The following is a 143,074-nucleotide window of genomic DNA, read 5'->3' on the forward strand; positions in this document are numbered from 1 at the left end:
TTTTAGTTTTAGTTTTTATTAAATATTATTAAATAACTAGACATGAACATTAAGGTGTATTGATAAATAATCAGATACCAATTCAATTTAAGAATGTAGGGATATTCACGATTCAGTTTAAATTAGTTTTTTTTTTAAAAGGAAAATTATATCAATTAAGCCAATTCTTTTAAATGTTAGAATCAAAACAAACTATTTAAGTCAGTTTTTCATCGTTTTGATATTTATTTATTTATTTGTTAATTCAATTTTTTTGTCATTTTAATATATATATATATATATATATATATATATAAGCACATATTAGATTGACTATAGTTCAGCGTAAAGCTATCATATCAATTGCACATTAAGAAAAGAAGGAACTATATAGAGTATGTAATTAAGTAATAATAAAATTATTGTAATCTCATAATCTTAGTAACATATTACCTTGTTAATAAATAGAGGGAAATAAAATATCTCTTCCTATTTTATCCCCCCTCCCCATCTATATGTTAATTTCTTTTATTTTTAAAATTTTCTCTTTAATATTTATTGCATTTTAAATATATTATATTAATGAGAATTATCTAAATGTGTTACATAATTTATGTTTTTTTGAGTATAAGAATTTAGAACTTTTGAACCGAAGTATTCAAATATTTATTAATAAGTATTTATATAGCCGGTTTGATTTGTATTTATGGTTATTTTCTTGCTTAGAATTAAATAAAATATCGAAATGAACCTTTTTTTTTCCCAATCAAACTGTAATTTACCATATCGAAGTTTGATATTATATTGGATAGAACTTTGAAACTTTTAGATTTTCTAGAAAAGATGGGATCAAAACTTATCGATTATCGAAGTGAAACTTGACATACCGACGTCCATTCCTTGTGAATTGTTAGCTCACATATATATAAGTATCATTAGCGAGTGCTATAGATCTCTTGACTGACCTATTATGATATATTCATAATATTAAGACTTGACAGGGAGCATACATGATTCTTTTAAAAGCTAACATGTGAAACATTGAATAAATTATAAACATATCTTTTTTCTTTATACGTAATTATCAAATTCTCTTATCAAAGTTTGATTTATCGAACTGAACTTTCGTTCTTAGTATCCACTATTTTCAGTTACCAATTAATAAATTATTGAAATCAAACTTTTAAAAATATCAATCTGATCAAACTAAATAGCAAACATCCACTCCTAATTGCAGATATTTTTGTTTTTGGTATCTACTACTTTCAGTTATCGATAATTAAATTATCGATATCAAACTTTAAGAAATAGCAAACACCTACTCCTAATTGTAGATATTTTACTACTTTCCAATTATCGATATCAAACTATTCAAACCAAATAGCAAACACGCACTCCTAATTGTAGGATATTTTCTTCTACTCGATTTGATTCAATTTTTTGATTTTTCATGACCATCATACCCTTCATTATTGGTCAAAAGATTATTTATTACTCAACACAAGACAAAAAGATCTAATATTTTATTTGATAATAACTTCACTTGAAGTAAGTAAAAGTAGTATCTTTGAAACTTTTCCTTTTTAATCATAATTTTGAGTCAAAAAGATTTGAGTAGAAAGTGTAGGGACTACACTCTTCTTTCCTCTTTTTGTCCATTCTGATATTGACAAGATTCATCAGCCAACACTCTCATCACTACAATTTCAGTCTTTTCTCAGAGAAACTGTCACACCCCACAAGCCTGAAATCATCCTTTATGGAGTATGAAAGAATCGACAAGAGAAATTTACAGGTAAAATTTGAGTTTTAGAGATTGAAAATCTTGCAGAATCAGTGACAATGGAGTAGGATTTGAGTATAAACACGGATTAGTTGTTTATTAGCTTCTTTAATCTGTTTTGTGATCTGGGTTGTTTTGCTTTTTTCATCTCTTTATACAAGCTCCGACTTTGCTCTTTTGGTTACTCGAACATACGATTTCAGGGTGGGAGGTGGAGGTGCTTATCATCCGAGAAACCCCTTTTGTGATCTGGGTTGAAAGCAAAAAAAAAAAGTTTTTTATTTCCTTTTTCCCCAATGTGAGATTGTATTTTCAAGGCAAAATTGACATTGTTGAGCTTGAGAATCTTGCAGAGTGAGTGACGATGGAGTAAAGGGTACAAACCCTGATGCATTATGTACTGCTTAATTGTTAATTTGGTTCTTTACTGGCGTTGTGATCTGGGTTGAAAGCACTTTTTTTCACTTTTTCTCTTTCCCCAATGTGTTTGATTTTCAAGGCAAAAAAAGGTAGAGAGAATGATGCATTGATATATCGTTTTCATCACAATTGGGCTTTTCCTACTTTAGTTATTGTTGGTTTTGTTTGTTTTTTTCTACGTCTTGCATTATTCTCGTTTTGTTTAAAAAAGAAATCAACTTTTGATCCATTGAATCTGCACATAGTTATACAGAGCCATCACTTTCTATGTCAACCCCATTTCTCATTTAGGAAATTAAGCTTTCTTTTCCCCTTCCGTTTTGTTTGTTTTGTTATAGCTGTCTCCTAGAAAGCTGAGGTCTATGCTACTGGGAGCAGAAAAGAAGAGGAAACAAGAAGGAAGGGATGACGTAGTAGAGGATCAAGAGCTTGAATCTGCTACTGTGTCCTTGAGATCCCATTTGCCTGAGACCCATGACTCCGGTATAGTAATGCATTGACGTTTTGTATATTGCGCAATGAGATTTTGTACTTAGGGGGTACCTTCATTTCTTGTTTTAACGCTTACCTTGTTTACACACTCTGTTAGATTGAATGCAAGTACTTGTTTTTTGCCTGCCAGGTTGTAATTTGGAGAATTACAAAGATGTAAATGTTGTAAGTGTTGTTCCTGAGAGTTCAACTTCCTTAGCACTTGATTCATCAATGTCATTGGAGATGATTAATGACACGAGAATCAAAGATCAATCTTTGGTTAGTACAAGAATTAGGTCTCAAGATGACAGTAGTTTGGACTGTGATGGTGGAATCGATAGTGTTGGTACTGTATCTCCTCTCTTTGAATTTCAAAAGGCTGAACGGGCAGCACAGAGAGTGCCCCTAGCTCATTTCTCAAAACCTGCCCCTTCCAAATGGGATGATGCGCAAAAATGGATAGCAAGCCCAACATCTAACAGGCCGAAGACTGGGCAGAGCAGTCAAGTTGTTGGATCTCGCAAGACTAGTCATTCTGGATATGGCTATCGGCAACAATCTACAAAAGTTGTAGTTGAGGTTCCTGATCAAAAATTGGTTCCTTATGAGGAGCCTGTTGACACAAAACAGATAGACTCAGGCCAACCAAAGGACAGCGGAGTTCAGAAGTTCGTGAGTTGGGAGGCTGAGCCACACCCAATTGCTGAATCATATGTTAAGCCAATGCTCATGATTGAAACATCCATCGGACAATCAGCAAGTAAGACTAATTTTTTATGCGCGATACCCTATCAACCAACACCTTGCACTGTAGCTTTAATCCCTTTACATGTGACTGGAAAAGATTTCTGTCTATTCTTGATATAAATTTGAGTCCAAGAATGGGAAATAGTAGTATTGCTAATTTCAGTGTATTTTTTATAAAGATATTGTTATCATTTCTAGTTTGCATTCTATTGTGTGAAGCACCTTCTATTTAGAGGTTGCACAATTATATTCAATAGTTGTCTCATTTGGCATACTGGGTATGTTGTTGTTGTCTCATTTGTCATTCAATTTTTAATGCTTGGCTTCCTCCATGCACTCCAGATACATTTTGTTCACTTAATGAGATGGTGCACAGAATATTGTTAAGAATATCAAAGCAAATATGCTTCAATACATTCCTTTTGAGCCGAGGGTCTATCGAAACAACCTCTCTACCCCACAAAGGTAGGGGTAAGGTCTATGTACATCCTACCCTCCCCCCACTTGTGGGATTACACTGGATCTGTTGTTGTTTATCAAAACAAAAATATAGATACTTGGAGCACTGATAAAAAGTATTGATACTTGAAGCATTCAAATGTTCTTGAATAGCTGAAATCTTATTGAAAATGTAAAAGCCTGTGATTTAGATTCTACACTCAATGGTTGACAGCAAGGTGGTACACATAGAAGATTTAGCTGGCCTCACGGCTGAACATTTCTAGAAGTGCTAGTATACCTCCTTATAGCTGCATAGTTTTGCTTTTTATTATTATACTCTTCACCTTAGGCTGACACACATTTATTTTTTAAGTTCTTTACATTAGGCTGATATATTTCTTCTTTAAACTCTATCTCCCTTTTCTCAAAGTTTACTTCTCTTTTTAACTCTGCATTGCATGATTAAGCATATGTACCAATGTATTCATGGAGGAATTATAAAGGGAAGTATCTTTTTAAGGAAAGTAGATAATATTGGGTGGCCGAAAAAGAGCAAGACGAAATCTATTGGGGAGGCAAATCCTTAATGTTACTTAAAAGGTCTGAAGTTGCATGTAGTTTTCATACTCTCAGTAATTGGAAAATGTATGTAACTTTTGGACTCTTGGGTCCTGACTTTTATCATCATGATAATGGAAACTACTCATTTTCAAATTGATCTTCAGTTTATATTTCCCAAGTTAAGCCATCTCACTGAAAGATGGGGAAATATGTTTTTTCTCCTTACTCTTGACTCACTTGAACTTCCTTTGGCACTTACAATAACTATTTGAGCCTGTGAGACAACAAAGTATTAGCAAATAAGTGAGTAAAATTATCATGATTTTCTTACGTGATTGTACTATATTTAGTTGGTATCTTCTTGCAACCATGCTTTAAGAACTTCTCTTTTGAGCTCAAGGTCTATCAAAACAGTCTTCCTACCCTACATACATCTCCCAGTACAAAAAAAGAAATCGCCTAGTTTCCAACATTCCAAGAATATTAAAAACTACAATAAATACTTAAATCTATTCCCACAAGTTCTATCACAATAGATTTGCATCCTTTAAATATCAATGATTAGAAGACTGATACGATCTCATCTCCAACAAAAGCGAACAAGCTCTATTCTACCCACTCAATCAACCATGAATCCAAACCAAACAAAATTGACTTTTCCCGCCAATTCCCTTAACCCATCTAGATGACACTATTAGTAATTAATACAAACCCTTCATCTTGTGTCGAAATGGGTCTCCAAGGCAACTCTCTAACATTGCATATCTTGATGGAGAATAAAAAAATGATGCTAGTGATACAAAATCCTTTCATCAAACCTCAATTGTGACGGAAGGGATGAGGATATCTATGGAGACTTACAAAAACTATCTATAAATGTCGACTGCCCTCCAACCACCAATGAACTACCAACTCCTGGGGTTATCATTCTTTCACATTCCAACATGGGAGATACCAATGTACACTCCCATGCACCGAACCCCTCCAATGGCACCAACAACCCCCCCCCCTCCCCTCAACCAGGCTATTCAAACATCTAATATATAGACCCTTTGTACAAGCACTGACAAATGCACAGACTAGCACAGGGAACTAGGGTTTTCTTCCCAACTATGGGACTAGTGGGATAAATTAAGAGCATAGGAACTCAAATGTAAAACAATGTAGCCTCCTCATCTTAGGTACACTCTCTTTTAAACTAATTTTTTTACGACTAGTGAATACAATCACACAGGAAATAGAATAAACTCTAGAACTAATGCAAGAAACCAAAATGAGAATAACTATGTTAAAGAAGATAAAATTAATTATCTTTAAAGAGAAATACAACAAGAAATTCATCTTTATCAGTCTCTCGAATCTATTAAAAAGTTCAATAGATAGCAAGCAACCTTTTACAACTCTCAGATAGAGAACTATGTTTTAGTAATGAATCCAACTGTAAGAACCTGAATGTTGGGACGAAATCCAACAAGGACATTCCAATCATGGAACTAGTTTCCATGAATGCAGGTACAAGGAATCTAAATGTTCTTGTTGGATTATGTCTCCGCATTAAGGTTCCTTATTGTTTGATTCATTACTAAAACATAGTTCCCTATTTGAGAGTTGTACGGTCGCCTGATATTTATTGAGCTTTTTAATAGATTCAGGGATACATAAAGATATATCTTTTGTTGTATTTTTCTTTGTTGATTATCACTTTTATCTCTTCTAACATAGTTATTTCGGTTCTTGTTTCCTACATTAGTTCTAAAGCTTTTTCTATTTCTTGTGTGTTCGAATTTACTGGTCATAACAGAACTAGTTTTACAGGGGGTGTACCTGAGTTGAGGAGGCTACGTTGTCTTGCATTTGAACTTGTGTTCTCAACATTTATCCCACTTGTCTCGTAGTCGAAAGAGAATCTCTGTTCACTGTGCTAGTCTTTGCATTTGTTCGTGATGGTACAAAGGCTCTATGTCTTGGATGTTTTGGTGGTGGGGGGTTGTCACTTCCATTGGTTGAGTTTGTCATATGGGAGTGTACTGTGGTGTCTCACACGATGGAATGTGAAAGAACAGTAACCTTAGGAGTGGTAGTTCATTGATGGCTGAAAGGTTGTCAAAATCCATAGATGGTTGTTGTAAATCTCCATGGCTCTCATCCCCTTCAACATAATTTGAGCTAGGTTGGATGAATTTTGTATCACTAGCATCATTTCTTGATTCTAATCAAGACATGCAGTGTTAGAGAGTGGCTTAGGAGACCTATTTCGACCCAAGATGATGGGTTTGTGTTGGGTATTGGCGGCGTCATGTAGATAGAGGTTGCACCCGTAGCCAATCCGTCCACTGTATCAAGGGAATTGGTGGTAAAGTTTGTTTGGCTTCGATTCATGATTGAGTGGGTAGAGAAGAGGTTGTTCACTTCTGTCAGAGATGAGATCATATGAGTCTTTCGGTCATTGATATTTAAAGGAGACAAATCTCTTGTGATAGAATTTATGGGAATAGAAGTAGTAGTTGTTGTAGCTTTTAATATTCCTAAGATGTTGGAACTAAGAGTAGAAAGATTAACCGCTGAAACTAAAAAATTAGAAGTTGAAATCTCTATTTAAGAATGACAAATAAATGCAGATCTTGGGAAAGAAAGAAAATGAACAAAATAAGTCGGCCCTACTTCAAAACAAAGAAGAGGATAATTCTATTACATGAGTTTTTTCATGATAGTTGGTCCTTCCTTTCTCTCTGTTATTCTTTCATTATGTCAAACTACAATAAATACTTCTAGTTTAGGCAGTTAATCCTTCTACTCCTAGTTCCAACAATCCAGGAATATTTGAAACTACAATGAATATTATTTTTATTCCCATATATTCTATCACAATGGATTTGCATCTTTTAAATATCAATGATCAGAAGGCTTAGACAATCTCATATCTAACAAAAGCAAACAACCTCTATTCCACCCACTGAATCAACCAAGAATCTAAACAAACTTCACTTTCCTGCCAATTCCCTTAACACAATAAACAATTTTTTTGCAAAGGCAATCCCCATCTACATGACGCCACTAGTAACCAACCCATCATCTTTGGTCGAAATAGGTCTCCAAGGCTACTCTCTAACACTGCATGTCTTGATAGAGTATCAAGAAATGGTGCTAGTGATACAAAAATCATTTCGTCAAAGTTCAAGTTGTGTCGGAGGGGATAAAAAGAGTCATGGAGACTTACAACAACCATCTATGAATGTCGACAACCCTCCACCCACCAATGAAATACCAACTCCTGGGGTTATCATTCTTCCACATTCCAACATGAGAGACACTAATGTACATTCCTAAGCACCAAGCCCATCTAATGGCAGCAACAAGCCCCGACCAGGCTACCCAAACATCCAAGCCATAGACCCTTTGTACCATCATTGGAAAATGTAGGGACAAGCACATGGAACTAGGGTTTCTTCCCATAGTTGGGAAGAAAACCTCGGTTTCCTGTGCTAGTCCCTATATTTGTCATTGATGGTACAAGGGATCTATGTATTGGATGTTCAGGTAACCTCGTAGGGGGTTGTTGCTGCCATTGGATGGGTTTGGTGCTTGGGAGTGTACATTAGTGTCTCCCATGTGGAAGAATGATAACCCTAGGAGTTGGTATCCGTATTTCATTGGTGGCCGAAATGTTGTCGACATTTATAGATGGTTGTTGTAAGTCTCTGTGGCTCTCTTTATCCCCTCCGACACAATTTGAACTTTGACGAAAGGAGTTTGTATCACTAGCACTATTCTTGATGCTCCATCCAGACATACAGTATTAGAGAGTAGCCTTGATGACCTATTTTGACCCAAGATGATAAGTTTGTGTAAGGTACTGACGGCTTCATGTAGATATGGGTTGCACCCGCAGCCAATTCATCTACTGGTATTAAGGGAATTGATGGTAAGGTTTGCTTGGATTCGTGGGTAGAGAGGAGGTTGTTCGGTTTTGTCAGAGATGAGTATTGTCTTCCGGTCATTGATATTTAAAGGATGCAAATCTATTGTGATAGAATTTATGGGATTAAAAGTAGTGTTTATTGTAGCTTTTAATAATTCTGAGTTGTTGGAACTAGGAGTAGAAAGATTAACTGCTGAAACTAAAAAATTAGAAGTTGAAATCTCTATTCAAGAATGAAAAATAAATGCAGAACTTGGCAAAGAAAGAAAATGAACAGAATAACTCAAATCAAAGAAGAGGGTTGATCTATTATTCATGATAGTTGGTCCTTCCTTTCTCTCTTTTATTCTTCCATTTTGTCATTAATATTACTTCTTTGTGCGGTTAATTCTTCTGCTCCTAGTTCCAACATTCCAAAAATATTTAAAACTACAATAAATACTACTTCTTTTTCCATATATTCTATCACAATAGATTTGTGTCCTTTGAATATCAGTGATTAGAAGACTCATACGATCTCATATCCGACAAAAGCAAACAAACTCTATTCCACTCAATCAACTATGAATCCAAACTTCACTTTTCTTGCCAATTCCCTTAATACCAATGGACAAATTGGTAGTGGGGGCAACCCCCATTTAGATGACGCCACTTGTAACCAATACAAAACCTTTTATCTTGTGTCAAAATGGGTCTCTAAAACTACATATCTTGATGGAGAATCAAGAAATAATGCTATTGATACAAAATCCTTTCATCAAAGCTCAAATTGTGTCAGTGGGGATGAGGAGATCCATGGAGATTTACAACAACCATCTATGAATGTCGACTACCCTTCAACTACCAACTCCTGGTGTTATCGTTCTTTCACATTCCAATATGAGAGACACCAATGTACACTTCCATGCTCCAAACCCATCCAATGACAGCGATCACCCCTCACCAGACTACCCAAACATCCAAGATAAAGACCCCTTGTACCATCACTGGCAAATGCACGAACTAGCATAGGTAATTGGGGTTTTCTTCCCAACTACGGGACTAGCGGGATCAATGAAGAGCATTGGAGCTCAGATGTGAAATAATGTAGCCTCCTCATCTCAGGTACACCCCATGTAAAACTAATCCCTTTACGACCAATGAATACGAACACGTAGTAAATAGAAGAAACTTTAGAACTAATGTAGAACAGGAATGACTATGTTAAAGAAGATAAAAGTGATGATTTACAAAGAGAAATACAACAAGAATTCATTTTATATGTCCTCGAATCTATTAAAAAGTTCACTAGATATCAGGCGATCATAACTCTCAGATAGGGGATTATGTTTAAGTTATGAATCCAACAGTAAGAAACCTGAATGCAGGGATGAAATCCAATAAGAACATTTTAATCATGTAACTAGTTTCCATAAATGCAGGAACCTAAATGTTCTTGTTGGATTCTATCCCTGCATTTAGGTTCCTTATTGTTGGATTCATTACTAAAACATAGTTCTCTATCTGATAGTTGTACGGTCGCCTGCTATCTATTGAGCCTTTTAATAGATTCGGGAGACAGATAAGGATGAATTCCTTATTGTATTTCTCTTTGCAGATCATTAGTTTATCTCCTTTAACATAGTTATTTTGTTTCTTACATTAGTTCTAAAGCTTCTTCTCTTTCCTGTGTGTTCATATTCGCTGGTCGTAATGGAACTAGTTTTACGGGGGGGGTGTACCTAAGATGAGGAGGCTAAGTTGTTTTGCATTTGAACTTCTGTGCTCATTGATCCCACCTGCCTCGTAGTTCGAAAGAAAATCCTGGTTCCCTGTATTTGCTAGTGATGGTATAAGAGGTCTATGTCTTGGATGTTCGGTAGCCTGGTGGGGGTTGTCACTGCCATTGGATGGGTTTTGTGCATGAGAGTGTACAGTTGTGTCTCCCATGTTGGAATGTGAAAGAACACTAACCCCGGGAAGTTGGTGGTTGAAGGGTTGCCGAAATTCATAGATGGCCATTGTAAGTCTCCATGGCTCTCCTCACCCCCTTCGACACAATCTGAGCTAGGATTGAAGGATTTTGTATCTCTAGAATCATTTCTTGATTCTCCATCAAGACATGCAGTGTTAGAGGTGGCCTTGGAGACCCATTTCGATCCAAGATGATGGGTTTGTGTTGGGTACTAGCGGCGTCATGTAGATAGGGGTTGCAGCCAATCCGTCCACTTGTAGTTAGGGAATTGGTGGTAAAGTTTGTATTCATGGTTGATTGAGTGGGTAGAGAAGAGGTTGTTCGCTTTTGTCAGAGATGAGATCGTATGGGTCTTATGGTCATTGATATTTAAAGGAGACAAATCTATTGTGATAGAATTTATGGGAATAGAAGTAGTTTTTAATATTTCTCGAATTTTAGAACTTGGAGTAGAAGGATTAACCACTAGAAATTAGAAGTTGAAATCTCTATTTATGAATGAAAAATAAACGCAAAGAATAATTCAGCTCTGCAGTGTTGTCTTGTGGACACACTTCTACATTGCTCAAAACAGAGAAGAGGGTAGATCTATCACATGACCTTATTCATGATAGGTAACATTGACATTTCTACATCTCCTCTTTTAGTTTCAAAAATTCTTTGATGAATTTCCTGTACCAATTCCATTTTCTAGATTCTTGCTTAAACTAGATTGGATTTGATATACTCAATTTTAAGATGCGATGTGCTCTACTAGATTGTAGCTGATAAATCAAAATGTGATGTATCTGTATTAGAGTCAAAATGGATGTTCATGAGGACTAGTTATACGGATGTTCCTGTATGGGAACTTGTACTCATGCCCAAAAGCCAAAACACAGATAAGATGGAAGATTTGTTACTCATATGAGTGTGCAGATAAAATAAATACTTCTATACACCAACTGTAATAGATGGATGGATAGAGAGATATATATCATCATTCTTATTCATATATATATATATTATTCTAAAAGTGGGAAGCTCCATAGTTGGATTACCAAAATGTCCCTAATCATAACCACTTTGTCCTGATCACTTAATTAACATGCATTATACAAACTAAAATGTTTGTCTTCTATCAATTGGATAATTAATTCAGTTGTACTGAACCGGGAATACTATTTCTATCTGCAGTAATTATTGTAGACAGTTAGTGTGCAAACTGCAAACCTTTTATAACTATTAGTTATAGTACCAAAATTTCATATTACAACATTTATTTGTTTGGTCTTTTGAGCTTCAATCAGTTAAATATTCTATACCCTTTTCATATTCTTTACACTTTATAAAAGTCACCACACAATGTCAAACTTCTTTATCATTTTATTTTTTCTCCTTTTCTGTTAGACTGCACAAAAAACTACATTTTCCCTCTTATTTGCTGAGTTGTGCCCAGCATAAGGTAATATTATTCCTTTTCCTTTAAACAAGTTCAGTTCATGCTTACCGCTTGAATATGGTTTGTATTTACGAAATAATGTGTGCTGATGATATATTTTTTTCTAATTATTTGACACACTTTATTTTTTAGTTTGCTCCAAAAGAATCACGTTGGGAATAATTTCCAAACCAAATTTAAGATTATGTATGTTGTTTTATTGTTGTTGTTGTCCCCTTGTTGATTATAACTATCTTTCTTATTGGATGTGATGTTTTACACATTGTTTTCCTCGCCTTTTACTTGGTTTTGATGTACTTGAGTTGAGGGTCTCTCGGAAACAGCCTCTCTACCTCTAAGAGGTAGTGGTAGGGTCTGCGTACACTCCACCCTCCCCAGACCCCACCTAGTGGGATTTCACTGGGTATGTTGTGTTGTTGTTGTATGTATTTCGTGAGTTTGATTTTATATACAACTTTATTGGTTTGATACCGTGTGATTTTTGCCTGCTTAGTGGTCTCTCACTTTTAATCTAAGTTGTGCGGACTCTTCACTTCTGATGCCGCACCCTTGTTGGGTTCCCCAAAAATACACTACTTTTGGAGAATTTGACACACACCCACTGACATTTTTGAAGAGTTCGAGCAATATAGCTTTTAATATAAGAATAGATAGTTTTTTTTTCCCATTATTAACTAATATCATACCTGAAGTGCTAGCTTTGTAAAGAAAGGAAATAACTCCAAGCATGTATCTCATTTTGTTACATGACAAAAAAATAATCTCTCATTACAAATATATATTGTATTTGAATCTACTTCCTAACTGAATTATCGTTCAACTTTGCAGGTTCTGAAGATGTCAAATAATTTTACATTTACGAATGAAGTCATGCAACTAGCTTGATTGTATATCAATTTGAAATTATATTTTTCTTTCCAGATTTTCAATTGCTCATTCTACACATATTTAAATAGAGTATTATATACTCCGTTTTAGGAAGTCTATATTAATTCTCATCAGACACATGTGCAATGCATGTGTCCACAACCTAGTATATTTACTATAAGCATGGAACTTAAGCTTTATGGTGCCTTTATGTCGTGCTTGATTCATGATCGTCCACAGTAAATTGTTGAAATACGATGAACTTTTGGATGCAAGATGATAAACGATTATATTTTTTTGCAGTAAATCTGAGCCGTCATGATTCGTCTGTTTCTATACATAGTGCAACTGTTATCCCCCCACCATCGACTGCAAGGTCAGTCTCGATGAGAGATATGGGCACGGAAATGACTCCAATTGCAAGCCAGGAACCTTCCAGGACTGGGACGCCTGTGAGAGCAACTACACCTACTCGCAGCCCAACTTCTTCTCGGCCATCAACTCCGGGAGCTGCACCAGCTTCCTCTCCTTTTCGTCCTTCAAATGATAATTTGGATGCTCATACAAATGAATTGTCTGACCAGGAATTACAGATGAAAACTCGAAGAGAAATCATGGCACTTGGAACTAAACTTGGTAAAATGAATATTGCTGCCTGGGCTAGCAAAGATGGTGAGGATAGAAATTCATCCAGCTTGCTGAAAACTGATAAGCAAGACCAACCAAATACCACTGTCACTGAGACACGTGCAGCTGCTTGGGAGGATGCAGAGAAAGCGAAGTACTCAGCCAGGTAATTTCCGGGATATTAGAAATCTTATTTTAGTTCTTGAGCCTTTTTGTTGAGGTTTAAAATATAGCTACAAGTCAAGCTAGGTTATTCACGCGACCTCCTTGGAGCCCCATTAATGACGTTGATCCTGTTATATATTTTTATAAAAAAAGATTTGCTAGCTTATTCAACTTTGTAGTTATCGCTAAGATGCTCGTCAACTTCTGCTGCACATTATTCATCATGGTGATGGGTGCTCTTTATGTATGCTCTGGAGCATAATCTGATGAAAGCTTATCTATCCAAAGAGAAAAAAACAAGAACCAACAATTAGTTGATCAATGCAGATTCTCAGTGGAAGCTTATGTGGATTTTCTATTTGAATTGTCAATTTGCTACTTAGTGTATGAGTTGCTGGTTATCTTTCTGAAGGTTTAAACGAGAAGAAATCAAGATACAAGCATGGGAAAATCATCAACAAGCAAAGACAGAAGCTGAAATGAGGAAAACTGAGGTAATTAATTATCTTTTGCGCGATCAAGTATTATGCTTCTAGTTCAGCCATCTGCATAGTGCAAAGTTAACTTCTAAAGCTCTCTGAACCAGAAGTAGATGACTTACAGATTTTCTCTATTGACCTTGCATATTATTTATTTGCTTTGTGATTTCGCACAAATTATCGAGAACAATAAAATTAGACCTGCTCTTCACATCCTCTTATATAATTCTTTTGGATAAGTAGTACTCCTTCCGTCTCAATTAATGTGACACCGCTTAACTAGGCACAAAGTTTAAGAAAGAAAGGAAGAATTTTGAAATTTGTGGGTCTAAAACAAGCCTTGGACATTTGTGTGGCTATACATCATTTCATTAAGGTTAAATAGGAATTTTAAAGTTAAGTTGTTTCTAATTATAGAAAGATGACATTTTTTTGGACAAACTAAGAAGGAAAGTGCGACTCATAAGGCCGAAGAGAAACTTTTTGCAAACTAAACATTTTTGGCTTTCAGGTGGAGGTGGAAAAGATGAAGGCACGAGCACAAGACAAGCTAATGAACAAGCTAGCTGCAGTGAGATACAAAGCCGAAGAGAAGCTGGCAGCAGCAGAAGCCAGGAGAAACAAACATGCTGTAAAAATAGAGAAGCAAGCAGAACACATTCGTAAAACTGGCCGTTTACCGCGCTCATTCTCCTGCTGTCGCTGGTGCTTCTGAAGAGCTACAAATCACTATCAAATGCTCTGTATATTTTTTGCTTTTCCACTAAACTAGTATTGTGAAGTTGGAGACTGCCTTTGTGTATGCTTGAAGCTCTTGTACAAACTCAACTGGTTGGCCACTTTACATGTAATTGTTGATCAATGGAAGTTGAAGTTCAGGCATTCTACAGTGGCCAATTGTGATTTGATGATTAATGAATGGTTCCTCCAAGCTTATTAATTTGAAGTTCTTGTACATGAATTTAGTAGTCTTGTAGTCTCTTATTATGTAATGTGTAGTAATATTTATTGCTTCATTTATTTTGTATTTTGCTATATTGTTATCATATTTTCTTGATACCTTGCTTCGATGACTTCTCTTTTTAGCAGAGGGTCTAGCAAAAGCAATCTCTCTACCTCACAAAGGTATGGATAGGATTTGCGTACATTTTATCCTCTTTAAACCCCACTTATGGAATTACATTGGGTATATTGTTGTTTTTACCTTTGTTTAAATTTGGACTTTATTTGATATAAACTAAAAAAAACAGTGGTTTGACCTTAAGCTGTAAATAGAAATGTTGCCCCATCCTAATTTGATTGTATGGGGATGAATAAATATTCTACTTTGATAATAGAAAAAAGAATACTTATACCCAAAAAGAGAAATTATTTACAAGCGGTTACCCCTTACTTTCATACCACTATGTTTTTAACTATTAATTCGCGTTTACTGTTGATGGTATCAAAGAGGAAGAAGCAGTGCTTCAATGAAAACACTACTCAGTTATTTCGGAGTATATAAATACCATCATAGTATATACTTCAATGGTATCAAGTGAATAGAACAAGAGGGCAATCAAGTAAATAGTTTGGGTTGTGACTCCAATCAGGGTAAATATATTGGGTTGGGTCCAATTTGTGTAGTTTTTCCATAAATATTCTACTTTGATAATATGTAGGATAGTAAGGCCCATTTACTAGTGGCCCAACAATGAGTAGGCTTCATTATAATTAGAGCCCAATTTCCACTTTCCTGGCAAGAATTTTTGTTCGAATTATCTTTATAAGGACTGTGTTTAGTTTTTGTTCCCATTTTATTTTTGTAAATATAGACCATCTTTGTGCAACTACTCTTAGTGATGCATCAGAATTTGTGTAAAAGTTGTGATAGATTTTGTATTAATGTCACCATTAGAAATTCTAGTAGTCCGTCAAAACTTGTGAACAATTGGTCCACTTTTTTTCTATAAGAAGGGAAAAGCGTAATCGCTACCCTTTGGGTGCGCACAAGGTCCAAGGACTTGCAAAGGCAAATATTTGTCCATCCATCAAAATTCAGAACTTCTTATGATATGCCAAAGTCAGGACTTGCAATCAAATTTATATCTGCAAGCTATTTAGCAAAACTTCTTAAAATTGGATCAAAACTCTAGTACCAGGACTAAACAACCAATTTGTCCAAATCACCCTAGTCTTTATGCAAGGGGAAAATTCCAATTAAGCTAAACTGATCCAGCAACTTTAGGAGAGGATATAGCAAAGCTGCAAAGGCACTTTTTCTTAACACTCTAAAAAGTTACATACAGTCTTCTTGACCCTTTTGGGCAAACCTAGCCCCCCAGCAACTCTAACTGGTGGAAAACTATGCATCCACCTCAGAGAGTTTAAATACATGAGAAAAAGTTTCTAATAGTACAAAGGCCAAGAAAAAAGAAAGTTTGTTACCCTACACTTCTTAAATCTTCTCATTGAACCTAAAAAGAGCTCACAGATGTATAGAAAACAAATACAGCTTAGAGCAAACGAATCTCCTGACTTTTATTCGTGAACAAGGCCCAACTTCTTTGCAAAGTCATCGTCGTCATCATCCAAGAATTCATCATCAGGGTCACCTTCGTCGAAGTTGTAATCTTCACCTTCAACCGCCTCATAGTCATCATCATGTCCATCTCTCTGATCATAGCCTTTGTGGTCTTGGTCGTCTGCTCCTTCCACAACCATCTCTTCTTCAGCTTCAAGTTCATTTTCACTGCGGTGCAAAGGAGATTGGTGATCCGCTGATTTGGGTACAAGCTTAGAATCTTCCTTCTGAATAGGAAGGTCAGACCCATTCTTGGTAACAGAGGAAGGAAAATCCACATTCCCTGAAGTCATGGAAGTCCTCTCAGTCTGTTGTTTTCTTTCATGTTGATCGTCTTCACTCCCACCAGATGACATGCTACCTTCACCCCCTCTTTTCCTCTTCAAAATTTCCTTTAAAGGCATTGGTCCTTCAAATGATAGATCCTCCCCACCATCAAGTTTTTGGAACTTCCGTTTTCTCGGGGGTTGTTGCTCATTGCTATCAGCAGTTTTCCTACCTTTAAGTTCTGCAAGACTTTTAGGACGCAGGAAGTCAGAATTATTGACATTTATTATATCTCTCCTTATATGAGGAACTCTGTTGTTTCTGCCATCGCTATTGATATCCTCTTGCACTCTTCCCTTTATTCTGTCTCGAGGCCTTCCTTGGTAAGAGTATGGCTGTGGCCTTTCTGAAGACAATCTGCCACGGTCTCTAGCCCTATCCAACCGTAATTCAGCCCTATCATCTGGAGAAGATGATCGAACTGGAAGCTTTATTCTTCCTCGAAGGCGACCACCATTAAGAGAACTATCATGTGAAGGTAAATAGCGTGCATCCCTCCTAGAGCTCTTGTTGGCTCGGCCTTCAACATGCTTTTCACTTGAAAAGTCATGACCAATAACAGATTTCAAACCATTACCCCTCCTGTGCTTCGATAACCGATGCCTCAGATCTGATATCTCAACATGTTCAGGGCTATCTACTGTACCATAGCGTCTGCTTTCAAGATGAGCTGAGCCCCCTGGTATTCTCTCAGAAGAAGCTATATGCTGCTCCCAAGCATAGTGACCCTGGAACCTGTCATACGAGTCATATCCACGCACATCACGGTACATATCTCGGTCAATATCTGCCACTGAATCATAATCAGCAGAATCGCCCATGTCATATTCATTTCTCTCCCCATTCTCCCTCCTTCCACCATAATGATCTTCACCATGATAATAATCTGAACCTCTGAGCTCATCATCCACAAGAACATCAAAACCAGGAGAAGGCTCCCTTGAAATTTCATCATCCTTGTATTGCATGCTGTTGTGATCATCGATCCCAATGGGCTGCTGCTTTCTGTTGGGGGCACTGAAAGGAATGCCATTGGTTGGAGGAGCACTTGGTGGCTTGTACCTGGAATGCTCTCTGTTTATGACAGAATTCGGCGGCAGCACCTTCTCATCAAAGGTGTTATCTTTCTTAGTCAGATGATTTCCCAGTTTTATCACAGGTTTAGGTAGTTCACAAGGCTTCAGAGCATTTGTTTGTGAAAGTTTCGTGCCTTGCACAGACTTTTCAACCCCACCAAATGCCTTCTTAACAGTTGAAGTTTCACTAGATGCAGTAGACACTGGAGGTTGTGTAGGGTTGTTAGAAACAAAGCTTGGTGCATGCATGAATCCACACTTATCACCTTTCCGACAAATCCCTTGCTGGAAAAATATGCAGGGCACAGCTTGTTTACTAGAAGCATATGGAACCTGTGACATAGGTGCAACAGATACCATATGAGCTGCAGAAAATCCCATAGCAGTTGGAACTTGAGCTTCCAAAAACCCATCAAGAGGCTGCAGGGAAAAGGTTAATAGTCAATTGAATGACTAACTAGCAAATACAGAGCAATATACATCTGCTAGTAAAAGTAGAAACTCTATATATACATGACGACAAGGATCTTTGCATATTTATAGCAAGGAGATGAAGAAACTAGAGCAGTTTGAGAAAGAAATAACTCACAGGGTGCCGGAATGCACACTTTGGGTTTAAGCAGTTTCCATTCAACCAGTACCAGCAATCCCTTGGATTAAGCCTAGCCATGTCACTATGGCGGTACTCGCACTCGCTTCCCTGTCAACAAAAAAATTGAAGCATCAATAGAAGTACATCTAGATCCATAGATGTAAATTAGTTCATTAAGGGTTGTTTAGTTCGTACACAAAGCTATACCGGGATTATATAGCACAGGGATAATATTGGGATTAATAATCCCTGGATTATTGAACATTTGGTTCATTGCATTGAAAATGAGATATAAGGTGTATAACGCAAAACCTGTGTCTGGTTTTAAGTTTGATAAAGTACTGTTTACATTTATACCGTTATTTTTAAGTAAATAGGAAAAGAGTAAAAAGGCAACTAAGGATACTTTGTCGTTAGCTGTTTTATCCAGGGTTTGCTAATCCTGGTATAAGAATCCATGTTGAATCCGGTATAAAATAATCCCAGTATTGCTTATATTGGAAACAAAAATCCAACCAAATGTGGGATAAAATAATCCTGAATTTTATTACCGAGTTTTTTTTTTAATCCTTGTAACGTATGGCCCTTTAAGACGTTATATAGCATGGAGAAATCCACCATACATGCATTCACACAAAAAGGAACAGAGATCCTGTAATAAAGAAAGATGCTAAAGGCATTTCGTACACAAGTGGTTTTTACCGAACAGTTACGAAAAGACTCAAAGAAAAATAAATGAGAAACAGTTTCAGTAGTTGCACGTGTTGCATTGATTGACTTTGTCTAACATGATAAGAAGGATCACAGACACACAACCGATAGATTCAAATGCAAAACCAACATATCCCGACAAAGAAGATAAAGACAAATGTGATTGCCAGTGATCCGTATAGCATTGTACATGTTCGTGAACCAATGCACTTATTGTCGCTATCAAAGTCGCCAACTTTAAACTTAATCCAAGATTGACTAAATCCAGTTTGACAAAACCATCATAAAAGCGACAGAAACAAAACAAATTCCTATTAAAAGTAACAATCAAGCTCATAATACCTAGCAGTAACCTAAACATTCCAGCCGAAGGTCAATCATGCCATGTAATAGATGGTTTTAGGATCGCAACCACACAAGCAACAACAACAACATACCGAGTGTAATCCCACAAGTGGGATTTGGGGAGGGTGGTGTGTACGCAACCTTCCCTACCGTTCAAAGATAGAGAGACCATTTCCGAATAGACCCTCGGCAACCACACAAGCATCACATAAATTTAAAATGAAAAGCTAAGCCAGTAACAATTGATGACTTGAAAGGTTCTTACTGTATGAACTATACGTATATATACCTTAAAACCTTTATTATGTAAAGAAGTTGCTACATCAAATTCACTTTATAAAATCAAGATTATCTGGCATCAAGATTCTTTTAAGCTTTAAACTGACATAATCATGAAATAGTTCCTTTTCATATAATTTTTTGGGGAGGGGATTACAAAGTGGGGGAATCAAATCCTCGCCAATAAGGCGAAAGTTCACGTAGTCTACTTACCAACAGCAGCCAAAACAAAGGGTTTACCAATAACACAAAGCTCATCTTGAAATTAACGGAAAAAAAGAATTAAAAACACAATCTTTATCTCTTGTAACACAGATCCTCAACATAAAGGGCATCAAATTCAAATAATTCTGAAGATAAATCAACACTCGATCGAGAATTAAGAACGAAAAAGATTAAACCTTTTTGCATGTGAGAGGAGAAGCAAGAAAATAAACGCAATCGGTGTTACTCTTGACAGCTTCTTCTTCAGCTGATAATTGAACCGTTGCCGGTACCGGTACCTCTGTCGTCGGCGGCGGCGTAGGGCCAACCATAATTGATGTGGGTTTTTCTTCGATGAAACCTAGATACTAGATCCTTTTCAAGAAAATCTTTGACGGTGGATCTAGGGTTTCCGGTGGCGGCTCCGGTACAATGTATGCATATATATACGTGTATATATATATCAGATGAAAAATCTGTGCTGTGAATGAATGAATTTGCAGGGTTTGTGAAGAGAGGAGAAAAGATGAGGTAACCGCTGCTGCTGCTAAGTGTGTGAAGAGAGGTATTTAATATCAAACAAAATAGATACAACAAAATACTCGGGTCGGGTGTAATTCTATGAGTGGAGTCTGATAAAGTCCGGTTTACAAATTCACCTTATTGTATTAAGGTGTAGAAATTATTTTTGATGCACTCGCAGTAATAATAATACACTCAGTAAAATTCCACAAATGAGATTTGGATAGGGTAGAATACATGCAAATATTACAACTATCTCATATAGGTAGTGAAGTTCTTTTCGAAAGACCTTCATTTCAAGTGCAACAATTTTTGGTATAGGGAAGAAGATAATGAACACCGACCACCCTAATATAGACAACATTACTCTACCTACTAAGAAGTCATATAGAGAATAACAAGTACGTGGGCTACGGGTTGTGTCGGGTCAGCCCATTATTTTAAAAAAATGCATTTTTTATAATTTTTAAAAATTAAATTATAAAATTTAAAATATTATCTTAAATATCAACAAGATAATATTACACGGTGTTAATGTTATTACTTGTTAATCAAATCCACAAATAAAATTATATTTATAATATTTATTAAGTTTGATTCAAGTAAAAATATAAATAGCTAAATAGAAATATTAATCTAATTATTTTCTAATGATCATAATAAAACACAAAAAATATGACAATATTTCATAGGCTACTACCTACATAAGTGACTCCCTAGATATTTTAGAAAGATTTTATTTTATGTAGTACATATTTATAAATATAACTTGTATTTAAATTTTAATATTTAAAATTTTAAATAGATTTTGACTTTAGACTTTTGTTATTTTTATTATTAATTAATTATTATTTGTCCCATATGTCGGTCCTATCTATATTTCAAGCCCCACAAATCAGTAGGCTTATTCAAATTGAACTTAAAAACACTTTCCTTTTTTAAAATGGACTCCAAAAAATTTAGCCCAACCATTCAAATCACGGGTTAGGTCAGACCAACCCAACAGACCTAGCCCATATTGATGACTCTAAGTTCAACTATGATATCATATGTGCCATTGTCCAAGCTACATATTCTCCGCGTTAAAAAGTAGATATTCGGACATGCAATTTGAATAATGCATCGCCTTAGGATATATCAAACATCTTTGAATAATGCATCGTTTGTGAATTTTCATGTATATGTGAAAAATAACAACTTAAGAAATTCAAATTACATATCAAAATAAAATTTCAATTTCAAATCGATTTGATTTTAAATCACTAATATCAAATCATGTTCGAACGAGACGTAAAATTTATTCTTAAGTTACGCTTATCATTAAGCCAAAAATACATACTCTATGTACTTATATTTTAGAAATCACATTAATCTTCTTCAAAAGTTTGTCAACCTAAACTCGAAAAAACCCGACTCTTATGTTGGGTTAGTTATCTTCACGAGAATTAGCACAAGAAATCTCACCTAACCCTTTTTGGTAAATTCTTGAAACTCTAAAACCCTACCACACACTGCTAAAACCTTCCAAAAAAAAACAACTCGCCGGAGACTTTAGCTTTCGTCCATAAACGCCGGAATCTACCTTTTACCGGCGACCATCACCATGAACTCCACTTTAACTATCGGTTCATCATCGTTCTTCCACCACTCCATCACTTTCCCCAATTCACCTTCCCGTTCCTCCATTTTCACAATCCCCAAAACTGCTCATAAGAGCTATAGCAGAAGATTCGTCCTTCAGGCCTCCGTCAATGGCAATTCTAAGTCGAACCCATTAATCTCTACTCTCAAATCCGCCGGTGTTGCTGTTGTTTTCGCCGCTGTGGCCTTAGGGAAGTTTCCGGTCGGAACCTCATTTGCAAGAGCTGAAACCCCACCAGCTGCTGTAATGGAAGAGCAACAACAAGAGGTAGAAGAGGAAGGTTCACCACTGACCCAGTTCTTAGAATCCAGTCCTGAAGCTATTGAAGCCCTAAAAAATCTCCTCCAGGAAAAATTGGAATCAGGGGAGGACGAGGAGAGTTTGAAAATACTGAAGAAGTTGTCGTCTGCTCAGCCGGAGAATACCGAATGGAAATTCTTAACGGCGAGGCTGTTGAACGAAATGGGGAAGCTTGAAGATGCAAGGGAAGTTTTCGAAGAGATTTTATCGAAAACCCCTCTTTCGTTCGAGGCGTTGTTTGAGAATGCATTGTTGATGGATAGGTGTGGTGAAGGGGTGAAGGTGATTCAGAGGTTAGAGGAGGCATTGAGGTTAGCTGAGGAAGAGAGCAAAGTGAAGGAAAGTAGGGATATTCGGTTTATAATGGCACAAGTACAGTTCTTGCAGAAGAATGTTGAGGAAGCATTGAGGAGCTATGACGAGCTTGAAAAGGAGGACCCTAAAGATTTCAGGCCATATTTCTGTAGAGGAATGATTTACAGTTTGCTTGACAGGAATAAAGAGGCTAGAGAGCAATTCGCTAAGTACCGCGAGCTTTCCCCTAAGAAGTTCGAGGTGGAAGGTTATCTGAGAACAGCTTTGTCCCGGATGAAGCTCTTTGGAACTGATGACAAAGAGAGTTGAATTCGATGATATGTAGTTTATGGTGGTTCAAAATCTGAGCTTTTAAGCAGCAAACCAGATTTTCGAGGAAGGTGGAAGCTTTAACTTGGTATACGTTACTTATTCTTGAATTATGTCTAATATAAGATGAAGATAGATTAGACAATGAAATAAAATAATATTTGCTAGAGTCTAGCTACATTCTTGGCGGATTCATATTTGTATCTCGAATCAGCAGGTGATTCTGCTTAGACTCTTGACTTGCAGTTAAATCAATTTAGATTACTTGCCCTTTCATGGCATGTTCTTTTGATTAGCTAGATGAAGTTTATTTTTGTATCTCGGACTGAGGTTTCTTTTTATCCTTATGGGAGAGCAAGTTCAGCAGGAAAGTTTTGTGCTTTATTTTGTTTTGCTAAGATGAGTACACTTTAATTGATATATGTTGATGTATATGAAACCAAACTTTTATACCTAGGGTGTGGCCATTGATGAAGTTGGAACGAAGACCATGGCAGAACAGAATTTGAATTCCAGTAGAGGTAGAAAGTTCTGCGATTTATTCCCTCCCAGACAGGATTAGTACCTGTAATAGTGTAAGGATGCAGGTATCGTAGAACAGTGGACGTGTGCACAAGGTGGTTTGGACACCTATATTATCAGGAAAAAAAAAGATTCAAACATTTCTTGAATGCCTTAACTTCATATAGAATCTATCTGAAGGATGTTTGTTTTGTTAGTGGAAGTTATCTTTTGTGATGGTGAATAGGAGTCTGTAACTGAAGCGAGTTGCTTTCTTATTTGGGAGGTGGCTAACCTCATGACCTGCCCTCCTATTAGTAGTAGTAGTTCGTAATCACTTAAAGTTTCTTATTCTTGAATGCATGGTACTATCTACTATTTCATTTGCTTTGTATCTTGCTATTTTTTTTTAATCTTATTTCCTTGCTTTGATAACATTTCTTGTGAGCTGAGGGTAACAACCTCTCTACTCCACAAAGATAGGGCTAAGGTTTGCGTACATCCTACCTTCTCCAGACTCCACTTGTTGGACTACACGGGGTATGTTGTTGTTGTTGTTGTTGTTGTACTTATGCCCCAAAGTGCATAGCACAAACACTTGTTTTAGAGGATCATTTGAGTTAGAGACTCTGGTAATACATGCAGCACGACATATCTTCCCATGAACTATCTTTATGTGTTCTACTTGTGGAACTTCTGGTTGTCAGTGATGAAAACAGGAGAAAAGGTTAGCCTACAACTCAAATTCATCACATTCACCCCCAGACGCTGTCCAACTGGAGCATGCACAATCATGGACTGGGAGAATATTCACACACCCCCGCCCCGCTTGCCTGGTCCAGGGAACCCACCCACATTGGATCCAATGGGCCTGGTTTATTTACTTGATTTTATTCTCAACAATGAATAGTATTTAGTTACATCAGAATCAGATGCAAGCCCAACTTTCAATATTATCACAAATTATGCATAAAATCTGATTCAGAGAAAAACTTTGTAGTGGTATGTATGGACTAAGCTGTGTGATGCTCTTTTTTTAGTGATGAAACTTCCATTTTCTTAGTTTTTTGGAAATCTTTTTCATGGTATTAGGGTCAGGTTCGCTCCTATTTGGGCTCTCGGTCCATGTTCCTATTGTGCCCGGGCGTGAAGGGGTTGTAGAGCTCCACATTGATTGGGGATGGATTGGTGATTTTCTTATATAGACTCAACAATCCCTTCCTCATAAATAGCTTTAAGGTTGAGTTAGGCCGTCCATTCTTTATCAATCCCCCAATTGTTTTCAAGAAAAGTTGGGAAGAAGAGGGGAAGAAAAAGAGAAGTTGTGTGAGAGTTGTTTCTGGTTGTGAGGAAGGTTGTTGTTGGTGTTTTTTGGTGACACTGATATAAAAAAAATCAGCGGGGAGGGCCTTAAACCGAGCTGGAACTCCAACTCGGCAAAATAATAGTAATAAGGTTGAGCAATACATGAGCACACATAACTCTAGATGTACCCGCTGATTTTTAGACTCTGATTTTAAAAGGTCCATAAGATGTAAGCTAAGAGCAACTCCTTCTGTTGTTGCTTCGTCTTCTGTCCATGTCAATGTCTACTGTGACAGGCAGACTGCTGCTGCTCGGTGTGGTGGTGGAGCTGCTAAAGGTGGTAGTTCGGAGATCAAAAGCAGATTCAAGATTTAAAGTTGACGAACTCAACCTTTAAGGTTCTTACTTCTTAGTACTAAACTCATTATACTTTTAAAGATTCTTAAAGTTTTAGTAGTTTTCTACCACACTTACATATATATTTTTTTTTGTGTCGAAAATAATACTTATGTTTAATCGTTGAGCATAAGCTCCATCCATTTCTATCAGAGATAGCAACAAAGTTATGCATGATGGTTCAAAAGGTGGTTGTTGTACAGGTCAGAGACAGATTCGAAATTTGAATTTGACGAACTCAACATTTAAGGTTCTTAGTATATTTGAATCGATTGAACATGGGTTGCATCCGTCTCTACTGGAGATGGAAGCAAAGTTGTGCATGATGGCCCAAAAGTTTGGTGCAAAAGATGTTTAACTACTATAGTTACTGATGGCCTATATGGTAAAGTAAATACTACTGTTTCGGGTCGCCTGGTGGTGTCTGTGCCAATGGCCGCGGTGGTGGTGGTGGTGATAGCAATGACGGAGTTGGCAGTGGCGCAGCTGATTGTAGCCATGCTAATAGTAGCTACAAATAAAGGCAAGTAAAAGGGGAAAAACCTAGGAAAGAGGATATTGGAATTAGTAAGGGGATAATTCATGCTTCTTGAAGTTCATATGATGTAGGTCAACTCCTTTTTTATAAATCATGTACTCCCTCCGTTTCATATTACTTGATCACTGAATATCACTTTTGAAGAAAATCTCACGAGGTGTATTTTACTAAACTAAGGGCGCGTTTGGCCATGAAATTTTGCCCTGTATGTATTTTAATATAATTTTTTTAGCGAAGAGAGTTCAAATGAGCTCCCTTCATTCAAAATCATAAGAAAACAGTCCTTGCACGAAATATGTCGCGTTCACTACTTTTGGGTCTATAATAGAGATTCACTCTAAAGAGTATGATGTGGTCAACCTATTCTAATAAATACAAGCATTAATACCTTATCTCACAATTTGAACAAATGACCTACAAATACATGAAAATAACTTTACTGTTATTCGACCGCTTCCCTTCAAATTAAATGGTAGATAGTTTGTGATAATTTAAAAATCCTTGATGAAATTTCCATGTAATAATGAAGCTAATTTGCATATGCAAATTGCAAGCCATTGTAAATAAATATACTTTTGTATAGGCTGTCCATGATATTCAATTAATAAAATATGATTCTAAAACGTTGGTGCATAATCCATGTGAGATCTTAAAGTTTGCATTTATTAATTAAATAAATGTAATCTAATTATATAAATTACTTAGAGTATAATAATTTTATCTCGTACAATATAAAACACTTATTAATCTTTTTCTATGATCCATCCATATGGTGGGCAATTGAATTGATAATCCACTATTAATTAGCTACAAATTAAAGTTTAAAGAGAAATAATGCAATCCTCATCTTTTTAATTGTGGATTATGACTTTTAATCCTAAACATGGTCTTAGTGGATAGTGTGGTGGACATCAATAGTGAAAGGAAAATTCACACCATATAGACATTTAAGAGTAAATTTTACGGGTTTTAAACATACTTTTAAATAATTTTTACTTATAACAGTTTATTTACGAGTTATGACATATCAATTAAATTTAATTTAATTTAAAAATCAATTTCAATTTATTTAATAAATGATTAATCTGTTTATATTTTTATATTATTAATTAATAATATTTAATTAATTTGATTTCAATTCCTTTTTTAAAACTGAAATCATCAGTTACACATATTAAGGGATTTACATATATTAGACTTCCTTGTTTACTGTTACACTCAAAACCTCCCATACCTCAATCCCACCACCCTCCACCCTCCACCCTCCACCCACGCCTATTCAAATCTACACGCCATCACCCTCACTACCCCACTTTCACCTTGTCTCTCCCATTTTTCTCACCAGCCAACTACACCATGTTCACAATCGTTCGTCCAATTAAGTCTTTCAACAAAATCATGTCTAAGAAACCCATTGAAATGCCTCGAAATAGTCCCAAATTGGTTGAAGGAACTTCTACTGATGAAGTTCATGCTCCACTTGATATCAAGCATATGATGCATGTTCCTTAACAAGAAGATAGTTCCAAGTATGTATTTCTATACTTTATTGTTTTCATTAGAAAATGTAACTTAATTTATTTCTTAAAATGTTTTTTTTTTTCAAAAAAAATTCAGTGATTGTGGTTTGTACACATGTCTATTTGTTGAATACATCAGTAGTGATGTTTTTGATATGCATTCTGTTGATATTGATTCAAAGTACCATTGTCAAAGGTATGCCACAATCCTATGACATTATGGAAAAATAAAGAATGAGGATGACGCGATCAGTGAGAGTGAAGTTACTAGTACGGTTGCTAGCAAATTTGGTGGACCTCGCATAGCAAAAGAACATGTTTCGGATATCACCAATTATCCTACACCAAGACCACGGACAAAAAATTTGAGATAATTGATTGCACCTTCTACTTTTTTAGAATTACATGTTATTTTTTAAACTTTTGGAAAAAAAAATTGTGTTTAAGTACTTGATGATATATAATATCATATGTTTTCTTCCAGTCTGATACCATCTACATATGAATTACTGATTGACTATTATAATTTCAGGATACTAATAATATACAAACTTCATACCAGTTGGATTCAATTTTTTTAAAATATCAGTGTGTTTTCAAAATGTACATTTAGTGGATGAAATGCGTATGAAGTCTCATTAATATTTATATGACTATGACTTTAATGTTTTGATTTTGGATATTGTATGAATTGAGATATAATATTGGTATACAAATGGTATGAATTGTATTTTAACATTAGTTTGATTGTCTATTAACTGTGTATATGGTATAAATTTTTAAACTGGTATGAAAATGGTATGAATTGTCAAACTAGTGATTTTTTCTAAAAATATCACAATATGCTTACTTTCTATTCTAAACATGTTTTTGGATGAAACGTGTATGAAATCTAATCAATATGTGTATGCCTCCGACTTTAATGTTTGCTTGATGATATATAATATCATATGTTTTCTTTCAGTCAGATACCATCTACATATGAATTACTGATTGACAATTATAATTTCAGGATACTAGTAATATACAGACTTCATACCAGTTGGATTCACTATTTTTAAAATATCGGTGTGTTTTCAAACTGTACATTTATTGGATGAAATGTGTATGAAATCTGATTAATATTTGTATGATTATGACTTTAATGTTTTGATTTTGGATATTGTATGAATTGTGATATAGCATTGGTATACAAATGGTATGAATTGTATTTTAACATTAGTGTGATTGTCTATTAACTGTGTCAATGGTATGAATTATTAAATTGCCATGAAAATGGTATGAATTGTCAAACTAGTGATTTTTTTTTTAAAAAATCACATTATGCTTACTTTCTATTCTAAATTTGTTTTTGGATGAAACGTGTATGAAATCTGATTAACAAGTGTATGCATCTGACTTTAATGTTTGATTGTTGGATATTGTATGAATTGTGATATAATATTGGTATACAAATGATATGCATTGTGTGATTATATGAAATTATGAATGTTTATACGAAATTGATGAATGTTTATATGAAATTGATTTATTGTTGGTATAATATGTGTGATATAAATTGAAGTTAGTGTTGGAATGAAACTTGAACAAGATTGGTAAAGAATTTGTTTTAATTTTATTTATAGTAGGACACCAGTTGAAAACCAAATTAATATTCATGACAACTTACATTAAATACTCATGATACCAAATGCATTCCATAATTACCTTGTATAATTATCACTATATTAACACTATCTTATATATTAAGCTTGAATAAATTTTATTTCCAGCAATATGAAATTTGTATGATTAATGAATGAAACACGTATAAAAAAAAATGAACAGTATATTAAACACTTAGTTATAATGCATTTCACACAAATTATGTTTCATATTAAAACAAAACATGAGTCATAAAGTCAAAATAAAATTTCAATTTTATACTGTCTAAACAAATAAATAATTTTTTTTTTGCACAGGATAATTTGAACATGTCGTCCTGTTGTGGCCAACTTGACGACATCTACTGCAAGTAACTCTAGACCGTTTGAATTTCACATCAGCAAATTCCTTCCAGCGTTCAAGTTGCGGTCTTCCTATCGTTCTTTTTGACCGGGCGACATCAATTTAGGCTCTGAAACATAACTTGGTATATCCCATGTACTCTCGCATAGGAGAGGTTCAACCATTTATCATAAGCTACGATGTTATCGCACTTACTAGACCATTATAAAGACTAGAAGTTTCATGTATAATCCCCGTCCATTTGAAAATCAACATATTTCCCTGTTTCATTAAAAAAAAATAACAATTAGTCATCCAAAGAACATACAAATTTCATCCACAAAATTCATTATAATAACAACAAACTTATACACACTTGTCATTATCTTTTCATATAAATATCATTCAGACAGTACTCTACAAAACAGATTTCAAAAAAAAAAAATTCACATTTCATACCACTTAATACAATTTCATTTAAACAATCATCACTCATACCAAATTTATACACAATTGACAAAACTTATATAAACAATAAAATTTCAAATTTTATACCAACTTTAAAACCTTTTCATACATTTCTTCAAAATTCTAAATAACTTTTTTTAAACATTACTGAACACACTTTCATACCAAATTCATTCCATTTATATTACCAAATTCATTCAAAACTATACATTTAATTTATATTTTCAGGAAAAAAACAGTATTCAATATTATAATCTTAATCTACGAACCCAATCTACAACGATAAACATATTTATATGCTCAAATCATTCATATATTGCGCTAATTTTTCACGAAATCAACGTTTTAACATTATACAAAATAACCAAAAAAAAAAAAAACTTACCAACACAGTCACTTATATTACAGTTTCACAACAATTAATATGTATTATGAACAAAATGTTTTGTTAATACAAAAAAACTAAAAAATTAACTATAGTGATGATTTACAAAAACAAAATCACATAATGTGATTTACAATTTCATTTTTTTTTTTTCATTTCACTGAAATACAAAAACAAATTATAAACAATAACAAATACTAACCTGAAGGATCCCATCTTCCACAATGTTTAATTAATATTGATACGTAGTCGTCCATCACAACAAAATCAAGATTTTTCAAACAAAAAAACTATAATTAATCGACAGTGACAAGATTTCTGGAAGAAAATCGAAGAGAGAGAAACGTGGGAGAAAAATGGATAAAATCAGAATTTTTAATTAAATTTAACAAATCAGAGTGAATTAAGGAAACTGATTGAATTTCCTTAATTCATGCTAATTAATAATTATCTTCAATCATTTCAAATTTAATTAACAACCCTATTTTCGTTTTTTACCTTTTTTTATTCCAGAAACATTTTATTTTAAATTTTTTTATCTTTTTCTTTTTTTCAAAACAAATGTTTTCAATTTTTAAAAACAACCTTTTTTTTAATAAACTGTTAGAACCTGAAATTTTAATGTTACAACTTGAAAGTTTAATTCTACTGCTATAACTTGAAAATATTAGTCTAATATATATCATATATTAAATTTTCACTGAAAGAAATAATGTGACTGCAACAATGAAATAAATTAGATCTATTCGTTCTTAATCATAAGTTTTAAATTCATATTCTTAAAAAGAAAGAAAATTTTAATAGAAATTGTTTTCTTCGCTTAATGATGAGAGTATATATCAATCGGTTCACTAAAAAATAAATTTCAAAATTTAGTAACAATACAATCTTAAATAAGCTGGAATTAGTGTCATCACCTTATAAGATTTCCTTACACATAATTTTAATCTACATTATCCCCTATTAACATATGAGATCATGATTTGAAATAAGATTGATTTAAAGTAGAAATTTTATTTTGATATGCAATTAGAATTTTGTAAATTGTATATTCTTCTCGTAAATATGAAAATCCACAAGTTGTAAAAACTATCAAAATTTCTCCAACTCTCCAAATGAGCAAATCATAGTTTATAAACAATATTTCGGAATATGTGCAGGCGTTGTATTTGACAAATCACATATCTTTATGTTTCTTTTATAAATAAATATTTGCTATTACAAGTTTTTAAATACATATAATTTTAGGTAACTTGTTCTTCTTTAATATAATTGTTTCATATGGTATGAACAATCTCTTAATACCGAGCATAATTTTTTTTTATTTTGCAAAATCTGAAATAATTGGTCTTTTTTTTAACAAGATTTATAAAATTATGGTTAGTTTTACATTTAAAACATATTGAAACCACAATATGAAATCCCAAATCATATATTTTTTTTTTTAGAGAATTTGGACATGATTTAAAATCATAATCTCAAATTGCATTCTTAATTTTATATTAATTGTGTCTTTTCCATCCTTCGACACACCTTATTTTCATCCCTTCGATGTAATCTTTACCCCCACCACCTCACATCCCTACCTCCGATATATTTGCCTAGATTATACACAAATACTTTTGTGAATAATATTTTTTTACTTACATATATTGAACACAAGAAAATAAATAAGAAAGTTATTTTAAAATAAATATATATATATATATATATACGCAGACTAAAAATCAACTATTTTACTGAAAAAGTAAAAGCTAATAATCATTTTTGCTTCATTCTCAATGGACTTCCAACTTAATTAATTAGTCATGATTTGATGCCAACTTAAGTGAAATATGATTTTCTACAAGATTAGACAGTTAATTTACAATTCAAACTGCAAATAATGTCATCCTATTATGTTTCATTTTATATAACATTATTTTGATTGACAGCAAAGTTTGTGATATATGTTGATTTTGACTTATGTATTATAGTGAAGTGTATTAGATAATAAAATCTTCACATCACTTATAAAATTTGATTAATTACTGATAGAATTTAATTTCTTCAAAAAAAATAAAAAAAAAATTGTAAAGAATAGATATTGATTGAATGTTATCAAACATTTTAGAATATTCTAAATGAAAAAAAAAATGCCATTAAACTAAATGGATGGGATAGTATATTTTCCAAAAATAGAGGAAAAATTACTAAAATACACGTCTTATGTTTCCCTTATTTCTAAAAACCTCTAAAATCCCTTATTTCTCTCCTAATTCTAAATTATTTTATAATGTATCCGAATTCCGAGCTAGTTTTTAATGTATCCGAGTTACATATTATGTATCCGGTTTATTTTATAATGTATCCGAGCTAGTTTTTAATGTATCCAAGTTACATATTATGTATCTGGTTTGTTTTACTTTTTTAGGGAGTAATGTAATTACAAACTAAATAGGGATAGATTGTAATTTCATATTAAAACTATGTGATTCCTAAAATTTATACAAAATATAATATTTTATTCCTTTCAATTTATGTGTTGTAATTTCTTTTTTAGTTTATCCTAAATATAATGAAAATGTTTGTAATGTTAAAAGATGACCTACGATATCTGATGGTCAGGTGCCTATAATTAGTATATCTTTGAAAGCTTGTATTGTTTTATCTATAAATAATTTATTTTTCATTTTACTATAAATAAATAATTTATTTTTCATTTACTTTTAATAAAATAATTTATATCCAAAATAAATATTTGTGACTCATTTTAAGCAATTGAACTCAAAAGCATTTCTTTCTTTATTAATCCCCATGCATGCTCAATCAAACACCATCACATAAATTGAACGGAGAACGTACATAGCTTGGTATAATAAAGATTTAAATATATGTAAGACTCGAGATATTTTAATTAGTCACTCGAAAGAAAAAACCACCAAAAATTGTGGCGAGGTAGATAAGATCCTTCTATTCTTAATCAAATGTTTCAAGTTCGAGCTCTGAATAACATAAAAGTAAATCCTGATTAGGAGTATTGCTTCCGCCTTAAATGAGCCTTACGCGATGTGAATTTAACTTGACTATCGATAACACTAATATGAATACCATATATCGAACTAGAGAGAAACCAAAAAAGAAATACTGAAAATTGTTAGTGCTAGGTCAATAATGGGAAAGGACTTTTTGAAAATAAAGCAATAAGAGAAATCATGTCTTTCATTGAATCTACATGAAAATCCACCACACAAAAACCTAAGTGGATATAACCACTTTGTTGCTACATCCCAATTAGCTAAATAGCTATAAGTGGATCTTCCAAATGAAGCACAAAGATCATAATTAAACTAAAAAAGAAGCAAATGGGATATATATTATACAAAATTGGTGGGTAAATCTTGTCCACTTAACCTTGTTGGATTACATAAAAAGTTGTATAGTGGAACAAGTGGGGAGACACAAAGAATTAAGCCAATGGCAATCATGTTCATTGTGCATGCTTGTGTACTATTTATTATATATAATATCTTGCACTTTGTGTATCTTTGATCCTCATTTTCATCACTATAAATTTCTCCTTCTATAGTGAAAGAAAAAAAATGTTTCATTTCCATAAATAGAATAAAAACCACAAGTTGACTCAACAACCTTACTAATGGTGGAACCAACCCCACACTCCTTTACCGAAAAATTACACTGTATAGATGGATATAATTTTTTTTATGTATATATAGTGTAAGTTGATTTTTCTTGATTTCTTCACGTATTTACTCTTTTGTATACAACTCCTGATTTTACTATAAAAATATTTGCGCAAAAAAAATAAAAATCATACACATTTATCACTTCACCATAAGAAAATAATATGAATTCTCATTTAAAATTTTTAACAATTTAAATTAAATTAATTGATATAATGTAAATAATTACTTACCCTTGACTTAATTACCCCCACCCTACCATAAATTTTACAAAGCACTAAGCACAAATTGACAACTAGTTGATCAATCAAGAAAGTTGTCACCACTCTAAGGAGGTTGGTGCCCTAACATTTGTTAAAATTATAGTCATTCTCAATTTAGTGTCAAACCTTAAATTGTACAACAACATATACAACGAAATATAAACAGATTTTATCATTACCTCTTGGAGGTATAGAATAACTGTTTCCAAAAATCCTTAAATAATCTTTATTTGAATTACTAATTGTTTTAGCTCTATGATGTTTATTTGAGTGTCCCAATTCATCTCATTCCACACGCACAAATGTCATGGGGGAGACAGAAATTTTTTGTCATAATTAAAGTCAAAACTTTGTAACAAAGTTTACTATTGAATCAAGTGGCTCATGCATGCAATTTATAATTTTTTGGTCATAATTTTGAGAGTCAAATTTCTTAGTTTTTTTAATTTGTGAGAATGCAAAAAAAAAAATTAAAAAAAATCACCACTTATCCCTATATGAGTCTTAGTTGTTTAGTAAATATCCTTTATATTATTCTTATTCTTATAATAACTTATTGATCTAGTAGATATACACTCTAAATATCTCTTTTAAGCGAACAATAAATTTATATAAAGAAAAGTTAGATCATAGAATATTTAGTGATGTTAGATGATAGTTTAATATTTTGTTATTCCTAGCAAATCTCATTTGCCTTTCTCGCTTCTCTCCCATCTCGCTCGTCATGTTTCTATGTATCTGGTATCCCAGATATATGTGAATCACTCCAGATACATACAGATACATGTATCGATTCACATGTATTTGAGATACATACAATCTCACTCGCTTCCCTCTCATATCTCGCTTGCCTCTCTCCCTATTTTTGTATATCTGGTAGCAAAAATACATATATCTAAGTGTAATATACATAAGAAACTTTTAATTAGTGATACAATACGTAATATTTTGAGAGTATTAGATAATGTTCATCTCATTCCACACGCACAAATGTCATAAGGGAGACAAAGAAATTTTTTGTTATATTAATTTTTCAAAGTCAAAACTTTGTAATGAAGTTTACTATTGAATCAAGTGGCTCATGAATGCAAGCAAGAAAATTTTGGTCATAATTTTGAGAGTCAAATTTCAAAGCTTTTTTAATTAGTGCAAATGCAAAAAAAAAAAAATCACACATGTCATACATCTTTCATATAGGATGATCTTAGAAAGCACCTAAGTGCTGGACATTTGTATGATACAGGTAAATCAATCGCTCTAGGTTAAAAACCAAACGACTTTCTCAAACTAATATTGCAGATCGACATCGGAAATCACCAGTTATCCCTATTTGTATCTTCAGTTGTTTAGTAAATTTTTTTAATTGTTCTTATAACTTATTGACCATATTGATTACGCTCTAAATATTTCTTTTAAGCAAACGGCAAATTTTATGTGAAAAAAAGTTAAGACCATAGAATATTTTGTGATGTTAGATGGTATAGTCTAATATTTCATTATTTCTAGAGGTTATAATTGCACAATTTTTAAAAATAAAAACAAAATCTAAACGATGGCTTGCTATATATAAACCCATTAAGATGGTGGAAAATGAAAAAGGAAAATTTTTTTTAAAGAAATAGGCCAAAACACAATTAAAAGGTCTAGTTTTGCTCATAATGTCTAATTGCACAAACATCTTAACATAATATCAATACTATAAGAAGTTAGAAGCAAGACACTTCTTTATCGACGTATCTATTTTATGTTGAAAATATTATTTTTAAAATTTTAATATTCAATATTAAGGAGAGGCTAGAAGTAAATACCTCTCCATCGATGTACCTTCTTGGGATGGGGAGGGTTACTTTTGAAATTCAAGCCTTTCCGTCAATGTGTTTGCTTTATGACGAAGGAATTTTTTAAAGTCCAATGTCTATATTTTAAAGGTCTTTTACAAATGGTTTTTTTTCACTTTTCATTTTTATACTATATGTATTTACACATTTCCACTTCTAAAAATATTTTTAAAGTATGAGAATTTTCTTTTAATTGTTTTTCTGAAGCGGTCATAAGTTTCAATTCCGACATATTTCAGACGCTTGAAGATTTTGCTGACACAAAGTGATTTAGAAAGGTTCTCTTTTATCAATGGTGGTTAATTATGGTATCGATGACTTCACTTCTTTTTCGATAAAATCCTGATTTCATTTTGCTTCTTCTGATCGTCACGCCTTATTGACTCAACTCTTTTTCCTGACCTCGATCTCTCTTTTATTGGCAACATTTCAGTGTGCAAATTGGGTTATTAATTTGTTTTTTATTTTTATGCTACATAAATTCAAAAAAAATGTAATATTTTAATAAAACTTCAAAAATATAATTGTAAAATTGTCCATGAGAAGTCAACTATTTACAACGAACGAAGACATAATTTATCTATAAGCCATGCAAGAATAATTATTGGAGAAAAGTAGATATGAAGAAGCTTGACTTTGATTTAATTTTGGTGAAAGTTTGGTTATTGAAAAAGATAATTATTGAATTTAATATTTTTTGTATGTTACAATCCAAGTTCAAGAATTTCAAACAATTAGTTATACTTTATTTTATTTTTAAAAAAAATCTCTTTTGACATTTGATGTCTAGTTATTCTAGCTTAGCTTCTACTTTTGATATTAGGAATGATTCTTGATTAATTAATATATAATGTGTTTCCATTTACTTTTTGTTCTTAAAATTGTTTTTCCTAATTGTAAACGTGTATTTTATAGTAAATACATATACATTTTTTTAATTAAAAAGTACTTTTGTATATCTCTTGATTTCAAGAGAAAAGAGCTTGACGACTACTCCCGCCGTCTCTAATTAGTTTTCATATTTATTTTTTTCAAAGACAATTTGACTTATTTTTTAAAAACTATATCAAATTATCAACTCAAGATATCACCTACTTTTCTCATGTTAATTTGCTTAAATAAGTTGATAGGCACAATAAGTTGCAACTTTTCTCATGTTAATTTGCTAAAATAATGTTCCCTGTATTTCATATTAATTGAATTTGTAAGACAATGCACATTTATTAAGAAAAACATTTAAGAGCATAATTTAAATTATATTTTTCACTATTTTCTTTTGTAAAATCATAAATATAACTTTGTTAGTAGTGCAATTTATCTCCTAGAAAATATCAAACTTCATTAAAGGAAATGACAAATATGAAAAATATTTCAAACAACCATCTTGAACTTAATTTGGACAATTCAATTATTTTAAACAATGAAAAAAATCCCAAAAAATAAGTTAATATGGAATAGAGGGATCGTAGTATATTCTAAGATATTAGTCAATTAAAGTCCATATAATTTGACTTTAATGAAGCAAAACATGACGACTAATACGAGATGGGAAAAATAACTAATATTAATGAAAAATATACTCAAAGGTATTACCTTTCATTGTTGAGTATAGATACTTATAAACCTTTTTAAATTATTATATACTTAATTAACTCTAGGAATCCATGGTAGTTGGTGTTTGGAACTAGAAATCAACTAAAAGTCTTATTTGCAACCTACAATTGACTATATTGGAGTTATTTTAGAAAATATCACTTTCCTTTTTTTGTTCTTTTTCTTTTTAGGTAGTTTATATACGTGCTAACTAATATTTTGGGATAAAATTCACAAATAGTCGCTTTAATTGAAAAATAGTTATCATCATAAAACTTTAAATTTCACTAGAAAAAATTTCATGACACTGTCTGTTTATCAAAAGTCAAAGTTAGAAAGTGGTTGATCAAGCTATTTCTATGATATTTTGTCTTTTTTTTTTCTTCTCATCGTGTAGTCAATTTTATCTTCACAAAATAGAAATAAAATTACATACATGTAATCTTTTTCCGACTTTACTTATGAGTTTCACTTGATATGTTATTATTAATTTTTAGTGAATCTTTGTTAAATTTTTAATAAAACATCTAGAATGTTTTAGGTGTTTTGTTGACATCATATGAAAAAATGAAAAAAAATATATAACATATGAATAAATTAAGTCTAGGAAAGCAACCTAATTCAAGCACAATGTTTTTTCAAAATGTAAATCAAACACGTACGATTTGGTTTTTGAAAACCAAACTAATAGAACGTTTGATCATGGAATTTTTTAAAATTATTTTTAAAGTTAAAATTTTGAAAAATACATTTGATCATAAATTTTCAGAAATTTTAAATATTAAAAGAATAGCTTTCATGTTTTCACTTCAAATTACTTAAAAAAAATACTTAACAAAGAGTGTTTGCTTTAATAAGTCATATGCTCTACAAATTTAAATTAATCATTACTCGAACTAATAAATTTCAAATATCAGATGATTACGAAAAAAAATAAGTGTTGAAAATTGGATGTAAAATAACTACCGCACCAACTCGAAAAGGTGGAATAGTATAAGAAATTGGACTATGAATACGTGTTTTCTACCCAACCTTTTGACTTCTACTCTTTTTCCTTTTTTTATTTATTTTTATATTCGATATTTGTATTATGATTTTGAATAATTTATATTTATGCTATGTAAAGCTCATTAAAAAAAGAAAATGTTCTCAACTTAAGACTTCGGCCCCAAATTATAATCAAAACCGTTATTGTTTATCATGGTCTTTTTTTTTTTTAGTTTATCATCTGATATTTGATATTTATACTAGAGTCTGATTAATCTAAATTCGTATCAAATAGGATCTATATGTCTACTATAATAGTACTGTACTCCTCTCACCTTAGATTTCGTTTTCATTATAGCAATAGGCCAATTTATATATATATATGGGGGGGGGGGGGGGGGGGGGGGGGGGCTGACTTAGTAAACAAGAAAAAGTGATGGCTTTTTTATGGAAAAAAGTTTATGATAAAAATATTATTTATCTATTTTTGGTAGAGAAAAAAAAAGTATACCTTTGTGCTCAACTAGCATTTTCATAATTTATATTGATATTTTTTGTTTAATTATTAAGTGGCAACCAAAAAATAGTTTGAAATATATGTTTTATTGATTTAAAAGGATGAAATTAATACGATATATAGAGAGTCAAATAAATAATAAAACAAACTTTTCGTTTAGTTTTAATATTTCATTATATCTTTGATATATGTGTATCTTTGTTGTTAGTGAATTATCTCGTATTTGTATGTGTCATTAGTGGAATTTTAGTTTGAATGAGTGAACTCCAACTCAATATTTATTTCGTAATTACTTATATTTATTTAAAATTACTTTCACATTAGAATTTCATCAAGAATTAAGAGCAAAAACAAGACTTTTTCTAACATTATGAATAACATTAGACCAAAAGTCTAATAGTATAATAAATGATATAATACGCAAATTTGACTATTTTCCAAACATTATTGTTGACCATTTTTTATATTGAAAAACTTGACCCCTATCAAACATTTTCCCATTTAATATACAAAAACAAATTGGTCCATTAATTCACCACTTTAATTCTTTTCTTCTTTTTTAATTCTCAGTGGCAGAAAAAAGTCACATACTTAATTAATTTTTATTAATTATTGGTACTCCACCCCAATTCTCACTACCAATGACTCATATAGCGTATTTCTATCAAATTAAATACATTACTTGTTATTATTTTCACATCTTTTGCAAAAAAAAAATTAAAAAATTAACCTTTTTTACCTGTTAATTACAGTTTAATACTATTCATAATTTTTTGTCATATTAATTCCTTTCCCTATTTATTAAGTATATATATGTAAAGGTGAAAATAAATATTTCTTTCATCTATTTTTGCTCGTTCATGTTGACTTATCATATTCATAAAAGATAATAAAAAATAACAATATTACTATATCACCCCTTATTTTATCACAAGTCATCTAAATATTAAAAAAAAAATCTTTAATCATAAGGATAACACAAAAATGGTAAATTATCTTGATTTTTCAAGCTAAATAAATAAAATTGAATATCTATTTTCAGTATCGTAAACAGATAAAAATAGACAAAGAAATATTTAATATATTTTGATTTTTTTTCCAAAAATTGGGGATATGAGAAAGGAAAAATGAGGGAGAGGTTACAAGACGAAAGATCGAACCCTCACCAACAAAATTGAAGTTTGAATAATCAACCAACCGAAGTACTAAATTTTTTAAGTTGACTATTTTTAATAAGCAAGATAACTAAAATGAACCGAATGAACACTACTAATACAACAAGAAGTTCAACAAAATCTCACAAAATGAAATCGAGATAATAGAGTATACGTAGATCTTATCACGATTTGTTAGAGGTAGAGAAATTGTTTCCGGTCCCGAGTACTTCTAATAAATATAGGAAACTCCTATTGTTAAAAATAATTGCACTTCTCCCTCTCTCTCTCTCTTTGTGAATGTGTAAAGTCTCCAATTGGGATATAATGGAATAGCAAAGAACACAGCAGCCCTATTTGGACCATCAAAGAAGAGAGTTGAGTTTTGAACTCAAAACAGAGCAAAAACAAACAAAACAAGAAAATACCCTTTTTGTTTCTCTACCTCAAGCTTCCATTTTTTTTTTCTCTTCCTTGTGGTTCAAAGGTTTGATTTTTTTCTTGTTTTTCCATTCATTCATCACTTTTGTCAAGTACCCTTTTCTTGTTTCTTGTCCATTTGTACTTTTGTGATGTTTTCTTTGATTTTGAAGCTTGATACAGATAGAAATGAACAATCTTGATGTAAAAAATTGTGTAGTTACATCATACATGTGAAAAGTCTTTTTTTTTCCCTTTTTTTGTGTTCTTTTTGAGTTTTAAGAAGATGGGTGTGTTGCAACTTTGTGTGATCTTTTTGTTTCTTGGGATTTGCTTACAAGCTCAATCTCAAAATCCCCAGAACTTGATATGTAATCCAAAAGATTTTAAAGCTCTGGAGGGTTTTGTGAAGAGTTTAGAGACAGTTCTTGATTTCTGGGATTTGGGGAATTCTACAAATTGTTGTAATTTGGTAGGTGTTACTTGTGATTCTGGGAGGGTGGTGAAGTTGGAGCTTGGGAAAAGAAGGTTAAATGGGAAACTTTCTGAATCTTTAGGTAATTTGGATGAGCTAAGAACCCTTAATCTGTCTCATAATTTCCTCAAAGGACCTGTTCCTTTTACACTGTTGCATTTGTCTAAATTGGAAGTATTGGACTTGAGCAATAATGATTTCTTTGGATTGTTTCCTAGTAGCATGAACTTGCCTTTGCTTCATGTTTTCAATATATCTGATAATTCCTTTGAAGGACCAGTTCCTATGGGTATCTGTGAAAATTCAACTAGAGTTTCTGTTATTAAGATGGGGGTTAATTATTTTAATGGTAGTCTTCCAGTAGGAATTGGGAATTGTGGTTCATTAGAGCTTTTTTGCCTAGGCTCTAACCTTCTTTCTGGTAGTTTGCCTGATGAACTGTTTAAGCTACCAAGATTGATTGTATTGTCTCTACAAGAGAATCGAATCTCGGGACAGCTTAGCAGTCAGATTGGTAATCTGTCTAGTTTGGTTCATTTGGATATTTGTTCAAATGGATTTTCAGGGAACATTCCAGATGTGTTTGATAGATTAGGGAATTTAACATATTTGTCAGCTCATTCAAATAGGTTCTTTGGTAATATACCAACTTCATTGGCAAATTCTGGGACTGTTAGTTCTCTTAGTTTGAGAAATAATTCTTTAGGGGGTATCATAGAGCTTAATTGTTCAGCAATGGTTAGTCTTGTTTCGCTTGATCTGGCTACAAACGGGTTCCGTGGGTTAGTTCCTGATTATCTTCCTAACTGTCAAAGGTTGCAAACTATCAATCTGGCTAGAAACTCTTTCACTGGACAACTGCCAGAAAGTTTCAAGAATTTTCATAGTCTTTCATCCCTTTCAGTCTCGAACAACAGTATGCATAATATTGATGCTGCTCTCAGAATTTTACAGCATTGCAAGAACTTGTCTACGTTGGTCCTTACTCTGAATTTTCGGGATGAGGTTTTGCCTACTGATCCTAGCCTGCAGTTTAGTGAGCTGAAAGCTCTCATTATTGCCAATTGCAGACTCACTGGAGTTGTTCCTCAGTGGTTGAGAAATAGCTCAAAACTGCAACTGTTGGACTTGTCGTGGAACCGTTTGACGGGAACACTTCCACCTTGGATTGGAGATTTCCAGTTTCTATTCTATCTGGATTTTTCCAACAACTCGTTTACCGGGGAGATTCCAAAAGAAATTACTGGATTGAAGAGCCTAATCTATGGCCCTGTCTCAATGAATGAGCCATCACCAGACTTTCCCTTTTTCTTGAAAAGAAATGTAAGTGTTAGAGGGTTGCAGTATAATCAGATTTTTAGCTTCCCTCCAACACTGGAACTAGGTAACAACTTTCTCACTGGAGCAATTTTGCCGGAATTTGGGAATCTGAAAAGGTTACATGTTTTGGATCTAAAAAGCAACAACTTATCTGGGACAATACCAAGTAGCCTGTCTGGTATGGCGAGCGTAGAGAATTTGGATCTCTCCCACAACAATCTGATTGGCAACATACCCTCCTCTTTAGTCCAATGCAGCTTTATGTCAAAGTTCAGTGTTGCTTATAACAAGCTCTCAGGGGAAATTCCTACTGGAGGTCAGTTCCCAACATTTCCAACATCAAGTTTCGAGGGAAACCAAGGACTCTGCGGTGAACATGGTACCCCCTGTCAAAATGGCAGCCAAGTTCCTCGTGACTTGGTCAAAGGAAAGAGGCGCAAAGGAACTGTCATTGGCATGGGTATTGGTATTGGTCTTGGAACAATTTTTCTTCTTGCTCTCATGTACTTGATTGTTATACGGGCAAGCAGTCGAAAAGTAGTTGATCAGGAAAAGGAGTTGGATGCTTCTAACAGGGAACTGGAGGACTTAGGCTCAAGTCTGGTGATATTTTTCCATAACAAGGAGAATACTAAAGAGATGTGTCTTGATGACCTTTTGAAATGTACAGACAACTTTGATCAGTCAAATATTGTTGGATGTGGGGGCTTCGGCTTGGTCTACAAGGCCATTCTTCGTGATGGTAGGAAAGTTGCCATCAAGCGGCTTTCAGGTGACTACGGGCAGATGGAACGAGAATTCCAAGCTGAAGTTGAATCGCTTTCAAGAGCTCAGCATCCAAATCTTGTTCATCTCCAAGGATATTGCAAGTACAGAACTGACCGGCTTCTAATTTATTCCTACATGGAGAATGGAAGCTTGGATTATTGGCTGCACGAGAAAGTTGACGGACCTGCTTTATTGGACTGGGATCTGAGGCTTCAGATTGCTCAAGGGGCTGCAAGAGGACTTGCATACTTGCACCTAGCGTGCGATCCTCATATCTTGCACCGAGATATAAAGTCTAGTAACATTCTTCTTGACGAAAATTTTGAAGCTCACTTAGCTGATTTTGGTCTTGCAAGGATTATTCGGCCCTACGACACTCATGTGACCACTGATGTTGTCGGAACATTAGGCTATATACCTCCTGAATATGGTCAAGCTTCCGTTGCTACCTATAAAGGGGACGTGTATAGCTTTGGTGTGGTTCTTTTGGAGCTTCTAACATGCAAAAGACCGATGGATCCGTGCAAGCCTAGAGCAAGCAGAGATTTAATCTCTTGGGTGATCCAAATGAAGAAACAGAAGAGGGAAACTGAAGTCTTTGATCCTCTGATATATGACAAGCAGCACGCGAAGGAAATGTTATTGGTCCTTGAAATTGCTTGCCTTTGTTTGCATGAATCTCCTAAAATAAGGCCTTCTTCGCAGCAGTTAGTTACTTGGCTCGACAACATAAACACACCACCTGATGTTCATGTGTTTTAGAGGAAAACTTGTTGTCGATAACTTATATTTTCAGCGGATGTCCTGCACATATAGCAGTGTATTCTGGTGTAAATGGTTGTATCTTATCCCTATTTGTATCTTCCTGGAATTGAAGAATATATACTATGTTTCTTCTCAAACATGTACAAATAACATTGTGAATTTTGGATGTTACTTTATCTTACCTAATAATAGATGAACATCAGTTTATTCCTTCTTGCACTTTTCAATTCTATGGTGGTTTCTTCTCTTTAATTTTTGTATGTTGGCTATGTTTCATTGTTTGTTCAATCGAGAATCTTTCAGAAATTGTCTTTTTTCCTTTTCAAAGGTAGGGATAAGGTCTGCGTACACTCTACCTTCTTCAAACGCCTTCTTCAAACGCCACACGTGTGAGATTACATTGGGTTTGTTGTTGTTATTTCCACAACCAAAGACTTGTTTAAGTAATGTAGTTTTAGGATCTTGAAGGCTACTCCAATTTTGTATGTTAAAAGGATAAAAAAAAATTGTCACTAAACTATGCGAAACGAAGTGACTTTGCCTTGCGTTAAAAGTTGGGGTTAACCGTGTTTTCCGCCATTACTAAATTGGTCCATATTTGCCAAAGAGTATGTTTGATCAAGCTTTCAAAATGAGCTTTTTTAAAAAATAATTCTTTATCATAAGTGTTTTGTGAGAATAGCATCTTGTGTTTTGTTAAATCATTTGAAAAATACTTTATTAGTAACGCCCCACTAGTGGATAAGGGCATATTCAAGCTAATCTAGTCACGGGGACACGTTTGCTCCCAACATTTAACGGAGGGTAAAATCGTGTTATTTCGTATAGTTTAAGGGTATTCTGACCATTTATACAACTTCATAAGGTATTACTCCCTCCGTTTTACAAAGAATGATCTAGTTTGACTTGACACGAAGTTTAAGAAAATAAAGAAGACTTTTGAATCTATGACCCTAAATTAAAGTTATGTCAAATATATAAAATTGTCCTTTAATTTTGTAGCCTTAAACATGTCACGTGGAAAGCTGAAATTAAAATGTTACCAAAAAAAGAAAGATGTCATTCTTTTTTAAACTGACTAAAAAGGAAAGGAGGTCATTCTTTGTGAAACGAAAGAAGTAATATAAAGTGACGTCCTTGTGTGTGAATTTGCTCACATTATCGCTTTCTAGTGGAATAAAGAAAAATAGACATCTTAAGTTTGACAACAATTGTAAAACTAATTAATTTATGATTAATAAGAAAACTCTCGTGTTCAACTGCCAGCTGAAACCGGTCTGAGATTTCTACCAAAGCTAGGAAGAAGGGGTGGGGGGTCTATTCATTGGTCTATCAGAAATTGTCTTTCTGCCCTACAAACTACAAAGATAGATGTAAGGTTTGCATATGTTCTATCACTTCAAGTATAAGACTACACTGAATATGCCGTTGTTGTTGTTGTTTGTTGGCTTCATTTTTTTCCTATTGGTTAATGCTTCTTGAAGAGAAAATCCATTTGAAAAGACATATTGTCTTCTATCCCCTCTTTTTGAGGGGTCAAATGACCAAATATTTATTTATTTATTCCTATTTAAAGTCATAAATTTCTAATGGGAAACAGAATAATGAGAAGAAGGAAGAAAAACTTGTTGGTTGGGTCCTACAATTTTGTCAAAAAGTCTAATAATTTTTTCCCATTTTTCTACCAACAGTTCAAACAAGTGGTTGAACAAATCAACAACTCTGATATACAAAAATAAATAAATGATAGTACTAAATTAAATAGATTTTTCCAGGTTTCAAGTATTAAATGTTTGATTTATGAAAGTCTACATAGTTAAGAATCTCCTTGATTTACACCAAGTATTTCCTATTGAAAATCTCAATATTTATTACGATATTATATTGGGTAGTCTGTTTGGTCAAGTTTCTGAAGGTCAAAATATTAAAAATATTTATTTTAAAGAATTTAGGTGTTAGGCCAAACTTTTAGGAAAAAAATAAGTATTTTTGAAAATATATATATCATTCATCAAACAAAAGTTTCAAAATCAAACATTTGAAAATACATTCATTTTCCAATATCATTCATCAAACAAAGGTTTCAAAATGAAGCATTTGAAAATACCTTCATTTTCCAACAAACATAGACTAAACCAAAACCCTTTAACTAATTATTTACAAAATGAATCTTCTTACAACAAATTACCTTTAAATAATTTTTTTCTAGACCAAGGAAAATGTTGGATTGAACCTAATTAATAATAAACCATAGACTCACCTTAAATAAATACTAAATAAGAAACTAGATTTGTGTTGGTGGCTAAAAATCTTCTTGTACCTTTTCAAAGGGATAATGCGTCAGATTTAACATCTAAATTAGAAATTAAATAATGAATTATTTCTTAATTTTTGAAATTAAATAAATAAAAATGGATATCTGAATTTTAATCCAGTAAACAAGTAAAAATGAAGGGAGAAGTATTGGAAACATCCTTAAATTTGATGAAAATTATTAGTTTCAGATAGTTTTAAAAACATCATTCTACTTGATTAACTAAATTTAGATACACCCTCCGATACACCTTTGATTTGTCACATAATATAGCAAGTAGTCTCAAACTCTTGTAGGAGCATGAGATTCTTAATAAAAAATCCAGAGAAGTGTTGAAAACATCTCTAAATTTTACAAAAATTTAGGATTGTATATCACTCATGTTGCAAGATTAAGAGTGTATTTAAATTTCATTAGTCAAGCGAATTTTATTTTTTTAAGACTATCAATAATTCAAGAATAAAACTAATAATTTATATAGACTTTAAAAGCGTTTTCAATATTTCTCTGGAAAACAGGAAACAAATGAATTGAGGGAGTAGCTTGGTGTAAGTCAAAGTAAGTTTTTATTACTCAAATAAATGCAAAAATTCTTAGTCAAACTAGTGGTTTAGAGCAGAGACGCATTTATGGCTTTTGGAGCATTATTTAATTATTATTATTTTTAAAAAAATAATCATTTTATTCTCAATTTCGACTTGAATATTTTACTGGAGTATTTCCTTTTTTCAAAAAAAAAAATGAAAAGAAGTTTGACTACATTTCTTTTGTTTTCCAAAAGCCAAATGTTTGTTTTCTAAAAATAGAAAAGATAAACTTTTGACATTAGTTATTGGTTTGTTTATGATCTACCTTTTCCATTGTTTTAAAATATTTGTCGTATTTTTTATTTACATATTTTTTTAGAAAAAAATAAGAGATATTTAACTATTTTATAAATTAAATATAATTATTTTTAAAATTACGATAAATAATTTCAGAGGTAGGAAGTACAAAAAAATCAACCCAGTTTAATAGATGACGGTTTATCCACCTTTAATTAATAAGGTTGTATATCAAAAGAGATTATAATAGAGTGGTAAATAATTCTTTGTCATTAATTAGAAGTTTCATATTCGAGTAATATCGGCAAGGAAGCAAAGGTGTTCAAACATAGAAATTTTTTGTCGATCCACCTCTACTTTTTCTTAGACATATCATTGTCAATCTCTCACACCTTCTCACTAGGGTATTTGTGCTCCTCGATCTCTTTCGGATACTCAAACCATTTTAGTCTTGTCTTCTATATTTTATCCGCAACAAAGTCACCCTTACCCTACCCCTTATATCTTCATTCCTAATTTTGTCTCTCCTAATACGTCCACGCATCCAATCTAAGCTACCTCATTTCTGCTACAATCATCTTTTAAAGGTGATAGTTCTTGACTGGCCAACATTTAGCCCCCTACAATTAGGGGCGGACCCACGTGGTATCCAAGGGTTCACCCGAACCCCCTCGTCAAAAAATTACACGGTATATATAAGGTAAATTTTTTGTATTTCTGTAGATATATAAATTTTGATCCCCCTCAATAACAAAGAGAAATTGATGGTGCAATGGTAAGTACCCATGAAATTAAGTTGTATGTCATCGGTTCATATCCCAATGAAAGCATTTTACTTTTCAGTTCTGTTTTTTTCAGTTTTTTTTTTACTTTAAAAAATGTGCTAAAAGTTTGGTTTTAAACCCAAAAGAATTCAAGGTTTCCATTTCTAAAGGCTTATTTACACGTTTATACTTTTATTTTTCGAACCCCAAAACGAAAATCCTAGGTCCGCCTCTGCCTACAACAAAATTAATCTAACCATTCTATAGAACTTATTTTTAAGTTTAAGTGAACACTCTTATCACATATGACAACAGATACAAACTTTCCTTCCATCCAAAGGTCGATTTGCATTTTATTGATTTTTGGCGCTAAAAAGATCCACCTTCGATGGTCTATTTATTCCGGCCTCTTTTGAGATTAATTTTTGACATATTTTTAGTAGTGAAGTCATGTACGCTATTCTCAACTTGAAGCACTTGGACTCTAGGGTCTATCTCAAAACCTCTGATCGTTACGAGTAATGCACCGTCTATAGAAAGAAGAACACATTCCAAACCTGCAATTCATTAACAAGCTCTTGCTATACACAAATTTTTAACTAGCCTACAATGTGGACAATCAATCAACAATGCCCTATCTTTGTGAGATATTGATACTAAAACAATGAGAGGGGTATAAGAAAAATAAAATGAAGTGAAGTGTGCTCCCCTATTTAGTAGCTGCAAACAATTTTGATCAAGCATTTGGAGACCAATCAAAACTAGAATAAACAACATTAACAGGTCCACCATCACCCATAACATGTGTCAAAAGACCTGCTTTAGTTGCATCTAAGTAACCTGTAATCCACTTCAGTATTTCCTTTTCCTGTCCAAAATCAGTATTGTACCTGCAAAGTGAATATGTTGGATACATTAGGAATGGTAGCGAGGCTGAGTATACCGACTCTTGAACTAGTTTGCCAAGCAACAACAACACATCCGATAGGATCCCATAAGTGGGGTTTGGGGAGAGTAGGATGTATGCAGACCCTAGCCCCCACCTTTATGGCGTAGAGAAGTTGTTTTGTCAAGCATAAAACCAAATTTATAAGGTGATTGACTGATTTCATTCTCAGGGCTCGAATCGGAGACCCTCTATAGTAAAGGATGAAGGAGTTTAGGCCACCAAGCACAAGTGTTTGAGGTTAAAGGAGCATATCTTTTTTCTTAAATGTTATGGATGAAAAACAATACATTTAAAAGAAATTTACCACTTGATCATTCGATTGAGGTAGACAGTTCTCTTGGCCAAATCAACTTGCATTGCATCATCCCTCTGGAAATACTCTCTTGCAGCATATCTTAGTTCAGACTCGACATTTTGAGGTGTGAAAAATCTTACTGCTGGACTTGATCTTGTTGCATTGCACAGTCCAAAATGGATTAACGGATTAACTTTCTGAAATGCCATCTGCACATGGGAAGTATGACATTTAAGATTTTACAGTGGGATCCCGAGGGAGAGTGAAACAGTATGAAGCTCCTAAACATCAGTATTTTAGTTTTAAGTGAAATACTGCAGTACTGGTTTTCACTCACAAATCTTCAACTTTCACATATATTTTTTTTTTCCTAGTGAAGTTCATGTCCCAACATAACGAACTCTGACAGCTTTCTTTTAACTTCATCGTCAACAACTCTATTTTTTGTTTTAACTAAAGTATCATTCAAATGCCTACTTAAACTGACATAAGGCTGTAACTTGAGCTGCTAAATTTAAAGCATTGTGACTAAATTGTCTAATAGAAATTGTTAGTAAAGTGAATGGGGAATAACGAATATAAAGAAGTATTGAGCAAAATGCTCAAATTGACTCCATGGTGTCTATCAAAACCTCGAGTGAATAGTGACTGAAACAGCATACATGTTTAGAATAAAAAAAATTCAATTAAACAGTTGCAACAGTAGTTAAATAAAAATAAGATACAAGGGAGGGATATTTACCTCCAGACGCCTGTCTCCGCTAGGGAAGGGTCTCATCAGAGTAAAAGGAGCTCTTCTGTTGCTTCTAAGTATGCCATCTTTAAGCCCTGATAGGGAATAGGAATAACCACCAACTATGTACTGGAACTCGGAGAAAAACGCTCTCCTATCGATCATGCCCCCAGGATGACCAATCCTGATCACGGCATGAATGGCCATAGCATTATACAAATTCAGAAAGAAGGCTAGCTTCTCGTCTGCTGAAAGATTTAGGAGGTTCACCCTGTGGAGATCCTGAATCAGATTTGTATATCTGCATTTATGAGACAACAGAAAGATTAGATATCATACAAACCCACTGTCTTAGATAAAGGTCTTGAATAGTGTTTAATTAAGGAAATGGACTGTGAAACCTACTAAAGAAAAGAGATGGATTAGCTTTTTCTTTCCGGTCAAATGCATAGAGATGTATTAGGTGTCTGTCTGTCAAAAGATATTCTGCTACTACCCATAGGAAGTTGATTATGAATGAACTAAGAGTTTGATTTCAGCATGATGCAAACCTGACTAATTAGGTTATATCGGAGGTACAAACTCACTTATAACAACGTATGAAGAAGTAAAGATTAAGATATTCCAGCAGATGATTTCATCTCCTCTTACTTTGAACCAGTATGCTATTTTAAAGATAGGGGTGTTGCTGGTAACGTCTTCTAATACAAGTTCAGTAATGAACTATCTATGGGATGGTTGTGAATATGCACTGGAATTAAGTAATAAGAAGGGCCTTTGTATACTTTTTAAGTCCAAAGTTCCTATTTCCAGCATAGGGCAATAGGCTGCTTATAGATTTCATCTTTATTTGTTTAAGTAGATTAAACCTCTTTTTAGACTGCCAAGTTCTCTATTAAGCTGACCGGTCTTAATGCAGGAAGTTTTTATAGTAGAAACCAGGCAGGAAAATAAGCCGCTCACGTGTGCTGACAGGTACGATTAACAGCTAACAGACATGGGAATACTTAAATGCTTTTTGTACAAACTCCTAGGGCAAGCTTTCCAGTCCTTTTATAAAGGCGGTGCACTGGGTTGAGAGAATACTTAAATGCTTTTGTATGGTGAGCTACAGATGAAGCACAGTGATTATAAGGTTTCAGTTGGGAAGCTATTAGCTTATGGAAGGATTGCGTCAGAATTGAAGATATGGTATGCTGCAATTTGAGATATCTTTTGGTCAATGATATGAAGAGATACATACATACTGTGAATGAAATGAATCCTCACTATACTACCAGGAGAAAAGATTTCTGGGAGGTTGAGATTCCATCTAATTGCACATGGTGTGGGAGGAGACATTTGAAGCTAAGGCACCTAAGTATATCTCCAGTTGAGTGTGGGCAGGATTAGAAATTGTTCTTCATCCTCTTTCTGGTATGATCCTTTGGCATCCATTGCATCCTATTTGCTTGAATTATATTGCTGCTTTACTCAGATATCTTTAGTTATATGCTGCAGCTAATGTCATTTACACTATTTACTCATAACAGAAACCACTTTCTCCTTTAAAATTGCCTCTTAAAATCTTTCTCTGGGAACTGTATAACAATAACTATACAGAGAGGGGAAAAGCAAAGGATTAAACAAAAGGTCAAAAATCCTGTAGTCAACAGGAGTAACAGATGTCCTATTCAACCAAAGGATTACATGAAGGATAAAAAAAATATTTGGCAAGCTACCTGAAAGTTCTTTCTAGGATTATGAAGCAAGGAAAGAAAAGACTAGCAAATGAAAAGATATCATCTGCAACATGTTTGCTGACAGAGAAGAGAAACCAAAATAGAAAAATGAGCTGCAGCTGAAGTTACTACAGAATTTTTTATCAAAGAAATCTAAGATGGAGATTCCTACTGAAAGCACAAGTCACTTAACAGTTTCTGACAAAAAAAAAAGAGCAAAATGTAGGTACCTCCGAAATTCTTCACTATTGCTGATGCCTATATAATCAAGATGATGCCGATCATCAGAGGCGTAAGACTCAAGTAATGCAGACATTATTTTGCCAAGCCTTTGACCTAGCACAGCAACATCCTTGGGTTCATTGTCATTTGTGGATCCTCGAAAATTATAGCATTTGGGAACGAAAGGCTCATGTTCAAGGAATCTATAGAAGTGTTTTCCATCTTCAAATTCATTTTCTCTGGCATAAACAGTAGAGTAAAAACATGTTGTCAATAGAATCAAATTTACACTGATGGACAGTGCAGCAGTCATAAAATGCTTTTCAGGTTCTTACCCAAAGACTTGGTGAATAAAATGCCTTCTCGCCAGGTTCTTCCCACTTTCCACAGCCTGTGTTAGATACCAAATAGTTATTACTTTGAAATATAAGTCCATGCCGTATCATAGATAAATATGTTAATGATCCTTAAAAATCAATGGCTTTCTGCTAATTGATGAAGTCGTCGCAAAACAATGGTAGTGTTGTATGCACACTTCTCAATATCTAACGTTATAAGCGTTTAGAATTCATTTTGCACTATGCTTCCTAGTTTCCACATTGCTATACTTATTTAAGCACTATGCTATGATTGAACCTGAAATAACTTTTATGTTAGTTAAAAAAAAGTTTGAAATACCAAAAGATTGTGCTACCCTTTTCTTTTCTATTTTCAACAAATTACAGGTAATGAGTAACTCATGCAGACTGGATTCAAGGCCATGCTACGCAGATGCTAAAACTCCAGAATTAGTTCCACTAACAATCAGAAATTCAGGCCAATCCAATTAATCCACAAGAAAGTTACTCTACTGAAGATCATATAGGGACAATTGAACTTGAAGCAGAAATGGTACAATAAATGTCATGAGAAAAAATTCATTCCTTTTTAATAAATGATATTATTGGGACTAACTTGCGCGTGCCTCAACTGAACTGAAATAATATCAAGCTACCAGAAAGTTCCTTTACTGGAGATCATGGAAGAAAGATTGTAGTTGAAGCAAACAATAAATGAGAACAAAGAAAAATGTCTAGTTCATTTTTACAATAACGATTGTGTGCACCTCCACTAAACCATTTAGCTACTAGCCATCTATATTTCCTTCCATGTTCATTGACCTTTAGGCTTCTACTAGCCATCTATATTTCATTTTTACAATAACGATTGGTAAATTTGTCACTTTTTTCTTTTTTGATACGTAAAAGGTTGTCACTTTTATGGAAAAAAGGAAAGGACGAAAAACTTTATTCATCTCTCGGACCCCAGTGAATGGATTGAATTTGAATAATAGAGCATAATATATAGTAGCAAAAGAAAGTATCTTAAGAGAAAAAAATCTTCTATTTGTTTCACGTTGATTTTCTTTTAACCCTCCCTTCTCATCATTTCCTCTCCTTTCCAATCATAAGGAGAAAAATAAATACAAGATCCAATATTCCTATTAAAAGATCAAATAATTCAAGGGGGTATTTTATTTTTATGAAGAAATGAAACAGTGACTAACTTTCAGCACGTGGGAGAAAAGACCAATTCACGCATCTATGATAATGACGAGGCTAATGCTAATGCTTAAAGTGTACAATTTCCAAATAACTTGTCAAATTGACCCAAGAAACATAATGACTTACATTAATAATTTCCAAGTCAATTGATTGCACTAATTTCAAAAGCGTGTGGGACTGTGGGTAATATACTCATTATCAGCGCACGAGATTGACGGGACCGTTGGATAGCGGAGCTTTTCCTAGTTCTAAGTGAGGCCAAGCTAGACGTGTGGTTCGGGTAGAAACTGCTTGACTTTATTCATTTGACGGTGACCAAAGCCTGTACTATGGCCTATCTACTTTAAACCCATTTCATGCTACTAGTACATAGTATGACTTAATTTAAAAAATCACAAACAGTTGTGGGGTAAAAGAGATCTTTGATTTAGGCCTCGAAAATGAAATCATTTTTAATAAAGAGTGTTTTAAAATAGGACTTCATAGCATGAATTTGAACTAGTTGGGGCAAAATATACATTGAAAGGGTTCAAAATTAAATTGACTATTTGCACTACCATTTATACAACAACAGCAAAAATCTATCCAAAACTCCATAAGTGGAGTTAAATGATGGTTGCGTGTGCGCAGCCTTACTTTTACCTTATGAGGATAGAGAGGTCATTTCGGATAGACACTCGACTTAAAATAAAGCATAACAAAATAAAAAGAAGGATAGAATTCCAAGTAGCACCAACAAATAATATGATAATTGAAGCAAAAAAAATAACAAGTAATAATAATAAAGTAAGAGTGAAAAAATACCAATACCATTGATAAGGAAAATCATACCGTAAAACTATCTACTAACCTTGTGCTCTCTAATCGTTGACGTATATATTCTCCTATCTAAAGTCATATCATTAATAAGTTATTAGGAGTATACTTCCATTTATGCTGTAAATTATTCATCTGTCTCAAATTTATTGGACAATATGTATGATACGGATCTTTCATTTTGTAAATAAGGAATATCTTGTCGCAAAAATTTCTATGTCGAACATTGTTTGGCACCACTGCGCAACTACATGCATTTAAAAGGTCAAACTATTTTTCTTTGCCTAAAATAATTTGTTACTTCTTATTATAAAATTATTATTTGTGCCTACGTGTTACCAAACACTTAAAATTTTATATCGAAAGACGAAAACCAAATTATTTTTTACTCAAACATAGAAATTAGCTGAGTTGACCCTTGCACACCGTACCATCTTATTATTCTTTTGGGGCTAAGTGAACAATACTTTTAAAATATAGTACTTATAATACTATAATTATAATATAGTATATAATAAGGTGGATATAAAAATTTCCATTAATACCTGCACACGATAGGTTCCCAAAATACCTCCAAATCCTAAAATACTGTAGAATCTTATCAAACGTCAGCTCTACAGTAAAAAATTAGCGTTCATTTGCGTGCTTGCGTCTCCGATTAAGATTAGTAGATAATAATACAATTTGTTGTGAACGTTAGGTGCCTATAATTTCATTTTGAATAACGAACACTAATCCTTTGGTCATTCATATTTTAAGATGTATTTTTTATTATGTATGCGGATAATTTTAGACAAATTTTTTTAAATATCTAAATTCGATTATTGCAATATTGAATTAATACTCTATAATCTAATCTAGTATTAATGAGAAAGAAGCGAGAAGCATACCTTTTTTCTGCCGCAGTCCAAGTGGTGGATCAAAACCTCCACAAGCTCTCCGCCGGAGAAGCAATTTTTTACTATTTTCATCCTCGTGATTCTGTCCTGTATTGGAAGCTTTTGCCTCAATACTCTCACAATTTCTACCATTTCGTCGTTTTGCTCCTCGTAATCGTCGTCAAAACCGTAAACCGGTGGTGCCGGTGCATCCTCCGGGCATTTTCCGGCCAACATTTCCGCAAATTTCTTCTCCAACATCCCGCTATTCCGTAGCGAGTTCAACACCACCAATCCACCTAACAACTTCTCATTCAGAAATATCTGCGGCACATGAGCACTTCCGGTCCTCTCAATTAGTTCCTTCTCTCTTTTAGGATACACATCGACGTTAATTTCCACGTAGTTTAGGTTTTCCTTGTGCAGAAACAACCTCACAGCGGTGCAATCCCTGCAATTAGATCTCGAGAAGAAACTCACTCTTCCGGGCAGCTTCTTCACCGGAGGTTTTAAGTTCACAATCACTTTCATTCCAGAGAGGTCAAACTCCGTCACCTGCTTCGATTCCGATTTCATCACCACTTTCTCATCATCAAACTGATCCCTCATCGACGACAACCGCTTCGTTATCGCCGACGATAAACTATTACTCTTCTCACGAAAGAATTTCCCGATCGCCGGCATGTCAAAACTCTCCGGCATGGACTGAGACCGGTTCAATTCACCTGGAGATACAATAATCGCTACTCCGGCAGGTACCTCCGGTTGCGGCAACAAGCTATGCGGCTTGATTACACCTAATAAGTTGCCGTTTTCCTTAACTGAATCATCGATGATTCTAGAAACAGCTGAATTAATATCTTCCGCTCCTCCTCCTTCATTCTCTGCGTGAATATCGGAATTCAAAATATTAACAGAATCAACGGAATTGGAATTTCCTTTTTCGTTACCGTTTTCGTCGGAAATCATACCTTCTTCTGCTTCAACTTCTACTTCTGCTTCTGCTTCTGCTTCCTCTGTTTTGTATAAATTGATAGAATCTATTTTCTCCATTGAAGGAAGAGAGAGAAAGTGAAGAAATTTAAGAATGGTGAATTCTAACAGGGCGAAAAGACGTGAAGAGGTTGAGAGAGAGGGAGATGATATTTATAGACAAAATGAAATTGAAAGGGAAAAAAATTTGAAGAAGTCAACAAAAATGGAAGATTATGGATATATTGAATTCATAGCTCGTTTTAGTTAAAAATCTTTTTATTAAATAATGATTATTTTTAGTCTTAAATAAAAAAATTTTTCTTGTTTTGTTGATTTTTATGTGGTATGATATACGTTCTATCAAATTAACAGTTACCCGATTGTTTATCATTTTCGTATTTAATATTATAGTGAGTAAGTGAAATGATGTCAAGGACTAATATGGATTGTGGTGTAGTGATGAAACTGTTGACTCTTATCATAGATTTCAAATTTGAGTTTAATTATGAAAAAATTNTTAGTTAAAAATCTTTTTATTAAATAATGATTATTTTTAGTCTTAAATAAAAAAATTTTTCTTGTTTTGTTGATTTTTATGTGGTATGATATACGTTCTATCAAATTAACAGTTACCCGATTGTTTATCATTTTCGTATTTAATATTATAGTGAGTAAGTGAAATGATGTCAAGAACTAATATGGATTGTGGTGTAGTGATGGAATTGTTCGACTCTTATCATAGATCTCAAATTTGAGTTTTAATTATGAAAAAATTCACTTCATAATCCTACAGAGCACGATTCAAATTTAGTGAAAGCTCTGATATGAACTTCGGATACTGAGTGAAAAAATTGATGTCATGGATCATAAGAAAAAAATAATATTAAAAATAGCATAGATTTAAAAATAAAAAAAAAGGGGGGGGGGGGGGGGGGGGGGGGAAGGGAAAAAGTATGCAAAGTGAAAAATTGTCTTCTAACATAAATATATATAAAAAAGGAAAAACTTTAATATCAAAGAGCTGAAAAAATCAATTAGTAGAGTTACTAATTTGAATTAGTCTAGCATTTTGTTTCGTAGGTGATTAAAATTGGAATGGCAAAATCACCAACTCAATTTTGACAACATCAAAAATCAGTATTTTAAAAAGTGAAAGAAATTTTACACACAATTTTAATAGAAATTATTAAACGAGTCTTGAATTTGAATGTTAGACGTATTTAGAATGTATAGTCAAATATTCAAAGTATGAATCTCACAAAACTAAGCCTCACACGTAAATTTTAAGATATTTTACCGGCATTCCGTTTCAAAATGAATGATAATAAAAAACCTTCTTCTTCTATGTCAAAAAGATTCAATCACATCTTCTTCTTCGTTTTTCTCTATGAGACATGTACACGTTCAAAGTATTTAAACATGTTATTTACACCTTGAAATAAATTTTCCCACGAAAATTCAATTTTTGTAATTAAATTTCATAGTACTAAAAATATAGTAGTAGACTACTATTATTTCTAAACAACAAAAATTCTATCATTATTCCTATTTAGTGTTGTATTCTAGCTTCGAGATATATAACTATGAATTTTATAGCTATATGTTATATATAAATTATATATAAAAAAAAAACATTAGTAATAAGTTATGTGTTTTTACTAGGTCTAGCAAGGTATGTGGCAAGTGTACTAGTTATTTTAATACTATATTATAATCATATTATCTCATATAAGTTGGTTGCCTAACATTATCATTGTCATTATTATTAATTATTTAGGTCATCATTTACATTAATGTGAGCATTTGACTTGGCCCTTCGGATCACTATGTTTCTTAAAATTTCCATTTTTAGGGATTTAAATTTGAGGTAATGGTATTTTTGGTCCTTAGTCTCCCTCCGTCTTCTTTTAGTTGTTATATTAAGCTTTTCGAAAGTCAATCTGACTAATTTTTAAAGTTAAATTAAATTACATTAATTTGATATTTTAAAACTAAAAATATAGATATTCAAAAACTATATGAAAAGTACTATAAATTGCAATTTTTTGTATATCAATATGATTAAAAAAATACATCGTAAAATATTAGTCAAAGTTCTTGCCGTTTGACTCTAAAAAGGAAAATAATAACAACTAAATGGAGGCAGAGAGAGTATTTATTACATTTAAAATTTTAATCCTTATGACTAATCTGATTAATTATATTTAATTTTTAATTATTTAAACTATTCACTTTTGATCCTTCTCGTGATAATGAGGACTAGAATAAAAATTTACAAATAATTTAGGGAATGAGTAAAAGATATTTTTGTTATGATAAATCAAATAGTTGATCGAGAAAGCTCCACCCAAATATGTTCATTGAGCCAGAAAAGGCTATCTATTAACTTAATTTCTTTGTTTAAATGAGGACTTTTTTTTTTAAATTTCTCACTTGATTTCTTACTGTCAAATTGGAACTTCGACTAATCTGTTGTATAAGACTCATATAAAAGGCAAGCACTATTTAACAAGATATTTTCTATACTCAAAACTCAAATATGCAAGACCTCTAATAAAAATTGATAAATTATCCAATCACAATTTTCTTTTACCAAACTTAATATGTTTACCTCTTCAAATTTCATTTTAAAGACCAAGTACACCTTTGAAGATGAAGTCAATTTTTTTGATATATCATCACTATAAACTTAAACTATAGTATATATATGTGATGACCAAAATCAAAGATATTCAAGCTACCAAGGCACTAAGGATAGACCACTAAGGACAGAGTCAATAAGTGGATTATTATTGTTATTTTTTATCCAATAAATTTATTTCTTGTTTGTTAGTATTAGACATGTTATGCTTTTTAAGATGGAGAGTCAATTTTAATTATTTATTTTTTGAAGGTTTTGCTTGTTTGAATAAATCAATTAGATTGACAATAACTTGCTCAGAATACCAAGATTTCAAATTGCTTGCAAAATAATAGTTATCCAATTAGATCAATTTTAAATATATATATATATATATATATTATTCATTGATAATTTGGAATAAAATACTAAGCAATTTTCTATACAAATTAAATTACATTAAAAAATAATAAAAACTCATTACATAATAGTATAATATAATTTAAACTCATCTTAAAACATACACGAATATAATCGATGATTTACAGGTTCGTCTGAATTCAATAATTTTGATTTTTGACCTTATATATTCATTAAATATTATTAAATAAATCCAAATAATAAATTTTGAATCCCATAATTAATCAAGTGAATATGACAAAACTCATGAACTCAAACATTTATTGTTTATATAATCCTAAATTTGGAATAAATACTAAACAAATTTCTACAACAAAATTAAATTACACTAATAATAATTTAAAAAATTCATTACATAATCAATATAAATAATATAAACTCATCTAAAACACACGTGAATACAATTGATAACTTACAGGTTCATCTGAACTCAATAATTTGGACTCTAAATATATACATTAAAAATTATTAAATAAATCCAAATAATAAATTTTGAATCCCATAATTAATCAAGTTAATATGACAAAACTCATGAACTCAAACGTATATTGTTTATATATATCCTAAATTTGTCTCCATTTTTAAAAATTATATTGTGAATTAAATATTAGTTGCTTTCTTGGACTATGTCTACATTACTTTTACTTATTTCTTAGATAGAATTTCCGGCAGATTAAAGACAAAGTAAAAAAAAAAAAGAAAAAAAAATTAAGGCCGTCCAAGCAAAATGGTGCAATTTCCTTCCTAATTCTTTTAATAATAATAAATATAATATTCGAGTAGATTGTATCATTTTATGTTGTTACTTAATATTATACATTAGCAATTTAAAGGATAATTTTTTTAAAAAAAGGTAAAGTATGGGATAGCACCACTACAAAAATGTAGGGCAGAGAATGAAATAAAATTATTAAATAATGAGGAAAGATAAAATAATATATATATAAGGTAACGACATGATTATGTCAAATCAATCGTTACACAAATTGAAATTTTCTGTTATTATCGAATAATGAACTTAATGATGCGATACAACAAATAATAATTAACATAAATATTTATTTAAACTAACAACACAATAATTAATGAATTTTATATGAATATAAGTTGGAGACTAGAAATTTCCCGAATAACACTCTTGTTGTGTTGTTTTTTTCTCATTCTTTTTGAACCGCTAATTAATATGGAGAAATATAACGTGATGTATAAGAGAAAATATTAAATTTAAGTTAAATTATCATCAATCGAGTTAATATTTTCTTTAAGAAGTGTGTAAAATAAAACATAAAAAGTAAAATATTTTTAAAAAGTATTTACCATGAGGTACCATCGTAATACTTATTTCAATTCCATAAAAAATTATTGAAGTTTGAGGTTCATTGTAAATCCATGAATTTGTTTTGGACTTCGAAATGTGTCAATTCAAACTCCAAGAAGCAACATTTTGAACTTCAATATCCTATATTGGAGTTGTTTGTATTTTAGTTAGGTATATTGCATTCAAATGTTATTTTTAAAATGATTTATTTCTCAATTAAATTTAAACGACAGTGAAATATCAATAAGTGGTTCAAAACCTAATCATCTAGCCTAATTTTTACCATTATGACACACAAAGGCCTTACTAATTTCAAATTAAGAGAATAATGCAACAATTGTGATTATTAAGCTAATTCATTAAGTCCTTTACAAGATATTCGATAAAATTGAAATGATGTAGAAAAAATAATATAATCATAATAACTAGCCACTTAGAAAAAAATTTAAAAGAAAAAGTTTATAAATATATCAATTTGCATCACCAATTTCTACCTCTCTTAAAATTCTACACTTTTTCTTTTCAAATGGAAACCAAAACAATACCCACTTTAATAACGTTCTAAACATGTGTCATAAGAAAAATAATATAGACCAACATTCACTTTTCACAATATTTAATATGTGAGGTCTTATAAATCGTTAGGATTATGGTGAAGTGATGAATACCTTATAATTAAGATCAAATTTGAATTTTAGGTGTAAATTGACTTTTATTAAAGAGTGTTTTATCTTTACTATGAAATTTTATAATATAAATGAATGTCTTTAATCGATAAAGTTGATAGTGGACCAATAAACATAAGGAAATATAGAAAAGATAAATATTGATATCTTCTTGAACTGATTGTAATTAGTGGTGAGTTTTTCAATTGATTTGCATGCAATGATATTTTATGTGGATTTAGTCGTCGATGAATGCATAAATAATAAATATTCTTCTAAAAAAATAAATTTAAAATATTTTTATCACCTAGGTTGGAGAATTTATGGACAAAATCGGATTTAAAAATTTCAAAAAATACACGATTATATAGCTAAAGAAAACAAACTTGTATGCCTAAAATCATCTCATATGTTGCTAGTGTGCTCTTACAAAGCTATTTTTTGAAATTCGATCCTATCGAGATGGAAAAAAAATAATTAAATTATTCGTAATAGATGAACTCATATTGACCAAAATAAAATGGAAGAAATGATAGGGAGATTCGACGTGGCATACGAACTAAACCTACATAATATCTAACGAGTCTTATATATGTTGATCATGTAGAACATCATCTTATAGAATACCAGCACATAGAAAAAGGAGAAAAAAATCAGTCAATAACTTGACACCTAAATTTTTTTGACTAAATAAAGGAATATCTCCGAGCTAATGCCAACTTCCTTAGATTTATAGAATCAGAGTAAGAGCCCGTTTGGGTTGCCTTAAAAATGTAGTTTTTAAGTTAAAAATAAAAAAAGTCAAATTGAAATGACTTTTAAGTCAAAAAATAAAAAATAGAGGAGACCTACTTTTGGTTTTTGACTTATTTTAAGTCATTTTTGACCTTGTCAAACACTTCCTAACTTATTTTGAGTTATTTTTTATATTTCCAAACACTTAACTGACTTAAAAGTAGGTTTGACCAACTTTTAAGTCAATCCAAACACCCTCTAGTACATGAGTTAACCCTTCAATAAAATTTATTAGTAAAATGTAACATAATTTAAAAAAATGTGTCTCTAATTCTAGATTAACTATACAAATTAGAGCATATTTAATCATGACATGCGTAATTCAAGAATTTTATAGTATTCTAAAAAAGGTCAAAGCATATTTAATCATGACATGTGTAATTCAAGAATTTTATAGTATTCTAAAAAAGGTGAACCCTTCAATAATTTTTTTTTAGTGAAATGTAAGAATTAAAAAAAAATGTCTCTAATTCTAAATTAACTATACAAATTAGGGCATATTCAATCATGACATGCGTAATACAAGAATTTTATAGTATTCTAAAAAAGATTAGAGCATATTTAATCATGACATGTGTAATTCAAGAATTTTATAATATTCTAAAAAGGGTGAGGTATTTTTCAATTAAGTAATCCACATGGAAAGTGTGTAGTGTATATTGGATCAGAACATTCAAAACACAATAATTATTACTATTAAAATCAATATAATCATAAAAAATAACAAACGACATACCTAATTGTAAACATATTTTAATTATTTATTTCTAGTTTCACGAGTTAATATTAGTTCGATCCTTGATATTGGATTCAAAAGCCTTTTTTAAATAGAAAAACACATAAATAATTATAGTTGCATTATCTAATTGTGACGATTTATATGTGGCAACTGACAAGTGTTTTGAAGTTGTATATGTTCGTTTGAAATTAGTGGTGAAGCTACCATGTGAGGTACGGGTTCGATCAAATCCAATAGTTTAGTTCAAACTTTATATTTGTCTTTAAAATTCGTTAAATATGTTAAGTTATTAATATAGAATCCAGTAACTTAATAAAATTAAAATCTCAAATCAATAAATTTTAAATTCTGACTTTACTTTTGCTTCATCATTATATGTTCACTCAATCTAACTATATGAGCACATGCAATTTTGTTAGATATATTGTGTAACTAACACAAACAACACACTTTAATATTCTATACAATCATAAACCCTAAAACGCCACACATGTAACTAATATAAATATAAATATAAACATACGCTTGTGTTTTGTTTATATGTATCAAAAATGAACTTTTGATACATTTATGTACCATTTATGCATACTATATTAAATGTATACATTCTTTTGTTTGGACTATATTTTAGTAAATAATGTAGGGAAAAAGGATAAATATACCCCCGAACTATCGTACGTAAATGGTATGCAGATACCCTCCGTCATACTTTTGGGAGATTGGTGCCCCTGCCGTAAAAATACTAGAGCATTTATGCCCTTCACTCTAACGGAAGACTAAAATAGGGACACGTGGCACAATTTTATCCGTCGATCCGATATTTAATAAAAAGAAAAAGGACAAATATACCCCCGAACTATCGTAAATGGTATGCAGATACCCTCCGTCATACTTTTGGGACATTGGTGCCCCTGCTGTCCAAAAACTAGAGCATATATGCCCTTCACTCTAACGGAAGACTAAATAGGGACAGGTGGCGCAATCTTATCCGTCGATCCGATATTTAATAAATATCGAATCGGTGGATAAGATTATAACACGTGTATGTCCGTNATATACCCCCGAACTATCGTACGTAAATGGTATGCAGATACCCTCCGTCATACTTTTGGGAGATTGGTGCCCCTGCCGTAAAAATACTAGAGCATTTATGCCCTTCACTCTAACGGAAGACTAAAATAGGGACACGTGGCACAATCTTATCCATCGATTCGATATTTAATAAAAGTAAAAAGGACAAATATACCCCCGAACTATCATAAATGGTATGTAGGTACCCTCCGTCATACTTTTGGGACATTGATGCCCCTGCCGTCCAAAAACTAGAGCATATATGCCCTTCACTCTAACGGAAGACTAAATAGGGACACGTGGCGCAATCTTATCCGTCGATCCGATATTTAATAAATACCAAATTAGTGAATAAGATTATAACACGTGTATGTCCGTTAGTATAAAGGGTATATATGACGGTTATGATTAAATCATGATCTTTGGTGTTATATAACCTTGTCTATACTTTTCAACTAATAGTTCAATTGGGTCAAATAAAAAATAATCTATAATATTTTTTACTATGTATATCCGAAAGTTTCAAAAAAAATCTTCATATTATAATAAAGTTTATAAGATTAATTTTTTTACCTAAAAAGTTCTTAGCTTGTATATAAACTAGATGGGCACGGCCCGTGCTTAGCATGAACCCAATAATTTATCTTTTTGAATGATTTGCATAGTTATTTGATCACAAAGAATAGTAGTAAAGAACTAATTCAACATCCCTTACTTGAGGAGAACATTCAAAAAAATATTTGTTAAAAATACACCAAGATATATTGATGCAAAGATATGTCCAAATATAAAATTTCCAACTCTCTCACTTGTTGAAGCATAAAATTTGTTTTCGCAGCTTATAGTATCAAAAGCTCCCATCCATAATTTTTATACAAATACAGGAAAATCATATTGTATCATTATCTGCATTTTGTTAAACAAATAAATTTATTTATTAAATACGAAGGAAAAATCAGGAGAAAAAATATGTGTACATGAAACATAAAAAGTGTGCAGAAATTAAATAAAGAAGACATTAATATATGTTGCCATGAATTCTCATATGCATGTACAAAAAACATTTCAAAGGAGTAGATGTGCCAAAATATAAATTTAGTACTCCCTTTGTCTCTAATTACTTGTCCACTTTTCCTTTTATAGTTGTCCCTAATTACTTGTCCATTTTGACAAATCAAGTTATACCCTCAATTAAATGACTAATTACTTTGAAAAAAGTAGAACTTTTCATCCACTTCATAATTAATAGGGGTAAAATGATAAACTCACTATGTCATTAATTATTTTCTTAATATGTGTGTCAATTTAAAAGTGGACAAGTAATTAGGGATAGAGAGTAACAATTAGTCCATTAGCAGAGTGAAAATGACCTAAAATAAAATAAAATTTAGCACCATTGATTCATGATCAAAGTTGAAGAAAGTTAAATCAACTCTATCATGTTCTGATACAAAAAGCTAGTTTTATTGTAGAACCTTCAATGAAATTTTATACACATTCATTACTTAAGTAAAATAATCACCACTTTTCATAGCTCAAAAGTAAAAGAAACTAAACAAAAACATTAAAGCAGTACAAAGAAATCAACACTATAGTGAAATTCAACACACTGTCTCAACTCATATGTGATGAGCCATTAAATAAGGAAGACTTTACATGAAAGACATTTCAGTATGCTATAGATTTAGAGCCTGTTTGGATTGGCTTAAAAAAACAGTTTTTAAGTTAAAAATAAAAAATCAAACTGAAATGACTTTTAAGTCAAAAAATAAAAAGTCATTTTAAACTTATTTTAAGTCATTTTTTACTTGGCCAAACACTTTTCAACTTATTTTAAGTCATTTTTGACTTATTTTTTATATTTGTCAAACACTTCCAGAAGTAAAAACTGACTTAAAAAAAGGTTTGACCAACTTTTAATCCAATCCAAACCCCCTCTTAAACATCCAATAAAAAAATTGTCAGTGATTTATGCCTAGTAGTAATTGTTAATTAATGAAGTGTTACTCATATAGGAATAATTTGGGATAATTTATGAAATGTCGTGGGATTAACATCTTCATAAATAATGTTTTTGATCTTATACAATGTCATCTCACAAGGTAACGGAATAAAATACATTAGGAAATATGAACACAACATTCAACCCCCCCTCTCTCTCTCTCTCTAATACATGAAGTAACCAAATTAAACTTCTAATTTTCTAAATGAGAAGTTGTATCACCCTCAATATTTATACGCCCAAAAGAGATCAGATCTATTGAAATTTATCTTCTTACCAACCTGAATTGAGTCATACTTAATTTTTATTTTTTTTATGACAAGGCAAATTCGCAGTCGCTACCCTTTGGGTGCGCACAGGATAAAACCCTCGCTCCTATGCAATAGCTCACAAACCACATAGGAAAGATAACCCACACTAGGCAAGTCCGGTGCGACGAGCTCGATCCAGAAGACAAACCCCTTGCTTTCGCTGGCAAGGGGTTTCAAACTTGAGACCTCCAACATGGAAGTCCCAAGCACAAACCACTGTGCCACCCCAAAGGGTGAATTAAGTCATACTTATTACCACCAAAGAGTACCTTTTTTTTCTCTTTAAAACCACCATTAACATCATTCTTTCAGTATGATTAGTCACCAATTCCAAAACCAACAAATTGTTTAACCACCAAGTACAACCTATCATCTTAATACATCTTATGAAAACTTTATGTCTTCTATCATATTGTATGTGATAGCTAATATCAAGATACAACAAAATGTCAAGTCAAAAAGTTGTAGTCCTCAAGTAAAAAAATACCTATAATTAATATGAAGTAGACACCTGCAAATTAAAACATATTTTCTAAGATCAATTTCTGACTATGGAGCTTACTCATCCATCATTTCTATCACCCTCAAATTAAGAATTTGTATCAACTTTAAAAGCAAGTGCATAGTCTATTTAATTGGACGAATAGAAATGGAATGTAAGCTTCAATACCTTGTTGCACAGTGCAAAGTCTACCTTTGGTAATAGATTAATATTCTGTAAATTCATTTCTAATTATTGTTTACCTATAGAAATGGAATGTAAGCTTCAATACCTTTGGTATTTTGTGATAGCTAAGTCAATTTTCTAGTAGTAGTTCAATCCCAATAGAAAAAAAAGAGAGAAGAGATTAAGTAAGAGTCCCTTACAAATTTCTACAAATTCACTAAGATGCATGTACCCATTACCTAAAGAGCTAGTGTCACTGACTTAGAGTCTCACTAAAGCTTCGTGCGATATTTGACAACTTACTCTCGAATCTTTCACGATCTTGTAAGCTCAAGCAAGCCCTTTGAAACTAAGATCGCTAAGAGAATGAAAGGAAAGACTTAAAATGATTTGGAAGAAGGTTTTGTATTACTTGGAAAATGCTTTACAAGTTGCTTGATTGCTTGGTGCCTTGTAAATGAGTGACACCTCTATTTATTCTACCACCTAGGGACTAAAGTGCAATTTAAAATTACTTTACAAGTCCCTAAACTATTTACACAAAGATTTCTTTCTAGAATTCTCTACACATTGGAATTCTAAGGCTTTCTTGAAAACTATCTAGAGAGTTCTAGAGTGTTCTACTAACCTCTCTAGAACTCTAGATTCTTTTCCCTTCTTCGAGTGCCAAATTTATACTGTGAAGTGGCGGGACGTGACACTAGGATTACTTGATGTTAATAAAATGTTAAAAGTAACTAACCTGGGCCACATCATTACAAGTAATGATAAAAGTGTATTATATTAGTTAAAGCACAATTCTGATCATCAATTTCTTGCGATTATCCATTTTTTAGACAGACAAATAACAGATGTCAAACATGTTTTGTTTTATGAGGAAATACACGTAGAATAACGTTGACTTGAAGTTTCGAATTCCTAATGATGACTAAATATATGAAAATAAAAGATTAATGAGGAAAAAAACTTGGAGCAAAGCAACAATACTATTGAACCCCTAATACTTTCTCCGTTTCATAAAGAGTGACCTGGTTTGATTTGACACGAAGTTTTAGAAAATAAAGAAGACTTTTGAATCTTGTAGTCCTAAATTAAATTTATGTTATATGTACTAAATTTCCTTTCAATCTTGTGGCTTTAAACATGTCACGTGTAAAGCTGAAATTAAAATGTTACCAAAAAAAGAAAGATGTCATTCTTTTTGAAACAGACTAAAAAGAAAATGAGATCATTCTTTTTTAAACGGAGGGAGTAATATTTTAAGCCATTCACTGTAGTGGCAAAGGAACAGTTTATTTGTGGTAGAAAAGAGAAAATGAAAAAGAAGTCCTCTTATTAACCAGTGCAAGTACTGAACCAAAAGAATATTGCAATAACACACATTATTAGAATTGAACAAAACATGCATTAAAAAAGACACAAGTTTTTGACAGAAAATATTGTAGCCTCTTCACTCATGGATAAAGAACTACTTCGTACGTAGGTTGATAGGGTCAGAACTTATAAAGAAATTTAAAAGAAATCTTAGCATAAATCATCACATTCAAGTTTCAAATGACTTACATTTTCCATCTATGTTCCAATTAAGACATATAAGAGCTTAATCGTTTTATAAGAAGAAAAAATAAGAGAAGTTTTAATAACTGATCATAAGCAACTTCATTATCGGAAAACAAATTAAGTAGCTTCAAAAGATAACTAAGAAAATTGAGATTCAAATAATAATTCAAGATTATTAGGACCACAAGATTTTTGTGCATTTGAGCTTTTTACGTGACATGTTTAAGACCACAAAATTAAAGGACAATTTTGTACATTTGACATAACTTTAATTTATGACTACAAAATTCAAAAGTCTTCTTTATTTTCTTAAACTCCGTGTCAAGTCAAACTAGACCACTCTTTTTGAAACGGAGAGAGTATCATTCATGAACTTTAAAAGAATATGCAAAAGAAATTTACTACATGCCGTATTCTATTTGGCAGATCGAGGTGCTAATGGTGTTTTCATTTAATGTTGGGATAAGGGTCTGAAAAATACCTTAACTTTGGTCGGATTTGCTGTTGTGATACTAAACTTTTATAAGACCTATTACCTCCCTAGACTATTTAATACCGTATTTTTTACCCCCTGAACTATTTAATAATGTATTTTAAAGGTATATATGTGCCCACGTGGACACATTACTATTTATAATTTTGCATTATTTTTTATGTCCACGTGGACAAATATATATGTTTAAAATACGGTATTAAATAGTCTAGGGAGGTAATAGGTCCTCATGAAAGTTTAGTATCGCAATAGCAAATCCGACCAAAGTTGAGATATTTTTCAGACCCTTATCCCTTTAACGTTTATTGTATCACTTCTGATGTCTTACTTTACGTGGCTTTTTTACTTCAATACTCAATTAGATGATACATGAATTTAACACACAAGAATAGGTCACAACTTGAAGTAAGAAATTACCTTGGCTTAACATTTTCATAGAGGGAATTCAATGATATGTTAATGTTGGATAGCATAGAAGCAAAAACTTTGAACCTATCTTTATTTGGTCCCCGTCATACGATATTGACTTACAACATGTGGTTATTACATTCAAGAAGGATCATATATCCCAAGTCATATTGGTGTTTTATATACTGGGTATCTCTACAATTTTACGTTAACTATTGAAGTAATTCTCAAGAACCTAAAAATGATAGTACACTTTTATTAACAGCCAATGCAAATATTAGTACACCAAATCATCCAAAGAATAAGCGTCACACCATTTGATTTCACATTCTCTTATTATCCTCTAGGGGATCGAGATTTCTACAAAAACATATAAGCATTGGGGAGTCATAAAAACAATACCACACATGTATTGATCACAAATACAGCTCAGTAATAGTAAATATTGTACCTTATTAATAAGAATCTTGACGAACACATGTGAAAATAAAAATACAATAAATTATTTAGTTGACTCGGACATATCATCAAACACTTTGGATGTACAACATTGTAACACACGAACTAGTGAAAGGGAGTTCGACATCTATTATACATATCTAAAAAAATAATTTTAACCATGTATAAATAGTAATATTTTTCGCCGAGGGAATTCGAATGAACCCCTCATTATATGCTGCCTCCGCCCCTGCTTACCAGTGAACAAATTAGGAACCAACAAATGAATAAATGAAAAAAAAACAAACAAAGATATACATCTAAGAAAAGCGTCACAATTTTTTTGAAGATGTGGGCACTACGAAAATAAAATACTTAAAAAATAAAATATTATCGAAAAATTAGATTTAAACCTAAAACTAAGAAATAATACACTAAGGAGCTGTTTGGTTACGGTATAAGAGGGCATGTTATTCATGTATAAAATATTGTATTAGTTTTACTATGTTTGGTAAAAGGTTTTTATTAGGTTAAAAAGTCAACATGACTTATACTATGTTTGGTTGATAAGTTTTAAATATTGTATAAAAGTTATTCATGTATTAATTTTATACGGTATTTGGTTGTGTTTTTTGTAATCCTACATAATTAATAGGGATAAGGGTTTGAAAAATATCTCAACTTTGGTCGGATTTGCTGTTGCGATACTAAACTTTCATGAAGACCTATTACCTCCCTAGACTATTTTATACCATATTTTAAACATATATATTTGCCCACGTGGACATAAAAAATAATGTAAAATTATAAATAGTAATGTGTCCACGTGGGCACATATACACCTTTAAAATACACTATTAAATAGTTCATGGGGTAAAAAATACGGTATTAAATAGTCTAGGGAGGTAATAGGTCCTTATAAAAGTTTAGTATCGCAACAGCAAATCCGACCAAAGTTGAGATATTTTTTAGACCCTTATCCCTAATTAATACCTACATAACTTATGAAGGAATACATATATAAGTTATGCAGGGTGGAAGGTGGAATAAGTTATGTGGGTATTAGTTATACATGTATTAAAAAGTTAAGTTACACATTTATTCCTATTAATTTATTTTTAAATCTTTTTTATTGAAAACTTTACGTAACTATTCTATTTTCCCAACGTAACTATTTTTGTTTCTTATTTCTTTTTGCATACAAACGACTTTTTATTTATTTTCATTTAAAATCAAAATATAAATATTTATTATTATTATGAATAGGAATGTATAATTTTGATAGCGCATATGCTAATCGTATATTCACATTATATATTACTAAATATATCCACATATTTAATTATTATGTGTTAACTTTTTATTTAGAATGTGATTTTTTATATAATTTATATATTTGGTATACTAAAAATGTACAAACAACACATGCATCATATTGATAGAAATTTACATTATATAAAATAGGATAGTATAATGTACTTGAAATATATTAATAGTATTTTATTTTTATAAGCTTTAAACATTAAAAAACAAAGAGAGAAAAAACACAGAACTCCTAGTTAAGTATAGAGAAATTCCTTTCTTTATTCTTTTAAGGGAGAATTTATACTATTTGCTTACTTATTTTATTTGTAAATAATATATATTAATTTATATTAAAATCAAGGGAAAATGCATAAGTAACCCCCCAGCCTATGCCCGAAATCCCAGAGACACACGTAACCTTTACTAAGGTCCTATTACCCCCCTGAACTTAATTTATCTATAATATTCTACCTCTTTTCGGCCTACGTGGCACTATCCTTGAAAAAACTGTCAACATGCGCTGGGCCCACAAGATAGTGCCACGTAGGCCAAAAAGGGGTAGACTATTACATATAAAATAAGTTTGGGGGGGTAATAGGACCTTAGAAAAGGTTAGGTGTGTCTCTGGGATTTCGGGCATAGGATGGGGGGGTACTTATGCATTTTCCCTAAAATCAATATTCAATAGTTAATAATTCATGTAATGTAATCTCTACGTAACTAAATAACACCTACATAACTAATACCCACATAACTAAACGCTGCATAACTAAACTCTGCAAAACCCTGCATAACTAACCTTGCATAACTACTACCTACATAACTAAACCTTACATAACTAATACATGCATAACTCTAACTAGTAACCAAACGGCCCCTAAGTAGCTGAGACTGTCCATCAAAATCGTGAAAATTCTAGTTTAAACACATGCAAGACTAAAATAGAAAAATCTATCCAGAGGAACCCTATGGAGAAGCTTAAATGAGACAATTCAAATAAAGGAGATAGTTGTATAAAGCAAAGCTTGCAAAAATAGAAAAAGTAAGGGACTAACCATGACTTTCGAGTGAACTTACAGAGAGCTTCTCCAAAGAAGACAAACTTCAAAGAAAATTTTGGTTAAGGTGTGGGAGGAGTGAGTAATGGCTATGTGAACTTGTTGGCTATAAAGTGCAATTGTCAAAGCCTAAATAAAAGTACAATCCATACAATATGTTGTACAATTAGGTATTGCGTGTTAGTCCTTTTCTTGTTGGTTTATATAATATAGAATACATCGTAACTACGTCAATCCGAAATATATTGTGATAAGTTTATGTTAGAGGATTCTTAGGATTTCGTTTTTATCACTTTATTATTAAAATTTGTGCAAGGGGAAGACGATTCTCCACAGTACTTGGAAAAATTGTGTCTGAAGGTACGTTCTTACTTTGTTATTATATTGTGTTTGACTATGTATGGGTGTGCGTGTTGAATTTTAACAGTTTTCTGATTAACTTAGCGAGTCTCGAGATGATTAAAAAACCATCATCATCATTTATGTGGAGGACTAGGAAAAATAATAATATGAAATTGGATATATAAAATATAATTTTATCAATTATTTTTTTAATTTCAAGAAGAAAGATTTAGTGTAGATACAATAATAAGAATAATGTCAAATTGGTGCATTTTTTTAAAGTTAAAGTAACTTTGCAAAAGATTTCCTTTGATGGTAAGGAAAAATTATCGAAAATGGATAATTATTTTTTGTAAAATTCAAAGAACCTCATTTATAATTTTATACTTTTAGAAATTGTGCTTGGATCTGAAATTCGTTTTAAAAAATATTAAATAAATAGTATTAGCACTTGTTGTAAATAATCTAAAAGAGTTGAATCTAAGATTTCAGAAAAGGTAATTTAGAGTGAAAGGGCGAGTGGTTATAGAGAAGATGAACAAAGATGAGGCGGAGAACATAAGACAGATTAGTGTAGGGTTTTATTTTGTTTTTTCCTTTTAAGTTATGATGTATATTATACATTTATTGATGCACATATAATGTAATTGTTACTACGAATAGAAAATTAAATACGAATAATTTGTATTAAATCTCAATTAAAAACATTAGTACATTAACAAAGGTGTTATCCGCCTTAAAAAGATGTATTAAAAGAATTTGACTTCGAGATCACGAATTAACTTATAGGTTAAGGATGAAGTAATTGTTCATAAAAAAAAATGATAAAAGAGGAAAAAATTGTCATGTGTCAAATTACTCTTCTACCCCTGATATATATGAGTCTTCCGTACCCGAAGCTTTCCAAATTCGACCCTTTGACTCAATCGTCTCCCGATTCTTAACTCTCTTTTGGTTATCGGCATCTACCTCATCGGAACTACCGTCAGCCTACCTCCACCGCCGCCGCCGTCATCTCCACCTCCGTCGAAGCATCTACTGTCGTCGTCGATCTCTACGGCTCGTTAATTTTGATTAATTTTATTCTCTTCTGTGCTAGAGGCGGCTGCAATCGAACGTTGGTGAATTACAGCGAATATTTGGTAATGTTTTATGAATTTCGAAGATTCGGTATCTGAATTGTCGTAATGTAATTGAAAATGCTAATAATATGTGGTTGCGTTTGGATTTATGCTCATGTTGTAGTTTGGTTGTTTTTATTGTTCATACAAAAGCTGATTTTAGCTGGGAAAAATTAGGGCTTTTGGTATCCTTACTGAGAAACTCGCGTTTTTTGTCTGTTCAGGTATTGGTTTTACTTAAAAAATGGTTTTAATGTATAAAAATAGAATGATTTAGCATATCTTTAGTTGGTGGAGATAGCTGTACTCGAACCAAGGGTACTTTGGAAACATAACTCTTTACTTCCTTGAGGTAGGGTAAGGTTGAGGTAAGCTCTATCCTCTTGAAATCCCACAAGTGGGATTTCAATGGGTATGTTTTTTTTGTTGTTAATTGGTGGAGCTTGTTCCAGTGTTCTTTTCTTTTTGGGGTATGGCTAAGGTCAAGCTGGAAATGTTAGGAACCTAATCAAGTAAGGGATTGTAATATTAGCTTCACGGAATAGATGAGTGTAGTTTGTTGATCAATGAGTCTGAAAATGCAGTGTAATCAGAAAAGAATGTAATTTGCTAATTTCTAAACCTTGAAAATTGGTTGATATATAAAATAAAATGGTTTAACATGTCTTTAGTTGGTAGAGCTTGCTCCCTTCTTCTTTTCATTTTGGTGTCTGGTTGTGGTCAAGCTGGAATTGTTAGGAACTCAGTCAAGTGGATTTTGGGGAGTGTAATATTAGCTTTATTAATAGATGAGTGTATTTGTTGATCCATGGGTCTGAAAATGCAAGTGGAATTAGATTAGAATGTACGTTGTTGTTATACCTATATATTTCTTTTCCGAACTGAATTGAGGAGAAAAAACCACTCAGTTTTTTAATGTAGAGTCGAGGATTCAATATTCGTCGCTAGTGTCATTCTTTTGCTGTATCATTTTATTCCGACAGTCTTTTCTTCTTAAGGTTTTTTCACATTGATTTTGTCTAATTAGCAAGCTCCTTTCGGACAGTGACCACCACTGATATAGATTCAATGTGTACTAGTGTATTATGGTTTTTTGATTGTCTTGTTACCTCATGTACTTATATATGCAATGATCAATCAGGCAAACCACTCTTTAACTTATTTCCTGGTATTGTTTTGACTGCAGTATTACAGATACTGTAAACTTATTTCACGGCAAAATGGTTTGATGAATATATGCCCACCCAGCTGAGAAAGTGTGGGATTCTCATCTATTTGATGGAATGCTTATAGTCTGTGCTATGAAGTACATGTTTTTTGGAAGGATACAAGATAAAAATGAATTTGCAGCATATGTCCGGGCAGATCTCAGGGCAGGTTCCAAATCAAAGTGGCACTTCTCTTCCTGGGCTACCCCAGCAGAGTGGAAATCCTTTCTCTATGCAGATGCAAAATCCGGTTGTCCATAGTAATGTGCCAAATATGGAGCCTGATTTCTCGAAAGCTCGGATTTTTATATCAAATAAGATGTAAGAAAGTATGTTCTTTGCATCCATTAAAATGTCTCCAAGGTGTTGTCTTCCTTCCATTATTCTGTTGCCTTTGGCAGGGAGGGGTGTGAGAGTTGGATGGTGTAGATAAACTAAAGTAGCAAGCCGTCAGTGACCAACTTATTAATATTGTGAAGACTAGTTTGTCAAAGTTGATGAGCCATATCGTATAACTAGCTTTTCTTCACCTTCAGAAGAAAATATTGTTTTATTGTAGAATATGTCAAGAGGTCATATGAAAATTGTATGTTCTATAAACTGTGTAGCTAAGTTGCTCGGACTCGAGTGCGGGTGTCCAATGCGGGTGCGGATCTAGAGGTCAAATCCTTCATGATCTAATTTTTAAGAGTTGGGGATATAGATCCATGTATGGATACGGGTGCGGGGATTTGCCTAAAAAAAATTAAAATATCTAAAAATAGAGTTATAAAACCTAAATTATGAGATATTTTGTGGAGTACTTGAGGAGAATCCTGCAAGGAGATTAAAAAAAAAAGGAGTGACATAGAAATTTCTATATAAAAGCTATTCCATTTTCTTCAATTTCATCTTAGTTTTTGTATTGATTATAGAAATCATTAAATTATCAAGACTTTCCCCGTCAATTTTGGTCAAAGTACCCAAAATTGGTTGACCAAATCAGACACGGATCCCACACCCACACCCATGTCGTGTCGACATGGGTGCGACACTAAAAGTGAAGAGTGTAGCATCTTGTTCATTTGTCTGCCTAGGGTTTTCCATGTATTGCCTCTCAATAGTGACAAATCATGTTGATTACTCCTCATTTGACATTTAGTCAGACTATGATACTTAGAGAACCTTCATTTTTTGATAGGTGATAGTTAGAGAACTTTCTAGCTAAGTTACTCGGACTTGGCAAATTCAGTGCCACACCTGTTTCGACACGACACTGACACGGGTAAGGGTGTGGGATCTGTGTCGGATCCGGTCAAACAAGATCGGGTGTGTTGACCAACAATTTAGAGAAGAAAATTGAAATTTTGATATCTCAAAGTAAAGATTTGAATAGATTGGAAACAAATACCTTCAATTTTTCTGCTACATAGTGATTTATACTAGTCCTTTGTGTCCTTCGAAGGATTTTTCCTGATAAATTAGAGTAATGTACCGTGGAGGAGTTTCTAGAATCTTCGCGTGGTACCAAAGCTCTCGTGCTAAGCACACATTCGTTTTGTTTCTCTGGCTCCTTCATTCTATGTGTGATTGGAGAAGAGGGCAACATGGGGGTTTGGAGAAATAGGGTGTGGGTCGGTCGGTCATGGTTTTGGGCCAGATTTGATTTTGAAAATGTTGGGCTAAATTTGGCTGAATATTTGGACCTGGATAATGGTCCATAACATGAGTGAGACCAGGTCCCTTGGAGTCCTCTTATCAAAAATAAAATCAAAATTAGAGTATCATTTAAATGAAAAATAGTTTCGATTCAAATTGAATTGCATTTTGACTCTGTGTTTTTGGTGTAATCAAATTTACTTTAATGATACCGTCTCTATCATTGATGTCTTAGACTCATTATAGGAATATAGGGATAGGTCGATATTATTAGAGTTCCTTATGTAAATACGGGTTTCAGTACAACCTATGTACTGTTCTACAAAAATAGAAACAATTACCATTTAAAAAAAAAGAAAAAGAAAAATAGTTTCTATTTAAATTAGAGTAATATTTAATCAAAATTAGACCAGATCCATTCGATGGTACATTGTAAGTTTCCATAATGTCTCATATTTATGTATAATTTTAGATTTTAGGTGTTTTTTGCCGAGTTCCCGTATCCGTATCTAGATCCATATCCCCGAATCTTAAAAATTAGATCATGAATGATCCGACATGCGGATCCACACCCGTGTCGAACACTCGCACCCGAGTCCGAGCAACTTAGCTTTCTAGATTTAGAACATCCTTTTAAGCCAATTTATTTATTATTTGAATGAAATGTGACCGAGTAGAGTGGAAGACAGAGGAGGAATCATTAATTGTTTGATTGATATGTAACTTATTCTTTTGCTTGGCGCCTCCTATGACTCTCTTCTGGCTTACATTTTGAGAGGTGCCTAGGTTAGTGTAAAATTTTAATTGTTGATTGTGAGATCCTTCTAGGGTGAATACTCGCTCTGTCCCTAATTACTTGTCCACTTTTCCTTTTTTAGTTGTCCCTAATTACTTGTCCATTTTGACAAATCAAGAAAGGACAATTTTATTTTACCTATTATACCCTCAATTAATTACTTTGCAAGAGGCTGAACTTCTTGAAAATATTAAGTTATTAATTCATCCACTTCATAATTAACAGGGGTAAAATGGTAAATTCACTACGTCAATTATTGTTTCTTAATAGGTGTGTCAATTTAAAAGTGGACAAGTAATAGGTAGAATATTGGTTTTCCTATTTAAATACTACAATGAAAGAAGGATGAAGGAGAGAACGTTGAGGCACTGTTCATGAACTGCTTAAGTTTGCAGAGAGTGCTATCTGCTTTTCTGATTGCATGGGATATACTATGTTGATTCATGGATTTTGGGAGGTTCTAGCCCTTTTAGAATGCATGTAAATTTATGTTTACTGTGCTGATGGTATGGTCAGTCCATTTTGGTGTGTATTTATTTTATTCAATTCGTGGGCTACCATTGATCAGTTTGTTTTTTTATTTTTCCCAATTATTGGCTGATAACATGAAGAAGTATATAATTTGGTAGGCGGGTATTTGACTATTTTCTGTGTGCCAAAGTACAGAGCTTTTATTTTCTTACATTATTTGTGTGCTTTCAATGACTCCATGATTCATTTAGTGGCTGGATATTCTGTGAGCCAAGTAAATAGTTTTATTTTCTGCCTAAATGTTCATTAATTTCATGTTTCCTCTGCTAAGCTTATCCCAACAGATGCTTGTCTGTGTTGTTCATTTTTCTTCTAAATCCACTTGGAATCTTTTAACCACTATTTATAAAATTGATTGTACTGCAATTCTGATAAGTTTTATGATGGTGAGAACTGATGAGAGTATTGAAACATTGCTGCTTTTCAGCTACGAGTATCTAATGCAGCGGCAGCAAGCCCATGAGAAACCTCCAAAGAAGGTTATGGATATAGTTAAACGCTTGGAGGAGGGCTTGTTTAAAAGTGCTTCATCAAAGGTTTGCTATTTCAGTTCTGTTCTTTATGTAGTTGTTTACGGCTTTCTACTATGATGAAAAGACTATGACAACGCTAACAACACCTCAGTCCCAAACACATTGGGGTTGGCTATATGAATCCTACTGACGATATTCCCCATTTGAATTCATCTTAGGCCAACATTATACAAAAACAACAATAAAAATGGAAGTACTAGAAGTTCTCTATATTTCCTACTAGCATAAGAATCTCTAATAAAGCTAAAAGACTCCTAGAAAGTATTATGATAACAATACATTCTATTTATTTTGCTTGTTAACTTAGCTCCTTGTCATTTTATTAGGACGAGTATTTGAATCCAGCAACTTTGGAGAACCGGTTACATGTCCTGATTAAAAGCCTTCGGATGAACAACCAGAACCAGCGATTCCCTCGTGTTAATTCTTCTGGTTCCGTTGGTACAATGATACCAACCCCAGGCATGACACAAAGTGCGAATTCAGCCCTGATTGGAACATCATCTGTTGACAGTTCCATGGCTGCTGGGAGTACTATTGCATCCTCTACTGGAAGCTTCTTGCCAATGGCTAATGTGCCTTCCAGTGGTACATCTGCTTTTCTTTTAGTTCTGCTGATGGTATTATTATTTTCTAGGTTATTTAAGGATTTATTTCACTTTGTACCTATCCTTGCAGGGTGTTTGACAAATGGATATCAACAGCCAACTTCCAATTTCTTGGTCAGTTCGGGTGGGAATAATTTGGTACCATCAATGAGTGGGCAAAGAATGACAAGCCAAATGATCCCCACTCCTGGGTTTAATGCCAGTTGTGGTGCTAATTTGAATAGCAATACTAGCACACAGTCTTCCCTGAGTTTGGACTCAACCAGTAGTATTGCTGCACTTCCTAGTGCTGATTCCACGAATGTTTCACAGCCTCTGCAACAAAAGCAGCATGTTGCTGCTCAAAACAGCCGTATACTGCATACAGTTGGCAGCCATGTGGGTGGTGGAATCAGGTCAGGATTTCAGAATAGATCCTATGGACAGTCAACTGGGCCTCTGAATGGAGGGGGACTTGGAATGATTGGAAACAATTTGCACTTGGTGAATGGTTTAGCATCTGAGGGATATATATCAGCAACCACGTATGGGAACTCCCCAAAGTCATTGCCTCAGCATTTTGATCAACAGCATCAACCATTAATGCAAGGTGCTCCCACTTTCAACAAGTGCCGATAAAATAACTCCTGCAGTCTGATTGTTTCAAGCTTCAAATTATATATGAGAAGTTTTTAAAATGTTTTTTTTTTTGGACAGGTGATAGATATGGTATCAGTCATGCAGATACTTCGGGGTCTGGAAACTTGTGTCTTCCTGTTTCTTCTGTGGGAATGGTCATGAATAATCAAAAACCAGGTGCTGTAGCCTTACAGTCCATGTCCAGAACAAACTCTCCGTTGATTACCAATCAGTCAAACTTGACTGCCTCTGGGCAAATGCCAAATGTAAAGGTTCAACCAGTTGATCAGTCAACGAAGATGAACTATCAGTCCCAGCATTCACTGGGAGATAACCATTTATCTTCCTATCAGCATCAACATTGTCAACTGCCTCCCCAGCAGTTCCAGGAGCAACATCAACTTGTTCAATCTCAACCCCAACAGAAGCTGCAAAATCAGCAGCACCAAACTTTGTCAAGGAGCAATGCTTTTGCTCAAGCTTCTTTACCTTCTGATCTTGGTATTCAGGTAAAGTCTGAGCCTGGAAATCATGATGAAGCTCAACATTCCCGGGTCAATGCAGAGCAATTTCAGTTCTCTGACATAGATCAGTTTCAGCCAAATTCTATTGAAGACCATTCTAAAGGTACTCAGTTGCTCCCTCCTTCGTCTAGTCATCAGGATATCTGTTTTTCAGTGTCTCAGCCTTCAGAACAAATGCATTCACAACAGTTTGTTACTGATTCTAAGAGTCGTTTCAGCTTTTTCTCTAATGGGGTTCATTCAGATGCAGTATTTCAGGGTCAATGGTATTCCAAGTCGCAAGATGGGAGTCAAATACCGGGTAGCTTCTCAGATAAGCAAAATGTGCAAGAGGAGTTGTGTCAGAGAACTTCCAGGAAAGAGGAAGCTCATCCAAATAATTTATGCACTGAGAGATCACCGATCGGTCAACCTGTTGGTAATAGAGCAGTTGCCACCAATAACGCAAGCAGCTCCATCTGCAAATTTAATCACCTTCCTCGTGAACGACAGTATTTCAATCAACAGAAGTGGCTATTGTTTTTGACTCATGCACGTGGATGTTCTGCTCCTGAAGGGAAATGTGCAGAGAAGAATTGCATAAAAGCTCAAAAACTTGTGAAGCATATGGAACGATGCAGCACCTTTGAGTGTCAATATCCTCGTTGCCCTGCAACAAGAGACTTAATTAATCACTATAGACGTTGCAGAGATCTAAACTGTCCTGTTTGCATTCCTGTCAGGAAATTTGTACGGGCACAACAGAAAGTTGCTCGTCCTGGCTGCAATTCTGATATGCCAAATTCTGCTAATGGTACTTGTAGATCCTATGGTGCCGGTGAAATTGCTTCCAGGTTGACTGCCAAGCAGGGTTCGGTGCCAGTTCAAACAGAAGATTTACAGTTTTCTGTTAAGCGGCCGAAGATTGAGCAACCTTCTCAATCTCTTATCGTGGAAACTGAAAATTGTTTTATGTCAGTTACTGCCAGCGAGTCTCATGTTACCCAAAATGCCCAGCTCATTGAACAGCATGGCAATGCTGTGGCAATGAAATCTGAAGTCACTGACGTAATGATGGAAATTCCTGCTAAGGCTGTGCTAGTCAGTCCCAGGAGTATTGACATACGAAATGACAATTTGGATGGTACCTGCATTCGAAAGCCTGATGGTGATTCTGTTGTATCAAGTAATGCAGCTTGTCTTGTGAAACAGGAAAATGTTAAGACTGAAAAGGACATTGATCAGCCTAAACAGGAAAATACGTCAGCACCCTCTGAAAGCACCAGTGGATCTAAGTCTGGGAAGCCTACAATAAAGGGTGTATCAATGACTGAATTATTCACCCCAGAGCAAGTCCGAGAACACATTATTGGTCTGAGGCGATGGGTTGGCCAGGTCTGTCTTGAATGCTATTGTTAGTTGTCTAACATACACATTTACTGCCACTTTTATCTGTGTTTTAAAATGAGTTGGTGATTGATGTTTTAAAAGACATTTAAAGCCTTAATTTTAGTTTTACCTTTCATCAGTACGTGGTAGAGAACATTGCAGCATTATGAGTATCTGTGGCATATATTCTACCGACATTTTTTTATTTGATTTTCTGATCGGTATACATTATCATTTCAAGGAGTGAGATTTTGATTTCTTTTTTACTTGACAGACCAAAGCAAAAGCAGAAAAAAATCAAGCAATGGAACATTCCATGAGTGAAAATTCATGTCAATTATGTGCAGTTGAGAAGCTAAATTTTGAACCTCCACCTATATATTGTACTCCATGTGGTGCTCGTATTAAACGAAATGCAATGTATTATACTATTGGAACTGGTGATACTAGACACTACTTTTGCATTCCATGCTATAATGAGGCTCGTGGAGACACCATTAATGTTGATGGGACCACTATTCCGAAGGCGAGGATGGAGAAAAAGAAAAATGATGAGGAAACTGAAGAATGGGTATTTGTCTTACCTTTTGGAATTTACTTCAGAAGATCTCAGTTTTGAAGAAACTAATTGAAAAATCCTTCGCTACACTTTTTTTTCAGCTGCTCACAATGTTCTATTCATTGTTCTGAATTTTGAATAGTTTTATTGTTTTGTCAAAATAAAAGTTGCTGTTTTGTGCAGTGGGTTCAATGTGATAAGTGTGAAGCTTGGCAACATCAGATTTGTGCATTGTTCAATGGTAGGAGGAATGATGGTGGGCAAGCCGAGTATACCTGTCCCAATTGTTATATTATAGAGGTTGAAAGAGGTGAGCGTAAGCCCTTACCACAGAGTGCTGTTCTTGGAGCCAAAGATCTGCCTCGCACATGTCTCAGTGATCATATTGAGGTTCGATTAGATAAAGTTTTGAAGGATGATAGACAAAAAAGAGCAGAACGTGAAGGAAAAAGTTATGATGAGGTAAGTCAATTGTCTTGCATTTTGAACACTACAGCCAGCATGTTAAAGTTTTGTTGTTTAACATAAGAGAATGATACATTGATACTAGTGGCCACCAAATCCATTGTTGTGATACGTAAATGGGCATATAGTTTTGATTGATAGTCATCATCAAGGCAGTACCCTCCCCAATATAATAGAGTCCAAAACAGTTCTAGGTCATGCTATAATAAATATTGGCATTCTAAACATCATAAAACTCACACTGGTCTTTATGGTGGATGCTGCATTCACTACTTTGACCATTTATGGTGGATGCTGCATTCACTACTTTGACCAGAATAGTTGCTTATGCTCAAGTCCAGACCGTGGAACAGCTTCAGCCTTCTAAAGAAAAGTGACATAAGTAATATATCTGCTCTTCCTTTTTCAGAAAAAAAGAGTAAAATATCTTGTCCTCACATTTTACAGTTTTATGTTTTCCTGTAGACAGTTGGATAACCTCATGTGGCATTCATCTTAGAGAATATTAAGAACTGTGACAAATATTAGTTTTGATTCATATCCTGGGTAGGGATATAAATTAGCTTGTGGATTGCACCCTCTCAATTGCTTAAAAATTTTCCTAATAAAATATAGAAATTTGTTTCCTCTTTGAAAAGATGTCTTGTTCGGGTGTTTCTTCCAAGTTCTGTTTATTGATATGTTCGTCAGCAATTGTTCACTTATGTATGTTTAGTTAACCTTCTGCATATGTTTTTTATTTCCAGGTTCCCGGTGCTGAAGGGCTTGTTGTAAGAGTTGTGTCATCAGTAGACAAAAAGTTAGAAGTGAAATCAAGGTTTCTTGAGGTCTTTCAAGAAGAGAACTATCCGCTGGAGTTCCCATATAAATCAAAGGTTCACTTTGACCCTTCTTTTGATTACTACAAAAGAGAGTTGTTTGGTTGTGAAAACAGAATTAAACAAAGATTAAAGTTTTGGATGTCTTTGTTGTTTGAAACAAACCAAAGCAAGCCAAACTTGTCTCTATGATAGCCACATTCTTTTAGATTATACTTTGAGATCCTTTTTCTTGAGTTATTTTTTTTTCCAACTTCATATTTCTTAATCATACGACTATGTTATGATATTTTAGAATTAATCTAATCTTATTTTATTTTCTTCAAAATGTAATTATTATTCACTCTGTTTTTTAAAGTATATTTTCTTATAGTTATACAGAAATAGTAAATGCTTTTGTATTAAATGAATTGCATGTTTTCAAGGATAATAGTATAACATTCAGATACAATAAGGGGTTTGGTTGAAAGTTTATATAATAGTTGGTTGTACTTCTAGTTTAATGAGTTCAGAAAACATCTTACCTAACACAATTGTTTTGCAATAACAGTCATCGAAACATATCTCTTTTGCACTAAATATTTTTAAGAAACTTTTGTAACTAGTTTCTCTGAAATGCTATCCAGTCGTCACAAAATTGTTGATATTTTTAGTGCAATGATTAGAGTGAAATTGAAATGTGTTAATACCGGATATTCTTACGTTTAAAGTAGATCAGATTATTGGTTTGTGAGACATTGTTTTTGATAAATCATTGGTACGAGAGACATCTCTGTAACGTCACTAACGTGTGCCTCATTATGTGTTCCTGATGTGCATTTGATGAGAGCCTTATACAGGTAAAAAAATTATTTTGGTTCCCTCCATATTTGTTCATTTTTCCCTGACCTGAATTTTGCCTCAATACCCTTGAACTTTGTAATAGCTCCACCTCTGTCGTGAAGAGATTATTTGGGGGAAGCCTAAACATCAGTGAAGCAAGTAAATAATTGGATTGGGAGCTTAATTTTTGGTATGGTTGTCTTGGGAATAAAATGGTGGACTAATTCTTTTCATTATTCTTTGATACGTGTAACAAATCGATCAGCTAGTTGAGATCGGCTAGATAAATTCTGTGCAACTGTTACACTATTATATTGTCTTAGGATGCTAGGTCAAGTATTTGGTCATAAGATCTCTGTCTGTCATTTCTTAGCTCATTTCTCTTGCAATTAGGTGATCAGGGTTTGAGTGCTGACTAATAAGTTGCATCCTTCAGGTGTTATTATTATTTCAGAAAATTGAGGGTGTAGAAGTGTGCCTCTTTGGCATGTATGTTCAGGAATTTGGATCTGAATGCGCACAACCAAATCATCGCCGTGTTTATCTCTCGTATCTAGATTCTGTCAAATATTTCAGGCCTGAGATCAAAGCTGCATCTGGCGAGGCTCTTCGCACATATGTGTACCATGAAATTTTGGTGATCTTCTTCTGCCATGATTTTTTTTGTTGATTTCTTTATCTGTATTACTGATTTTTAGAGTTTTCTTATTATATTTTGATCATTCCAGATTGGATATTTAGAATATTGCAAAAAGCGTGGTTTCTCAAGTTGCTATATATGGGCTTGTCCTCCACTGAAGGGTGAAGATTATATATTATATTGCCACCCAGAAATCCAGAAAACCCCAAAATCTGACAAACTCAGAGAGTGGTGAGCTTAATAATTTTTTGACATGTTATTCTTTTAGAATGTGTCCTTCAGTCTCATCAAATCCTTGGGTATCTGTTTTGATGAACTTCTAATATGGTGAGTTAATGTTGTTCTTTTTGGGTATATGTTCTTGACTAGATCACTTTCTTATATTCAGGTATTTATCAATGTTAAGAAAAGCTGTGAAGGAAAAGATTGTTGTGGATCTCACAAATTTATTTGACCACTTCTTCACCACCACGGGTGAATGTAAAGCTAAAATCACTGCAGCTCGCCTGCCCTATTTTGATGGAGACTATTGGCCTGGTGCAGCAGAGGATATGATTTTTCAACTTCAACAAGAAGAAGATGGGAGGAAACATCATAAGAAGGGGGCTATGAAGAAGACCATATCAAAAAGAGCTCTTAAAGCATCTGGTCAATCTGATCTTTCTGGAAATGCAACTAAGGATATACTTCTAATGCACAAAGTAATTTTATCCTCTAGACATCTTTATTAATCTGATCATTCTGGAAATGCATCTAATTATCTACTTCTAATGCACAAAGTAATTTTAGCCTTTAAACACTTTATTTACTCCTAACCTTCTTTCTACTTCCTCTATGAATGTTTGTTGACTGATTTGCTGTTAATATGTGTTGTGCATTCATCAAAAGATACATCGCGGTTTGTGGCTTGCAGCCTTTTGAACTATTTAAACTATTTAGTATTTTTCCTCTGTAGATACTCCTCTGGAATATATTGCTACTCTCTTATCAAGCACTGACTATTTGTAAAATTATTTTGTTTAAAGCTGATGGACTATCAACCTCCTCCTTTTATGTATACATTCTTTTGTGTCCTCACAAATTTCTACTTGTCGCAGCTTGGTGAAACTATTTCTCCAATGAAGGAAGATTTTATTATGGTCCATTTGCAGCATGCGTGTACTCATTGCTGTATTCTGATGGTATCCGGTAATCGTTGGGTATGCAAACAATGCAAGAACTTTCAGCTTTGCGACAAGTATGAGTCTTGCCTCTCTCATTTCATTTATAAGAGTTGTAAAACTTTTCTAATAAGAGTCGTGCTTATTACACACTTGAAAGTGAATAAACTACAAGTAATCTTCTTCTCATCTGAAATGGGAACAGAGAAAAGACGAGCTAGACAAAAAGTACTCAGGAGTGTCTTTTTTCTTGTTTAACAAAGTGTCATTGTCCGTCTTCTGATTGATTATCCGAAGGGACTTAATTTATAAGTGACCACTTAGCTATATATTCATGAACCAAAATTGCCAAAACCTTGGGGTTCATATTTTTCTTTGTAATGTTAAAAGGCACCCTGTGTTGCTGAAGTAAGGTAAACAAGGGTAGAACACACAGTACAAATGTACAATGTTGAAATTGTGAAAGAAAAGTTAATGTAGAGGATGTCAAAAATCAAATAAGCAATCAACATTAATCATCATTTCTTTTTGCTCCAGAAACAGAGCTGTCTAAGGTACAACATTTTTAGTTTCACTGGTTGTGAACTAAACATAAATGATAGTCTTCTCAAAGCAGGACAAACCTTACTAGACCACTCATTCTTGATCATGAACTTGCTAATCTTTGCAATATAGTTTCCCATTTGTGCATGCTGCGCATTGCACAATCAGCTGATGCCCAATAGGTGATTTTCCACACATTTATTGGAAACAATAGCGACATCTAAACTCCAAACAGCTGTCCCCATGTACGAATAAAGGAGGTAGGTTGACATTTAGCAGGGGAGGACTACATATAAAAAAAGAAATGAAACTGTAAAAAAAATAAATATTGTTGAGTGTAAGTCAGATTAGATATAGTCTCATCTGGCAAAAGTTGTGAGTGTAATATAGGATAAAATGAGGGAAGGTCATCTAAGATGGTTTTTCCATCTCATACATAGGTATTATGATGATTGAAGGTGTTAAAAAGGAGATGAGATTGATCTAACGTTCACATGGAAAATGGGATGGAAGTAAAGGATTTATATAGAGGATATTTACTAAGTGATGTTAATGTTTAGTCGTTTGTACACTTACATCTGGTTCGGTATCTCTCAAGAGTAATGTTAGTTGGGTTAGAAGTGAATGGGGTGCTGTTCTATGTCTTCACTTCCGCATGCTCCTGGTAGCGTGATACATAGACCGGAAAGACTTTTACGGAACTTCCTATGGAATACAACGGAGGATATAAAGAAGTTCCATTTTGTGAACCGGAGAGTTGTTACATCTCCAAAGGAATGGGGGTAGAGTTGGAGTAAAAAATCTGAATGTTTTCAACAGAGTTCTGCCAGGGAAGTGGATTTGGAGATATGAGATGGAGGGGTGGTTGCTGAAAAATGTGGTATGATGGAAGGGGGATGAAGGACTAGAAACATCTCAATCCCGTTTGGGTGCAACTTATGGATGGGTATATTATGAAGGGATGAGAAGAATTCAGTGGAATATTTTCATTTAGGGTGGGAAACGGAAGCAGGGTTAGATCTTGGGAGCACATGTAGTATGGAGAGAATTGATTGAGGGAAGTGCTTCCCAACATATATATATATATATATATATAGTTTCTTGGAAAAGAGAGCCGACTATCCAACAAATTTGTATGATTCATGAGGGAAGTTCACTGGAATTTGAGATTTAGGAAGAACCCACTGGACTGGGAGATTGAGGAATATCTAGCTTGGTTGAACTTTTGTACAGGGAGAACACACCACATGTTGCATTCAACGTATGAAGATGGCAAGAGAATAGAGATGATTTGCTCATTGTCAAATCTTATTATGAGAGGTTACTACGGAGAGAGAGGGATCAACATTTCCTGTTCGACTTCCCAGGGTGCATAGGAAGCTTTACTTCTTTGTGTGGTTGGTAACGAGGGAAGTGATTTTGACAACAGAAAATCTAAGGAAGAGGAGGATCACCTATGTTGGTGCTTTATGCGCAGAGGTTCGAGCAAAGAGGTGGATCATCTCCTTTTGTATTGTCAATTTGCTATATGATTGTGGACAGTGTCNGGGGGGGGATTTTGATAGTAGAAAATCTGAGGAAGAGGTTGATCAATCGCCTTTTGCATTGTCAAGCAGCTAAGCGATTGTGGACGGGTGGTCCTTGATTGGTTTGGATTGCTATGGATGATGTTGGGCACAATGAAGAAGGCGTTCCATAGTTGGGCCTTCAGGAAGGGGAAGAGAAGTTCAAGGTCTTGGAGTGTTGCTCATTTAGTCATTATGTGGTTATATGGAAAGAGAGAGATAGAACTTTTGAAGGGGTTGTCCAAAACTTTGTAAATCTGCAAAATAGTCTTTTGTCTCTAGTTTCTTTTGGTGTACCCATAAGGTACCTATTTGTGTTGATGATTTGGTTTCTTCTGTTGAGGATCATATTTTGGTGTAGGTTATCTTCTTTTTGGCATACTACTTGCATACACGTGGTTTCCACAAATTTTTAGTAAAGTTTAAATGAAAAAAATAGTTTAGAGATACGTGTGACATTTAGAGAATCTAGAATTTTAGAGATTTCTCTAATTGTCTTAAAAGATAAATTATTGCATACATTATTTAATTTGGCCCAAATAGCATGGAATGGAATATGGATATAGAGGATGCATATTCTGTTTTTTCAAGAATGACCAAAAGTAGACTTGTCCTGAACAAGTACATCCGACCTTTTGTCTTGATTCATAGTCAAGAAAGACAAGATCTAAAGGCACACAATTATTGATCTTGACCAACTAGTTTGACATTTAGGTGGTGGTAATGCTCTAAGTATTTAGAAGATATGAATTTTGTAAAATAGCTCATTTTGGACTTATAATGGGATGCTGTTAAGGTTTTTTTTAGTGTGTCTATGAAATTAGATGAATCTTTCTTAGCAAGCCTCCTTGCTGGATGAATAGAAGGTTGAGATTCCAGAATGCAGGTCTGCTCAAACAAAGCATATACAAAGATCCATAACCTTAACTTTTCTATCCAAGGGGTATCTTGTGAAGAAGGCCACTTTCCCTGGTGTTCCTATCTCTTCTTAGGCTGTAGTGCTTAATAAGTTATGTGGATTGTATGGTCTTCCTAAGAAAGAGAGACACATTTGATTAATAAGTTAACTTCACTAATTACTCTGCATGAAAGGGAAAAAAAGAAGAAATAATCTGCAATTGCAGTTCTTTTTGCTAGATTCTTTATAAGTTTGAAAGAGAGCCCGCTTGAGGATGACAGCTCTTATTATTCTAGCATGTTAGTCTTTTCTTTGTAACATTTAGCTGTACTTCTATTCTTTAGGTGCTATGAAGTTGAGCAAAAACTCGAAGCCAGAGAAAGGCATCCTCTCTATCACAAGGACATTCATATGCTTTATCCAGTAAGTAGTTCTTTTAAGTTTTGTTTTGCAAGTGTTGCTATATTGTAGAATTTGATGATTGAGGAATAACTTTTGCAGACTGAAATTGATGACGTACCTGCTGATACCAAGGATCCAGATGAAATTCTTGAGAGTGAATTTTTTGATACAAGGCAGGCATTTTTGAGCCTTTGTCAAGGAAACCATTACCAATATGATACCCTGCGGCGTGCTAAACATTCCTCAATGATGGTCCTTTACCACCTTCATAATCCCACTGCACCAGCATTTGTGACAACTTGCAATATTTGTCATCTTGACATAGAAACAGGTCAAGGTTGGCGGTGTGAAACTTGCCCTGATTATGATGTATGTAATGCTTGCTATCAGAAGGATGGTGGAGTTGAGCATCCTCACAAGTTAACTCATCACCCATCCATTGCTGAGCGTGATGCTCAGAATAAAGAAGCTAGACAACAACGAGTTCTGCAGGTGCATTTTCGTTGGCCATTAATATTGGTTGTGGTTTTTTGCTGTTCTCTGTCACTCAACCCCCCACCCCTTAAGCCATCAGTTAAAAATAAGAGGAGAATATTCTCAGCTTTATGAGCTTTTGTTATGTCCTTCTGGTTAACGAATGCTCTGGTAGCTTTCATGGATCTAATGGACGTGGTTTTTGAACTGTTATCTTGACAAGGTCTTGGTAGTGTTCATTGATGATATTCTAGTCTATTCATGACCTTTGGGCTAAAGTTGTCTGTCAAGTCACCTTAGTCCAAAAGACTTGTGAGTCAACATAACTTGCTGCGGAGAAGCAATGGAGATCCTCCATCGAAATAATATGATATCTTTTGAGATGTTTAATTTCTCCCAAATCATTACATGGAGACTGTTGATACTTCTCTGGAACATGTGATGATATTCTTTCCACTTTTTAGTAAGATATTAACTAACATGCCTAAAAGTTGCAAGATAAAATGTCACAGAAACAAATCCAAAAATGGCCACCTAACTGGTTCTACTGAAAGTTACAGAAACTATTCAGGTCATTAACTTATATGAACATGTCATCTGCATATGTGAGTATTCTTTTCGTGCCACGACTACAAGCTCTTAGCATCTGAACTTTGTTCAGAAACTTTTATGAACTCTCCCTGGAGACTTGTATTTGGCTCAGTTCAAAGGTGTCAATTTCAAGTGTAAACTCTTTCTATATCGACTCCATATCATCAGGATAAGCAGTGCATCACAGGGTTAGGCATTAACCTCGTGTATCCCTGGTTGTGGTTGTATATGATAAAACATTCATTTTTACTATGCTAATCTCTTTGTTATTCTTACATATGAAGTCTGAAATGATCTTGCGATTTGACTCTACAGCTTAGGAAGATGCTTGACCTTTTGGTGCACGCATCTCAGTGCCGCTCTTCTCATTGTCAATATCCAAACTGTCGGAAAGTTAAGGGGCTTTTCCGCCATGGTATACAGTGTAAAATACGTGCTTCAGGAGGTTGTGTTCTCTGTAAGAAAATGTGGTATCTTCTTCAGCTCCATGCCCGTGCTTGCAAAGTATCTGAGTGTCATGTGCCACGATGCAGGTCAGTTGACTTTTAATTTTTTTTTTATTAGGGGTTGGGGAAGGGGAAGTGGGAATGGAGTGGAAATCGCACTCACCTATTGTGTGGGAGACTCCCACCAATACCACTATGCTATGAGCCTTGGTGGTAGGTCAGTTGGCTATTACTTCCCGGTATAGGTGTTCGCAGTCACTTCTTTTGTAAGGTAAATAATTTATTAATTTTGGGAGAAGCTCCCGTATACAAGTGGGCATTTGTAATCACTTATTAACAACAACAATTGATAATAGTAATAAACAAGTTATTAAATACTGGAATGAAATGTTTCCGTATGGAGTCAAATGCATACTAAGAATTCTATAAGCCAAACCACACTAGGTTGAGGTCGATGATGGTAGTAGCAGTAGTAATAGGAATAAAGGTCATTATAGAGGTAAATAAATAATTTTTAATGTTGCTGCAATCCCCTTGACCCCCCTTCCCCCTTCCGTCTCCCCTTGGGTTCGTTAATCTCAGTGTTGATATCAGCTAAATCTTGTTCACAACATAAAATTGCAACTCTATTACCATTCACACAGAGATTTGAAAGAACATCTTCGGAGGCTGCAACAGCAAGCTGATTCTCGGCGGCGGGCTGCTGTTATGGAGATGATGAGACAACGTGCTGCAGAAGTTGCCAACAGTGCTGGGTGACCATATTGTACAAGTTGTAATGGACATACACAAGGTGTTACCAACTGTACTTGGAGGTATCAATATTTTTGGAAGAAAAGATCTCGTAGTGTACAGGAAACTGCTAACGAACATACAAGCTTGTTCATTGCTGGTTAACCATCACCTACGCGTTGGTTCTTTCACTTACCCGTCTCAGGGTATCTCCACCGTGGACTATTCCTTCACTTGGTTGTCTTTGTGTTATCTCCATTGTGATCTCATCAACAATGCATCTCTGGGAGTGTATAGGATACCGAGCATTCCCCACCCGTAGCTCATAAGTGATTTTCGTTAAATTTTATTCTGTGGAACTGTTGAGGGCAAATGTGCCTGTTTTCCTGATTTATTTTATCATGCATAAAACATTGGGATTTCCTTTTCGTGTTAATAGTTAGTTGTCTTATTTAAAAATGCAAAGTACTTTACATGTAGCAAGTTACTAGTCCTTACTAAAACTTGTTCTTGACAATTTTTTATCCGATGTGATGATGATATGAGTCGAGCTTAAAGCTGAAATCGATATAATATATAGAGATAATTTCTCATTTTATAGTTGGTTTGGCTATAATTAGCTTAGAATTTAGCAGCAGTTGATGTGATACTTGGTACTTTAGTCCCATGTATTTAGATTTGATTTATTCAATGAGCATATACTACGTGTTCCAGTTTAATTCATGTAAACCTATGCTCTAATATTAGCAAATATATTCTTGCAAATTAATAAATTAAATGTAAGTTGGTACTCTCCAAAAGTACTTCATACTAAAAACATACATAGGATAACCAAATGATAAACAAGGTTTTTTTCAATTCTCTTTTGCCATATTGTAATCTTGATGCTGACAGTCTAGTCTAACGTACGGAGACCTTTGGTTCGCAAATAGTAATCACATGAATCAGTTGCTTTGCTTCATGCGGGAGACATCTCAGGAAGGCGCCTCATAATTGTAGGTAACAAAGCTAAGGTCATGAGTTCGATTCTTAGGAATAACATGATGTGTCTGGCAAGTGTCGGGGGGAGAGATAGTTGGATGATACCAATATCCGGTCTATGGCAAGGCCCTAGTGATGGGTTGGAGATTGCTTGGTTTCATGGTCAAATATTATGCTTACTTGATAAGTTTTATTAAGAAATAAAATTGCGTCGTTACTATCAACTATTGCTTGTCACAAATTACAATGGCATGTGTTTGCACCTAACTACTGGTGCCTTTTGTCAATTTGACCAAATGGGCAAACTCTACATATTGGAAAACATGTCAATTTGACTAAAAATGCAAACTCTAAGGGTGTGTTCGGTATGCAAGTAAAAAATATTATCACAAAACTACGACTTGTGAGAGTGGATATGAGACAATGCGACTTGTTTTCTCCGAACACGAGAAATAAGAAAACATTTTCCGAAAAATATTTTCCTCCTTAATATACCCCTATATATTGGAAAACATATGGTGGAAATGCATACTGAATATAATGCAAACGTAACCTTTTCAGAAGTTCACTTCCTGCACAGTTTGAATTGACTTGTTGTTAGTGAGAATATGATAAAATCCAATGGAAGAAAACACAAACTAACAAAAATCACAAAGTGTAAAACATCATACTAATATAATCTTAGTCATTGCAATCTTCAAGAGAAACAAGACTAACATTAAACATAGAAGTCAACATTAAACAGAAATAAGGTTAACAAACCAACATAAATGATCTTAAATTACTACATTCATGCAGATGTTATCTGCTTATTCAGCAGAGAGCTTTCGGCGCTTGTACTTCACCATTACTTCACCTTTGACACCGACAACCATAGCGTTCCAGTCAATTTCAGGGAAAGGTGAGATCAGTTCAAACTCGAAATTTCTCAGCAAGTGACTCCATATTGCTTTAATCTGCAGATAAGCAAATGGTTCTCCAAGACAGCCATGCCTGCCTCCACCAAAAGAAATATATGAGAATGCTCCTGCAGCCTTATCTTCTTCTCTGCCAGGACCGAACCTATCAGGGTCATAAGTTTCTGGATTCTTGAAGATATGTGGCAGCCTGTTTGCAAAAGCAGGTGATGTTGCAACGATATGTCCCTTAGGAATGTCGTACTCTTTTCCTTCTCTGGTTGTAACACTGAAATCGCTATGTGAACTACGCAGAAGCATTATCAGTGGAGGATGGAGTCTCAGGGCTTCCTTTATGCATCTGTAGAGGACATCCATCTCGGAAAGAATGTCGTGATCAACCTTATTCCCGTGTTTCTTCATCAAATTCTTCTGTTCATCTACAACAGCAGACATGTACTTGTTGTTGGTGAGGAGGTATGACCCTGTCCAAGTGGAAGTGATGGAACTGGTGTGCTGCCCAGCGAAAAGAGCAGCAATCAGAAGACCTGTGATCTCACCCTCTGTTGTTGGCCGTCCATCTTTGTACTTCGAGTCAATGAAGCATTGTAACATATCATTCTCTGCCTTGCCTGTACGTTTTCGAGAATTTATGATGTTTGCAAAGATCTCCGCGAGCTTCTTCCGGGCATTGTCACGTCGGCGATGGGCTGGAATTGGAAGGTAGGGAAAGATAACACTGATAGGGAGCATCCCATTGTCTAGGTCATGGAAGAGAGCAGACACATCGTCAAAGAGTTTATTGCGGACCTCTTCTCCCAACAGACATCTACTAGCTGTCAATATGATAAGATGCTCCAGTTCATACTTTAGATCTACTTCACCACTCTCACCCCATTTTGAGAAGTACTCCTGCATTTATCAAAAGGAAGAAAAACAAAGCCAGTCGATCAAATTTACTATTATTCAAGGTCTTTAAGTATTATACAAACAGTATAAAAGCAATCTGCCATACTTCTTCTCCATCTTAACTAGTGTTTGCTAGTTTGGCCACAAATTTTGAAAGTTTATCTTCAACTGATGTTTGGTCATTATCAAGTTCCAAAAACTGGTCCAGGCCGGTTTTCGGGAGAGATTTCGCTTTCTCACGAAAGTTCAAAAAAAATTCCAAGTAAAATGCATGTCCAAACACAAATTCAAGTTCCAAAAATCACTACTTCAATAACTCAAATTTTCAAGTTTCAACTTCAAAATCTATGGTCAAACCGGAGCTTAGAGTGCATGCATGATTAACTGAAGCCCCCCTTTCAAAAAAGGGCTAATTCAAAACTAAAGGTGTTGCAAATGCTAGTTCATTTAAACAAATATCTCCACCTCTTCTCAAAGACTTAAACTGAAGGATAAAAGTTGTGGTCACACAAATGAAAGAAACATACTAACTGCATGAAACCGTGAGCCCTTTGATCTTGCAGTTGCAGTAAGAAATGGCAGCATGCAATTCAGGCCAAAATCTGGCAGGAATGAAGTCTTAAAAGAATAAAACAAGTGACTACCAAACAAAATCAATCACAAGAAAAGCAATGAATCCGGGGGGATGAAAAATCCAAGAGCAGAAGACGATTTCTGACTATGTTGCTCGGACTCTTCAAAAGTGCCAACCGGTGCACGACGGATCCTCCAAAGTTAGTAGATTTTTAGAGGATTCAGACATAAGTGGGACAACATTTTTGAAGAGTCCAAGCAACATAAGATTTCTAAGATTTGAGAACATTAGCTTAACAACTAAGGCAACCAATATAAACATTTTCTTGTTTAATTACAGTAACACAGGTCAAATTATCTTGAAACACAATCAGAGCACAAAGACATGAGCCCACTATAATAAAAGACTTAAAACTGAAGCAAACATTAATAAATAACAAACTCTAAATGTCATCAATCAAATTCAAGAAAAGATAACAGATTCTTTTTAGTATACCTCAGCTTCTGTAACCATCTGATCTACATAGCCCTTCAACTTAGTAACTCTGAGAGCTTCAGTAAAGAACCTGAACTGTTCCTGCCTAATTGTATAATCAACATCAAAAACCACACCAGGTCCAAAGGTAGGTACATTGAACTGATAAACCTCTTGTTGGCTAAGATCTGTTTCTGGGGCTTTGAAAAAATGTGCAGAAACTTCTGGACCAATGAAGAATGTGATGTTCTTGTTCAACAAATTCAGAGTAAACACACTCCCAAGCTTTGGATACTCCTGTCTAAGCATCACAATTGGCCCTTTAAGGAAACGAATCAACCCACCAACAATAGGCAATGCCTTGATCACTGGAGGCAAACGCTTCTTAGATCTGGGCATAATTAGTGCAGATATGAGCTTTGCTACCAAAAGGGTAGCAACTAACAGCAACCCCACATTCAGAATCTTGTTGTCACCTAACTCCATAGCTGAAAAAAAAACCCTGCAATTCAAGAAAATATTGAAACTTTAACATGGGAATCTTAACATCTCAGTTGTTGACGGTTGTTGACTCTCTAAACTTTCACCTCGTAATCTCATTCCCTACCCCTACCCCTACATTCTTTTTCTCAAAAGATTGAAACTTTAACATAAAGATCTGAGATTCCAAACAAATCAAGAAACAAAAAGAGAGAGAGAGAGAGTAATGGTGAATCTTGCTGTCACTTGACTCCATAGCTTAAAAAAAACATGCAATTCAAGAAAAGATTGAAACTTTTAAAATGGAAATCTTAATAACTCAGTTGATTAACAATACGAACTTTGTTAGTAAGAGTTCTCATCCCACCTTCTCATCCCCTCCCATTTCCATTCCCCCCACCCCCCACCCCCATACACCAATTTTAAAAAAGATTGAAACTTTAACATAAAGATCTGAGATTCAAAACAAATCAAGAAACAGAAAGAGAAAAAGAGGTACCTGAATGAAGAAAAATTAATGGAAAATTCTTTTTCAGGAGAGAATAATGATAGCCATAGTGGAGGCACACCTCATTTAGTTGAGGGTTTTCTTTTTCTTTCACTCTCCTTTTTTAGCTTTAGCTATATAGAGATTCAGTCCACCAGTCTAGTGGTAACTATATTGCACAGCTGTTTTATTATTATTATTTTATTTTTTTGGTCTGACATGCACAAGAGTTTGTGTTGAGTATAGGATTCTTTGGTAAAAATTTATAGTAATTTTTTTTTAATTCTTAAATTTCGTGTCCGGCGGGATTCATTTGAGTGTGACGTTTTCAATATGATTTTTCTCCATATTAATCGTGTTTGGCAGGACTCATTTGGGTGTGACGTTTTCCAATATGATTTTCTCTATATTCATCGTGTTCGGATGATTTTCTCCATATCCAACATGTCTGACATGACTCGTTCATTTGGGGGGACGTTTTCAATATGATTTTCTTCATATTCAGGGCTTGAATTCAAAAAATTTGATTAAGAGTAAAACAATCTCATCACTACACCGCAATCCATCTTGATATACTTCATACCTTTATACTATGTGGTTTTTGTTGATTTGACATCCTCCTTTTAAGTCATATACTCACTTTTATGTGGTCTTGTTGATTTGACATACTCTTACTCTCATATTACATGATACTTGTTGATTTGATATAGTTTTTAAAAAAAAATTAATTAGATGTATATTTTATTAATAATGTTTTGAAACTCTAAATTTGATTACTCTTTTTGTTCACGTTTACTTATTCATTTTGAATTTTACAGATTTATTTAGAAATAATAATTGATTTGATTAGTTTATCACAATATCATATTACTTTGATGTTTAATCTTAGGAATTGAAAAATAATTTGGGGATTAAGAAGTTATCAAGGATAAACATGAAAAAAATATATATATTTTTATATGCTAAAAGTGACAAATAAAAATAAAAATGAATGGAGGGAGGTTCTATTTTATGTAGTTATTCAATACCTATAGATAGTATGAGAAAAAAGTAATAAAATATTATTGATTTACTATCTAGTATTAGTATAGGAGTAAAATAAACTAAATTTGAGGGAGTACTTTTACATAAATGAATATGGGCGACTTCAGGGTGTTGGGTGAAGCCTTTCGAAAATTCAATAACTTTTACTTGAATTTTGATTTTGTATTAAATTTTTTAGTACAAATACAAGAATTATGAATTGAGAACACATGTAAATAAAGTGTGTTGTTGATGTGGTGACAAAAAAACTTAGCTCATCAACTCTCTTGGTTGATTTACACAACTATATCATATATTTTTTTGTTATCGTTACTTGATTGATTGTTATGTATTATTTTCATTATTTAGCCTTCAAAGCGAGCAACAGGTTGAGAGTTCGCATCCTTATTAGATAATATTTTTAAATTTTATTTTTCTATTATTGAAATTTGAACTTAAAATATCACAATTCTCGATTAACTTTATTGACTATTAGATCACATTTTTAGGCTAGTGTTTGAGCTACCTTATTTAAGAAAAAATAATATTTGTTTTCAAATAGCTATAAAATTGTAGGTACTAAACTGAAAGATTTCTCCCTAATTATAAAAAATAATTGTTTCGTTACTTACTCTATTTCTGACCTCTCTAGACAAGTTACACCTTGTTCGGATGGTTGTTACCTGTTGTATTGTATTGTATTTTTAGTTTCAATATAATGTTTGTTTTGATTGTTACTTAAATTCTAATGTATCATATCGTTTAAATCCATAGTTAGGTAACGACGAAAAGATCAATTTTATGTGACGACCGATTTGGTGTGATTGCATTGTTTCCTTAATACTTTCTTCTCATTTTATTTTTATTTATTATTTAATAATCATATTTCATCTTTTATCCTGTCTTTTTCATAATAGTTCTACCTCGTACCCTACTTTTCTTGTAGGTTTATCACTCAAATTTTGGATGTGTGCCATTATGTAACGACTGAGAACAATACAATCTAGATAAACATTGTACTCATTAAAACAACATTCCACGATATAATACAGTGATACATTATGAAGCAATACGTAACAACCATCCAAACAAAGTGTACCTTGTAAATCTTGATAGAATGGATATGACCTCCTTTAGATAAAAAAGAATCAAGAATATTATCCTTATTTTTTTGGCTTCTATAGCAGAGGTGCATCCAGGATTTCAAGATAATGGGTGCACTATTACAAAAAAAAATGGATCTAAGATATAAATTTGATAGGTTTGACATTTAGGTTCGTATCACTAAAAAACATTAAATTATAGTTTCAAAATTAATTTTTATCTATTGAAATTCTTACACACATGCCCGAGCCCACGCCCGCCCGCCCGCACGCGCGCGCAGACACACACATGGTTTAATTATATTAAAATAATTACAGTGCTAAAAAAATTAGGAATTTCAAATGTGACAAACTTGAAAATTTTGAAGAAAAATAAACAAGATAGCTATAAGATTCAAATTTTGAACCTCACTTAGAGAGGTGCACCAAATCATCATTGTATTATATGGTACTTCGAGTGTGGGCTCACTCATCTATATTTAAATATTTTTCTAAAATATAACATTACTATATATAATTTCAGGAAGGGGCATGGATTCACGTGAATCTAATGACCCCTCTTATATACGCCCCTGTAATTAGTAGGTTTTTAGACATTAGGTCTACAATAACTTTTGTATAGACGTACTCCCTCTGTCCCAATTTATGTGACACTTTCGTTTTTTGAAAGTCAAACAATTTACGTTTGACCAGAAATTTGCGTGTGAAATCTTTAAAAAAAAATTAAAATGAAATTTATATATTTGTAAACTACGTAAAAGGTACTATAAGTCACAGTAATTGGCAATTCAAAAATAATTAAAAGATATATGAAAAATTTATGATATATAAAAAATAGACTTGTTTGGATCTCAAAAATTAAAAAATGTGAAATAAATTGAAACGGACGGAGTATTTTTTTACTAGTGCTTCTTTAGTACTACAAAATATAAGTTTGGTATACCAAACTCCAAATCTTATACTCAGTTTGTTAAAAAATAAAAATAAAAAATTGCCACGCTACTCATTTCTTGTAAGTTATATTTTTTTAGGGAATTTTTTTTAACCTAAAACAAGCTATGAATAATTACATGAAATCTATTTTATTATAAAAATTAAAATCGGAGATAAAATTATACATAAAAAAATCACATAAAATGAGAGCTAAATTAATCAATCACACATATGCTAATAATGTTTTTTGAACTGTAAAAATTGCAAGTGGTTTGATCATTTGATCAAGTTGGTCACTTGAATCATGCCCTTCCAAATAGGTGAATTTTTCTGCAAAAAATAATAATAATCTCGTGTAATTTTTATAAATGAAGTTTGAAAATGACGATGTATATATAATTTTGTGTAATTTTAGCATATATAAATTTTACTTTTATTTTCAAAGGTAGAAAAATATTAGGACGGATCTAGGAAGTTGTCAAGGTATTTATCTGAATTGCTTCAGTTAATATTACACAATATATAAGGTAATTTGTTTTTTACATATAGATTTATAATTCTTTGGATACAAGATTAGAAGTTGCCTTAATGAATAAGGGTAGGGGTGTCAAAATCAATCCATAAAATCATAACTCGTCCAATCCATTTAGTTTCATGGCATGTTATAATAACCACTTATTTTATTAATTCAATTCATTTTAACCCGCTTAATTCAACCCATTTTAAATCTGAATTGGTATACAACCTAGATTGACTAGTGAGAAACTTCTAAAGAGAATTAGAAAGACATTTTTTATGGTCATAATAATACATGAAATTACTTTTTATTAGGTACTCAAACAAATTATCAGAAAAACACACTTTGATCAACGTCTATTTAACACTCTTAATTTATTTTTCAAACCTCTGAATAAATTTTTTGAATCCGCTACTAAAAAATCACACATGAATCATTCTTCAATTCTCATAAATGTAGATTGGATTTGAAAATAACTTTCTTTATTATAATGAATCTCTTCCATCGCTACCTACCATGTATTATTATTATTATTTTTTTAAATCAAAGTGGTGTACTAGTAACTAGAATTAAGAAATGATGATCACGTGAGAAAACCATGGGCCAATTCCTTTAGAACGCCATAACGTGTATTTGGACTTTTGATAAATGACAAAACTCTTTGTGGTCGATAATATCTAGGGAAAACCCTACAACTATGACTTTATAATATTTTAATTTTTACTTTTTCTAGTCGGGCAAGTGAGATTTGCTATGCATTTCATATACATGTTAATTTATTTAGATATAATATGTCTAGAATAAATCACATCTAAATTTGATATCATATATTTGAGATACATGCATATGGATATATCTGAAGATATCAGAATTTGGTAAGATACGTAATATAGCAAACTAGAGTATCTAAGTAATTAATTATTAAACTGGTGATATTTATGCAAGTTCCCCTTATTTATTCACTTTTAGTTTTGTACGTTTCTTAAGAAATACTTTCTCTATTTTAATTTATATGAGTTAGTTAGGGCTTGACACAGAGTTTAAGAAAGGAAAAAAAGATTTTTGAAACTTATAATCTAAAATAAGTCATAGATATTTGTGTGGTTATAATAATTTCATTAAGCGTAAAATAGATATTTTAAAGTTAAATTGTTACTAAATATAGAAATGTGTCATATAAATTAAGAGAGAGAGAAATATTTTAGATGTCGAAATTGTGTTTGAACATGCATATTACTTTAGAAAAAAATACCTAGTTTTTGAGTGAAAGTCCTAAAAACCCAAAATCGGGTTTGTGTACGTTTTTTTGGAACTTAAAAATCAAAATTTCAAAATCTAATTAAATTTAATGGCTAAACAAATATTTGAAGATAATTTTTAAAAATATGATCCAAAATTTATGATCAAACGCTAACGATCCTTTGTTTGGATGGTTGTTTCTCGTATTGTATTATTAGTTTAAGTACAACGTTTGTTTTGACTATTAATTAAATTATATTATATCGTATCGTTTAAATTCATTGTTAAGTAACGAAAGAAAATCTTATTTTACGTAACGACTTATTTGGTGCAATCGTGTCGTTACTCTAATATTTTTATTTTTATTTTGTCTTTACTTTTATCAAATTGTTGTGGCTTGTTAGGTCTTTTCATTTTGTCTTTACTTATTATTTAGTAATTATGTTTATTCTTTACCCTACCTTTTCATAATAGTTCTACTTTTTATCTTACTTTTCTTGTAAGTGGGTCATTCTAATAATTGGTGTATATAAGACATTATGTAATGACACAAAATGATAGAATATTTAAATATTATATGTATTAAAATAATACAGTACGATACAATACAATATATTATAACAACCATCCAAACATAATGTAAATGGTAGGTGGAAGGAAATATTTAGTTTGGTTCTGACTGAGAAAGGAATCATAAATCATTAAAGATTTGAAATGTCAGATTAAAATTAATTAGGCACTAAACTAAACAAGGAAGAAGAAAGAAAAAATAATAATTGTGGCCATACCTCATTTAATTGGAAAAGGAAATATAATGGCATGTGCTCTGCGTCGGTGCGAATTTAGAATAGTAGAATTTCAATATAAATATCACATATTGAATAAAAAAAATATAATGACATGGAGAAGATATCTTTACCTTCAAGAATTACAGAGTTCCAAATGTGATTTTTTATTTTTTAACCCTTCCGGGTGGCCCAGTGGTTTGGGCTTGAGATTTCTATGTTGGAGGTCTCAAGTTCGAAACATCTTGCCAACGAAAGTAAGGGGTTTGCCTTCTGGGTCAAGCTTGTCATATCGGACTTGCCTAGTGCAGGTTACCTCTCCCATGTGGTTTGCAAGCTATTGCATAGGAGCGGGGGTTTTACCCTATGCGCACCTGGAGGGTAGCGTCTGCGGATTTTCCTAGTCATAAAAAAAATGTGATTTTTTTTTCTTTCTTTGTTTGGTAAGGACTACGTTTACGGACACTCAATCTTCTTCCGACTCTACTTATGAAATTCTATAGAAGATCAATTGAGACCAACTCCATAGTCCCACGAAGATCTTTACATACTTCTCAAGAATGTGAATGGTTATAATTTAACTTACTCAGTTTGATCCATCATTTTTACAATTTCAAACTTACATTTTGATTGCGCCGCTAATACAATAAAAAAGACCTTGTAACATTAATACAATGGAAATTGTCTATGTTGCTCGGACTCTCTAAAATGCTACCACATATGTGCAGCCCATCGCCATTTATGAACGGTCCGAGCAACATAGGTTATTGTAATACACAACACATACATAGGGGGATGAAACTGGTTATTTCTATCATGTCAACTTCTGATTCAGGCAGAGGCAGCAAAACAAGGCAAATACATTACTAAGAACATCTAGCTGAGCTATTTACACAGTTGCGCGGCTATATGAACTCTCTTAAAATACCTTTTGAGCCAATTTCCAGAATATCGTTGGCTGATGCAGGGTGATCGTGAACCTGTTTTTTATCGAAACAATATACAGGGGATTGCCATTTTGCATCCTCAAGAACTGCTCCCACTTCGAAAGTCATTACATGAATAGACCTTCCTGCAACATTAAACTTGTTACTCCTAACATGAGCATTATTTATAAAGAGTATAGAAACAATGAGATCAATCTTGCAACAAGATTCTTTTGCACAGGTTTGTGAAGAAAAAGACTCAACTATCCAGAACACGTTAGGTAGCTGTACATACGCGAAGGACTTCAGAAAGCTAGTTGAGCTTTATATGTCAGGATGTACATAGACTAGATCTTATGTTTAGTGTAAAAATATCAGATTTCTTCAACTCGAGTTGGCCTTTAATTAGTAGTTCCATCAAATGCAGATAGACATTATTGTGTCTGGTTACACCTAGTGACTAATCCATGCTGTTGGTCTGTCAGTTCATTTATAGCTGAATGAAGCTAATACTTTATGGGATTTGGTTATGAATACTAGAACTGATTGAGTTAAGATACAGGAAACATTTCATGAACTCGTGTTCTTACTTCTCGTAACAAGAACAAGGTTGATGTAACAATCCATTTAGGTTGATGTAACAAGGCTGATGTCTATATATATGTGCAAAAAAATATGTTATCATTTCGAAAAACAAAAAAATATCGTTTGTACAGCAGCTGTGAGCAATGGCCACCAGTAGCTTTTCAGCTAAATCCCAACTACAAGTTATAGCAAATTCACCAGCTAAACTTTAGCCACTTTTGATAGTCTTGGGAACAACTAAAGCAGAGCTAGAGAAGACTAACGAACTCATACGCTGCACAAACAAATTAAGGGATATTCTAATACCTTTATGTTAATGTGCTAAAAGACTAGAGTGAGAGTTCTACAATCTGATCTCTCTATAACAGTCGTCCTCTGCAACAACATTTCATTATAATGACAGTTCGTTTTAAAATCAAATTTTCATCTTATGTTATATTATATGTTCTCTATAACATCATTTCACTATAGTAGCCAAAAAGTATCCAAACAAATGGCATCGTTATAGAGAGGTTCGACTTTAATATGTAGGTGAATAAGAAAGGAGTAAGTTAATGTTTGATTCCAAGCAATTTAACAAGTTAACCCCCAGCTTTCGTCGTTCCTTATTTTGTTGGTGGGATGGTGAAGAATTGGACAGTTATTGTTTCTCCTTGATAGGATAAAAAGAATGTAACAATATCACAACAAGGCAAGTCTCAGTTGACAGACCACTTTTAGGGAAGCGTCTACTTCAGCGAAAGCAGTAACAGAAACTGCATACATCTAGCCTAATAGAACAATGACGGCATAGTAGGAGGAAATAGAAGAACTAAGAATCTTGAAAGCTCGAATTTTCAAATAATGTGATTGAACTTGTCGATGACCACAAACAACTTGATGAGTCTTAACAACTACCCGAGCCCCTGAACATGCTGAACTTCATGATAACTCGATAGAAAAGCTTCAAACACCTCTCCATCCAAAGACTTCATAAGAAATAACATTCCTCTATTTCAATTTATGTCTCTTACTTAACTTTTTAGTTTGTTTCACAACGAATGCCACTTTCTATAGGCAGTAACTATTTAATTTCAATCTCCCACGTCATGTTTAAGACCATAAATTCAAAGGCTATTTTAATATATTTTTCACATCTTCAGTTTAACACTACAATACTTAAAAATCTCCTTTACTTTCTTAAACTTTGTGCCAAATCAAGTCCCAAAATGAAACAGAGAGAGTAGCAAACAAGTACCTACACCACCAAAGCCTCTTCCCAAAACGGAGAGAGTAGCAAACAAGCACCTACACCTCCTTTATTTGGCGATTATTTCAATTAAGTGTTTATCTAATTTGTTCATTATTTCAACTTCAAACATGAAATATGGAATTCAAAGTTGAAACATAGTTTTTAGGAGTTCTTCAAGTTTTCACTCATGAAACATCGATTGTGTTCTACTAATACAACCTCAAATGCTCTTTTTCAACTTAGCTTCATGCTACATTCTTTTTAAATATCAAACGATTCATGTCCAAACGTCATAAAATGGAAGATTAAAAGAAGAGGGATGGAGGGGATGAAGAGTACCAGTATAGAAAACCCAATGGACGGGTCTCTTTGTCACGATGTCTTCGTAATACCAAATGAAATCCACCTTCTGCCATACATTACAGTGAAATCCATCGATGAATTGTTGACCAAGATAAGTAGCTCCATCAAGCCAATTTGGTCGAAGAATCCCAACATCAATCAGCGCTGAACTACATTTCTTCTTATCATCGTCTAGAGTGTAGCGGAATACAGTGCCATTGTTCCATTCAAGATCATAGAGAAGCTCACCTACAAAAGCGAAGCTAGAACTTTGAAGTAATTCTGAGGATCCTATAAAAGCATCTTGACAAATTGTCTATACATATTACTATCTCTGAACCANGTATAGAAAACCCAATGGACGGGTCTCTTTGTCACGATGTCTTCGTAATACCAAATGAAATCCACCTTCTGCCATACATTACAGTGAAATCCATCGATGAATTGTTGACCAAGATAAGTAGCACCATCAAGCCAATTTGGTCGAAGAATCCCAACATCAATCAGCGTTGAACTACATTTCTTCTTATCGTCTAGAGTGTAGCGGAATACAGTGCCATTGTTCCATTCGAGATCATAGAGAAGCTCACCTACAGAAGCGAAGCTAGAATTTTGAATTAATTCTGAAGATCCTATAAAAGCATCTTGACAAATTATCTGTACATATTACTCTTTGTACCAAATACCAATATATGTGATATATTTTGCTTCTCCATATTCAAATTATGTGAATTTGGATCAATATTTCAAAATGTATCTTTTCATTGAGAAAAATTACAAACTTATAATACTTTTTATATAGCTACTGAATAACCAGATTTTAATTAAGATATCAAATGACTCTTCAAAAGTTCAACATTGACTCTCGATAAGCAAAAAGTAACACATAAATTGAGATGGATAGAGACAGATATAAAATTTAAGTTTAAGCTATTGAATTCTGTCAAATCCATAGACAAAGGAGATGTAGTCTTTCATATCAGATTCATCTAAACCCATTACTATTGGCACAACATATAAATTCATACGTTTAAATTCCACTAAAAAAATTAAATAGTATATATGAACTCATAAATTTAAAGATGTAACGAGTTCAATACTATTCTCTTTGTATCAATTTATGTGACACAATTATTTTTTTTAGCAGTCCCCCAAAAAATGTCACATTTCTGTAAGTGGAAACAATTTACTTCAAATAAAACAATTATTTTTTTCTAACAATCTTAATAATATAATTTACAATCACACAAATTATCAAAAAGTGTTTTAGACCACAAATTTCAAAGTATATTTTTTTTCTTAAATTATATATCTAAATCAAATTGTGTCACATAAATTGAAATATAGAAATTAAAAACTTAGGATCGTTTAGTACAATGGACAAGCATAAATAGTCATGAAACAAAAATGTACTCATAATTCCTTATCCCTTATTTAATTATTAATTGTGAGATTTTATAAAAACATTAGTAATTAATATTAAAAGGATGAAATAATAATATCGAGATTAATTATACTAACTTATCTTCAAATCAAACAAGCCCCTAAAAAATTGAAATCATAAAACTTAAAATTCTAAATCCGTCTCTGCCCCCTTGCTTACCTAGCTGGTCTTGTATGATGTTGAAATTGCGGCCGTTGGTCCAATCGTACCAGAGGTCGATTAAGCTTAGAGATCCGGTGAAATTGACGAACATTATCGAGTGGAATTGATGAGGCCACGGGGAAGGCGTCGGGTCTGAATTTGATTCTGCCGACGAGACATCGGAATAGTAAGAAATTAGTATTGCGGCAACAACAAATAGTACAGTGATCGGCGACACCGTACTCTTCTTCATACTCGACCTGAAATTGCCTCGAAATTTTGCAATGGCGGTTGTGAATTTGCTCTCTGAGAAGAAGATAAGGCTCAAAGAAGGGGAAAAATGTTGTGTAGTTTGCAAGTAGTGACACTCTCTTTGGATGGGTGGTAGGTCGGTTTGATTTTGTTTTTCATTAAAAAAAAAAATCTAAATTAATTATATTGGTTTATTAAATCTAAAAATCAAATTAAATTACATAAAGTTGATTTTTTTGGTTTTGGTTTTAGTTGGTTCTTTCGATTTTTTTTTTTTGGTTTTTCGATTTTTTACAACTATACGATGTTTGAAAATATGATCAAATGTATTTTCACTTACCTGTGTGATAAGTTAAACTTAAGAAATGTTAAATGAATAGAAATTTTCATAAAATCGGTAAAATTTATATAAGTACAATTTTTTTTAAAAAAAAATATCAACGTTCATTATATTAAATTAATAAGATTAAAGGATACATTCAAATTGAATAGAAAACGGAATTTTACAAAGTAAATTGTTAACTTCGAATTTGAAAAACTATAACAATATAATTGTAACTTCGGATCTTAATACTAAATAAAATATTTACAAATTTTACAAGCCCAAATTTGAAATAAAATGTATAAATATTGAAAACTATAAACTAACTAAAAATATATTAACAAAATAGATTATAAATAACATTTTTTATCTATAAATAAAATTAAATTATATATATATATATATATTATGTCGGTTTGGTTTGGGTTTGGTTTGACTTTTTTTCTTTTAAACCAAACCAAACCTTGTGGTCGGTTTTTTTTTCATCCGCCAAATCAACCAAACCAAACCCCAAATCAATTTTTTTTTCCGATTTGATTTGGTTCGTCGGTTCGGTTTGACTTTACTGTTTGATTTGTACACCCCTAGTTGTCATTATGGAAAAAAATAAACTTCCGTCGTTCAACTATAGTTGTCCATTAGTATTATTTTACTATATCGTCTTTTAAATATAATAAATATAGTGTCTTAAAAAATATAATAAAGAAATGAGTATAATCATATATATATATATATATATATATATATAAAAAGGAGAACCCTAGGCCCGTCTACGTGGCGCCACCACAAATCACGATTCCCTTTTAATTTATTTATTTCCAAAATTAGTCTTCCTCTTTTATGAAAAATTGTGACTTTTATGAAAAGTTGTGACTTTTCTGAAACGATGTGACGTTTATGAAAAGTTAGGACTTTTATGAAGAGTTACGACTTTTATGAAAGGTTGTGACATTTATGAAAGATTGTGACCTTTCTGAAGGGTTGTGACTTTTTCAAAGAGTTGTGACATTTCCGATAAGGCACAATAAGCATTTGTTCACACTACCCTTTGTTGTCTATAAATAGAGGGATTTCCTCTTATTTTAAAACAAAGAAAATGCTAAACTTCTTCTTCTACTGCACAATTAAATATTTGTGTATTTTGCTCCTGTTGAGTGGCTTACCGACACCATTGGTTTTGTATCAATACGTTGGTGAATAAAATTGTTCCATCCTGAGAGGATCTAATTCTTTAAACCTCAGGTATTAGAGGGGAATAGTTTTCTTAAGGGGACCCTGTGCATTTCGTGGACTCGATTTTTTCCTTTCTATTTCATTTTATTTTTACATATCCTGGTATGTTTTTTACAGTCATTAATTTATGCTTATGATATTAATTGTTGCTTTTGAGTACATGTTTTAAACTCTATTGTTTATGTTTGTGCAAAATTATTGTCTCCGATTATATTGAATGTATACACATATAGTAGGTATATTTATTGTGCAGAAAATAATTATTGTACTCAGTTCCAAGAATTCATGTTTTAATATTCTATATAAAATTCTATAACTTAAAAGTACTATATATAAGCTTACATATTATCTATTTTTACATAGATATGAAGTTTCTCACTTATCAATTGTAGAAATTTATTATGCAAGTTCAAAAGTTATAATTACTTTCATGTTCAAGCGTAATTTTTTTTTTTGAATTTGTTAGCAAATTTTTGAATTTTTTCCTAAGACTTATATCACAATTGTATGATCTATGCAACTTAAATGTGTTCTTTTTCTTACGAAATGCCTTTGTATATATATTCTTATTTTTCTTTTAATGTTGATTAAAGAACCAATGATTTATTATTTCCTGAATAATTCAGTCATTAGAAGTTCTTGAGTTATGTGGTAATGACAAATAATCAAATTCATGTTGGAATATTGCTAATGTTTTTTTTAAGAACCTATTTTTTCCATTATTTTTAATGTATGAATATTAGTAAAGGATTATTTGCAAGTTCAATGCAATTATTATTTATGACCGTGCGAAGTGTGGACAAATTACCTAGTTAATAATAAGGGTAAATTGGAAACTAAATGTAAAATTATCAATTAATTCCATAAAGTAGATAATTATTGTTGAACATTTCAAAATAGTATAGTGAACAACTATTGTTAGATAGAGGGGTACTTATTAAATTTATCGATATTGAATTAATGATTTTATAATTTGTTTTTATTGAGTTATTAGTTTGGTTTTTTATTTTACGGTTTTAGTTAATAGTTAAATTGATAATTCAATAAGATTAAATTTAAATTGATGTTTTATTTGTAAATATGTAATAGTGACTTTAATAATTTATAGATTATATTTTCTAAGTATTAGTATTACTTTCGGTAATAAGCCATACAAACTAGACTTGTTGTCTTTTTATTGTAATATTTTTTCTCTTCTAGAAAAATGAGAATTATTTTCTTTTCTATCAATTTTAGATTTGTTTGTGACAAAGAAAGACTATTGATGTTGTTTTTGCAGTTTATTGTAGGAGTAATTAGAAGGAATTCAAACAATTTCATCTTAAACAAAAGTGGTCAATGTAAAACTAAATATCATGTTCTATTTTTGCTACTTTTTTATTTTATTTTGTGAATGTCATGTAAATCTTATTATATGAGTATAGGTTAAACCAAATATCGATTAATCAAAAATAAACTATAAATACTCTTATTGATTTAATTATGATAGCGTGCTCATAAATCGAAAGTTTATAATACATAAAATTGAATCGAATTAATCGAGTCAGTATTATTTCACAATATATCATGTTGTATTGTTTTGATAAATAGTTCTTTATCTAAATTCATTATATTACACTGTTTTTTAGTAAGTCAAAAAAATATTTTTTATTTGACAAATATTTAATTACATTTTCAATATTTTATTCACATTAAGTCTTATTTATTTGACCAAAAAAGTCCACAAACATTATAACCAAACAATAGAATTTTACAATCTTTCTTGTTCTTAATATATATGACAATATCAAAATTTTAATATTCCGATACTAAACAATGATCATTCATAATCTTAATAAGGTAATGAATTATCGCACGAATCACGGTTATATTATCTAGCGTTGATAGAAAACAAAGGGAAAACACTCTCATCAATTGTTACCCCTTCTAATGTATTTTCAAGTTTAATTATTCTTACCCATATGATGTGATATTTTATAAGAGAAGTCATAGATAATTTTCTTTTATCAGTTTTTTTTTAATTGAATTTGTTGTACTTAATTTTTCTAATCTAATTTACATCTCTAATATAATTTTAAAACAATTACACAATTTTTTTTTTACCAAATATACATTCAAAAAATAGTTGGTTATCTATTTTTTTCCCTAGATTTTTTTTTGAAAAAAAAATTATTCTTGAACTTAAAGCTTGAAGTTCATCAAGAAAATAACAAAAGAAAGTAGATAAACATTATAGGGAAGAATTTTGTGAATGGACAATCCTACCCTCGGATCCCTACTGAATCTAATAGACCTTTAACGGACGGCCAAGATTAAAACACTTATACTGGATCCAACGGTCCATAACATTCCTAATTCCCTTTATAAGCTTCGCGAAAAAACCCTAGAAAAACCATACCGCTTCTAGCGTCTTCATCTCGGCAGCCTCCGACGCTCTTCCTCTATCGCCGCCGGCCGGAATTTCCTGTTAACCTCGCGAAAATGGTGAGTTTTTAGCTGTGGCGATTCGAATTCCGTTCTAATGTTCTTTGTATTAATGTAATATGACTGTTAAAAATTTGAGCGAAAATGGCGAGTTTTTAGTTATGGCGATTCGAGTTTCGTTCTAATGCTCTTAACGTAATCTGTTAAAAGTTAGAGCTAAATCGGTGAGTTTTTAGTTATGGCGATCTGGAACTTATTCTAATGTTCTGTATTAATGTAATCTGTTAAAAGTTGGAGCGGAAATGGTGAATTTTTAGCTGTAGAGATTTGGATTTCGTTCTAATGTTCGTTGTAATAACGTTATCTGTTAAAAACTGGAGTGATAATGTTGAGTTTTTAGCTATGGAGATTTGAATTTTGTTCTAATGTTATTTGTATTAACATGATCTCTGTTCAAAATTGGATTTGTAAGGTTCTTCCAAATGATGTTGACTTGTTGAACCCACCAGCTGAGCAGGAGAAGAGAAAGCACAAGCTCAAGCGTTTGGTTCAATCTCCTAACTCTTTCTTCATGGTAAAGGAAACAGTTTGTCAATGTATCTGTGTATGTATTTGTGGTTTGAATTTATATATATAGTTTTTGAAATTAATCGGTGATTTGTTTGCTGTGTTGTTTAGGATGTGAAGTGCCAGGGTTGCTTCAACATGTAAGTTTTTTTTTGTTGTTCATTTATCTTAGTTGGTGCTTTTGACATGAATTTAGTGATATTTGGAAAAAAGTAATATTTGAAGTTGAGATATGGTAATGAAAAAGTAAAGTTGATGAATTTAGTGATATTTGGAAAGTAGTATTTGAGATTGAAAATTGATATTTGAAAATTAAAGTTGATCAACTTGGTGATATTTTAGAAAAAGTAGTATATTTGAAATTGAAATATAGTATTTGGTGATTAAACCTTGGAAAAATGTATAGTTGAAGAATGGTTATTGAAAAGTAAAGTTGATGAATTCATTTTAACATTCCATAACAAGTAGTATTTGAAGCTGAAAACTGGTATTTGAAAATTTTATTTGAGTTTCGGCATACATTGCACTTGGTTAGAAGGTTCCAACTTTTTGGCTGGAAAAACAAGTTTGGAGATGTCATCCTCGAAAATTAGTTGAAAAGTCTATTCTAATCTATATAGCCAAACAATGTTTTCAATGCTTTTTGAAAAAAGGAAAAAAAAAACATGTCCAAACCTATGTGTTGCTCATACTCTTCAAAAAATGTCAATATGTGCGTGTTGTATTCGCCAAAAGTAGTCTATTTTTGGAGAATCCGACACGGGTGAGGCATCAAAAGTAAAGAGTCCATGCAATTAAGGTCCAAACAGTAGTGTTTGATGAACAGAATTCTTCTGTTAAGGCAAGAAAGTCGCCTTAGGGAAGTAGAAGTCTATGCACACTAACTGAATCTTTGGGGAAAGATGGTGGGACATTCAATCCTGAGTTTGTTTCAGTTTCAACTTCACCTTTAATAACACCTTACAGATTAGCCTCAGTCATACAAATATAACTTGGTTCATTTCTTAGTCTCTTTCTCTCTATATGTGTGCAGAACAACGGTGTTTAGCCACTCGCAGACAGTGGTGGTGTGCGGTAACTGCCAGACGGTCTTGTGCCAACCAACTGGTGGACGTGCTAGACTCACTGAGGGTTGTTCTTTCAGGAGAAAGGGAGACTAGAAAAGATGAGTAAACTATTTGCTTTTAGAGTTGGGAAGTGATAAAGTTAATATGGGTAACAAATTAAGTTATGGTGTAATCCTGTTTTTGTTTTAGAACAAAGGATTTTGGGTTTACAATGACTGGTTTTGTTATGTTTTTCAATTAAATTGGATTTTGAACTTTTGCTATGTATTAGCTCTTTGTGGTGCCTAACTGTATTTCCCCATCAATATCTTTTGAACTCCTTGATTGTTATTTTACTTGTTAGGAAATAAGTCACATTTGAACTCGTAGATATTATGTTTTAGGAGGATATCTTTGTATCTCACCGTTGGAGGTGAGAGATGCTTATCATTTGAGCAATCGTTTTGGTTGTTAACTTGAATTGGTTGGCTTTCGTGATAGGCCACTCTAATCTCCAAAATGTGTTGAGCATTAATTTTACCATTTATCTATAAACCATACAATACGAAAGAGATATATACATCAAAATCCTAATATCTGCTCATTTTAGAAAATGTATTTTATTTTAACTGCTCTTTGGGAGAATGACGTGTTTAAATAATTCTTTTTTGTCAATAAAAGAACAATAATTCGTGTTTTTCCAACATTCCCTAAGTGCTCCATTTTAGCTTCTTTTACAATTCAAATCACTTGGTATAAATGTGATTATACATTTCAAACTCTCTAAAATAAGCATTTGCTTCTTAAGAAAAAGCATTTACCCCAATTTGTTTTTATTAAGATTGGTTTGATTTTTGATTTTTGATTTTATGATTTTGGTTAATGGTTAAATAGATAATTCAATAACATTAAATTTAAATTACTATTCTATTTGTAATTACATAAAAGTGACTTTAATATTTTATGGATTATATTTTTTTAAGTATTAGTGCTACTTCCGTTAATAGGCAATACAAACTAGACTAGTCGTTTTTTTTTTTCTTTGGTAAAAAAGGAGCAAAGCTTTTATTTATTTATAGCAAGACGTTACAAAGTTGTAAATTGTGTGCGCCACTACAGGCACAATCGAACAAGCAGGTGGTCATGCACAGTGGCGTATCCACCTTTATATCAGGGTGTAATTGGACACCCTTCGTTGGAAAATTATATCGTATATAGAAGTAAAATGATAAATAAAGTGATTAAATAACATATTTTGAACACTCTTGACACAACAATATGATGCAGCCTAGTGGTTTAGGTGCCTTGAAAGAGTAAAGACACACGAGCTTAAAGTATTCGTGTGTTTGAATCTCACTAGTAGCAATTTTTTTCCACTTTTTAAGAAGAGCAGTTCACTTTAGCACTTGAACACCTTTCGTGAAATTTCTTGCGGATAGATACATTGGGGAGCAATTTCAAGAGCCTATTTAACCAATTAACTATTGTGATACCTTTTATCTTTTCGATGCAAACTAGTATTACTTTCTTCCTTTTCAATTTTAAAATTGATTGTAATAAATGCAAACAATTAATGTTATTTTTCGTAATTTATTGTAGGAGTTTTTAGAAGGAATTCGAACAATTTTGTCTTAAGCAAATGCTATTAATGTAAAATTTGTGTTGCAGTATTTTAATTTTGTGAACATGATTATATGAGCATTTTCTTATTTGTTAAACCAAAAATCGATTAATCGAAAAATAATTATAAATATCTTATTGATTTGATAATCGGATTAGCGTGCTCACAAATTGAAAGTTGATGATACATACAACTGAATTGAACTGATCAACAATGAGTATTATTTCATGATGTATCATGTTGTATTGTTTTGATAAATACTTCTTTGTGTCAATTGATATTTCACAAATTTCTTTTTAAATAGTTAAAAAAATGATACATTTTTATTTGATAAATATTTAATAATACTATAATTAGCATTAAGGTTGTGTATCAGTCGGTTTGGTTTTATTTTGAAGTTTATCGGTTTGACTTTTCGGTTATTGATTTGTAGACATACTAAACTTTTATAGAACTACTAAGGTATTGACTTATTGATTATTGGTTTATCAGTTATTAATCGTTATCAGTTTAACCAATAAGATTTGATACAATTTTTTATTTATTGAAAATCACTTAGAAACAAGGTGAACCAAATATACCATGCACATGAGTTGACAGATTATATCTTGCTCAAAAACAACACATTCACTTTGTATAATAACCGGAAGTTTGAGACAGTCAGAAATAACAGTATGAAACCGAATTCTAAGTCAAGGATTTTATACACTAAATGCTAAAAATATAATTATTTAATTTACCATCAGGTTATCGGTTAACCTGTTAAGAAAAAACTTTAAACTTCTAAGAACCGATAACCCGATAATAAAACAAATCAAAACCATTATCGAAATGGCTAAACCAATAACAAATTATCGATAAACCAATAACTTTTTATCAATTGTATTATCAATTTTGATTCAATTCTGAACGACCCTAATTAGCATGGTTAGAAAGGTATTAATAGAGGATAGAAGTAAAATTTGGAAATGTTGATAGAAAACAAAGGGCAATCTCTCATCAAGTTTTCCCCCCTCTTATGCATTCTCAAGTTTCATTATTCTTACTTATAAATTGAGTTAATGCATCATATAGGAGAAGTTAGAGATTATTTCTTTTATCAAAACTTTTTAATTGAATTTGTCGCACTTGATTTTTCTAGTTTAACTAGATATAGGACCCCGTGCCAGCACGGGGCCCAATATATATTATTTTTTTAATTTTAATTTATGTCATATTATGAAATTTGAGAAATTATTGAAATTTTTATATGATTTTAAAAATATTTTAAATTTTTAGCTATTGTGATTTGTAGTACTTTTTTTTAACATAATTTTTAAAATAATAATTATTACTTTGTTTGTTCTAATTTATGTGGCACACGAACAATTTCAAATATTAACCATTTTTTATATGTCTCTTTAATATATTAAGTTGTTANATCAGTTTTGATTCAATTTTGAACGACCCTAATTAGCATGGTTAGAAAGGTATTAGTAGAGGATAGAAGTAAAATTTGGAAATGTTGATAGAAAACAAAGGGAAATCTCTCATCAAGTTTTTCCCCCTATTATGCATTCTCAAGTTTCATTATTCTTACCTATAAATTGAGTTAATGCATCATATAAGAGAAGTTAGAGATTATTTCTTCAGAAAAGGGTCAAAATTGCCCATGAACTATGTGAAATAGATCACTTATACCTTCCATTACATTTTGGGATCAAAAATATCCCCGTAGTTATCCCAAGAGACCACAAATACCCTCAAGAGTTAACACCCCAATTTTTTAGTGACGTGGCACGCCACATGGGACTAATCCCTCCACCTAAGCATTGCCAACTAAGATTCACTACAAAAGAACATGACTTTCAGTGGCGACAAAGTCGCCACAAAATTCCAAAATATTGCCACTAAAGGTTATGAGTGATTTTTAGTGGCGACTAAGGCTCCAACAACCATTCGCTAGTAAAACCTATATTTTCAACAAAAAAATATGATAATTAATTTTGATTGCGACCTAATTTTCTAAAATAAATAACTTGCAATATCCATATTAAAAACATCCAATATTATTACGAAAAATAATCAAAATTACTTCTCGATTCAAATCTCCTACTATATATATATATAATGCATCACTGTACATTTTATACATTTACATATGACGTAAATATAAAACATATAGTGTCTTCAAACTCCTACTTAATCGATATGATATTTGATTTTTTAAAAACAATGAAGAAAAAAACACAAAATTAGAATTTAATGTTAAAAACTTTTAGTGACGATTTTCTGGGCTTTTGTGGCGACTGTTGTTGCCGCTAAAGGTCTAGTTCTTTTGTAGTGAATCCTAGTTGACAACGCTTAGGTGGAAGGATTAGTCTCACGTGGCTTGCCACGTCAAAAAAAATTTGGGGTGTTAACTCTTGAGGGTATTTGTGGTATCTTAGGAAAACAGCAGGGGCATTTTTGATCCCAAAATGTAACGAAGGGTATAAATGGTCTATTTCATATAGTTCGGGAGCAATTTTGACCCTTTTCCGTTATTTCTTTTATCAAAACCTTTTTAATTGAATTTGTCGCACTTGATTTTTCTAGTTTAATTTACATTTCTAATATAGTTTCAAAATTATGCACAAGCATTAAAAGGAAAAAAATTGTGAATGGACAATCCTACCCTTTGGATCCCAACTGAATCTAAAAGACCTTAAATAGACGGCCAAGATCAAAACTCTTCTACTAAATCCAACGGCCCATAACATTCCTAAATCCCTTTATAAGCTTCGCGAAAAAACCCTAGAATAACTCTTCCAGCGTCTTCATTTCAGCTGCCTCCGACGCTCTTCCTCCCTCGCCGCCGTCCGGTATTTCCCGTTAACCTAGCGAAAATGGTGAGCTTTTAGCTATGGCGATTCGAATTCCGTTCTAGTGTTCTTTGTATTAACGTAATAATCTGTTAAAAATTGGAGCGCAAATGATTAGTTTTTTGCCATGGCGATTTGAATTTTGTTCTAATGTGTTTTGTATCAACGTAATCTGTTAAAAGTTGGAGCGAAAATGGTGAGTTCGCAATTAGAATTTCGTTGTAATGTTCTTTAACCTAACCTGTTAAAAGTTGGATAAAAAAATGGTGAGATTTTAGCTGTAGATATTTGGATTTCGTTCTAATGGTCATTGCATTAACTTAATCTGTTAAAAATTGGAGCGTAACTGGTGAGATTTTAGTTATTGTTTTTCAAATTTCGTTCTAATGCTCTTTACGTTATGTGCTAAAAGTTGGAGCAAAAATAGTGAGTTTTTAGCTATGGCGATTTGAAACTTGTTCTAATGTTTTTTGTATTAACGTAATAATCTGATTTGTCAGGTTCTTCCAAATGATGTTGACTTGTTGAACCCACCAGCTGAGCAGGAGAAGAGAAAGCACAAGCTCAAGCGTTTGGTTCAATCTCCCAACTCTTTCTTCATGGTAAAGGAAACAGTTTGTCAATGTATTTGTATATGCATTTGTGGTTTGAATTTTTTATTCTTGGAATTAATCTGTGATTTATTTGTTTTTTTGGTTTTCTAGGATGTGAAGTGCCAGGGTTGCTTTAACATGTAAGTTTTTTTTTCCTTCTGTTCGTTTATCTTAGTTTTTACTTTAGACATGAATTTTGTGATATTTGGGAAAAGAAACTAGTAATTGAAGTTGAGAAACGGTAATGGAAAACTTAAATTGATGAATTTAGTGATATTTGGAGAAGTAATAGTAATTGAAGTTGAAAAATTTTATTTGGAAAAAAAAATATTTGAATGTAAAATGATATTTAAACATTAGAGTTTGGAAAAAAATATGGCATTTGAAGTTGAATAATGGTATTTGATAATTAAACTTGTGTTTGGGATACATTTCACTTTGTTATAAAGCTCCCTGCTTTTTTTGGCTGGAAAAATAGTCCAACTAGTTTTATCAAGTTTGGAGAACTCATCCTAAAAAATGAACAGAAAAGTCATTCTAATGTATATAACCAAACAAGTTTTATGTACTTTTTGAATAAATGGAAACAAACCTCATGTCCAAACAGGGTTGGTAATGTTTGATGAACTTGTTAGTATCTGCAATTCTTTTCGCAAAGTAAAAATATAAGTTTATGCACACTAACCAAATGTTTTCGGAAGGACGTTGGGACATCCAATCCTCACCTTGTTTGAGTTTCAACCTCACCTGCAATAACATCTCTCAAATTAGTCTCGTCATACAAAGATAATTCAGTTCATCTAACTCTCTCTCTCTCTCTTTGTATGTGCAGAACAACGGTGTTCAGCCACTCGCAGACTGTGGTGGTGTGCGGGAACTGCCAGACGGTCTTGTGCCAGCCAACTGGTGGACGTGCTAGACTCACTGAGGGTTGTTCTTTCAGGAGAAAGGGAGATTAGAGAAGAACAGGCAACTATTTGCTTTTAGAGTGGGAAGTGAAAAAGTTTATATGGGTAACAAAGTCAGTTTTGGTGTCTCCTGTTTTTTTCTTTTTTGATCTTTTAAGAACAAAGGATTTTTAGGTTACCATGTCTGGTTATGTTATGTTTTTCAATTAAATTGGGTTTCAATTCACTTATGGATTTTGAATTTTGCTATATATTAGCTCTATGTTGTTCTACCTATGATATTCCCCATCAATTTCTTTGAATTCCTTGACAGAAATTACGTTTGAGCTTTTATCCCACTCTGAGTCTGCCTATCCTCCTCGTAGGATCACACTTGAGTATGTTGTTGAATTGTGGTGTACAAACTGCTATGATTGGAAATTTATTAATGGATTGAAGTAACTTGAGTGAGTATTATTAGCTTAGTCTTCCAATTCCAATATTGACCAAACTTTAGACAACTTTGTTGTTTGTCTTAGGTCATGGGATTGTTTTGGTATTTTAAGTGAAGAGGGGTGGAGTGGGGTGGGTTCATTTTCGTGTTTTGAACAGTGCGTCACTGGCCTGTGGATGGCTCAATTATAAAAGAAGGCTCGCCACTTTTTAGCAGTGTGTCGTGGTTGCATATTTTAGAGATAGAGGTAACCTTGATTATAAAATATGTATAAACATAGACCATATGAGCTGTTGGTATCTTTGTTAAAGAGTGTTTTACCTCCCCCAATGTGGGACACTTTTTGGTGTGAAATGTGAATTTAGATTTAGTTGGGCTCCAATCTGGATAACCAGACACCAAATGGAAACTAAAAAAGAATTGGTTGATTCCAAATCACTGTTACTATATTGTTTCACTTGCTAAGTGTCATTATAATTTGTACAAAAAGCAATGAAAAGTGATGTGTTTTCAGAACGTGAGAAGTAAAAACATTGGAGAAGGGCATGTCATATCCTTTCCTTCTTCAAGTGCTCCTTTTTTGTCTGATCTTAAGAGCGGAGGTGAGCAATGCTTATCATCTGAGCAATTTCTCTTGTCGTAACTTGAATTGCTTAAGCTGCGATTCGTTGGTTTGAATAATCCATTTAGAAATCACTTTCATCAATAATAGAGCAACAAATCGTGCTTTGAGTGCTCGATTCCAGCTTCAGTTACCATTCAAAATCACTTACAATTCCATTTTCGTTTTAAAAATATGACTAAACACATCAATTCTCTAAAATAAGCATATATTCTTTTAAAAAAAACAGTTGCTCCAATTTTGTCGATCGTACACAGGTCATGATCAATCCAATACACAGATTACAATTGACATTACCAGTTACAAATAATTGACCTTTTTATACCAAAAATCCAAGTATACATTCACATTATACATGAGCATGACCAAATGTCAATCAAATATATACAATCATTACAAATTATTAGGAGGGTTCATATACATACACTTTTTAGCAGATCACTGTAAAAGTCTTGGGCCTGTGTTAGAGTACATCCATGATGTTATTGTCTCCACAAGCATATCCAAGTCCTTTGAATTCCCAGAGTTAAGAATTATAGAGTCTACATTACCGAGCGTATTGCCGACTTCCTTCGTGACGTTTTCCCATGGTGTTCCTGCTGTCAAATTCGCCAATAGCTCGCTGCTCCTATTAACAGCGTCCGTCATTCCTGGAGGAACATTTGGTAGAGCCTGAAAAATGAAGGAAAGGTAAGATATGGTGTACATTATTTCGATCTCTAGAAAATGCACTATTTGCAGAACAAGTTGGCCTGACGTGAATATGTGCCAGCAGAGTCACCCTCCGTCCCGTCCCAATTTATGTAGCTATAAATCGTCTCATTAAAGGTTAAATGAGAAGATATATCTTTCTTTTTGGACAAACTAAAAAGGAAAATGCATCACATAAATTGTCAAAACTAGATTAGATGTACTTTCATTTCACTGAGTTTCGTAGTTTAGGGTGAACCTGCTGTAGAGGAAGCGCATGGTCTCCAGGAAGAGTGCGGATAGACATGTCCAGCATTGAGCTGATGGCAGAACCTGAGCTGAGCACCTGAGCTAGTGTTGAAGTTTCATCGATTGTATCATCTTTGAACTTTACTAAGAGATTCCTCGAAATCCCGTAGTAGGACCTTATCTGTAATATATATATTAGATAAGAAAACTAACAAAATTTTGGACAACGAAGATAATATTTTGTGTAAGCTACTCTATATCCCATTTCCTATGCATTTTTGCTACTTGGGAAAGTAAAATAATTTTATCCTTTAACTATGATTTTGAACATTTTTTTTTCATGAAAGTTTAAATCACGAAAAAATCAGACCTGCCATTCTTTTAGGAATTGGGTTGGGGGCAGGGTGTGTGGGTGGGTAGAGATTTTGTTAAGAAACTGATTTGTGAAACCCGCAACCCGCCCTGCACAAGATGTTCAAAATTTTGTTTTAACCCGCAACCCGCCTTGCACAAGATGTTCAAAATTTTGTTTCAACCCGCCCCACCCCATACCTTCCCCACAAAAGGACAAGCCCACCCCGCCCCATTGCCATCCCTACATGTATCTGCTCTACATTTGCATAGTAGTCATTGAATTGGTCATACAAATAAACACTACACAAGTTACACCAGAAAATAGCAACAAAGTAAACTAAAAATGTTCATGATATGTACCTAGTTAAATATGTAGCTATAGTTAATGAGCATTAAGATCTCAAAATTTTCCATACCAGTCTTTGAGTTTCTTCTGGCCTTGGAGTGAAATTTTCTTTTCCATTAATCAAGTCCGTGTATAGAGGAGTCAGTTGCTCAACCAGTGGAAAAACTTGCTTCATAATTGAGGGGCTAAGGTTCTCTATTTGCTTCATAGTCATCTCCGCCTGTAGATATAGAACATATGAGTGGGAGTAAAAGATGGTATCCTCTTAGTCAGTTCCATGTGTGAAATTTTATGAAAAAGTGACTTACGAGACTACAACAGTGACATAATGTTTGAACCTAGAAAACATTTAATACCTACCAACTATTACAACATCCCACAAAAAGTGAAGGTCAACCAAAGGCACAAAAGAATGAGCAAAACCTTCAAGTAAGTGAAATCAGTTCAAAAGAAAATACTTCAAATAAAAGATGAATAGGACACTGTGAAGAGTTCAAAGAGGAGGATACTCTTGATCAATTAGCATTTTTTCAAGAGACAGTTGAGTAAACATTACGAGTTAGATTAGAAATTCTAGTAACAAAGTCTATTATTGTTTGTGTTTGAGCAATTACACATGACACAATTATGTAGAGGCAATTTTACTAGTCTTGGCATCCATCCATCTGATGACTCAAAAATGGTCTCGATCCAACCCGTTCATCCAGGAAAAAACATCTATAATGTCACATGTGAAAGTCATCTAACAAGAACATTGAACAGAAGCTCGGTAGTTGGTGAATTAAGCTACTTACCCCAAGACGAATGGTTGGTGATGATGCGATCTGTGATAAAACTGGTCCAAAGTTTTGCATCATTGGAACAAGAACAGACGAGAACAACGGCACTGCAAGGCTGGCATCCTGGGAAACAAAGTAATAGGAATCTTGTTAACAGTTCCAATTATTATATGCTAAGATGGTGATAGATTACCCGGGCCGCAGGGCTTCAGCACACATATATTATTGTGCACATTAAAATGTCCAGAAACTCAAACTCTTAGTGGTCTAACAGGAGCAGACCTAAAACTTGTACACATATTACTGTTTTTTACTTGCATGAACATCTACAGGATGACTATAAAAGCAGTAATTTGGATTCTTTTTATAAGGTAAACAATTTTATTAATGATGGGGAGATCCTCGTATAACAAGCCGTATATAAAAAAAACAGAACCTATACCAAAATATGGCTCTCCACAAATGAAACCCAATAAAAGCAGAAACTTTGATTCAACCAATTTGTAATATTTTCATAGCTAGGTCCATCAAAATTTTCTATTTTCCTTTTCCTACAAGTTTTAGAATTTAAATGGGGAACACGCTCACTCAATGAGGATTCATATAGATGACCCCAACTTATTTGGGACTAAGGCATAGATGTTGTTGTATAAGACTTGGACTTTAGAAGTTCAAACTAAGGACAAGTTTCCACCATTCAAACACGAGAGAGTGCAAAATATTTCCCCTTTATATGATAAGCTGCCTAAAAGCAAATTACACATAAACTTCCAACTCTGCCACTCAATGTAACTGAAGCATAACGAACTCTAAAGAAGCCTCATTTAGCTCAGGCCAGATGAAACTAGAATTGTAACAGGGTTGAGGATAAGTCACACATTTTAAGATGCTATACCTAGGTTTAGTCATAAAGCTTAGAAGTTAATATAAAAGGTGTCACGGAAGAAATTAATTCAGACTGGTACAGATTGTTCCTGCAATTCTGGAAAGACATACAATGATCCCATATCACCCATGAACATGCAGCAACTTGACCACCCTGAGCTTATGAAGCTGAATCTAATTTGATACAGTTGCTTGCAGCCCCTACCCTGTCCCACCAACCAAAAAAAGTAACGAAAAAATAAAAAAAGACAGACAAATGAAAGCAAAATATGGGAAATAAAGCCTGTATGCGTCAGTTCCATTTGTGTCTGTCTTCGCATCCCTAAAACTGATTTTAAAGTTGTACGAGTTCAGGATAAAGCTGAAAATAAATCCATCAAGTACCTTGTTGTTGAAAGCCATCAATACATTCCCATTTCTTTTCACAGCATATCTAGCTCCTGATCATCAAGCATCAAACGTTGTGGACCAAGTTGACCAAATTTACCTCTATGTAAAAAATATTACCGAGATACAGTATCTTACCAATCAAAAGGTGAATTACAGATCCTAAAGAGTGCCCAATGCCAAATACAGGAAGGTCTTGTACCTATGTCACCAATGGACATTCATAAGAAACAAAGCATGATAAAACAGTCTCATCTTAGGCAAAAGCTGAAACTCACTCTTTCTTGGAGAAATCTAAGGCACCTATCAAACTTAAACTGCACTTCATCTGCAATGTAGAAATGGTCAAATCCACTAGCATAAGGTGTAGCAATCACCAAGACATCCCTGTCTCAGAATGTAATAAAAGTAAGTTGTTGCAACACCAACATATCCCTGTCTCACAATGTTAATAAGACTAAGCACTAATTTACCCCACTTAACAGATGAGACAAGAACAGGACAAGGATTATAGCTACCATCATCAGGTATATTAGCATACTAGTTTATAAAATAATACTGCTGGAATGGGTATCAGGTAATCTAATACAACTAATAGCATAAGAATCTTAGCTTCTTAAAGTCCGATAAAACAGTTGGAAATCCCTTTACCAAACTACTTAAGTAAAACATGACCATTTAACTTACAATAGGGGCTGACATGGGCTATAAAATGACACTGCTGGAATGGACATCAGGTAGGCTAATACAGCCAATAGCATAAATATCTTTGCTTCTTAAGTATGATTAAACATTTTGCACAAGTCTGATTAAACAGTTGGAGATCTCTTAAACCAACTACTGAAGTAAAACATGCCTTCAGTTGGTAAAGCACCGGATAAAGTTCGGTACACTTCTACGAGAAAGTGAATGATTGTTACTGAATCATCTAACAAGATACTATTTAAAAATAGGATCACTTCTCTTGCTTACTGACAATTTGAGAGGTCAACCTTCAAGCTTTAAATACAGCGAAAGAGAGAATGGAAGAAATTTATAGTACCGTCACCCCATTGGTGTAGTAATTAGTTAAAGTCTTCTACTTTTCTTATCCTGCTTATCAATAATGCGGAAAAGAGAGAAAAACTAACTATAATTCAGAATGATTTTAAGGTGTGTATACATCACAAATATAATAAAGAAGAGATGCTGCTTTCAAATAATAAGCACATAATTAACATAGATAGAATAAGATGGACTCTAGCATCAAGATCAAACAACTCACTTCTGTCTGAGCCGCTCAAGGAACAGGCGGTAAGAAAGCTGCGGAGCAGCCCCAACAAAAACGCCTCCAACAAAATGTACGACTAACTTCGGCTTTGAGGTTTTTGGTTGCAATACCCATGCTCCCTGTAATAGCACAGTGAGTTTATTTCATTTATAATTCATCAAAGTATTCCAACATGTATATAGGACATGGATATGTGGGCCACCGTCCTTGTTCTCCTTCATAAGCGACCTCCTGTCTTATTTACTGTCATGTCACAGTTGAGATTGTATCATATAAACGTCCATTCCAGACACACATTATAATGACATAACAAACATCGATCCAACATTATGCTTACGAAGCAAGTTGCATAATGACCGATTCCTTCAAACTTAACAGTAATTTTGTGCCCTCTCAAACTAGATTCTTCTTTTTTGTCTTTAAGCTTATTTGGAAGACAGAGAAGTTGTTTAAAGGTTACAACCCAAAAATGGTTTAAGTAACGCAAAATTGGGGTAAGAGATAAAGGAAGCAAGTTGCATATCAATACACACTTGTAAATTTACACAAAAGGAAAGAAGTTTCTTGATTCAATTCTTCTAAAACTAAAGCATATTTTTAGGGAATTCCTTTAGTAACCTCGATTTCATCCCAGTCCTGTGAGCTTCCCCAATCTTGAGATTGCTTCACTGTCTCTGTAAGTAATCTGTGAATAAACATGATCAGTAGTTACTTTTTAGGTTTGATGAGCGAAAAAAGACACTGTTTAACTGACAACGCTAAGTCAAGAATCACCAATCATCTGATTAGAACTCCAAATTCACAATCATATATGGCCGTGATTAATTGCATTATGGATAGATTAGGTTAGACAAACACAACAATTCATACCAATGAATTTTCATCTTCTGATTAGCTAAAAAAGTAAGTTCAACAGTTTCCCACATTCATCACCAAGATTCCAATTATATACATATCCAAGTGCATGCGTCCATCAGTTTGTGCGTACACATACAAAATATAGTTGCTAACAACAGTTTACATAATTGTAGCACTGCTTTCAATTTATTTTTCTTGCTGTAGGGCCATCATTGGAAGTGTTAAAGGTATTTTTTATTTTATTTTATGGAACAAACAGATAATAGCACACACAACTGATCCATAAAAAGGGTTAAGAGCCTTGATAGTAAGTCAACGTGTATAAGACATAAGGTTCATTAAGAGTGAGATTATATTCAAAGTGTCACCTTTCCTTGAACTGCCAACTTTGGCATGTCCGATTCCTTTTTTTGTCTTCTTTCTTGTTCTGATCTTACCTCTTAACAGTTATTCTTGCTTCAAAAGACAATTTATGGGGGCTGTCCTGGGTTTTGTGCCAATGCTTTTAGTCCTACTGCGCAACTACCTTAGGCACAAGGAGGAACCTATGGCTAATCTATAAGCTGTCGAGTTCACTTTGCACAGCTCAATTATAATGTATTTGTGCTGATTATTAGGGACAGAGAGATGGAAGAGGAAGAATATGTCGCAAACTATATTTATCAACATTCTTTTCCAATTTGAAGTTTATCGTCGTTATATGATTCATTTTTTTATTATCGTTATATGAATCATATTAGGGACAGAGAGATGGAAGAGGAAGAATATGCCACAAACTATATTTATCGACATTCTTTTTTATCCAACTTGAAGCTTGTCATCATTATATGATTCATTTTTTTAAAAGAAAAAAGAAAAAAGAGCAGCAGTCTTTTGGTATAGCGACTCATTCCATTTAACTACAAATATTGCCTCTGTTCCACCTTCTATCACCACAATTTTTTTAAATACTTTTAATTGTTAACTTTTAGTCAACTACTCTTTCAGTTGTTTCTAATTATGTAGATCTTATGAACTCAAGGGCCTAGTGGTCAATGAAGTGGACGAGAGCCATGAAGTTGAGTTCAAATATCTACGAAGACAAAAACACTAGGTGACTTCTTCCCACATGTCCTAGCCTTGGTGGATACATTTACCTGATAAGTGTTGTTGGTGGGAGGTGACAAGTATCTGATCAAAATAATCAAGATAATGTTTAGATCTTATTTCAAAAAAATTGAATATTTTAAGTCAAATTCACACCGAAAATTAGGTAATTTCAGAATTCAGATCTCTGAATCATGCCACATAAAGTGGAACAGAGGGAGTACTTTGCATGTTAATCTTTTTTTTTATAACGCACTTGACTAATTCCACGAAATACTTCATACTTGCTACCTCCCACCAATAATATATGCAACTCTGTCGACTAAGACTAGAACAAATGAAAAGATATCACCTATTGCTTTTTGTCTTGCAGGGAATTGAACATGTTAATTTTGCTCGATAGAAGACAAGTTACACCAAGCAGTCAAAAAGAAAAGGCATCACATTCAATCAAACCACTTAATTTCACAAAGTCGGAATAATCTAAAGTTCCGCAAAAATTACTACAAATATTGAATAGTAAGTAATCGAGCGATTAGGGCAACAGACCTCTCAATATCTCTATATAGCTGGATTCCAGTACTTGTTTCTGGCTGATTGTTGCTGCTGCTGCTGCCGGTATCTTTCAAGTTGCATCTGATTCTGCTGAACTTCCGGTTTCCGGGATAGAAGCGGATGCTGCTCCGATTGTAGTATTTAGTGGAATCGGAGTAGAAGGAAATCACCGGCGAACATCGCCAATTCGCCTTGGGAGCAGTGACGCAGTTCATTGCAACTTCGCAAATTAGAAGAAATGATAAATACGTACGCCACTATATATATATGTGATATGTATTGTAACAACATGTAACTGTTACCCGACGTGTTTCCGGGTCGGGTATGGATTCGGGTCGGAACACATCTCCGTGCATTTTTGATTGAAGTTCAGACAAAAATAGTTGAAACTTCAGTCAATTTTGCGTGATTTTCAGTCATATGTGAGCTTCGAAATAGTAGTTAAGCCGAAATTCAAGCAAAACATAATACAACTGAAGTGACCTTCAACTTATGTATCTGAATTTCAATCATATAAAACTTCAGACATTGATTTGAGTTCGTCAAGATTAACTTCATCACTAAATAACAATAAAAAGTTTCATTTGTGTAACAATCTATTTTTTTCCCCTCATTTTGACTTCATAATAATTTATCATACTTTTTACGTAATTTTCAAATATATAGCAGAACAAAAGTAAAATGAATTTCCAGAAATAGAGCACACACGTCGACAAATAGATATCTGCTTCTAGCCGCTTCTATATAGTAGTAAAGTAAAGCAACCAACATGGGTTATGGTGCACTGGTGGGAGTGTTTCACCCTTAACCAGAGGTCTCGAGTTTGAGCCCTGGGTATGGAGAAAACCCTGTTGGGAGCGCCACCCCCAAATGGGCCCTGCAGAGCGCAATCCGAATTTAGTCGGAGCTCCAATGTGGGCTCCGAACACTGGGTGGGAAACCAAAAAAAAAAAAAAAGTAAAGTTAAGTAATAATACTCATCGTACTAAAAATTATTACAATCTGTCAAAAGAAGCATGAAATTTTTTGTTACACGCATATTGTGATACTAATAATACAAGTTAAATAAATTATCGTGCCATAGCTCGATACGATTTGCATCAATCAGTTCCCTCATCGGTCTTCGAGTTTCAGGTAAAACATATTGTACTATCCACCGACTTACAGGCCAAACGGGATGCTCGGTGGTTAGCACGATGAAATCTTCGTTAGCACCACGTTTAGAGTCGTCGTCTACAGCCCCGTTTGTCATTTCTCTATCTCCTCCTGGACATGACCATCTGCAGTAAGAGATGAAGTTGGATAAAACATTGATGATAAGTCACAAATATAACCAAACCACATGCCTGGAATAAAAACTAAACTCTAACCGGGAAGTTCAATAGCCAAGTTCGCCTGCTGATCTGCATCACAGTTTGATTCCTATGAAGACGAGAGTTGGAAAACTTTTACATCTCCGAAAATCAGCAAGGTAAGAACTAGGTAAAGGGCTCTAACTAATTCAATTTTGGTGCTATTACAGACCAGAGGCACCGTATGGACATGATTTGAAATCATGATTCTAAATCGCATGTCCAAATACTAATTTGGAATCATGATTCCAAATAGCATGTCCAAACACCTACTAAGTCTGATTAATAAAGTGAGACAAGCATATGAATCAAGAGTGTAGGTGTAGAGGAGATTTATTAAATTACCCGAAGAACATGAATGATGCGGAAAGAAAAAAACCTATCCTTTAGTTGTTTTGCCTGCTGAAATAGCGTAGAGATGTTTTGATTTTTAACTTTCCATAGACCCTGGATCTGTTTGGAAGGATACACTTAATGAATCAAAATCAATCAGATAAAGAAAATAAGAAAATAAGAAAACAACATAAAATAAGCTCAATCAACTTGACATGAGACCAATTTCTTTGGAACAGGTAAGTAATGTCATGAGACCAACTTTAGAAGCTGTGATAAAGCATCTTGGAGTTATAACTAAGCTCGTCAAAGACACTACTGAGTCCATTGAACGACCAAATGTATGCTGATTATATTTCCAACCAAGCAAATCTTCTGGCACGGACAAGAACTATTTGCTGCCCTCTATCTTTTCCTTCTCTATCTTTACCCAAGAGAAGGAAAAGATAGGGACTCTTTGACGAGCTTAGTTATATAATTTACCCATTATTAAACTTACCGAACTTACACTCTCTTTCAGCCGAGAAACTTTAGTTGGATTGCAAATTAATTGTTACTCCTCAGAAAATCAAGAAAAATTGTTCACTTCATTTTTGGTGTAAAGAAGAATTCCGGATGATTTGGATCTACTGTTAGACACAATAGATTCCTTGAAAGAATTGAGGATATACTTTGCTCTTGTGGTATGTAAATATATCTATGGGCACAGCCGTTGTGGATTAAAGATAATAAGATTGTTACCTTTTAAAACAAATTTAATTTTTAGTTTGTTACTACCTTATCCTAGAAAGGTCATGTACATCACAAAAAAGTTTTATCCTATAAAACAAAGAAACTACGTCGAAGGGACTTGAGAAATGGGTTCACAACTTGAAAAGATTGTCAGACCTCCTTGACCTTAAAAAAATATGCAAATAACGATCCTATTCATCTAGCTGAAGTTGAAAAGAACAAGTAAAACTTTGCTAGAAGTACACAACTCCAGGTACAACTTTGATTGTGCAGAGACATAAAGGAGAAGTGTGATATCAAGAAATTAAAAAAAAAATAGAAGAACAAACAAATAATATGGGAAACGAACCTGCATACAAACAAGTTTGGAGTCACCCTGAGCACGAATACTTGTAAACCCTTTGCTATGTGCATATTTCAAACCCAAGATAAAACCTCGATATTCAGCAACACTGGTTGTTGCTATTCCTAAACCTTCACGCAGCCTACAGATCTATTAATCACAAAGTTGTCATATAAGTGCAGCAAAGAACAAGGAAAAGGAAATACAAACCCAAAATAGTAATTATTACCAAACTTCCATCGTCAGCTCGTACTACAGCTCCTGCACCAGCTTGTCCTGGGTTTCCTTTTGAAGTACCATCAAATTCAAGAGTACAAGACCGCTGCTGAGGATAACCACGATCAGCTTCCTTCATTCCAACAGCATAAACCTTTAAGAGAATTTAAAAGAACTCAACCTGATAGTTGCCGTAAGATTCGCTAAATTAAGATTGATTAGCTTCGCCGACTTCCCATTAAGTATAAAGACAATTTACTTTTTAATCATATATACTGAAATCATTTATGTTTTTTTCATAAGAAGCCATCGTTTTAACAGCCACTCACACTGGATGATAGAGCTTGCTGGTCACCCTTAGGAGGTTCTAACTTGATATGCTTTCTTAGGGAATCATTTGAAGTAACAGCTGATCCAACAGCATCCTGCAAATAAACATGCCAATGAACAAGATATATTCCAAAGTGTGGCAAGCCAAATAGATTGTATAGGTGTGAACACAAGAAACTAGTATAGCATTTTGTAACTAGTACTTTTTTCGTAAGTGTAAGTATTCAGTACTACTTTGAGCCCAAATTTACATTATATACCTCTCCAAGAGCCAGGTAGAAGAATGCAGTACAGCAACAAAATATTGCAAAGAATATGGTTTGACAATCGCAACTTTACATATTTTGTGCACAAAAAGATGTCAGAACTCATCAAATTGTAACACTTAATTAACCTAAATATGTCTTCGATCAACCAATAGGTGGTATTAGTTCCCCTTTAATGCTCAATGCAAACTTTGCAGAAAACAGGAAGTCTTTCGTCAGAGCTAAGGCAAGCACAGTAATTACTCAGCTAATTATCCAGACCTCAGCTCGATCAAAGAGAAGATAAAGGTTATCCATCTGGCTCATTTAAACTACTCAGCACTCCCAAAAAGTCATCCCATGCAACGGTTCGGGAAAAAAGGTTTCCTATCTTGCTATTAAGCCTAGCCCGCAGTCGCAGAAGTTGAAGATTATAGCTCTTAATTATATTTATTACCAACATCAGAATAGTAATAGGGAACTTTTTATCCATATTTGAGAGTGCCATTGAAACTGTTAGTCAATTAGGGAAATTTCAGTCAGAAACATTTTTTTGTTTTTCCATTTCCACCATTCTTTCTGCTTTATCAAAAAAACACAGACGTGGTAAACTGGGATCATCCTGTCATCTAATGAAAATACTTGATACACAGGTCACATGTAATAAACTAGACGACAAATATATTGTTGTCAATTTTCGCTGAGAGAAAAAAATTCTAAACAGGAAGGATACTGATATCTATTGTTTGCTGTTCCTTCCACATTATAAATGTTTCTCATCACAATAACTTGCTGGAATCTTTTTTTTTTTTTTTTTGATGACAAGGGAAACCCGTAGCCGCTACCCTTTGGGTGCGTACAGGGTAAAACCCCCGCTCTTATGCAATATCTCGCAAACCACGTAGGAGAGGTAACCCGCACTAGGCAAGCCCGGTGCGACGAGCTCGACCCAGAAGGCAAACCTCTTGCTTTCGCTGGCAAGGGGTTTCAAACTTGAGACCTCCAACATGGAAGTCCCAAGCCCAAACCACTGGGCCACCCCGAAGGGTAACTTACTGGAATCTTCTTAATCAGAAGAACTATTGCAATCTGTAACAGGGAAAGACACCTTTTACTAGAAATAGTATTTTCAGATCTCTTGCTACATTTACTAGGATGTGGCTCCTTGAATAGATTCTCAGAACTATATAATCCTTTGTTATGAAGTTCAATCTTATAAAGTCCAATACCTTACATGAGTTTTTATTAAGAAATAGAAAAAAGCAAAGATAACAACAGCTGCAAGAACTTGCTGGCAAGCTACTTTTCTTATAAGCCACCCGGCATGACCTATTTTTATTTTATTGAAATACTACTTCTATTTTCAATATTTTGTAAGCAGCCAGCACCATAAGGTATCATTTAGAGCCAAAGAAAAGCACAAAACTACGGAAACATGTCAACAATCTACTCACTACTGTTCTTATACATGGCCCACTCTGACCTATTCTTAGTTTTAGTTTTATTTATACACAACTACAATAGCTGCGGAGACTTGTCAACAACAACTTCTGCTACTGCTATATCCAGATATTTCTAAAAACAGCTGTAGAAACCTATTAACAAGCTACTAGTATTCCGTTTAAACAGATTTAGCTCATTAACAGGTACCGTATTGGAGACTTTCAACCTCCTTACATAATCATTTCTTCAAAAAGGGCTACCCAGACATAATAGAAAAATACTGATATTTCGCTCACAATGGATAAGTATCCAGTCTTCAAATTCCAAGTAGATCTACTTTAGGAAAGGAAATTGCCTTCCAGCTGAATAAGTAGCTTTCTCATGTAAGTTGTAAGACCATTTACTATGGCATCTTAAGGAAAATTCAGTAAACAAACCCCTACTGTTATAATCATGCTTCTATATCCAGAGAGGTGCAAATTGAAGAATGTACTCACTTCGTAAGATAACCAATAACTGTAGGCACATTAGTTAGCTCTCTCTGTAGAACAAGAAATGAGATATACTTCAAAAGAAACTGCTGTAAACGCTGACCGACTTACACAATAACCTAATATAACCCTAACTTACCGCATATTCTGACCACATTGCTTCCTGAGACCTCTTCTTCGGCGTATGCTCAGACGCTCCACCTTTGGAAGAAGATTGATGCTGCAAAAATTTAGTGCTGATAAAATTGTATGACAATGACTGGTTCAAAAGATGAGACGTAAGCAACTTTCAGCAATTTTTACAAGTACTACTGATAACAGGAGTATTCACATCAATAAGTAGGAAACTTAATTTAGTACAAAATAAATAACTGGATCAGCTGCATTTAGAGATCATCTTTGATAATATTGATATGTAGAAGAACAGCTATGTGGTATCTGTCCCATGTATAATGTAATTTAAAGCACACTTTCTCCTTTTTATCATTTGTTCATATGGTAAGGGATCAGCACAAAATTTGTAATCTTTTCCTTAATTAGGGAACTGTGAGGACCGAGGTAATAAGTCTTCATCCCTTCTATATCATAAAGGCAGAAGTCGAGTTTTAAAGTTAAAAAATATTCTCCCAACGCAAACACCATGGCAGGACTCCGCGAATTCAGCTAATGACATCAAGAGCTCAACTTTAACTTTTTTCTTTACGCAACAAAATCAGATGGGGATATCATGGCTTTACTTCCAAAGATGAATTGTAATCAATACATCCGAATTCTATTATTTCACTTTTAGTTTTACCCCTAGTTTAGGATTCTTTCTTGGGTAGTGTGAACTGTCTATTAAGTGGAAGGGAGAGTTATTAGTACTTAAGTAGTGCTAGAAAGGAACCCACATGTTCAAATAGTCTTGCATCAAACTCACAACATGATCAATAAGTCAAAATTTATGTCAGAAGGACAAATTTTAACTCTATCCTTTGTTCCTTTTCTTATTTTTGGAAGTCCTGTGTGTCTCCTGGAAAAGAAAGCTGATGTGAACAAGGATTGCCTTCTTCCAAAAGTTCTGAGATGACATACTTCAATTATAAAAGACAAGACAATTTTTGCACACAATTTAGTACAATGTTTTACCTGAAAAGGGCATGGTACTAGTGCCCCAAAGAGACTTTCAGTCAGATCTGCAGCTCTGATAGAATAAAGTGCATTTTTAAGTCCACAAGATAGAAGATATTCCTCCGTGTCCTTTGGCATGGAGTAGCCTTTATACACACTAACCGGAGGATCACATATCTGTCAAAGCAAGGGGCAGGGGGAACCGATTAACGCACTGCAAGTTTGATATATTTCCCATTTCATGCACATTGCTATATAATCATTGCTGGACACAGATAACAGAACTGCCTTTACCACCCCTATTCTGTAAGAGGAATTCCTACACTACTATAACTTTATCATTGATTAAGAAAAACCAAGTTGAAGCTGTAATAAATATTATTCCTTTTGAAAAATAATTTTATTCATACAAGGAAAGCATCAAGGAAATGCTGACATCTGCAGATAAATTAGGCATCAGGTTCCTGTTGACCTATGTAAATGAAGCTGTAGCAAATAAACATGGTCTAACTTTTTTTATGAAGTTCTTGCAGTGCAACTACATCTGCATAAATTCACGAGGAAAAGACCAGATAAGATAAATGTGGTGTAGCATTCGCCTATATATATATATATATTGACTACAAGTTGACAAGTGAAGTTTATCCAGTGGAAAGAGCACTCCAGTGCCAACCAATGGATTGGGAGTTCAAGCCACCAAGGGGAAAAAGTGAAAAAAGTCACAGTTGACACCATATCAATACACAAACAACATACATATATCTAGCTTTGTATATATATACACATGTGTGTGTATATACACACATTATATAATATAAATGCAGATTAAAATTCCTCCAATAGTTACCGAGGATCCAACTTGAGTCTGGCAGTCACCCAAGTTTCTGTAGACTCCAACAATATCTCCTTTCTTAACAACAAAGAAACCATCTCTCTCTTCCTTCATTATTGGAATGGGATCAAACTTCCGTGAAAGAGAACTATCACCACTACACTTGTTAGATGCTAATTCTATCCAGAAACAAGTCAAAATCAACTTTCTAATTCAAGCATGTGCAAAAGCTCATCCTCCAAAATATCACCAGAATTCGACAAATTGAACTCTTCAAGGCAGATATGTAGTGCTTGTCAATATTGCAACAGAACATGCATGAAACAAGCTATTCATTACATGGGACTTCCCTCAGGCATGACGCATTCCTGTAAAACTAAAAAGTAAGAAAACACAAAAAACCTTTCTTTAATTTTTTAACTCAAATGAACCATGCATGCATGTATATACATAACTTCCCCAAATATTCTAACACGAAACATGTGTTAGTTGGATCAAGAAACATGAAGCTAAAAGTTAAGTTAGTTGTACGGAAAACACTTTTGACCAGGGAAATCATTTCCCCTTTTGAAGAAAACCATTTTCTGGTAACCAGACACTAGAAAAATCAATTATTATGGAAAATGACTTCCATCATACTGATACCAAACACAGCCAATAACAACTCCATATTCTGCTCTATTTTTAAACAATATACTCCCTCCATTTCAATTTGTTTATCTTACTTTCCCTTTTAGTCCATTTCAAAAAGAATGGCTCTTTCCTTTTTTAGCAACTCCTTAATTCTAACCTTCCACATGACATGTTCAAAATAACAAGATTAAAGGGCATTTTTGGTACATCTACATATCTTTAGCTTAAGACCATAAGATTCAAAAGTCTTCTATATTTTTTACACTCCGTATCAAAGTCAAAATCAGATAAAACAAATTAAAACGGAAAGAGTATTCCTTTTCTTCCCATTGTTGAGCATATCAACAACAACAAACCCACTGTAATCCCAGTATCCCACAAGTGAGTGTGGGGAGGGTAGGATATAGGCAAACTTTACCCCTACCTTTGTGGGGTAGAGATGTAGTTTCCCATAGACCTTCAATTCAAAAGAAATGTTATCAAAGCAAGAATGCAAAGAGGGCAGCCTAGTGCACTAAAGCTCGAGGGAAGGGCTGATCACAAGGATCTATTGTAAATTATTTACTTTGGAGCCACTTATTATGGAACAAAAAGCAAAACACCATAATTCCAGCTCGAAACTTGGACACTCAAGAGCGTTACACTGGATTCTTCTTCTTTTTTGACTCAAAAAATCCAAACTTTGAGTAAAAAGCTAAATTAATTTCTTAAACTCCGTGTCAAGTCAATATCAGACAAACCAATTGAAACGGAGGGAGTATTCTTTCTCTCTCCATTGTTGAGCAGCATAACAACAACAACAAACGTCATGTAATCCCACAAGTGAGACTGAGGAGGGTAGGATGTAGACAAACTTTACCACTGTCTTAGTATTTGTGAGGCAGAGATGCTGTTTCTCATAGACCCTCGATTCAAAAGAAACATTACCAAAGCAAGAATGCAAAAAGGGCAGCCCCATACACTAAACTCCGAAGAAGGCCAGTCACAGTTACTAAATTATTTACTTTGGAGCCACTTATTATGGAACTAAAAAGTAAAATACCTAAATTCCAGCTCAAGACTAACATACTCAGCAATGTTACACTGGATTCTTCTTCCCTTTTGCTTCAAAAATCCAACCTTTCGAGTAAAAATAGCTAAATTAATTCCTCCTACTGTGTTCCCAGACAAATCATGAATCTCCGCTGCATAAAGAGATGATAAAATCAAAGAATAGAAGCTTCAATAACATTAAAATGCAGAAAAATCAAAATGCTACCCCAATATTAGAACCCTAATTTTGAAAAAAAAAACCAAAAAATGGGTAATTTAATTCAAAATTGTTGTGTTTAGCTAATATATATATATATATACAGAAATGAAAATGACATACATTCAATTAGTTGATGAAATTGCGCCAAATCTTGAACCGCAAAATGAAGAACAAAGTGCGAAGAGCGTTTGTAGAAAAAAGAGGATTTTTTATGGGGTGAAGTGCAGAAATAGCCACTTTTTAGGATGTATTTAAGGCATAGCCAAAGTTACAATTTTAGCTGCTTTAAATGAACTTTTCACACGTCTCAGACTAAGACTGAAGTTCATACATACATATCTAAAGTTTGAATTGTTATAGTTTGAAAGCAAGCAAAGTTCGTATTTTTTATATGAAGCTTAGTGAGATAATGTCGAAGTTTTGATATTTTTATCTGAAATTTAATTAATATCAAATTGATCTGATAATTTAAAATATTTTAAATTTTTATCTAAAATTTGACATGACAATTATTAAAGTACATGAATACAAATAAAATAATTAGGAAGAAGAGGAGATGTGTTACAATTCCGACTTATTAGAAAACAATATAGTCTTAAGTGGTGTGATGTGCTACAATTCCGACTAACATTGTTGCATGATCATCAACTAATAGAACTATTTAGCTAGTCCTTCTGACTCTTCAATTCATGTCAAAGTACTTGATCGAATTTTTGTGGTAAAAAAGTAGAACTAATGATCCATCCCACTTGTGACGAGATTAGAGGTTGAGTACTAACATAGTCAAAAAATTCACGAAAGGAATTCAACTTTTTTAAAAAAAAAAAAAGAAATCATAGTATGACTCTTGAATATACAATATAATTTTTCGATGAGTTCCTAGTTCCTTCTTTGAGCTGCAATTTATTGTAACTCACTTGTTTAACAACCTGATATTCAGAATCTTTAAATCAAACAATAATGCACAACTTTAACATCATGGTGTTAAAATGTGACCAACTAATGGTGTTACAATGACATGAATGAGTTACAAATTTGAGACTCCATTTCAAGAAAATCATAATACATAAAACAAATCTCTAGATTCTACATTTCTTCAAAATCTAAATCTTCTATTCAATTCTTTCACATTATTCTATCCAAGTAATAAAAAAATCACACGGATGTAGTGAAATGGATGAGAAGAGATCTCTCAACTCTGAACCAGAAGTCTGATAGCGTGCGTTTCTCCTTTTATGGACCCTAAGTGACACAAATCCGAATTCCTTTCTTTGGCTCTCCAAGGGAAACAAAAAAAATTACTCAATGGACAAGAATCTGGAAAAATCAACATACATATAGTGACTAGTAAAAGTAAAAACTCTCTTCACTAAACTATCTTAGCTTGTCCATTTTCTTGATCATGACTTGCATCAAAATCTCATTCCATGTATCAATAGGCCCTGGCAAACACCAATGAACACAATCATTCTGAACGCGTTCTTGAATCCCATTAGCAAATGGAAAAGGATGCATATAAGGTCCAGGATGACCATCAGGTCTCAAATATGCCAACTTAGTCACATCCACTGCCTCAAACCTCACCACATTCTTCTCATCATGACCTTCCTTTTTGGCAATACTCACTTGTTTAATGGATGTTTCCCTCATCTCCGCGTCCATCCATTCAAGTTTCTCCTTCTCCTTAGCATCATAAGGCTTTGTCTTAGAACATGCCCCATATTTATCCCATTCACCTTCAAAATGTGCTGGTGAAAATGTTGTCACAATCACATCAAGTTTGTCTTTGCCACCACCCCTTCTATCAAGAATTGTCTTAAAAGTTGTCTCAAATGCCTTACCATAAACATCATAAAATCCAACCTCAGTGTAATTCAAACCAGGACAAGAATGACAACCTAGTACTTTGTCACCATAAAAATAAACTGCTGAAAGCAAATACCAATGTCCAATTGAAAACACAACCAAATCCATTTGTCCTAAATCTTTAGCCCATTTCTCATCAACAGAGTCCAAGTACAAAGTATTATAATATGTCTTGTCAGATTTTTCAACCCCTTTAACTAAAAAAGGTGACCAATATATTGATATATTAACATTATGTGAAGGAAAATGCCATTTCCTAAACTTATTTTCCTCACCATGACTAAAAACTAAGTCATGAGGACTAAAAGTGGATAACATACAAAGTAATGATTCCAATTGATTTCTAGCTAGTGAATCACCAACAAATGCTAAATTCTTGTTTTTGAAGAGTTGAAGAAATTTTTTTGGATCAAATCTTGGAAGTTGACAATTATTTGGCTTCCATCTCCAATAAAGATAGTCATTATCAAGTCTACCATGTGTTATACAATTTTGGCCCTCTTTGATAGTGTTACATTTTGTGTATAAAGGGCCTAATTTGTCTTGAATCCAATTGCCATCGCTATAGTCACATGAAATTTCTACACTAGCATTTCCTATTTCTGCACAAAAAGAATGAGGTTTTGATGATTATCAATAAAAGTGCATGCAAATATGGGAAATCATATATATAGTATCGAAATCAGAAATTCATACCATACGCGATTCAAAAAAATAATAGGAGTGTCAAACCTACGATTTAAACTTATGACCTAAAGCAATTTTGAACTCCCTTTATGTCAAGAGGATTAAATATAGTTCATATATAAACAAAAAATATTTTTACCTTATTTATACAGTATAATTTTTCGATGATAATTGAACCTTTTTGACTCCTTTTAGCTCTAACACGGCATATACAACAATAACTATGCCTCAATTCCAAATAAGTTGAGATCGACTATATGAATAATCCTCATTGATCATGTTACTCTATTTGAACTTATCTCAAACTGATATTATAATATACAAATAAAAGTACTAATAGTTCTCTATATTTTCTACACGTATAAATCTTTGAAAGGGTAAAAGCTTAGGATCTCAAATTCATCCTCTATATTTTTCACACGTATAAATCTTTAAAAGTCTAAATGACTCATACAAAGCATATGATCTATCGTAAAAATGCTAACACGATTATTAAAACATAATTTCAACTAATAGATATCACATGTATAAATCTGAAAAACATAAATAAGTAAAAAAATACCCTTACCTTTTGATGGAGTTGAAGATGATGTGGTGATGACTAGTGATTGTTTAGATTGAGAAAGTGAGTGAGGAAAAGGAAAGGCAATTAAGTGATAAAAAGTTACTATAGGAAGAAGAGCAAACAAAGCCCAAAGCAATAACTTCCTCAAGGGAATTGAATGAGGTTGGTCTTTCAATGGATTTATTGTATCCATTTCTCATTCCAAACCTTTTTTTTTCCTTTTCCCTCAAAAAACTTTTACATAATAAAGGATTTTTTTTTTGGTTTTAGTAGTTTTCTCCATTCTTTTTTTGTTAGTATTTTTTTATTGTTTTTTGTCAAGGGGGTGATGGTGGTAGTAGTTGAAAAATGGAGAATTTTGTGGGAGGATTAAGTCAAAGCAATGCATAGGATCCCATTTTATTTGGTTGGCCAACCAATCTTTTGTTTCATTACACACTTCATTTTCTTTTGTGGTGGGATAATATTTAATTTTTTTAATTTCAATATTAATTTTTTATGTAAAGTTTAGTCAGTATGATTTGTATAATAATCAAACTTTTGTCATTATGTTCTTATTTTTATTTTTTTTTCTTTTTGAACTGCTTTGATATGCGTAATTTAAGCTAAGAATTGTTTAAAACAGTCTGTCTATCACTATGAGAGATAGGAAGATCTACTTATAGTCTACCTTCTTCAAATTCCTACTTTGGAATTACATTGAATATGTTATTGTTGTTGTTATGTATTAGTGAAGACTATAAAGGAATATGGTTTGAACGGTTAGACGGGCGATTTTTTTTTAGCATGAACAGAAATATTAAGATCTCTTAAAAAAATAAATAGTTGAATATCCGAACTTACTAACCTAATTAATTTAAATTCTCATGACATAAGATTCTTTACTCGCTCTCTTATCACAACTCGAATCCGATTAAAAAATAAACACTTTAAATCGTATTATTCCTTTGCACCTTTTTAAATAATAAAGATCACTTTCCTCCAAAAGTTTTTTTTGTTGTTGGTATAATTATGAATTATCCAATTTAAGTTGAAATTGTTGTCTCCCTTACATTTGTCATACAACAAGAAATTAATTTCATAGCCTCACATAATTAGTAATATCAACAAGAAACATTTTGCTTAAAACTTACCTTAAAACTCAACAAAAGAAAGCTAAAATTAAGCAAAGCCAGTAATCTTCCCACAAATCTTTTTTTAGTTTTGTGAATTTCATAATATTCCAACTAATCTTCTTTTTCCCCAAAAAAGTTTTTACCATATTGGTAATAATTAATTTATCGAGACGTTAAATCTGGAGGAACCAAATAATCTTTTATGAAGGTGACAAATTTAGATGAAGAAACCATTTTACACGGATCAAATCATAAACAAGATTTTATTGCATTTACCCGTGAGTTCTCTCGTTCGATTTCGATCCGTTTGTAAATCATGGCGTTCTCTAATCAACGATCCAATTTTCATCGACACACATTTGAAGAAAATGGAATTCGTTAGCAACCATTTGCGCCTTTTCCAAATTGTGTACCAATTATATCCTAATGAGGGGCTTCGATCGTGGTGTTACGCGGGCGGCCCGTGTGATGAGCTAATTCACCCGGGCTTCCCCGTAACAAACACGAAACAATGTACCTATGAATTATTGGGTTCGTGTAACGGATTAATTTGTTATATCACTAAGTTCTTACACGGTAAAGAAGAAATCAATTTATGGAATCCGTCAATGAGGAAAAATAGGGTGTTGCCCCATTCTAAGTTCTCTCCGGAACGTCAGAGGCACGCCCCTAATTACGGGTTCGGTTTCGATGGTCATGGTGATCACAAATTGATAAAAATTACTTACATCGACGATAGATTAAAAAACGAAAAGAAACAATGGTCAGAAGTTGAGGTGTACAGTTTAAAACTCGATTCCTGGAAAAAAATCGGGGATTGTTTTCCTTCACAGTACTATTACGTCCGGGGGGACACGGTTTTCTTCAACGGGTGCATCCATTGGCTTACGCAGCGCGAATACGGAAAAATTAGACCGAGGAGATTGCCGATCGTTTCGTTCAACGTGGCGAACGAGGTGTTTCAGGAATATTGGCTCCCGAACCCTACAGAGCGGGAAGCGAATTGTATAAGCTCGTTGCATGGATCGTTATCGGTTTGTGCAAAATCAACTTCATCGGTTGATAATAGTGTATTGAATATCGAGGTATGGTTAATGAAAGAATATGGAATAGAAGAAACGTGGACGAAGTTATACGTGACAAGGATGGATGAAGAGTTGTCCGGGCCAATAATACCATTGAGAGTGTTGGATTATGATGCTGAGGCAATTGTGTATATAAATAAAAATGTATTTTTGTATGATCATGAAAATGAAGAATTTGAGGATTTTGGGATTTGGGCAAATGGAATTGGAGTTCCATATGTGACATCTTATATGGAGAGTTTAGTTTGGGTTGAACCAATTATAGTTGAATCAACTACTCCAATTGGACAAAATGTGGCTACAATTGCAAATATTGAAATTGAGTCAAATACAAAGCTAGTGAATACAACTAGCAAAAAGGATACTAAGCAAGATGGTAATTGTGTAATCCTATGATACAATTTCCTTATTATGTTGTCTTTTTTATTTTATTTTTAGGATTAATCTTATTGTAATTGTATGTATAGTGTAATTTAATGTTGAAATATAATTAATTTATCTATTTAAGTGGTTTTCGCTCTTCCTGATTGATATTTATACTTTTCCTTTTTTACGTGATTGAAAAGTTTTTTTCGATAAAAATTTATTTGCACCAGATGTTTTCATGGCATCAATATAGTTTACTATGATTTTAGGTAATAAATGAGGTGAAAATGCATATTGTTGATGAATGATGACTATAGTTTCAGACTTCAGCCAACAACAATAATTGACACATATATTTGGACAAAAATACATATTGTAAGTTGTAAGGTATAATTGAATAATGAAAACTTGAATAAAATATGTAGTAATTCTAAATTTTTATTGTAGGGAAAACATCTCATTTGGGAAAGGGGTGACTAATGATGCTTTTTAGGGTGGACGTAGCATACAAGATGTATGTTTATCTGAACTCAATATTTTTAGCTGAAATATTGTATATATACGAATATTTCACTAAACAAGTTATACATATTAAAGATCTTGAACTCAATACATCAAACAGATTTTGATAAGATTTTGAATTCGAATCCATATAATTCAAATCTTGAATCTATCTCAAAATAGGTTTACATTATATTATTAAAAACAAACAATCACCAAGCCCAGAAAGGGCGCCATTTAGGTGGTTGATCATTGACCTTTTTTCCTCCCCACCTTTGCGCCTCTGTAGAACTATGAAAATAACAATGACAACAACAACAAAGTAAGAAAAAGAAAAGGTAAATGGTAATGCATATAAATGTTAGAAAGAAAATGAGAGTCCAAAGTCATCCTAAATATTCTCAAATAATGCATTTTAAAGGAATTATAATGCTACCACAATTTAGTCCATCTAAAATCTAAACTTATACCATAATGAACTTTTTAGTCACCTGTTATTTGATATTTGTTTTGAATTTTTCGTTGCATATGGTTCACTAAAGAACTGTAACGACTTTCCTACTTGAATTTTTTTCAATTGAATCTGTTTTGACTATGATTTCAAATCATGATTTGTAATCAAGATGATTTGAAGTTGATATTTTATTTGATCATATAATTTAAATATTAGAAGTTATTTTTTCCCTCATAATCATGAAAGCCTTACAATTTGGGAAAAGTGAAAACTATTAAAACTTCCCAAATTCTTACAATCTTAATACCAAATGATCAAATTATAGTTCATAAACAAAGTATTAAAATATTCCATTAGATTAACAAATCACATACTTTCATGTCCCTTTTATTATAAAAGTAATTGCACTTAAATGTCATTACAGACTTTCAAATAGTATTTCATCCTAAATGAAATGGCTCAATTAATTACGTTGCACCATCTAATAGTTTAGAAGGGA

General features: G+C 33.2%; 14 protein-coding genes and 1 long non-coding RNA gene across 26 annotated transcripts in view; 7 read left to right on the forward strand and 8 right to left on the reverse strand.

Moving 5' to 3' along the window:
• LOC125867518 (uncharacterized) overlaps positions 1-14,873 on the forward strand; it is a 45,451-nt gene extending 30,578 nt beyond the window's left edge. The window contains exons 1-6 of one of the 4 annotated variants that reach the window (XM_049548053.1): positions 1,574-1,774; positions 2,521-2,665; positions 2,805-3,416; positions 12,890-13,379; positions 13,791-13,872; positions 14,369-14,873. In XM_049548053.1, coding sequence (XP_049404010.1) covers positions 1,739-1,774; positions 2,521-2,665; positions 2,805-3,416; positions 12,890-13,379; positions 13,791-13,872; positions 14,369-14,572 — 1,569 coding nt within the window. In that variant the 5' untranslated portion in view covers positions 1,574-1,738 and the 3' untranslated portion in view covers positions 14,573-14,873. Of the gene's footprint in view, positions 1-1,573; positions 1,775-2,094; positions 2,117-2,520; positions 2,666-2,804; positions 3,417-12,889; positions 13,380-13,790; positions 13,873-14,368 lie in introns of those variants that run through there. The other 3 variants (XM_049548069.1, XM_049548061.1, XM_049548077.1) reach the window with 3 other exon arrangements.
• A 1,220-nt stretch (positions 14,874-16,093) lies between these two features.
• LOC125870206 (zinc finger CCCH domain-containing protein 17-like) lies at positions 16,094-20,485 on the reverse strand. Its single transcript, XM_049550580.1, has 3 exons — positions 20,152-20,485; positions 18,413-18,523; positions 16,094-18,243 (listed from the first exon to the last, which is right to left on the reverse strand). Exons 1-3 carry the CDS (start codon positions 20,284-20,286, stop codon positions 16,378-16,380), a joined length of 2,112 nt encoding a protein of 703 aa, XP_049406537.1. The 5' UTR covers positions 20,287-20,485; the 3' UTR covers positions 16,094-16,377.
• Positions 20,486-21,932: 1,447 nt separating this feature from the next.
• Positions 21,933-23,424, forward strand: LOC125846890 (protein SLOW GREEN 1, chloroplastic). Its single transcript, XM_049526581.1, has one exon. The coding sequence runs from the start codon at positions 22,080-22,082 to the stop codon at positions 23,040-23,042; it is 963 nt and encodes a 320-aa protein (XP_049382538.1). The 5' UTR covers positions 21,933-22,079; the 3' UTR covers positions 23,043-23,424.
• A 17,025-nt stretch (positions 23,425-40,449) lies between these two features.
• LOC125866209 (phytosulfokine receptor 1) lies at positions 40,450-44,108 on the forward strand. Its single transcript, XM_049546527.1, has one exon. It carries the CDS (start codon positions 40,883-40,885, stop codon positions 43,919-43,921), a length of 3,039 nt encoding a protein of 1,012 aa, XP_049402484.1. The 5' UTR covers positions 40,450-40,882; the 3' UTR covers positions 43,922-44,108.
• A 4,274-nt stretch (positions 44,109-48,382) lies between these two features.
• LOC125850125 (uncharacterized) lies at positions 48,383-56,091 on the reverse strand. 3 transcript variants are annotated; one of them, XM_049530034.1, is made up of 7 exons: positions 55,956-56,091; positions 54,997-55,868; positions 52,082-52,137; positions 51,755-51,985; positions 49,813-50,104; positions 49,080-49,279; positions 48,383-48,716 (listed from the first exon to the last, which is right to left on the reverse strand). In XM_049530034.1, exons 1-7 carry the CDS (start codon positions 56,035-56,037, stop codon positions 48,563-48,565), a joined length of 1,887 nt encoding a protein of 628 aa, XP_049385991.1. In that variant the 5' UTR covers positions 56,038-56,091; the 3' UTR covers positions 48,383-48,562. The 3 variants fall into 3 exon arrangements, with proteins under 3 accessions (XP_049385991.1, XP_049385983.1, XP_049385978.1); XM_049530026.1 differs by having other exon boundaries at positions 55,935-56,075; XM_049530021.1 differs by having other exon boundaries at positions 54,997-56,090.
• Positions 56,092-73,105: 17,014 nt separating this feature from the next.
• LOC125845825 (histone acetyltransferase HAC1-like) lies at positions 73,106-91,831 on the forward strand. Of its 3 annotated transcripts, none has more exons than XM_049525564.1 (18): positions 73,106-73,313; positions 74,479-74,821; positions 77,893-78,001; positions 78,325-78,586; positions 78,677-79,195; positions 79,303-79,851; positions 79,993-81,122; positions 81,391-81,687; positions 81,859-82,137; positions 82,887-83,015; positions 84,217-84,417; positions 84,509-84,651; positions 84,809-85,121; positions 85,518-85,657; positions 88,931-89,009; positions 89,088-89,480; positions 90,369-90,586; positions 91,144-91,831. In XM_049525564.1, exons 2-18 carry the CDS (start codon positions 74,631-74,633, stop codon positions 91,256-91,258), a joined length of 5,067 nt encoding a protein of 1,688 aa, XP_049381521.1. In that variant the 5' UTR covers positions 73,106-73,313; positions 74,479-74,630; the 3' UTR covers positions 91,259-91,831. The 3 variants fall into 3 exon arrangements, with proteins under 3 accessions (XP_049381521.1, XP_049382219.1, XP_049382843.1); XM_049526262.1 differs by having other exon boundaries at positions 79,999-81,122; XM_049526886.1 differs by lacking the exon at positions 73,106-73,313 and having other exon boundaries at positions 74,616-74,829.
• Positions 91,832-92,885: 1,054 nt separating this feature from the next.
• On the reverse strand, positions 92,886-96,165 carry LOC125844087 (sterol 14-demethylase). Its single transcript, XM_049523691.1, has 3 exons — positions 96,045-96,165; positions 95,087-95,567; positions 92,886-94,020 (listed from the first exon to the last, which is right to left on the reverse strand). Exons 2-3 carry the CDS (start codon positions 95,549-95,551, stop codon positions 93,022-93,024), a joined length of 1,464 nt encoding a protein of 487 aa, XP_049379648.1. The 5' UTR covers positions 95,552-95,567; positions 96,045-96,165; the 3' UTR covers positions 92,886-93,021.
• Positions 96,166-102,234: 6,069 nt separating this feature from the next.
• On the reverse strand, positions 102,235-106,679 carry LOC125873675 (uncharacterized protein At4g14100). Its single transcript, XM_049554556.1, has 3 exons — positions 106,320-106,679; positions 104,714-104,965; positions 102,235-102,704 (listed from the first exon to the last, which is right to left on the reverse strand). Exons 1-3 carry the CDS (start codon positions 106,552-106,554, stop codon positions 102,538-102,540), a joined length of 654 nt encoding a protein of 217 aa, XP_049410513.1. The 5' UTR covers positions 106,555-106,679; the 3' UTR covers positions 102,235-102,537.
• Positions 106,680-110,464: 3,785 nt separating this feature from the next.
• LOC125862564 (40S ribosomal protein S27-2) lies at positions 110,465-112,429 on the forward strand. The gene is made up of 4 exons (XM_049542676.1): positions 110,465-110,592; positions 111,005-111,106; positions 111,211-111,239; positions 112,133-112,429. The coding sequence occupies exons 1-4, from the start codon at positions 110,590-110,592 to the stop codon at positions 112,257-112,259; spliced, it is 261 nt and encodes an 86-aa protein (XP_049398633.1). The 5' UTR covers positions 110,465-110,589; the 3' UTR covers positions 112,260-112,429.
• A 4,073-nt stretch (positions 112,430-116,502) lies between these two features.
• LOC125862574 (40S ribosomal protein S27-2) lies at positions 116,503-118,376 on the forward strand. Of its 2 annotated transcripts, none has more exons than XM_049542686.1 (4): positions 116,503-116,636; positions 117,110-117,211; positions 117,314-117,342; positions 118,035-118,376. In XM_049542686.1, the coding sequence occupies exons 1-4, from the start codon at positions 116,634-116,636 to the stop codon at positions 118,159-118,161; spliced, it is 261 nt and encodes an 86-aa protein (XP_049398643.1). In that variant the 5' UTR covers positions 116,503-116,633; the 3' UTR covers positions 118,162-118,376. The 2 variants fall into 2 exon arrangements, with proteins under 2 accessions (XP_049398643.1, XP_049398651.1); XM_049542694.1 differs by lacking the exon at positions 116,503-116,636 and adding an exon at positions 116,785-116,805.
• Positions 118,377-119,356: 980 nt separating this feature from the next.
• Positions 119,357-126,869, reverse strand: LOC125862553 (uncharacterized). The gene is made up of 10 exons (XM_049542664.1): positions 126,619-126,869; positions 124,744-124,810; positions 124,120-124,244; positions 123,134-123,242; positions 122,994-123,057; positions 122,853-122,908; positions 121,599-121,706; positions 120,875-121,024; positions 120,115-120,285; positions 119,357-119,837 (listed from the first exon to the last, which is right to left on the reverse strand). Exons 1-10 carry the CDS (start codon positions 126,837-126,839, stop codon positions 119,604-119,606), a joined length of 1,305 nt encoding a protein of 434 aa, XP_049398621.1. The 5' UTR covers positions 126,840-126,869; the 3' UTR covers positions 119,357-119,603.
• A 716-nt stretch (positions 126,870-127,585) lies between these two features.
• Positions 127,586-136,173, reverse strand: LOC125842122 (uncharacterized). Of its 4 annotated transcripts, none has more exons than XM_049521334.1 (11): positions 136,057-136,173; positions 135,727-135,868; positions 134,067-134,419; positions 133,238-133,396; positions 132,249-132,329; positions 129,930-130,025; positions 129,614-129,754; positions 129,391-129,534; positions 128,322-128,429; positions 127,995-128,046; positions 127,586-127,904 (listed from the first exon to the last, which is right to left on the reverse strand). In XM_049521334.1, exons 3-11 carry the CDS (start codon positions 134,163-134,165, stop codon positions 127,873-127,875), a joined length of 912 nt encoding a protein of 303 aa, XP_049377291.1. In that variant the 5' UTR covers positions 134,166-134,419; positions 135,727-135,868; positions 136,057-136,173; the 3' UTR covers positions 127,586-127,872. The 4 variants fall into 4 exon arrangements, with proteins under 4 accessions (XP_049377291.1, XP_049377297.1, XP_049377304.1 ...); XM_049521340.1 differs by having other exon boundaries at positions 134,067-134,427; XM_049521347.1 differs by lacking the exon at positions 135,727-135,868 and having other exon boundaries at positions 134,067-134,427; positions 136,057-136,109.
• Positions 136,174-136,926: 753 nt separating this feature from the next.
• LOC125853587 (xyloglucan O-acetyltransferase 1) lies at positions 136,927-139,340 on the reverse strand. The gene is made up of 2 exons (XM_049533302.1): positions 139,058-139,340; positions 136,927-138,404 (listed from the first exon to the last, which is right to left on the reverse strand). Exons 1-2 carry the CDS (start codon positions 139,245-139,247, stop codon positions 137,311-137,313), a joined length of 1,284 nt encoding a protein of 427 aa, XP_049389259.1. The 5' UTR covers positions 139,248-139,340; the 3' UTR covers positions 136,927-137,310.
• A 987-nt stretch (positions 139,341-140,327) lies between these two features.
• Positions 140,328-141,709, forward strand: LOC125853588 (F-box/kelch-repeat protein At3g23880-like). The gene has a single exon (XM_049533303.1). The coding sequence runs from the start codon at positions 140,391-140,393 to the stop codon at positions 141,648-141,650; it is 1,260 nt and encodes a 419-aa protein (XP_049389260.1). The 5' UTR covers positions 140,328-140,390; the 3' UTR covers positions 141,651-141,709.
• A 548-nt stretch (positions 141,710-142,257) lies between these two features.
• Positions 142,258-143,074, reverse strand: part of LOC125853475 (uncharacterized) — a 1,975-nt gene continuing 1,158 nt past the window's right edge. The window contains exon 4 of the long non-coding RNA XR_007445170.1: positions 142,258-142,412. This is a non-coding gene — a long non-coding RNA (uncharacterized LOC125853475). The remainder of the gene's footprint in view (positions 142,413-143,074) is intronic.

This window comes from Solanum stenotomum, chromosome 1 (genome assembly GCF_019186545.1).
Source record: "Solanum stenotomum isolate F172 chromosome 1, ASM1918654v1, whole genome shotgun sequence".
Classification (NCBI taxonomy): domain Eukaryota; kingdom Viridiplantae; phylum Streptophyta; class Magnoliopsida; order Solanales; family Solanaceae; genus Solanum; species Solanum stenotomum.

Excerpts from the sequence above, each read along its gene's own strand:
- LOC125862574 (XM_049542686.1), top strand. Across the intron at positions 117,212-117,313 it reads CTCCCAACTCTTTCTTCATG|GATGTGAAGTGCCAGGGTTG; the intron begins GTAAAGGAAACA and ends TTGGTTTTCTAG. Across the intron at positions 117,343-118,034 it reads TGCCAGGGTTGCTTTAACAT|AACAACGGTGTTCAGCCACT; the intron begins GTAAGTTTTTTT and ends TTGTATGTGCAG.
- LOC125842122 (XM_049521334.1), bottom strand. The coding sequence starts at position 134,165 with ATGAAGGAAGAGAGAGATGGTTTCTTTGTTGTTAAGAAAGGAGATATT. Across the intron at positions 132,330-133,237 it reads TAGTACCATGCCCTTTTCAG|CATCAATCTTCTTCCAAAGG; the intron begins GTAAAACATTGT and ends AAATTTTTGCAG. Across the intron at positions 127,905-127,994 it reads CTTGGCTATTGAACTTCCCG|ATGGTCATGTCCAGGAGGAG; the intron begins GTTAGAGTTTAG and ends CTCTTACTGCAG.
- LOC125862564 (XM_049542676.1), top strand. Across the intron at positions 111,107-111,210 it reads CTCCTAACTCTTTCTTCATG|GATGTGAAGTGCCAGGGTTG; the intron begins GTAAAGGAAACA and ends TGTGTTGTTTAG. Across the intron at positions 111,240-112,132 it reads TGCCAGGGTTGCTTCAACAT|AACAACGGTGTTTAGCCACT; the intron begins GTAAGTTTTTTT and ends ATATGTGTGCAG.
- LOC125866209 (XM_049546527.1), top strand. The coding sequence starts at position 40,883 with ATGGGTGTGTTGCAACTTTGTGTGATCTTTTTGTTTCTTGGGATTTGC.
- LOC125870206 (XM_049550580.1), bottom strand. The coding sequence starts at position 20,286 with ATGGTTGGCCCTACGCCGCCGCCGACGACAGAGGTACCGGTACCGGCA. Across the intron at positions 18,524-20,151 it reads CTCCTCTCACATGCAAAAAG|GGAAGCGAGTGCGAGTACCG; the intron begins GTTTAATCTTTT and ends TTTTGTTGACAG. Across the intron at positions 18,244-18,412 it reads AGTGTGCATTCCGGCACCCT|CCTCTTGATGGGTTTTTGGA; the intron begins GTGAGTTATTTC and ends TTTTCCCTGCAG.
- LOC125850125 (XM_049530021.1), bottom strand. The coding sequence starts at position 56,037 with ATGGAGAAAATAGATTCTATCAATTTATACAAAACAGAGGAAGCAGAA. Across the intron at positions 50,105-51,754 it reads AATAGTGAAGAATTTCGGAG|ATATACAAATCTGATTCAGG; the intron begins GTACCTACATTT and ends TCATAAATGCAG. Across the intron at positions 49,280-49,812 it reads GCGGAGACAGGCGTCTGGAG|ATGGCATTTCAGAAAGTTAA; the intron begins GTAAATATCCCT and ends TCCCATGTGCAG.
- LOC125853588 (XM_049533303.1), top strand. The coding sequence starts at position 140,391 with ATGAAGAAACCATTTTACACGGATCAAATCATAAACAAGATTTTATTG.
- LOC125844087 (XM_049523691.1), bottom strand. The coding sequence starts at position 95,551 with ATGGAGTTAGGTGACAACAAGATTCTGAATGTGGGGTTGCTGTTAGTT. Across the intron at positions 94,021-95,086 it reads AGATGGTTACAGAAGCTGAG|GAGTACTTCTCAAAATGGGG; the intron begins GTATACTAAAAA and ends TGATAAATGCAG.
- LOC125862553 (XM_049542664.1), bottom strand. The coding sequence starts at position 126,839 with ATGAACTGCGTCACTGCTCCCAAGGCGAATTGGCGATGTTCGCCGGTG. Across the intron at positions 123,058-123,133 it reads TTAGATTTCTCCAAGAAAGA|GTACAAGACCTTCCTGTATT; the intron begins GTGAGTTTCAGC and ends TTGGTGACATAG. Across the intron at positions 119,838-120,114 it reads ATGCGCTTCCTCTACAGCAG|GCTCTACCAAATGTTCCTCC; the intron begins GTTCACCCTAAA and ends TTCATTTTTCAG.
- LOC125845825 (XM_049525564.1), top strand. The coding sequence starts at position 74,631 with ATGAATTTGCAGCATATGTCCGGGCAGATCTCAGGGCAGGTTCCAAAT. Across the intron at positions 79,852-79,992 it reads TATTGAAGACCATTCTAAAG|ATGCAGTATTTCAGGGTCAA; the intron begins GTACTCAGTTGC and ends GGGTTCATTCAG. Across the intron at positions 81,123-81,390 it reads TGAGGCGATGGGTTGGCCAG|ACCAAAGCAAAAGCAGAAAA; the intron begins GTCTGTCTTGAA and ends TTTACTTGACAG.
- LOC125846890 (XM_049526581.1), top strand. The coding sequence starts at position 22,080 with ATGAACTCCACTTTAACTATCGGTTCATCATCGTTCTTCCACCACTCC.
- LOC125873675 (XM_049554556.1), bottom strand. The coding sequence starts at position 106,554 with ATGAAGAAGAGTACGGTGTCGCCGATCACTGTACTATTTGTTGTTGCC. Across the intron at positions 104,966-106,319 it reads CATCATACAAGACCAGCTAG|GTGAGCTTCTCTATGATCTT; the intron begins GTAAGCAAGGGG and ends TCGCTTTTGTAG. Across the intron at positions 102,705-104,713 it reads CCATTGGGTTTTCTATACTG|GAAGGTCTATTCATGTAATG; the intron begins GTACTCTTCATC and ends TTAATGTTGCAG.
- LOC125853587 (XM_049533302.1), bottom strand. The coding sequence starts at position 139,247 with ATGGATACAATAAATCCATTGAAAGACCAACCTCATTCAATTCCCTTG. Across the intron at positions 138,405-139,057 it reads ATCTTCAACTCCATCAAAAG|AAATAGGAAATGCTAGTGTA; the intron begins GTAAGGGTATTT and ends CTTTTTGTGCAG.